This window comes from Odocoileus virginianus, chromosome 22 (genome assembly GCF_023699985.2).
Source record: "Odocoileus virginianus isolate 20LAN1187 ecotype Illinois chromosome 22, Ovbor_1.2, whole genome shotgun sequence".
Lineage (NCBI taxonomy): Eukaryota > Metazoa > Chordata > Mammalia > Artiodactyla > Cervidae > Odocoileus > Odocoileus virginianus.
The window spans coordinates 46,415,366-46,559,544 of record NC_069695.1 but is presented as its reverse complement, the minus strand read 5'-3'; the positions used below and the strand labels follow the sequence as shown (position 1 = coordinate 46,559,544).

At 35.6% G+C, this 144,179-nt stretch overlaps 1 protein-coding gene across 2 annotated transcripts; it reads left to right on the top strand.

Moving 5' to 3' along the window:
- Positions 1-30,625: 30,625 nt before the first annotated feature.
- On the top strand, positions 30,626-105,364 carry CDH19 (cadherin 19). Of its 2 annotated transcripts, none has more exons than XM_020915395.2 (12): positions 30,626-30,890; positions 53,748-54,048; positions 57,328-57,622; positions 63,737-63,856; positions 66,620-66,784; positions 69,125-69,306; positions 70,068-70,321; positions 75,602-75,723; positions 90,528-90,649; positions 95,928-96,042; positions 98,250-98,501; positions 101,601-105,364. In XM_020915395.2, exons 2-12 carry the CDS (start codon positions 53,854-53,856, stop codon positions 102,089-102,091), a joined length of 2,313 nt encoding a protein of 770 aa, XP_020771054.2. In that variant the 5' UTR covers positions 30,626-30,890; positions 53,748-53,853; the 3' UTR covers positions 102,092-105,364. The 2 variants fall into 2 exon arrangements, with proteins under 2 accessions (XP_020771054.2, XP_070309032.1); XM_070452931.1 differs by lacking the exon at positions 30,626-30,890 and adding an exon at positions 34,091-34,119.
- The last annotated feature ends 38,815 nt before the right edge of the window (positions 105,365-144,179 follow it).

Below are 144,179 nucleotides of genomic sequence, written 5' to 3'. Positions count from 1 at the left end.
TGCACAGAACATATACATTTAAATTTTCAATATAAATGATTCATGCATGTTAATTAAACTGGTAAATAACGCAACAAGAGATAGTCCAGAACTATACATTTATAAACCTTTTAACTCTTCATAACATGAAATATCAATAAACAGTGTCCACTATTTTATATTATATGTTGTTTATGTGAATCTTTAATTCCATATTCACATTCATATGTCTGTATCAATTTGCATAGGCATAAATTCACTTGGGAAACTCACATCTTTGTTTTAGTTTCATAAATTTAGAGTTAGCTTTCCTATATTATTCTTAGTATCCTGTATTTTATTTCCTAATCTTACACCTCAATTATTTATCTTACAAGAAACAGTCCATCTTATACTTGAAAATAATACTAAATATTGTACAGGCATGTATGTTTAAAGTTCAACCTAAGGACAAAGAGAATAGTGCTAATTCTTCCATATTTAACTCCGAATTTTATCCCTGAATTTATCCCTCCCATTTTATCCCTAGCATGATGAAAGTGAAAGTATTAGTTGCCCAGTCGTGTCTGCCTCTTTGGGACCCCATGGACTGTAGGCCTCCAGGCTCCTCTGTCCATGGAATTTCCCAGGCAAGAGGAGCAGAGTGGGTTGCTATTCTTTTTCCTAGGGGAAGGGGATCTTCCTAGCCCAGGGATTGAACCTGGGTCTCCGCATTGCAGGCAGCTTCTTTACCATCTGAGTCACCAGAAAGAATGATACATGAATGTACTTCCTTTGATAAAATCTGTATGTTCAAAGTCACTTAAATTTACAATATAAATCACTTCATAAACAGAGTACTTGAAAGATAAATTAACCTTTATATTAAACTTTTTTGTTTATTTAAGAAGTTGGATCCAATGGAATAATGATACAATTTCTTTTCTAATTAAGAAATAATGCATAGACTATGTCATGCTGGAGCTATTACATCTCATCAGCCTGGAGCAGTGGCTCTTAATCAGGAAAGATTTTTGTAAAAGAAGCTGCCAGAATGTGATGTCAACATTCACAGAGAAAAATTGGCTGTTGCTTCCTAGGGCGCGGAATGAAGATCTAAGCCTGGAGCATTTCCCACGCTAGGTAAGGGCTCCTGCTCTGCTTTCGTGGGAGAGTTCAGAACTGCCACGCATCAGTCACTGCTCTGGGTGCTCAGAATTCTTCCAACTCCAAAGTGTCAACTTAAAAAAAAACACAATGTGAGAGTTGCAAGTTAAGTTTTATTTGAGGAAAAATGAAGACTGCGGCCTGGGAGACTGCACCTCAGACAGCTCCGAGAAACTTCTTCAAAGAGGCAGGGAGGAAAGTTCAGCACACATGTGATTTTGGTGAAGGGGGGATATGTGCAATCAAGCACATATTTTTTCCAAAAGGTGCCTCCTAGTCTCGTGAAGCTTTTGCTAATCAAGAGGAACAGCCATCACCATGAAGGATTTTAGTGCTTTTCCACCTACGAGGAGTTAGTTATAAGAACTGGGCTCATAAAATCAGCTCCTGAAAATATCTGAACTATCTGAAGCCCTGTCCTGTCAGATTCTTTTCAGAGCAGAGTGCCTCATTTCTGGTCTCCACCCTCCACTGTTTTCAAGGGTAGTTGAAGGTCAGCAGCTGCAGCAGCGCATGATTTAATCCTTGTAGAGGTCGATGGGAAATGCCCATGGCAGGTGCCAATTTGTAGTTGACACCTATGCTATCAATTGTACATTATCTGAGTTTTGAGAAAGCTTGTCTTTCTAACACGTACATCTCTAGACCAAGAAGAATCATATTTGAACATGATGAAAATTCAAATATCAGTCAGAATTTTTGGAAATTGGGTTGGAACATAGTAACTGGATGGAACTTTTGCATGGTTCCCTAGAGGACTGAGTGAGTGTGTCTGCATGTGGCAAGGAGAGGAACCCAATATTTGGAAAGGTAGTGGCCCTGCAGTGGTCATTAGTGCTGTCTGTCTAATATTGCTGTCTCTCCTTCTGTTACGATTTCACTGCTCTGCTCCATTGAAGGCCCATAGAACATGAGCAGAAGTGACATTTGTCATGTCCAGGTGGAAATTGAAAGAACCAATGGACAACCCATCACTCTTCTGTTACCAGATCCTGACAGCAGGTACCAATTCAATGTGGTGTCTGCCCCAATAACTTGAGTTCTGGAGCAAACATACACAAAGCAGCATCCTGACTATCTCCTATAAAATGTAGTTTTCAGAGAAAGAATCATTTAATTTTAAACCACTAAGATTTTATGATTGTTTTAAAACACAGCCTGAGTTAGCCTATCCTGATAGATACAACCATTTGCTGAAAAGTATTCACTTAACACAGGAAAAGAGTGCATATTTTTATCCAACATGATTTCCATGTTAATTTATTTAGGCATTATTATTGTTTAGCCGCTCAGTCATGTCCGACTCTTTTGCAACCCACAGACTATAGCCCGCCAGGCTCCTTTGTCCATGGGATTATCCAGGCAAGAATACCGGAGTGGGTTGCCATTTTCTTCTCCAGGGGAATCTTCCTGACCCACAGATAGAACCTGTTTCTCTTAAGTCATCTGCGTTGGCAGGCCAATTCTTTACCACTGATCCACCTGGGAGTTAGGCTTTAGTCATAATTTAATAATGATTTTTTTTTTAACCCAGAATATACTTCTTTAATGATCACTACCTGTAACTGTTAACATAGGACCCATAATTTTTGTAGTTCATGTTAAGGAAAATACAGTTGTTGTTGTTACTGTTGTTCAGGTTCAAAGTCATGTCTAACTCTTTGCAGCCCCAGGACTGCAGCACACCAGGTTTCTCTGTCCTTCACTATCTCCTGGAGTTTGCTCAGATCATGTCCACTGAATCGTGATTCTGGCTAACCATCTCATCACATAGTCATCGTGAGGGAAAATTTTTGTTATGTAAAGCGGCAAAGTAGTACACTGTGGACCAGAGAACAAGCAGGCATCCCTGATCCTCTGCATGCGACTACAACTTCGAAAAACATGTTGAAGTAATCCATCTTGCACACTTCTTTCCTCCAGTGGCAATGTTGCTTTTACTCACAGAAACTACCTAGATCGTGCATTTCCCATTTAAGTGTGCTTCCCAGTGAGAAGCAATCAGTGAAGCAATTGCTATCTTGTTGCAAAAATACCTACCAAGAGAGTACAGAAGAGAAAACATAGCTTGCACCATAGCCATCAATTTTGTTGGTGAAGAAAACAACCACTCTTCATTGGCTTAGGTTAGAAATACTTCTGTTACAGATTTCCTTAACGTGAAAATGCTCTCCTTCGGATTTTTCTAGAAAAAAAATGTGTTGAAATGGAAAAAAGTCAGTGTTTGGACATAAATCAATCTCTACAAACAAGTTGCTTCTCAGGAATTGAATTTATTATTTATGATGTATAGTGAAAGTAAAAATTTACTAAGACAGATTAAAATTGTTTGAGCAGTGAAGCTTAGTTTATCAAGTGACTGCCAGTTTTTTAATTAAAATGATTTTATATGTTTCTCCAATAAGATCATATGCCAAAGGATGTTTGAACTGACCAGATATTTAACATTAAAAGCTCTTCAGATACCCTTTGATTTAGTGTATTTAAAAAAAAACAGTTACATGTTAATGAGGTTGAGATCAAGTAACATGGCATAAATTCATCATATATATATAATTATATCTCAAATTTCAATGTTTATATAAATTAACCATCAGTTTTATTCAAACATGAATGAAAAAAATGTGCCACAGTATTTATTTCCTTCTCCACACCCTTAAATTAATTTTTTGTGTTGTTGTATACTCACTAAGTTGTGTCCAAGTCTTTGTGACCCCATGGACTGTAGCCACCAGGCTCCTTCTACCCATGGATTTCTCAGGCAAAAATGCTGAAATGGGTTGCGATTTCTTTCTCCAGGGGATCTTCCTGACCCAGAGATCAAACCCATGTCTCTTGTGTCTTCTGCTTGGCAGGTGAATTCTTTACCACTGAGCTACCTGGGAAGCTCAAGAATACTGGAGTGGGTTGCCAGTCCCTTCTCCAGAGAATCTTCCAGATCCAGGGATCAAACCCAGGTCTCCTGCATTGCACGCAGATTCTTTACTGTCTGAGCTGCCGGCGTAGCCCATACATTTTTAGAGAGTGATTTTATATTTGATTTTGAATATTCACATTCCCTTTAATGTTAATATGAAAATGTAGGAATATCAACCCCAAATGTTAGAGAGCTTGAGAGTACATTATGTTGGATTACCCTGTAATATTTCCCTGTGAAAATATGCAGTGTCCTATGCCAGCCTTATAAAGAGATGTGTCATAACTTGTTACACAGAGCTGCCTTTATCATGTCTCATCAGCTTTCATACTTTTTATTTGCTATTGAATATCCTAAATGCCAGGAGAGCAATTTCATTTCAACTAATTCAAGTGCTTCTTATTTACTTGTATAGTTCAGGTACAAACATCTAAACTAATGATTTAAGACACTTATTTTTATAGGTGGAAACTTTGGTGTGTACATGTTTCTGAAATGCACTGTAATGATTTTAATATGAAGTGCAAGTTAGGTTGATAAAAAGTACCATTGACTGTAGAGAGATGCTTTTGACAATTTCCCAAACAAAATAGCAATAAATGAATCACAGCACAGGCAAAATCTTGAAAAGATTGGAGCTGGATCAGAAATAAAAAAGAATAAGATGCCTTATTTAGGAAGGACTTCATCTTTCAAGGAAAATTCCAAGATTTTTAGATTCTTTATCATTTAAAATTTTAATTCTTTAGTAAAATTTTCCTTTAAGATATGCTTGTAGTTTATGTATCTTTTATCTTAGTGTTAAAGCAGGCTTATAAGGAAATGGCTTTTCCCACCTGTTTCTCTCATATTTCAGCAGAAAAAGAGTGTCAACCCAGTTGACACAATAGAGTTTTGGATGGAAAGTGATGAGTTAAGACAAGAATGGTGGGGAGTTCACTCTCCTGGAGGAGCTTTCAGATTAAGATACATATAAAATAGACAATGCTGAGAATGCACTCTGATTACCCTATTTTAGTCCATACTGCCATTATATAAATGGTGATGAAGTGAATGATTTGATTTGATAAATATCTACCAAAAATAATATTTGATATTTTAAATGTATTCTTTGTACATTTTTACTAGGGATAAAAAGGTCTCTCTGCAAAGCATTTTAGTATAGAAGTTGCAATAGCCCTGGGTATCGCACATATGGTCTGCTATGGGGAACATTGTTGAATGACAACCCCCACTAATACCCCACTGGCCTCCGGATCCACCACCGAGCTGGTGTCAAGTGGTCATAAACAGGTTGAGTAGCAATCAGGCTTAGACCTGATGCCCCCCAGGCAGATAGTGGTGCTGAGGCTGTCAGCAAGGTGGGAGGGAAACAGAGGGGTAGAGGTCCTTCCAGGCCATGCAAAAGTGGGCTATCCTCTTCTCCCCTGCCAGAGCCGTGGTGGAGGATGAAGGGAGGCACCTTCACGCAGAGCATGATGGGCTTTTCTTCAGTCCTGTGATTGGAGGCAGAGTCTAAGGTGGGAGTGGTCTTATCCACAGAGCCCGCCTCACCACTTTTCCCCTCAGTGATGGATATTTATAAATAATAACCTCTCAGTGTTTTAAAGCAAATTGGTTTGAATCAATTTGCAGCACATCCAATCTTTCATAGTATTGGCAGGCAAAATATTTGCTTTTAGTAAAGGAAAAAGTGACAGTTTGCAAACACGAACAATGTACCTATAAAAACTTTATTTATGTTACATAGTTGAATATTTGTGGCAACCATGTCTGTTTTGTAGATAACAAAGGCAATGAGTTGTTCTTAAATACACTTGTTCAGTGTGGAAGAGACACAGTTGAAATCTACTTGTAGCTCACTTCAGTGCTTTTCCACTCTCTCACATTGCATTTCAGAGACTGATTATCCTTAGTGTTCAGTTGCTCAGTTGCGTCTGGCCCTTCACCATCTCCTGGAGCTTGCTCAAACTCATTTCCATTGAGTCACTGATGACATCAAAATACCTCATCCTCTTTGGTCCCATTCTCCTCCTGCCTTCAATCTTTCCCAGCATCAGGGTCTTTTCCAATGAGATGGTTCTTCGCATCAGGTGACCAGAGTATTGGAGCTTCAGTTTCAGCATCAGTCATTCCAATGAGTATTAAGGACTGATCTCCTTTAGGATGGACTGGTTGAATCTCCTTACAGTCCAACGGATGCTTAAGAGTCTTCTCCAACACCACAGTTCAAAGGCATCGATTCTTCAGCACTCATCCTTCTTTATGGTCCAACTCTCGAACTCTCACATCCATACATGACTACTGGGAAAACCACAGCTTTGACTATACAGACCTTTGTTGGCATAATAATGTCTCTGCTTTTTAACACACTGGCTAAGTTTGTCATAGCTTTTCTTCCAAGAAGCAAGTAGTCACTTCTTCAGCTGTGGTTCTACATATTGTTTTAGTCTTTAAATAGAAAGTTGGTTTCATGATATCAGTCATAAAAAAATGCATGAAAAATGAAAATATTCTGGAGGTCTTTTAACTATTTGATTGGCAATAGGCTATATGTGAAAACTATTTACTGACCCTCTTTCTTCATAAATATGGCAGTGATAAATGCTTCCTTTTTTCAATTTGGAATACTTATTGTACTTCTTAAAGCATTTCTTAATATCTATGGTACCCTTTAATCAAGAATATAAAGTCATCTTTTTTTTTAAAGAAGATAATCCTAGAGAGAACTATTAAAAGGAGAAAACTGTAAGAGGTCATAATGAGATTCCTTGTAATATTTTAATATGTTACCAAGTTTCACAGAACTGCCAAAAATGATTTCCATGAAATATTTGTTGCAGAAGCCACTGCTCTGTCATCTACTAATCAGTGTCCAGAGGAAAGAAATGTTCTTCATTAGGTTACCTTAGGTGGATCCCTTTGACGATTTACACTACACATTATCATGTAAAAGTTCTGAATTTTAACTTTTAAAACTAAACTTAAATATGTAAATTAAAGTTACCTTTGTTGCCCTCAGCAACATTTTCCTCTTGAACCTATAGCCTATTTCACACCAAATGATTTTTTTTCCTTAACATTATTTTAGAAGCACAGAGAGATTTTCAAATTAAGAACTACTTTTAAAGCATAATCTTGCCTCAAAAACCCGCTTTGCTACTGGCTAGCTTCTCACCACCTCCATTAACCATGGTACTACAACTTGGCCATAAGAGAAGACTCCAAAAGACAAATTGCCATCTGGAGGGGAAATAATTTACATTAAAAATATAAATATTTAGAATAAAATTAATATATAGGAAATCAATGGCATTTGTTAGGTGAACACTAGGTCTGAATAATATTGGAATTTGGGTACATTTAAAGTGAACTAAGAAACGTGTTTTTTCACAGGTCTATCCTATATGATTTAGTAGCTGTGTGACCATAATACATCTATAAGTGGCATAAATGCAGCTGATGCCATATACTAAACTTAATGTTTTAAGTCATTTTACTTTGGTGACACAGGGGTGGTTCTCGCTCTGGTGAATACATGTTTTTCTCTATTGCTGATTTAATGTTGGCATTATTTTGGGTACTGAGTCTGAGGAGGCCTGTCAAATAGTTGAGAAAAAAAGGAGAAGTAAAATGCAAAGGAGAAAAGGAAAGATATGTCCATCTGAATGCAAATATCCAAAGAATATGAAGTTGAGATAAGAAAGCCTTCCTAAGTGATCAATGCAAAGAAACAAAGGAAAACAACAGAATGGGAAAGATTAGAGATCTCTTCAAGAAAACTAGAGATACCAAGGGAACATTTCATGCAAAAATGGGCTCCATAAAGGACAGAAACAGTATGAACTTAACAGAAGCAGAAGATATTCAGAAGAGGTGGCAAGAATGCACAGAAGAATTATACAGAAAAGATTTTCACAACCAGATAATCATGATGGTGTGATCACTCACCTAGAGCCAGATATCCTGAAATGCCAAGTCAAGTGGGTCCAGAAGCATCACTACAAACATAGCTAGTGGACATGATATAATTCCAATTGAGCTATTTCAAATCCTAAAAGATGATGTTGTTAAAGTGCTGGACTCAATATGCCAGCAAATTTGGAAAACTTAGCAGTGGTCACAGGACTGGAAAAGGTCAGTTTTCATTCCAATCCCACAGAAAAGCAATGCCAAAGATTTACCCTCATCTCACACACTAGCAAGGTAATGCTCAAAATTCTCCAAGCCAGGATTCAACAGTACATGAACCATGAACTTCCAGATGTTCAAGCTGGATTTAGAAAAGGCAGAGGAACCAGAGATCAGATTGCCAACATCCATTGGATCATAGAAAAAGCAAGAGAATTCCAGAAAAGCATCTACTTCTGCTTTATTGACTATGCCAGAGCCTTTGACTGTGTGGATCACAACAAACTGTGGGAAATTCTTAAAGAGATGGGAATACCAAGACCACCTGACCTGCCTCCTAGAAATCTGTATGCAGGTCAAGAAGCAAGAGTTAGAACCAGACATGGATCAACTGACTGGTTCCAGATTGGGAAAGGAGCATGTCAAGGCTGTATATTGTCACCCTGCCTATTTAACTTATATGCAGAGTACATCATGCAAAATGCCAGACTGGATGAAACACAAGGTGGAACCAAGGTTGCCAGGAGAAATATCAATAACCTCAGATATGCATATGATACCACCCTTATGGCAGAAAGCAAAGAGGAACTGAAGAATCTCTTGATGAAAGTGAAAGAGGAGAGTGAAAAAGCTGGCTTAAAACTAAACTTTCAAAAAACTAAGATCATGGCATCTGGTCCAATCACTTCATGGCAAATAGATGAGGAAACAATGGAAACAGTGACAGACTTTATTTTGACGGACTCCAAAATCACTGCAGATGGTGACTGCAGCTATGAAATTAAAAGACACTTGCTCCTGGGAAGAAAAGCTATGACCAATCTAGATAGTATAGTCAAAAGCAGAGACATTACTTTGCCAACAAAAGTCCATCTAGTCAAAGCTGTGGTTTTTCTAGTAGTCATGTGCAGTGTGAGAGTTGGATCATAAAGACAACTGAGCACTGAAGAACTGATGCTTCTGAACTGTGGTGTTGGAGAAGAGTCTTGAGAATCCCATGGACAGCAAGGCGATCAAATCAGTCATCCTAAAGGAAATCAGTCCTGAATATTCATTGGAAGGACTGATGGTAAAACTGAAGATCCTGTACTTTTTCCACCTCATGTGATGAACTGACTCATTGGAAAATACCGTGATTCTGGGAAAGACTGAAGGCAGGAGGAGAAGGGGATGACAGAGGATTAGATGGTTGGATGGCATCACTGACTCAGTGGACATTAAGTTTGAGCAAGCTCCTGGAGTTGATGATGGACAGGGAAGACGGGCGTGCTTCGGTCCACGGGGTCACAAAGAGTCAGACATGACTGAGGACTGAACTGCTTGAGTGACAAGGCAGGAAACACAGTGAGATATGAGAACACGTATCTTGACTGATTTCATGTGAAGTTTGAAATGTGGGCCCAGCACTCAAACTGGTCTGTAGAAGGCTGTCAAATATCAGAGGCAACCACAAGGATGAGCAATTTTTGCTCAAGAACACATTATCTCTCAGAGTTGAGAGCATTAAAGGTGTGTAAAGTAATTTTTGGATGGTTTCTCACACATAGTGACATTTTGAAATTATAAGAACAGAAGACCAGAAAGTAGGCTTATGCTGGACACAGCTCTACTGAATCCACCATGACCATCACTTGAGTGGGGAGAGATCTCACCCTCTAATGCACTATGTATCATTAAGCAAATTCCTTGTGACTGCACTGTAAGTGAAGTTCATGATTGAAGCTGTGATCTTGTTAGAAAAGAAAGTTCTAAGGGTCTGGAATCTGCCTCTGCTGTAGCTGATAAAACTCGGACCTGCTATCAGGACTACATTAAGTGACAGTTATGGGGAAAAAAATGAGCCTCAGTGGATATTTCTCTTTAGCTCAGAAACCAGAATCCAAGATACAGAGTAGCTTTCTAAAAGAAGGCCCTCAATATAGCAGATGTCCTTCTTAATCTCTCAGTAAGTGGCAGGCAGTAATTTACATATAGCAGTTGATCTCAAACATTTCCATTTTAAGTATTTTACTGATGTAAAAATTATGAGGAGCCCTCATCCTTAGTCCAGTCTATTCTATTATTTTACTAAATCAGTTGATGACCACCTTCCTTTTGCTCCCTCTTCCCTTCAAGCTACCACCCAATTCCTCCACTCTATAAGCAAAATTCCTCAAAAGACATATTTATATTTACTCTCTCTGCTCACTTCAATCAGGTTGTTAGCATCACCATTCCATGGAAATATCTGTTGACATCTTCAGAAATGCTTTTGACCTATGCAGTCTATTAACAGCATTTGATATATTGTTTTGTTTTTCATTTCACACTCAAGACCCCACTATTTATTAATTTCTTAAAACTCACTGGGCACTTTTTCTCAATATTTTGCTAGTGCTCATAGTATTTCTAAATGGTATTGTTGGAGAGTCCCAAATTCCCCGGGTCTCTTTTCTTCTTTAACGTAAGAAAATACATCCAAAAACTAAAGAAATGGGTATGGTTATCATAGCTTGAAAATAAATGGGTATGGTGATGATAGCTTGAAAATAGAGTGAAGGACCACACTAGATGAATCATGTTTTACACAGTATCCATAGGTCATCTTCTTTTTCTCTCCTTCTGTTTCATATGCCAGCTTTCCTCCTGGCAATGTGGTGATAAGGGTTGAATTTGAGCACCAAGTAAGGAGGCTCAAATGATGGAAGGTACCTGGGACTAACACATACACTGCATTTATCAGAGAGAGGCAGGGAAACACACACATGCATTTAATGTAATGGGCCAATTAGCTTGCATTTTGTTTGTGTATCTTGAATAAAAGACACTTCAGGCAAAAATAGATGCCACTAGGGGGATGATTTAAAACATCAAGTATTAGGAATATCTCATGTTCCTCATATGTAGTGAGTCCATGATGAATACTGAGGCTGTGGTGTTTCAGGTACACTTAGTGTATAATCAATACAATGTACTTTATTAATCTTTTCTTCTCACTATATCTATGCTCAGCACAAATTCATGTTTAACTTACTTCATCTAGTGGACCAGGTCTCAATAGTTACTACTTTATCTTATCTTACATCCTGTATAAATTATTCCAGTAACTCATAAGCTACTTGCTTGATATAGCTAGATCCATATACCCTTTTTACAAATTTTATTCTCCTCTAAAGAAATTAATATCCCACATAAAACAGTAAGTGAATTTTAAATCCAAATTGCATAATTTCTCAGATACAAGCAAAATATAATTCCAAGGATGAGGCTTCCTTTTTTCTTTCAACTCTTTTTCTATTTTTCTTCTATTGAGCGTTTTAAATTTAGGAGCAATAGAAATGATTGTTTTGAAGTGCTGTTAATATATTTCAGGAAGTGAGTTTGGCAAAGTAAACACAAATAATGAACATTTCAGGACCCTTCACACTGTTTTTGCTTTGACTCCTTTTCTTCATTCTTTCTGGAGGTATTTCTCCACTGATCTCCAGTAGCATATTGGGCACCTATCAATGTGGGGAGTTCATCTTGCAGTGTCCTATCTTTTGCCTTTCATATTCTTCATGAGGTTCTCAAGGCAAGAATACTGAAGTGGTTTGCCATTCTCTTAACAGTGGACCGTGTTTTGTCAGGACTAAGTGGTCAACAGGAGATGACAAGAGTAAGCACTGACATTTTAGGAATCAGTGAGCTAAAAAGGACTGGAATGGGTGATTGAGCTCAGATGACCCTTATATCTCCTATTGTGGGCAAGAATCCCTTAGAAGAAATGGAGTAGCCATCATAGTCCACAAAAGAGTCCAAAATGCAGTACTTGGATGCAATCTCAGAAATGACAGAATGATCTCTGTTTTTTTCCAAGGCAAATCATTCCATATCACAGTAATCCAAGTCTATGTCCTGACCAGTAATGAAGAAGCTGAAGTTGAATGGTTCTCTGAAGACCTTCAAGACCTTCTAGAACAAATATCCAGAAAACCTGTCCTTTTCATTACAGGGGACTGGAATGCAAAAGTAGGAAGTCAAGAGCTACCTGGATTAACAGGAAAATTTGGCCTTGGAGTACAAAATGAAGCAGGGAAAAGGCTAACAGAGTTTTACCAAGAGAATGCACTGGTCATAGCAAACACCCTCTTCCAACAACTTAAGAGAATACTCTACAAATGGGCATCACCAGATGGTCAACACTGAAATCAGATTGATTATATTCTTCATGGCCAAAGATGGAGAAGCTCTATACAGTCAAAAAACAAGACTGGGAGCTGACTATGGATCAGAACATGAACTCCTTATTACCAAATTCAGACTTAAATTGAAGAAAGTGGGGAAAACCACTCGACCATTCAGGTATGACCTAAATCAAATCCCTTACGATTATACAGTAGAAGTGAGAAATAGATTCAAGGTATTAGATCCAATAGAGAGTGCCTGAAGAACTATGGACAGAGATTCCTGACCTCATGCAGGAGACAGGGATCAAGACCATCCCCAAGAAAAGGAAATGCAAAAGGCAAAATGGTTGTCTGAGGAGGCCTTACAAATAGCTGAGAAAAGAAAAGACATGAAAGGCAAAGGAGAAAAGGAAAAATACACCCATTTGAATGCAGAGTTCCAAAGAACAGCAGAGAGAGATAAGAAAGCGTTCCTCAGTAATCATTGCAAAGAAATAGAGGAAAACAATAGAGTGGGAAAGACTAGAGATCTCCTCAAGAAAATTACAGATATTAAGGGAACATTTCACATAAAGATGGGCACAATAAAGGGCAGAAATGGTATGAACTTAACAGAAGCAGAAGATATTAACAAGAGGTGGCAAGAATACACAGAGGAACTATACAAAAAAGATCTTCATGACCCAGATAACCATGATGGTGTGATCACTCACCTAGAGCAGACATCCTGGAATGCAAAGTAAAGTGGGCCTTAGAAAGCATCACTACAAACAAAGCTAGTAGAGGTGATGGCATTCCAGTTGAGCTATTTCAAATTCTAAAAGAGGTGATGCTGTGAAAGTCTGCACTCAATATGCCAGCAAATTTGGAAAACTCAGCAGTGGTCACAGGACTGGAAAAGGTCAATTTTCATTCCAATCCCAAAGAAAGGCAATGCCAAAGAATGCTCAAACTACTGCACAATTGCACTCATCTCACACACTAGCAAAGTAATGCTGAAAATTCTCTAAGCCAGAATTCAACAGTACGTGAACCATGAAAAGCTAGATTTAGAAAAGGCAGAGGAACCAGAGATCAAATTGCCAACATCCGTTGAATCATAGACAAAGCAAAAGAATTCCAGAAAAACTTTACTTCTGCTTTACTGACTATGCCAAAGTCTCTGACTGTGTGGATCACAGTAAACTGTGGAAAATTCTTCAAGAGTTGGGAATACCCGATTGCCTTACCTGCCTCCTGAGAAATCTGTATACAGGTCAAGAAGCAACATTTAGAACTGGACATGGAAAACAGACTGGTTCCAGATTGAGAAAGGAGTATGTCAAGGCTATACATTGTCACCCTGCTTATTTAACTTATATGAAGATTACATCATGCAAAATACTGGGCTGGATGAAGAACAAGCTGGAATCAAGATTGCCAGGAGAAATATCAATAACCTCAGATATGGAGTTGACACCACCCTTATGGCAGAAAGTGAAGAAGAACTAAAGAGTATCTTGATGAAAGTGAAAAAGGAGAGTGAAATAGTTGTCTTAAATCTCAACCTTCAGAAAACTAAGATCATGGCATCTGGTCCCATAACTTCATGGCAAATAGATGGGGAAACAATGGAAACAGTGATAGACTTTATTTATTTATTTATTTTTGGCTTCAAAATCATTGTAGATGGTCACCATCTACATGAAATTAAAAAAAGACGCTTGCTCCTTGGAAGAAAAGCTATGGCCAACCTAGACACCATATTAAAAAGCAGAAGCATTACTTTGCCAACAAATGTCCATCTAGTCAAAGCTATGGTTTTCTAGCAGTCATGTATGGATGTGAGGGTTGGATCATAAAGACAGCTGAGTGCTGAAGAATTGATGCTTTTGAACTGTGGCAATGGTGAAGACTTTTGAGAGTCCCTTGGACAGGAAGTGGATCCAACCAGTCCATCCTAAAAGAAATCAGTCCTGAATATTCACTGGAAGGACTGATGCTGAAGCCAAAATTCCAATACTTTGGCCACCTGATGTGAAGAACTGACTCATTTGAAAAGATCCTGATGCTGGGAATGATTGAAGGTGGGAGGAGAAGGGGACAGCAGAGATGAGATGGTTGCATTACATCACTGACTCAATGGACATGAGTTTGATTAAGCTCTGGGAGCTTGTGATGGACAGGGAAGCCTGGCATACTGCAGTCCATGGGATCACAAAAAGTCTGATATGACTGGAGCTACTGAACTGAACTGAACTGAGCATTGTAGATACACTGAATCATCCAGTCAACAAATATTAAGTCCTACGATCCTAAGATTTGGCTCAGGTACTACAGATGAATGAACAGTGAATTATATATATTCTCCCTCTTCAAGTTTGGGAGAGGTGAATGTGGCATGAATTAACCACATCATGTCCTCTTCCTAGGAACATAAGAAGTCTTCTTCTTCAGTTATACTGAGGACCAAATGACCCAACACTGACCAGTAAGTTTTGAGTGAAAGCGATATAAACCACTTCCAAGCTTTGACTTAAAAAATATTCTGCAAAGCCATTCATTTTCTTTCTCTTCAGCCACAAACTTAAGTCACTGGTTTTCCAGAAAGCAGAGATGCAAGACAGAAGCAACCTGAATTCTTAATCCATGCTTGGAGGTGAGCTAAGCTGTTTAAAAGCAAGAAATAAGGCCTCCCATATTTAGAAGAACCTAGCATAAAATGCATTCACTAATAGATATTCTAATGCAATGATAAAACTGATATGCAATGATTCCTGTTGCTGGAAACTAGGGATCAAGGAGACGGACCTTTAGCATGGAAATCAGATAAAGATACATTAAGAAGGTGTCATTTAGGATTGTATTTTGACAGACTTGGACACAGAAATAGGATAAGAAGCACTGCAGACTGATAACAGTGTGAATAAAAACAGTATGTTGAAATACATGAGGCCATGTATTGAATTTCTAGGAGCCCAATTAGGATATTGCAAGGAGATACACATAGAAGTTGAAAAAGTATTATAGAATTCTGGAGAGTATTTTTGTTTTACATTTTCTAAACATGAATTGTGGCACGGAGAAATTTTGAGGAAAATAGTGAGGATAGAATTTTCGTTAGTCAAAATAGTCTAATACCCTCAGAATGATTTTTGTATTTTGTGAGACCTAGTAAAAATGAAAATATTGGGCCTTTTGTTCAAACACTGTTAAGAGTTTAAAGTTGGCTATAGCAGAGTATTGCATCAAAGTGTGCATGTTTACTTACTCAGTTATGTCCACTCTGTGACCCCATGAACTGTAGCCCCCTAGTCTTCTCTGTTCATGGGATTTTCCAGGCAAGAATACAGAGAGAGTACAGTATTTCCAGTAAGAAGTATTTTTAGTCACTGAGAATGGAAGATACGACCATCAGTATAAAGTACAATGTCTAAACATGAAAACTGCTGATGCCAAAAAAAAATTCTGATCCGTGTACATATAATATCTGTACAGTGGGAATAAAAACTGTGGCTTTAGTATGAAGGAAAAAAGAAGAAAAAAATATTCTGCAGGTATAAAATAGAACCTGCAGCTTCAATATATTTGGGTTTCACATTGAATTACTTAGTTGATTGGCTACTGAAACCCATTTCACTACTGTTTCCCATGAGTGTCTCAACTGTGTTCTAGTAAATGGAAATTCTATAACATTTACATGCATTCTACAACATTACAAAGTCCTAAAGATAACCCTCTTGGATTTTGGATAAAAGCTTCCATTATTATCCCAATAAAGATGAATCTGTGGGGCTTGTCATCCTAACAGACAAAATCCACCATCACTAAGAAAATAAAGTATTAAGAGGTTAACACTCATATCTTTAAGAGTTTCTTTTGGGCTTTATAAGAAAACATTTAATTCGTTATTTTCTGTATTAGTCTTGCCAATTGTAGTAAGTATTAATAATATAATAACTTTAAAAATATTGCTTGAGGTAAAATAAACATATAGCTCTTCCATAGGTCCTCATAAAAACAAATATAAGATTGATCACACAAAATTTTAAATGAACAAAATCAGCTTAAGGGAAGCATGCTTTGGGCAGACAAAAACATTATAAATATTAATATTTGCTATAGCCATATTGAAAAGTCTTACATTAGTATATGGTCCCTTCTTTTTACATTTTAATTCAAAATATACTTATAATACTTTTTGGTTTCTCATCATGACATCTTTCATTCTGTCTCAATCACTAATACACTCTCATTCTTTGATAGTATCATGGGAGAATTCAGAGGAAAAAAATATAGAAAATGAAGGACAGAATAATTCTCATGTTTTTTTCCCTCAGCACAAAACTTTGTGACATGTAAAAGTAAACATCCAATAAAATGTAAAAGTAAGCTTTGCATTTTATTAGAATTGGATCCGAGGAACAGTAACTGACATGATTTCCCAGCATCTTGCAAAGTTTCTAGATATGACTTGATAAATTTTCCATAATAGATAACACAGTAGCCATTTTACTGTTTTAGTTTCAAACATGACAAGTCTGCTTACATACAGAAGAGATTCTACTCATGCAGGTGGGTGAATTCTCCAACAGCCTCTGAGGTAGCATCTTTATTTCACCAAGTGAGCAGTGTAGTATATAGCTTCTGTCACTGATATTGAGTCTTTTGTTACTTTGTTTTATTCTTTCAGACTCTTTTTAGGTACACTCAAATTTGGGAGAAAGGTACAGAGGTTTGCCACATACCCGGTGCTCCCCTGGATATGCAACCTTCTCCATTATCAGCATCCCCAGAGGGGCACATGCATCACAATCAATGAACCAACACCGACACAGCATTATCACCCAAAGCCCATGGCTTACAGGAGCACTCACCCTCAGTGTTGCACATTCTGTTTGGACAAATGTATGATGAATGACATATGGCTCTCATTATGCAATAGTGTCATAGGGACTATTTTCTAAAACTTTGTTTGCCTTCTTAGGGTGAATTAGAAGAAATTCTGAAACACAGGACTATTTCTTTCTTACTTAAAATTTTTAGTCCTTTTATATTTATAAAGTTAATTAAGGAAAAAAAAACACATTGCTTTAGGTATCTCCTCCACTATCTTATTTTTTCAAACTTTTAGGACGCCGTTCGTTCACTGTTTTTACCAATATTTGCAATTAATTATAGCAGCATGTTACCTTTTGCCATATTTGGAAGAAGTGAGGACACATTATTAACTTAATGTTTCCTTTCCATTTATAGTGTTTTATTACAGTCTATTGTAAAAACACAAATGTTCCAGAGAGGATTAACAAGAGCAAAATAAAAGTGAATGAGTTTCTCCTTTAAGGAAAGAGTCTTTTGTTCTCTTTGAGGAAAAATATACTATACAAAAAAAACATTGACGAGCTGGATGAGAGAGAGAGATTAAAATCCAAGAAATGCTCAGAAAGGAAGTTAGAAAGCAAACCAGTGGCATCTGCTAATAAGACAAGGCTTGGGGCAGACAGTTCAGACAGTCTTGGGGCAGACAGGAAGCTTGTATTCTTATGCCGGATAGGATAGAATTTGGATTTAGATTGTCCAGTTAAAAACAAGTCCAGACTTAGATTAGGGGAGACTGCATCCAGAAGTATGACTTTTTTCTTAAGGTTGGTTGGTTGGTTTAGTCACTCAATCGGGTCCAACTCTTGAGACCCCATGAACTGTATCCCACCAGCCTCTGCTGTCCTTGGGATTCCCCAGGCAAGAACACTGGAGTGGGTTGCCATTTCCTTCTCCAGGGGATCTTCCTCTCCTAGTGATTTCCTGCAGTGCAGGTGGTCTATTGTAAGGAGCATGCTCCAACTTCAGAAATATGCCCTTGTCTCAAAATCAAACAGAAAAAGGCTTTTAAAAGAAAAAGTTGAACAAAAAGGGATAAGCAAAAACTGACAGATATTTTTCAGGAAAAGTTGGACAGCCACATGGTAACGACCTGGGGATTCTGACGGGAAACGCATCTTCCTGTGGTCAGTTGATCTTTAGGAAAAGCTGGAAAGGGGGAGTGCTCCAGAGCCAGGGACCTGTAGGTAGCAGAGTAGTCCGACTGAAGTTTGGTTGAGAGGGAGTAGATGGCAATAAATGGACAATTGCGAACACTGACCACTGCTATTTCATTATTTTAACAAAATCACTTTTTTAAGAAAGAAAATGAGAATTCTTGGAGTTGAAGAGCTATCACTGCTGTGACCCTCTCCCATAGTACCCCTCTCAGCCACCTGTCCAGACCTTTTAATCTCTAGGCCTAAAAAAGAGGACTGTCGTTTTCAGTGTCTTTCGAAATATTTTATCTGCCAAAGTTGTATTATTTTCAATTATTTTTATTTCTTTTCTGATATTGATCGGGTACATAATATAGTCTTTCAAAATAATCATGAATGATGTGTTTTTTAGAGGAAAGTGCTTAAAAATATAATTCCAGTCATGCTTTGATATTTATGATAAGGGCTAGCATTGGAATTTGATGGCACAGTTCCATACAAAGCCGATGGGGTCTATTCACAGAATATTAATATAAAAGTGCCCCCAAAGTATTTATTACACAATGTAAGAAACTGTATGTGGTAGCTTAGCATTAACCATAGACATGATAGTGGGAAACTGTGTGTAAAATAATAAGACTAGTTTCAGATCTAAGTACATAATTATGCCTATTTATTATCATTATTATGTTATTTCTTATCATCCTGTTAATTATTATTTATTATCCTTCTGTTATTATTGCACAATATATTATTCACATATATTATTAATATCTGCATACAGATTTATTGTCTATCTCATAATTTAGTAAAGAGAAACCTTTCAAAAACAAATCACTTGTGTCTGCCACTCACTCTTGCCAACTCAAGCTCATTTCACACTCTTTAATCACCCTCTCCACAGTCCCCGAAAGTAATAGTGAAGATTACAGGCACTGGTATTGTACTTTATAAGCTTGAATTCTAATTCTATCATTTACTCTGTGTATAATTTTCAGGAAGTTACTTGAGCTCTCTAACCTATAGTCTACTCAATCCTAACATGGGGAAACTGTCTACATACTGGGGTTGTTATGAGGATTAATTACAATAATTGTATGTGAGGAAAATAGCCTCCCATTAATACCTCATTGAGGTATTAATGAATAAATGTATCTTCCTTATCTGTAGGCTTATATATTATAGTATATAAATATAGGGAAATTTAAACTGTTAGGCTTCCAGTAATTTAATCCAGAAATTCAGTCAGTTCAGTTGCTCAGTCATGTCCAACTCTTTGAAATCCCATGGACTCCAGCATGCCAGGCTTCCCCATCCATCATCAACTTCTGGAGCCTGCTCAAACTCATGTCCATCGAGTCAGTGATGCCATCATCAGGGAATGAGTTGGTTCTTTGCCACAGGTGGCCAAAGTATTGGGGTTTCAGCTTCATCGTCCGTCCTTCCAATGAATATTCAGGACTGATCTCCTTTAGGATGGACTGGTTTGATCTCCTTGCTGTCCCAAGGACTCTAAAGAGTCTTCCCCAACACCACAGTTCAAAAACACCAATTCTTTGGCACTCAACTTTCTTTATAGTCCAATTCTCACATCTATACATGACTGCTGGAGAAACCATAGCTTTGGCCTTTGTTGGCAAAGTAATGTGGTTGGACAGAATCTCTTGCAAATAGTAATTATAAATTCTAAAATTAGAATATAAAACTATAAGTGTGTGTCCAATTTTTTTATTGCTTGTACATAAGATATTTAAATCATGCAAGTGTGTATGTGTGTTTATATGCTTTAAATGTTCACATTGAAAAAGGTTGAAGGTCTAAAATTAATAATATAAGTAGGTTACTTTAGAAGGCCACCTTCCTAAAAATGGCAAACCAAATAAATGTAAGCAAAGAATAGTAAAAAAGAAAGATGAAAAACCCTAGAAATAGTAAATAAATAGAAACGAAGCTACTTTTAAGTAGTAAAATTGATAAACCTCTATTTATAACAACAGAAAGAGGGATCTAGTCAAATTATCATTTCCTCAGTGACTTTAATGCATTCGGAACTAAATCAAATGCCTCCATATTCTTGTTCTGCCTATATTTTCATGCCTAACTCTTAACGCTTCTCAAAATCCACCTTAAGATCCAAGTATGCCAATTTCCTCTGCATTCTGTTAAGATGACATTCTTTCTCCTGCTGTTGCACATACGGATACCATCCTTGATGTAAGTAGACCTAATTTTTCATCGAGCTCAACATTAGCACCATGACTTTTGGAAAAGTTTTCCCAACTGCCTCCACACTTTCATCTGTAAAATGTCAGTGGAGTAAGCCACATCTTCCTGTGGTCTTGTAGTACCCTGTCATAAAAATATCACAGCATTTATTAAAGTATAAAAAAATGCAAAGTTCTTTAATAGATGCCATGATTCTTGCAGGGAAAGGCAGTAGGGTTTTTGTTTTTGTTTTTGTTGTTTTCATCTATTTCTAGCCTAGTGCATCACACATAGTAATACTCAATAAATTCTTTGAATGAAAGCTGTGTATCCACTTGCATTCCTAAATATAGGGCAATATGACTGAGTGGAAGAATCTGTGTCATTTTTGGCATCAGATAGAAACTTGAAATGTGGCTGCAAAATGTTCTAACTGCATGACATTCTCAGAGCTTTAGTTTCCCCATGCCTTCTATGAGGGTGAAGATGATACCAACCAGCACATATCACGATGCCTGACAATTGCGCATCACCTAAGAGTCACAGCATCCCTCACCTCACTGCTGCTGGAAGACCTGCCCTGGGAAATTACCATTTGTTGCACACAACACCATCTACGCCCTTTGCCAGAGAAATTAGGCAAGAGATGTGAATCCAAAAGATAACAGACTATGGGATCATTGCTGATGTTCATAGAATATTTTGACCCCTTAGAAGTTTTAACGGGAAAGTAAGAATAGGACTTTACTCAGCGGAAGTTGAAAATCTGTCACTAAGAGTTTATAGGTGTTAACAATCAGCCATAAACAAGATAAATCATAAATAAGCAGAAATTCTGAGTGAAATAAACCAATACCTAGAGACAGGAGGTTAATGACATAATCTAATATTAATTGGAAAAGGTACAAAGAAAAAGGAACGTAGCCAGGTCATTTCTGGAGACCTATGAACTCCCATCACTGCCATCACCAGATCTATTATAACCCTGCCATGGCTCTTCTTCCTTTATTTCCATGAAAGTCCATTTAACAAAGCTACAATGTCTTTTCCTTACAGCCCAAATTGCCTGACCAATCACTACATGCCTTGTAAACTTGGTATAATCCAGAGGACACTGAATTTTACAATAGTTCTTAATATGTCTCCCTTTTTCCCATCATCACTCCGGCATTCTAATCTCAACACACAAAGTAGATTAAGTCTTTAAAATGTAAGTAAAGTCACAATGTTTCTCATTAAATCTGTCCAATACTTCCCATTTCAGACCTTGTAAAAGCCAAATAACCTGAAATTGCCAGCAAGATCTTTTACACTCTGCCCCCATGTGCATAAGTAGACACACAGGCACACTCACGATCATTGCCATCATAATCACCACATCTTTCTCTTCCTTTCCTCCCCTTCCCCTCCTCTGCTTTCCCACCTCCCCCTTCCCCTCCTTCTCCTGCTTTCCACCTCTGCACTGCAGCTCTGAAGGAGGCCTTGTTGTCCCTTGAGCATTTCCGGCTAACAGATTTGTTTGACCTAAGCTTTTCTTCGGTTTGATAACTTCAGGGCTCACTCCTCATCTTAGTGATTTATTTACCCACTATCTCCTCAGTTGGACTTTTCTGAACATTCTGTATAAAACTCTGTGCTTCCTGCTCCATGAGAATACTAACTACCCTCCTTATCTGCTTTCATTTCTACTTAGCCCTTTTGTTTATCTAGTATACTATATATTCTCCTAATTTACCTTGTTGGTTCACTATGCCCCTTCCCTAGAACATGAACTTCATCCGGATAGAAGTTTCTTTTCCTGGATCATTCCTAACTGTACCTCCAACACTAAGACAGGAGCCTAAGAAATAGATACTCAGAGATTGCAAGGACAAAAAAAGGAATCAATAAAGGAGGAAAGAACCTTAGTTTAAGTCCTTATATGGTTAGTTTTATTGCTTTACAAGTGATGCTTACTATAACACTACTAAATTAAATTGCTGATCATATTTTTTAAATGTTTTTTTTTTAAATTGTAAGTTTTTTTCAGTAAAAAGGGAGTGTGTTGTAGTGAGTACAATATAGACTCTGGCATAAGCAAATCCTCTGACTATTCAAGACCTTGCTTTGTTATTTGTCTCATGTTTACTCAAATATAAAGGGAGCTGATAACCCCCTAGCAGAAGTGAGGTAGGTATTAAATAGTTTCTATCATAGCACAGCCATGCTGGATGTGTTGTAAAATGAAACAACTGCAGCTTTCCATTTCTTCTGCAAAACAGAGCACTCTGAACCTGCCATAATACTCTCTAATATATGAGCACATGTTCCTCTCAACTGTGCAAATATATTTTTACAAAAAGCCAGCTTTGTTTGTTTGCAAAACTATTTATGCCAGGTTTTCTAATTATTAAAAACATGGATTTACAGAATATAACAAATGAAATATGTCTAAAAAATAAAAAACATTATTTTTCTATTAAATCAAAGCTACATATTCCAGAAATGATCATCTGTTAAAAAAGATGTTGAAGGGTATGAATGAAAGCATTTTTAAAATTAGATATGAAAAAATTATTGAAAGCAAATTAGGAAAATTTCTGTCTACATAAAAACCTGTACACAGATATTTATGGCACTTTATTCACATTTGCTAAAACTTGGAATCAACCAAGATGTCTTTCAGTAGGTGAAAGGATAAAGTGTGGAATACTACTCAGCAATTAAACAAGTAAGCTATCAAGTCATTTAAAAAAAAAGAGTGGAATCTTAAATCCATATTGTAAGGAAAACAAACCAATGTGAAAAGGTTACCAACTCTATGCCATTTTCAAGATCTGTATGTAAAACTAGAGAGAGAATAAAAAGATCAGTAGTTGCCAGGAATTAAGGGGAAGGGTGGGATGAATAGGTGGAGCACAGAGGATTTTTAGGGCATGAAACAACTCTACATGATACTCTGATGGTGGATACACGTCCAAACATTTGTCAAAGTCAACAGAATGTAAAGCACCCAAGGGTAAATCCTAATGTAAACTATGAACTTTGGGTGATAATTACATATCCCTGTAGGCTCATCAATTATAACAAATGTTCTACTCTGATGGGAGATGTTGACAGCAGAAGAGGCTCTGCATGTGTGGGGGTGAGGGGAATGTGGGACCTATGTACGTTTTCTATTCAACTTCACAGTAAACCTAAAACATCTCCTGAATATTACAGTATGTGTTTATTACACAATACACTATATGCCAGACACTACATGTCTATTATACTATATGTCTTCACAGTTTGTTTAAATTCCTTCTTTATTCTTCAGAAGCAAACTAGGAAACATAGCTACATGATGAGCATGTTTTATAAAAAGAGATGCAGAGACCCATTCTGAGGATAATACTGTGAAGAAAATCCTTAATACGCTAGGGGAAAATATATGTATAAAATTAACATGAATGTATTTGGAGTTGGTCAAAACATTCCTTCAGATTTTCCATAAGACATTAGAATTAGCTATAAGTTCTTTCGTATGTTTTCATAACATATTAGGAGAAAACCCAAATGAACTTTTTTGGCCAACCTAACATATATTTTATGCAAATATATAAAATTAAATTGTCCTGGGACTTCCTTGTTGTCCAGTGGTTAAGACTCTGTGCTCCTAAAGAAGGGGGTTCAAATTCAGCTACTGGTCAGGGAACTAGATCTTACCTACCACAACTAAGAATTCACACACTGCTACAAAGAATCAGTGTAGCCAAATAAATAAGTAATTTTAAAAAAAGTTTAAGCTGTCTTTTAATAAAAAAGCTAACATTTTAGTCAGCCATAGCAATTTATTGACCCACAGATGAGCAAGATAATGTAGTGCAAGAAGACTGCTGCTGTGTCGATTTTTGTATATTTGTGCGTGTGTTTATTCATCTATTGATCAAATACGTGTAATTTAATTTTTAAGTAAAATTTCCTATACATATTAATTAAAAACACTACACCACATGAATATAAATCAGATAATGGTAAACTTTTCCTGTAAATGACTAGGTAGGAAATAGTTTTGATTTTGCAGGTCGAGTCTCTTGCAATTACTCAGTCTGCCTTAAGAATTTGAAAACATCCATAATTTGGACAATATGTAAACAAGTTAGTATGGTTGTGTTCTAATGAAACTGATTAAAAAAAAAAAAACCAGAAAGCTGGATTATTTGACATGTTAAGTGTCTTATTTTGCATATGTGGATAAAATATCATTGAATTAATATTTAAGCACTGCTAATTTCCAAGGACTAGTTTTTATTAATTTAAATGAATAACATTTAAGCAGAGTTTTTCTTTATATGCTCTGCGCTGGGTCACTCCCTCAGTCACTCACATTTGTTCGACTCTTTGCGAGCCCATGGACTGTAGCCCAGCAGGCTCTTCTGTTCGTGAGCTTTTCCAGGCAAGAATACTGGAGTAGGTTGCCAATTCCTTCCTCAGGGGATCTTTCTGACCTAGGGATTGAACCCACATCCTCTGCTTTGGTAGGCAGAATTTTTTCCCACTGAGCTACCTGGGAAGTCCGTTTCTTTATAAAAATATATGAAAAATCTTTCATAAAATGTCCCTCAAATTAGGGACCTTGAAGGAAATGGCAACTCACTCCAGTATTCTTGTCTGGAAAATCCTATGGACAGAGGAGCCTGGTGGGCTACAGTCCATGGGGTCACAAAGAGTCGGCCAGGACTAAGCGACTGAGCACAAAGAATAGGCCGTCTCCTACAGCATGGCTCATTCTGCAAAGAAAGTGTTTTGTTCTAAAATTCTCTCCTGATCAGCTCTTGATTAAATACATATATCTCACATGTCATCACATAGTCTGGAGTTTATCATTTCTCTTTTTCAAAGTTATTTTATTGGACTTTCATTTTGTTTCGTTTCATTTGGTTAAGCATCTTGTTTGATGCTTAAAATGATGTGTGCTTTTTATTTTCAAGAGATGGTTGGTCAGAGTCATATTTGTCTTTGTATAACTATAACCTCTAACAAGATGTCTTGCAAAAGGAAAGATTATGGATGACTGATAGGTAGATAGATAGGTAAATAGATAGTTCAAGAGCCAGGGTTCAAGGGTGCTAATGCTACATTTTGGGACTTGTACTTTTGAATTCTATTATTTTGAATTGTTTATGTATTACCAATTACTAAAATATATATATTTATGGAATAGAACTTTTGTTATTTATGTATTATTCAATCAATTTTCTCTGTCCTGGGGTTTATGTTGTAATTTAACCAGAGAGAATTATTCCTTAGATACAAAGCTCCAAAACAAGGTCTTCCCACAAAAAAGAAAAAAAGCAACAAAACAGAAAATAAAATAATAAATTGTGGGTATATATGAACAGATACATTTTATTTATTTGTTGGTTTGCTTTTTTATTTAATTGATTTTTATTGGAGTATAGTCACTTTACAATGAACACATTTTAATTGCACCAAACCGATGGCTACTGCAACTAGAATTTAAAACATAAATCTAGTTCAGTTCAGTCGCTCAGTTGTGTCCGACTCTTCATGACCCCATGAACTGCAGCACGCCAGGCCTCCCTGTCTATCACCAACTCCCAGAGTTCACGCAAACCCATGTCCATTGAGTCGATGATGTCATCCAGCCATCTCATCCTCTGTTGTTCCCTTCTCCTCCTGCCGTCAATCTTTCCCAGCATCAGGGTCTTTTCAAATGTGTCAGCTCTTCGTATCAGGTGGCCAAAGTATTGGAGCTTCAGCTTCAACATCAGTCCTTCCAGTGAACACCCAGGACTGACCTCCTTTAGGATGGACTGGTTGGATCTCCTTGCAGTCCAAGGGACTCTCAAGAATCTTCTCCAACACCACAGTTCAAAAGCACCAATTCTTTGGTGCTCAGCCTTCTTTATAGTCCAACTCTCACATTCATACATGACCACTGGAAAAACCATAGCCTTGACCAGATGGACCTTTGTTGGCAAAGTAATGCCTCTGCTTTTTAATACGCTGTCTAGGTTGGTCATAACTTTCCTTCCAAGGAGTAAGCGTCTTTTAATTTCATGGCTGCAATCACCATCTGCAGTGATTTTGGAGCCCAGAAAAATAAAATCAGCCACTGTTTCCCCATCTATCTGCCATGAAGTGATGGGACCAGATGCCATGATCTTAGTTTTCTGAATGTTGAGCTTTAAGCCAACTTTTTCACTCTCCTCTTTCACTTTCATCAAGAGGCTTTTTAATTCTTCTTCACTTTCTGCCATAAGGGTGGTGTCATCTGCATATGTGAGGTTATTGATATTTCTCCTGGCAACCTCGATCCCAGCTTGTGCTTCCTCCAGCCCAGTGTTTCTCATGATGTACTCTGCATATAAGTTAAATAAGCAGGATGACAATATACAGCCTTAACGTACTCCACTTCCTATTTGGAACCAGTCTGTTGTTCCATGTCCAGTTCTAACTGTTCTTTCCTGACCTACATACAGGTTTCTCAAGAGGCAGGTCAGATCTCCTGGTATGCCCATCTCTTTCAGCATTTTCCATGGTTTATTGTGATCCACACAGTCAAAGGCTTTGGCATAGTCAATAAAGTAGAAATAGATGTTTTTCTGGAGCTCTCTTGCTTTTTCAATGATCCACTGAATGTTGGCAATTTGATTTCTGGTTCCTCTGCCTTTTCTAAAGCCAGCTTGAACTGGTTTTAAGTCTTCTAAGACTATGCAAAATGTTGCCGTATTCAATAGAATGTTTCTTTATTAGCAGCCAAGTTTTCTGAGTTTAACACAAAAGGATTGACGTTATTTGAAATATATGGATTAACTAGTGATTTAGTGTATATTTAAACTTCTCTTATTTATCATTTTGATATATGATCGTGATTTAAAAAAAAAGAGAAAATACATCAAACTGGACTATTAGAAAAGAATAACATCTAAAAGTCATTCTAGGAAAGAAATTACTTTTATTTTCAGCTTTTTGAAAGGCTATTTTACATATTTGTCTATAGTAAACACTGTTGATTATCAAACCAGATTCAACAATCTAAATTTTACTTGTTCACAAATACATTTATTGACAGATTTATTTGTTAATCCTTTCTCTGCCAAGTAGTTCTTCCTTTCATGTGCAGGAATGGCTTAGTGGTTCTAGTCTTTTCTCTTTGGTGTATCTTTTTCAAATATGGACAAATGATTATATTAGTCAATAAGACAAAAATGAAGTTTTTGGGACTTGGGGGGATAAATTATTCTTAAGTGCAAGATAAGAGCAAATAATCTTGAATAACTGATTGCAGGGTGAAACCACTGGCTCCAACTAACCCTAAGCCAATGTCATCTTTTCATGTATGTTCCACATTTCTCCAAGGTTTATTCCATTCGTTTAACTTTATTTTGTATTGTTGTCTCTATGGCAGCCAAAAAGAATCTTAGTTGACAAAATGATTTACAGTTAATATATTTTAAATTATTTCTATTAATATATATGAGTTTTTCTAAAACCATTCATGAATATTATTTTATTATATTATAATAACAATATGCTATTATAATATATAATACATAATAGTGTGCTCCATGACTGTGGTGATCAGGAAGGAGGTAGACCTTTAATTCTGTCAACCAGACCATAGCAGATTGGAGCCTTAATATCTTATTAAAGTCATCTGGATCATCTATGCTGGAGGGAGACCTTTAATTCTGTCAACCAGACCACAGCAGACTGGAGCCTTAATATCTTATTAAAGTCATCTGGATCATCTATGCTGGAATATATGTACAGCTAAACTTCCTGATTGAAGTTTTATCTGCAGGAATTGAGCCTGAATAACATTTGACTTTTGTCCTCTGCCTGCTGTTAGGTCTGAACTTCATTAGTTGCTCCATTCTGCAGCTAGTCATTAGATTTACATTTCTTAATTATATTTTTTAAAAAGAAATTGGTAGCGCTTTAGAGCATTGATGAATTGTAATATTTTAATTTAAATCTTAGATTAACTCAATTCAATCCTAGTTTGAATTCTTCTGAAACTACACACTCTTTTCAACAGCCTGCTGTCAGATGACATTTGGAGAATTCTCCCGGACTGCATGTGAAAGCTGATGATTGTTTGCTAGAATATTTCTGGGTAGTTATGAAACAGTATCTGTGTCTCAGGAATGGTCCACCCTCCCTGCGTTTGTTCTGTGGTGTGGAGACCTCCAGTAACCCTTAGGGTACCAGTGGCTCTGTCTCTCCTATGGATGGTGTATTCTGAATTCTGAGCTCTCCCTTCTTATACAGTCATGTTCCATGCCCTGTTTATTTACTCTCTTAGAAACAACTTTTCTCCTGATGTGAGGAAAACGTGGTAGAAGTAATCCCAAAGCTTATTTGATGGCCAGTCCCATCAATCCAGTCAAGTCTACGTTCTTGGTTTTGATATACAGACTTGCTGGATTCCCCAATGTGGTATTAAGAAACTTTCTTCTCCCAGGGACTATAAACTCTTAGGCATTTACAGCACTTTTTGCCTAGATTAAAAACAAATCTAGTTGGTCACTTTATATAGGTGTTTTATAACAGATCTTTAGTTAACGAAAAAAAAAATTGCCATCAATGGTATTTGACATAAAACATATAGTTTCAAACTGTACACTATTTAGAAAGTTTATTCCTGTCTCTGTAGATTTTCTACAGTCCCAGTTGCCCCTTTAGTGGTTTTATAACAATCAGTGTATAAAATGCTGACCCACACTTGCTCTCTTTTGCCTGGAGATAAGCCCTCGGGACATCTTGTTGAACAGGGCTATTGGTTGCAAAAGTATAATTGCAGTTCAGAGTGGAGCTGGAGACTGTACCAATGCAGGAAACTATAACCCATAAAATATTAGATTCGTACTCCAAAACTGGAATATGGATGAATTGGGAGTTCATTATGCAAGTGAAAGGCATTCACAGAAGGATGTGCTGCCTGAGTCCACATACGGGAGGTGTCTAAAGTCATCAAACTCAGAGGCAGGGGGTAGAATGTCAGTTGACAGGGCCTGGGGACAGGCGGAAATGGGGAGCTATTGTTCAATGGGTGTAACATTTCAGTTACACAAGAGGAGCGATTTCTAGAGGTCTGCTGTAAACATCATGCCACTAGTTTACAGTCTTGTAATATGCACTTTAAAGAAGTTGTCAAGAGGGTAGCTCCCATGTTAAGTGTTCTTACCACAATTTAAAAAAAAAAAACCTAACAGGGAAAAATACTGTTTGGTTTTCCTGCATGTTACAGAGGTCTTTAACATTCATTTAGCAAATGGTGACCAATAGAATTGTTTTATATGAACTCAAAAACTAAGTAAGCATGAATCAGATAATCTGTATCACATAATCTATATTCTTCTCATTAGCATTGGTTGTAATCCCTTTCCCCCTATCCTTCCATTGTTATGGTAAAAAGAATGAACATGTGTATCCTCCAGATAGTGTAGGGTTTAAGTCTATTTCTGAAATTTGAGGCTGTTTCCTGCAATACTTGCATATGTAAACCATAAAAGTATTAAAATTTATAGACATCGATCATGGTGTTAGACACTGCTTGTATTCTTTAAGCTTTCTCTGATTTGGTTCAAAAATGATTTTTAATTAACAACAACTTGAGTAAACAGTATAGAGTGTAATATTATGTAGTTCACTATAAACAATAATAACTATTTATAAAAAAATCTAACTATAAATTTAATAAAATAAATAGATTTATGTAGTTCATAAACCAAGGGAAACAAGAGGATCATAATTTAGACATCGCCTTCTCTTTCTGTATTTTACTTTATTCGTGAGTAGAAAGACTGAATTTAGGAGCAGCCAGAAGTCATAGAGACAGAGTTTAAAAGCTCTTCTCTTTTTAGCAACTTTTGTGCCTGCTTTAAATTGATCATTTGTTTCATCAGCTAATCTTCAAGTAGAGGGCATGTCCTTTCCACTTGCAAAATTCTCTTACATAAGTTGAATTCCCTCCTTATCACCTCCAGCCAATAAGCACTTTATTTTCTTTTTTGTTTCTTGTTAGGAAAAAGAGGGGGAAAAAAATCAGCTCATAACTATTTGCTGGAGCTGTCTGCATTTTAACCCCAGACTATGAACGGCCATCAGAGTGCCCTTATGATATTCTGCACAAAGGCTCAGTGTTCGTGGCTCTACTCAGAGAACCCAAAATAGCATTCAGTAAGCAGTGACATATTGAGGGTCTTGGTACTACATGCACAAGTGTCTGTAACTCAGAGCAATGTGGCTCATGTAAGGGTTGATGAGAAACCTGTGAAGCAAAATCAGGGCCAACTCTCCTACTATTCTTCATGTGTTTCACGTGAAGTTTGAATTTCAGTCTCTTCAGACCTGATTGAACTTGAAGATATACAGGTAAGAATGCGATCATCAGGCAAGTATTGATTATATAAGCTAACTCAATGAAAATAGAGTGAAAAAGTACTTGAAAAACCCTCTAATTTTCCCTTCAAAAGGAAAAATTTCTAAAAATCTCTAAACTTGATGTGTACATTGAACATTCTCTAAAACAAAGATCAATTTAGCATCTCTGCAATTCAGATTCGGGAAAATAAAAGTTCTTTATATCTAGAAGATTTAAAACAAGTTTCTTGGGAGGAATGTAGCATCTTTCTCCAGAATTTTGTTTCTTAATTTTTAAAAAAATATTTACCACTCTACTATCAGATGCCATGCCAAGGTTTAAAGTTATAAACCTTATAGATATGTGGAAATATTTATTTATAGAATAAATATTTTTTAAATAATAAATTACTTATTTCTTAGTAAATGACATTTAGTGTGGAGATTTCCACATATCTGAATAAAACTATAAGTTTCTTTGAAGGATAATTTCTTATTAAAGTTGATATATACTGATTTTATTTTCTTTCTTTTTGTCAGGTTTTTTGGTTATCAAATTCTTCATTGACTTTCAAAAATCCTTAAAGTTAAAAAGCTTAAGTAATTAAGAATGTTACAAAAATAATAATAATAAAAGCAAACTATTGAGCACATTATGAGTACAAATATATACATATTCAAACATGTACACATATTAGCTTTCAATCTATTATATCCATTACATGAAGGTTAATTCATCAAATATGAAATACACAAAACTAAAAATTAAGAAAATGCAAATTGTGAAAGGGATTTGTTACTGTCTCAATTCTGATTTGTTGCAAGCAATTTTAATTGGGTTACTAATTTTAATAAAATATTTCAATGTAAATTTTCCAAAGCATTTAGTAAATCTATAACTAGCATATGAAATAACAGAGGAAGAAGTTAACAAACTGTATAAGTAGAATATCAACTGTTTTCTCAGATTATGTAAATTTATAGTTCAGTTCTATCAGTTTATTTTTTTAATTACTGTATCTGGAGAGAAGACTATTTATTTTCATAAAATATTTGCTAATTTATAATTATAATTGAGACATATCTATATATTAGATGTATTTGCAATATCAAATGAAGTAATAAAATAGTATACTTTCATATAATATTATTTATCTCAAATTCAAAGTACTTTAAATGTCTAAATATTGCTAATATGCAAATATATATTTATAACTATAAATTTGAAAATATTTAGATTTCAATATAATCTGAATATTTCTGTTTACCAAGTATTTACAAATATTTAACAAAATATTTAAAAAATATTTCCAATAAGAATAAACATACAAATTTATAGGTCTAGAATTTCTTAAATTTTTAAATAATGAGTTTATGAAATTTAGAAATCAATTGCTCTGTTTTTCTTTATATCTGTTTTCTTTACCAACACTTTTTACCAATGATTAAAACTAATCAGATCATTAGGTAAATTATATATAATTTTTAGTTTCAATTTTAGCATGTTTTTTATTTGTTTCCTTTTATAATTAAAAACACACACACTTTCACACAATTTGTAGAAATCTTAATGCATAGATTATCTACTTATGCATTTTGTTTTATTTTGTTTTCTCCTATGAAATATTTCTAAGGTACTTATCTCCAGAAAATTTTAAAAAATTATTTAATTAAATTACCATAAATTGAAGTTGCTTTAAACTGATGTGCACAAATTCCCATGCATTCATAGGAAACCTATTGTTTAGAAATTTATTATAATATACTACATGTCATCTGATAAATAATATCAATAACTAATTATGAATTGATAGTGAACTTTTTGCCAGTCATGCTCTTAACATTATTTTATATGTAAAGTGTTATAGTATAGTATTTGACATGTTATTGAGTAGCAATGCAATAGGAAAAAATGCATTACAAAGTTTGAAAGAGCATACTGATTTTTCATATCCCTTTCATTAGATTAGGATTAATGATACTGACCCTAATATTTGAGTACTATGCTGATGAACATGAGAAATTGGAACTTTTATATTTTGTTGTCATGATGACTTTCCTTAATAACGATGATCATCTAATACCTGTATCTTTGCTTTGGTGTAACAGATTAAGGAAAAACACAAATAGAGAACTTCATAACCCATAAGAATCCTTTCTCTCTCACAGTGCTGGTAACAACTCATAATCTGAGAAATGAATGAGTTCCTTTTGCCATGGTGACCGGGAAGATGTTTGACCTTTCTTTTAAAGACTCGCAGTGTGAGAGTTTTCTTGCCACCACTCACTTGAGAGAATTCAGCTCAAATGCTCTAAAAATCTACCATTTCACAACTTCTAGAAAATCAGTTTCTTTTTGAGACAATGCATGCCCTTTTGAAATAATGCATGAATATTCAGAAGTGATCAAGTCAGACAATTCTTGTTTACATAAAAAAAAAAGAAAAAAATGGCTCTAGAATTAGTAAAGTAGAAATATTTTTGACAGAAGTTTATCTCGTTAATTAGTACTCCGTAAAAAACATCCAGGATCATCAAAAATGTCTTAAAGTTAAAGGAAAACATGTAATTTTTCAGAGACTCTGCTTTGGCATATTAAATCAAGTTTGAAATGCTATCACAGAACAGTGACTTATCAACACACAAGATCAGTACATTTACATTTTATCTGCTCCTTCCTTCTAAGAACTTACATGATAAATGAATTTCGTAAATTAACAGGATAGTATATTAAAGTGGGAGTACTTTTGGCACATCAGTTGTGGCTAAAAATAACCTAGGTAATTTTCTCTAAGTGCAAAATTTAGAAATGTCATTCCTGTAGAAATGAGGAAATTGTACATAAATCATGGGAAAGGAAAATGCCACCGTTTTTCTGCCTTTAAGTTGAATTATAGCTGAATTGTTTTCAAGAGTTTGCCATCTATTTTATTCTTAAAAATCTCTAGTGGAGCATCAGTGACCTCCTTTTTTAAGAGGTTTGGATTTTTTGTTTCATTTTGGCTTTGGCCACAAGGCTCGTGGAATGTTAAGTTTGCTGAACCCAGGCTCTCAGCAGTGAAAGCGCAGAGTCCTAACCGCTGGACCCCTAGAGAATCCTCATTACCTCTTTTTTTTGTTTGTTTGTTTGTTTAAAGTATTTTATTGAAGTTAGTTGATTTACAATTGTACAAAAAGTGATTCACATCCATTCCCTTCTCTGTTCCCTTCTCCAGGAAATCTTCCTGACCCATTCTGTACTGTAAGTGAATTCTTTCCTGTCTGACACACTGGGGAAGCCCTCTTTTTCATATTATTTCCCTTTATGGTTTATCACAGGATATTGGATACAGTTTCCTGTGCTATACCACAGAACTTTGTTGTTCATGCCTTCTCTACATGATAGTTCGCATCTGCTAATCCCACACCCCCAGTCCATCCTTCCCTCACCATCCTCCCTGGCAGGTTCCCTCTCTCGTATCTCTGAGTCTGTTTCTGTTTCATAGATAAGTTCATTTGCGTTATGTTTTATTTTTTATATTGTTTATTTTTTTCTTTGCAACATCTTTACTTATCACTCATTTAATTGCCCTACAAATGAGCTCTCAAGCACTGTAATTTTTATGTTAAAATTGTTTATTAATTCCAAATGGGCAGAGACATGTATCTGCTTTCTTGTCATTTGCAACTACTTCGAGAGACACATCTACCACTGTAGATGTGTCTAGTCACTCTTCGATTCACTCTTTTCTAATTCTTGAGAAACACTTATAAAATTCTTGAGCTATTCATCACGATGCATCAGCCTTTGGTTTTTGTTTTTAATTAATGAAAAGAAGCCAAATCTGGACACTTCAGGTACACATTGGAACTTGTTATGGACTCTTCTGGTGATAAGTTAAAGAAGATATCTATTTTTCATGTTCATTTGTAATACTGGTTTTCTTATTAAATATAACTCACTATCAAACTCTACTTTCTGGATAGCATATAGTTTCTCTGCCAAGAAACTGTTAACTATCATTGTCATAATTCTGTCCAAAACCTCTTTAAACACTGACTGGTTGTATATATCAAAAATTGCTCAACTAGCTTCAACAATTAGATTTCTACATTTTTTACACAATAAACAATGCACTGCAATAATGCATTGCATTTCTAAATGTCAGTTTATTTCTGTAGGACAGAGTTTTGGACCTGAGTTTAGATTAAACAGTCTGAAATTCTTAACATTCCTGAAAGATATTTTCTAATTTCAAAATATCATTCCAAGTTATTTTGCTGGTATGAGAAACAAGTAATAACAAGAAGCTATGGATTAGGAATTTAGAGGTCATAGGAGATTAGTGCATATCTTTGAAAGATTTATGGGGTAGAATTGACCATAGATGAAGCTTGAATATGAATGAGAGGTAAAGGAGGAAAACATTAAACAGGGAATTTTTATTCAACTGAGAATTTCTGAGTGGAGGCTGGTTTTATTTGGTGAAAGAAACAACATAATCATGACGTGGAGGGCCCATTCCAGTATTCTTGCCAGAAAAATCTCATGGGCAGAGGAGCCTGGTGCTGTCCAGAAGGTCAAAAGGGTCAGACACATCTGAAGTGACTGAGTACCCATGCATGCAGTGATATAGAATGAAGAATGAAAGATGATCATTGAGATGCCTCTTGGAAAATAGGTTTGTAGATCAGGAAATAGATATGTATAGACTATTCAGGAGATTGCTTTATGATGCTTCAGTATATAAATATTAATTGAAGCTGTAAAACCAAGAGATAAACATGTACTGAATGGGCAAAAACTTTTTTAAGAACGGAACTTCAGAATTTAGGGCAAGAAAATGAAATGGAGATTCTACAGGCAAAAGAGAAACACAAATGTGTATGGAGATTTGCAAACTGAGAAAGGGAGCATTTTTAAAAAGAGTGTGGTTATTGTGAAGGCAACAATATGTTTTACCACTGTGAAGTTAATTTTACAGTAATAAATAAATGTATTTTTTAGATTTTGTTAAAATATAATGGAAAATTCCTTTTGATCTTGATAGGTTGGTTGCATTACAGTATTAGGGTGGGGAAAACCTAAATTGCATTTTTCTGTAGACTGCATGAGAGAACTTGAAGGCAGTGAATGGACATTTATTCTGCAATGTTTCCTCTCCACTTGCTCTGATACTTACTTTTGGATGTTGTGCCTTTTGAATTAGTGTTCTAATTTCCTGATCTTTTGCATCCAATTTTCTATATCTATGCATCATTATTCTAGTACCTAAGAGATTTTCTCATATTTATCATTTAACCACCCCTCACCCCACCTTTTAAAAACTAGTCATTAGATTGGACTTCACTAGATGTTTTTTCCTGGCAGTGACTAAGGTGATTGATTTAAACATCCCCAAATATCATTATGGGCTTTCCTGGTGGCTTGGTGGTAAAAAAAATCCTCTACCAGTGTAAGAAATGTAGGTTCGATCTCTGGGTCGGGAAAATCCCCTAGAGAAAGACTTGACAACTCACTCCAGTATTTTTGCCTGGAAAATCCTATGGACAGTAAGTTTGTACTCCAAAACCTGACTTTTCACATAATAGAAACTGCATACATTAGCCTTGGGTGTATAAACCTGATATGTGTGCTTAGTCCCTCAGTTGCTTCTGACTCTTTGTGACCATTTGGACTGTAGCCCACCAAACTCCTCTGCCGTTTGTATGCAGTCTGCAGCAAGTATTTCCTATTATTCTGGCCCTGCCTTGGAAGGAGCTCTTTCCTCCACCGTTTAAGCAGTATTCACATTGACAGCTAACTCCTTTGATCTTTTATTTCCGTGGTAATGGGGACTCCTACACAGTCTAAGGATGGATTAATTCCAGGGTTCTGAAGAAATCTGGGATTATAAATGTTTAAATTAGTGGCTTGTTTTATGGCTTAATACTAACTACCTTTGTTGTGCATTTGGCATGTTCCAGGGCAGTCCCAATTCTTTTTACCTGACTTATCACAACATACCCAGAAGTCGGGTGTGTTATCTCATTTTGCAGTTGGAGAAACTCAATCTGAGAGTGTTTAAGTACGTTAGTTAGTGCATGCAGGCTAACTATTTGCAACCTCAGGAACTGCAGCCCACCAGGCTCCTCTGTCCATGGGATTCTCTAGGTTAGAATACTGGAGCGGGTTGCCATTTCCTTCTCCAGGGGATCCTCCCGACCCAGAGATCTAACCAGTGTCTCTTACATCTCCTGCATTGGCAGGCAGGTTCTTTACCGCTAGAGACAGTTGGGAAGCCATACCTCAGTTGGTACCATGCAGCTATTATCTATAGATGTACAAGTCTCTACATTTTATTCAGATTCTTCTTGATAGCATTAATTTAATGTTACTAAATGAGAATTTAAATAAGTAATATAATTAAGAAAAAGAACTGGTTGAAAATTCCACAATTCATTTGATTTAATTCTTTACTTCATGTCCTACCTTTGTCTACTATCACACATTCTCAATCATTATTATCCTTAATAGCCATCCATTCTAGATACAATTTGGCAACCAGAAAGTTACCGCTACATGATCAGAGCCACACAGTAAAAGTCAGGCTGAGAACTAGAGCAAATTGTTCTCTTGAAGAGAGAGGAAGCAGGATAAGGTGGGAAATGTCTGCTTGGAACATCCACCTGACCACGAAGTGCAGCTCTATCCTAAGAACAGCCTCCAGACAGGTGCTTAGATAACACAGGGCATACACAAGACCATCAACCAAGCTGAGGGAAAATATAAGAATTTCTATTTTTGTTGTTTTATCTCGTTCTTTTGCATTTCATTTTTCGGTTTGTTTTGTGAAATATCTGCAGGGTCACAAAAGTTGTAGAAGTAAATGATTAGTATACACAAACACAGCAAATGTTGGAGGTCACCTGAAGCTTTTTTTTTTTTTCTGATTAGAGTATATAAAACATGAAAGTTGGGAAACCACTGCTCTAAAAATAAACCCTGGCCTATATCCACACACATATTTGTTCCAGACTGTCATCCATATTCCAAAATCCTTCAAGCACATTGATTAAAGGTACCCACCCAGAAGGAAGCAAGCTCCCTGAGTTTAACTCCAGCCCCACCGAGTATTACACGGCTAAGCAAAGCTAGTTAACCTACATGTGCAGATTTTCTGCATTCATAAAATAGCAACATAGATAGAACACATACCATAGAAATGTAAGACAAATCATTTAAAAATGGCATACTGTTTGTATAGTTATAATCATGGCATAAGCATTCAATATTAGTGAGATAAGATGATGATGATAATGATGAAGGTGGTGATGGTGCTGGGAGTGTCCTCAGTCTATTTGCCTTAGAATCAGCTTTAGAGACTTAAAAATACCTCACTGAGTCAGAAACTGTGGAGTGGAAAAGCCACATTTTATCCCAATTTTAATTTCAAACTAATGTAGAATAAGTGTGTAAATCATTTCCCACAGCTAGAGGGAGCAGACCAACCAAGTTACTGTTCACTTTACACATGAAAAGATTAAGGCATTCTCTTCCTGCATAGTAAAAAATTTTAAACTAAAGAAAATGTAATCAGGTCCAACATAAAATAATAATAGAATTGTCACATATGTTCACAGTTTAGTATAAAAATCTTTACTACCATTGTCAAAAAAGTATTTTTGCTTAAATGCTTTTAATATTTCACCCAGTTCATCTGAATCCAATACTATATGGTTCTGTGATACTATTTTATGAATTTTAAGACTGTGCTTTGATCCTACACAAACAGATACACATGTACACATAACACAAGCAAAATAGCAGAGTGTATGACTTTAAACTTTCTTTTCATTCACTAAGATTTGGGCCTTTAAAAAATCTATGTTTATATTATGCCTTTTTCAATAACAAAATCATATTTTCCACACCATTTGGCAGTGGTGCTTACTAAGTATTGCTTTTGATGGTAGACTAAATTTATAGATATTATAGTTATAAAGAAGCTGTACTGAAAAAATTGATAATTGAAGAAAGGAGCATTTGGTTGATATATTTGACTAGGCTTTATGAAGCTACTAATACAACATCAGCAAAAATAGTCAGAGTACAACTGTGTTTTTATTTACTATAGTAAGAAGTGGCTAAAAAGATTTCCAATAAGTGAAGAACAAAATAATATATTTACAATGGAAATTGAGGATTAAATGATAAATGTTGAAATACATTCTTAAGAGACTAGAATATATTGTTGGTAAAAAAAAAATATTTTTTACTTTATCTTGTCTTTGTAGAGATAAATAAGTTCAAATCGACAGGTAGTAGTTATGTAATGAAAATAATTAACCAATAATGTGTATCATCATGCAAAACAATGTTTTAGGTGAAAAAGTGCCTCACTTTGCATGATTCTATGATTGTGGAATTCTCAACTCTTTAATTTATAGGTACAAAGCTTTTCATTAAATGTTGATGGTAAATAAATAAAGAGAAAACAACTCATATATACACATATCATTACAGACAAGTCTAACTCATTGATTAAATATTCAATTTGAGAAGGCTTTCCATGATATCTCATTCAAGCAGATTTTTAAATGCTGAATATATATATGTTCTACACATCTATAGATTAGGTAGTTTTTTATCTATAGAAATAAATATCTTTATCTGTAAATCTCTTTACATTCAAGATAATAGTTATCTTTTTGGTGGGAAGGGAGGAAGATATTTGCATTTTGAAGATTCATAATATTTCACTATGTAAATATTAACATTAAAATATAAAAAGCTAATACTTGAAAAGTTTTATAACACTTATTTTGCTCAAGTAAAAAATACTTGTCAAAGTAGACTAATAAGTAATTGCTGAATTCTGGATGGATTTCCAATTGTTTTTAATATGTTTATATGTGTGTATGTATAGATATGTAGTATAACTACATTTACACATTTTAATTACATAGGAATATAATATGTATTACAAACAATATATTATATACATATTGCTTTAATGTGTGTGAGTGTGTATGTTTTGTGTGTGTGTAACAAATCATTCATATTGCCTATTTGAGTCTTGGGATTTGATGTACAATGCATAATTGAGAATAGTTCATGTATATTTGCACTTTCTTTTTGAAAATTTTAGACCTGCCACTATTTTCTTAATGTATGAATGTAGATTTATCTTTAGTTATATATTTCTTTTTGTATATGCTGCTCTCAAATTCTTTTCTTCTTTATAATCATACATAAAGTGGATAGTAAAATATTTAATTATTTACAGTAACATTTTATGTCTACTTTTCTTGTTTCCAACTATTAAATGCCATTGTTTTAAATTATAATTAATATCATTGACTATAAACAGCTAATAAAGAGATATTTTCTGCTTGCCACCTCAAATCATAGGAATGGTACCAGAGGGAACATCAGTCTATATATTTATCTATATTCAAATATAGCTCTAAACCAAAAAAAAAAAATACCTTAATTAAATTATCTCAGAAAGTAAAGATATACATTATACACCCCGGGGCAGGGGTGGGGGGAATCTAAAATCTATTATTTTACAGAAAGTTCATTATCCTAGCTAACCTTAATTTTAAAAGTCATTCATTATAACTTTGATGAAATGAAGTTTCCTTTCAAGTTTTATTTTTAATGGAATACCTGAAGCTGATTTTAGTATTTCATAGATTGCAGCCATGCATGTAAAATATCCTGGTATTTAATGCTTGAGAAATGTACCCAAATCAGAATACACCAGATAGATGAGGGAATCCCAAAGAAAAATATACTCAGTATAAAATATTTTAAGCATATGCTTTAAAAATACTGAAGAAATGGCAGAGGAATTAATTCAGGACTTAATATTGTGGAGAAAATATTCCAGAAAAATGAGGACTGAACTGAACTAGAGAAACGAAGATTTGATATAATGCACAAGAAGTGAACTGAATTATACAGGCTACGGAGATTTGTGGCCCATTTGACTATGCTTAATATCTTAACTTGGAAATTACTTAACTTGGGCAGCTATTTGAAATAATGTTTTTGAAATTACTATGCAAATACACTTGTCCCTGGGCACATCATATTTCTCCCCATCTCTGACCCTATTCAACTTCTTGTATCCTTTCAGGTTAGGCGTTTTTATCTCTTCTGTTACTCTGACAAGTCTTTATTCCAGCTATTATCTATAGCTGGCCTCTGTGACCTGCTTTCCCTCATTAGTTTCTATAAGCTCACTTTCATCTTTCTTCTTTTTTAAAGTGGGAGTTAATAATTAGTATCTCATTGAATTAAAGGAATATTAACTGGAAAATACAGGGAGTACCTCCTATGGTGTTAAGAATCTAGTTGGTGATTTTACTGGCGTGCTAAGCTATGTAACCAAGTTCTCAGCAATCTTGTACCACAAATGCTTGAGTCAGTGGGGGGTGCAGTCACTCATTGTCTCAAGCTTGATTGAAACTCCATCATCATAACTACAGCATCTGGTTGCCTAAGAAAGGAAAGATAAACACAAAAGAACTATTCCAAAGTCTTATATTTCTTCTGTTCTGAAATAATAGATGTATGGTTTTTATTTCTATTAACAAAATAAAATGCATAACCCTCCCCAATTGTGGTAGGGTTATTGGTTAGCCATGATAATGTCTACCACAGAAATCAAAAGATTTTAGTTCCTTTTTTACTCTCTTATTTCACATGCCAGTCACAGCCTTTTCTGCTCACTAATTGTTTAGATGTTAGAGATGGTTAAGGAAATCCTCCAGAACTAAAGTTAGGCTTTTCTTAGAAATAAGGTGAAAGGGAAGATATCTTGTTAACAGTTACAATGGTCTCTGAGACTGGAATCACCTAGTGTCACTTGGAAGCTTTGCCTATAATTTTTGCAAATATCTCAACCTCAGCATTTCCAAACCTACTTAATCTCTTTTGAATTCCAGTTAGCCATCAAATTTTGTTAATCCTGTTTCCATATTATTCATCGTAGTACTCATTCATATTATCTGTTTCTGTGAACTGTGCTTGACTTGAATATTGGAATGCTCTGGGAGCCTTCAACTGGGCAAAAAACTGTCATGGTGGTTGGGAGAAACAGAACAACCATTTCAAAGTCCTGGAATTGCAGATGCCTTTCAGCACTCCTAGAAAATTAAAATTATTTCTTGAAAACTGACCTCATATTAACTAATTGTTAAAATAAACAAATATAAATGAAATATGAAGGAAGACATTGAGCTGGGACATGGTACAGTAGGTAATAATAGTCCCCAAGATATTTCAACTGGAATAGTACAAGAACTTAACACTTTTGTATTATTAATATCCTTGCTTCTGCATTTAAGTGAGTAGTAGCTGTGGTTTAGTTGCTCTGTCATATCTGACTCTTGAGACCCCACGGACTGAAACCCTCCAGAGGCCTCTGTCCATGGGACTTCCCTGGCAAGAATACTGGAATGGGTTGTCATTTCCTTCTCCAGGGGACCTTTCTCCTGCATTGCAGGCAGATTCTTTACTGACTGAGCCACCAGCGAAGCCCATTTAAGTAAGTAGAAAGTGAAAGTGAAGTCGCTCAGTCTTGTCCGACTCTTTGTGACCACATGGACTGTAGCCCACCAAGCTCCTCTGGCCGTGGGATTTTCCAGACAACAGTACTGGAGTGGGTTGCCATTTCCTTCTCCAGGAGATCTTCCCGACCCAGGGATCGAACTTGGGTCTCCCACATTGCAAGCAGACACTTTACCATCTGAGCCACCAGGAATCTATCTTTTAAATAAATTCACACAAATACAAAGTATCTTTTGAAATGTATGTTGAGGCAGTTCCACAGTCTTGGAAAAAATAAACTTCATGGCACAGTCTGTAACCTTCCCCCAACTATCCTATAAGGAATGATAAAGGTGCTTATGGAATAAGTGGGGTTGTTAAGAGGCATTCCTTGTTTTCCTTTTATTAAAAAAATCTGTCAAATTGAAAGAGAAAAAGGAAAGGAATCTCAAACTACTTCCCTTGTGGTAATAATACCACTCACAGACCCCAGAGCCTCATTTTTCAACCCTAAGGTTTTATAGAATTTACTTGCTTCACACATTTAGATCCTAATATGAAACATTAGACATGCTTCTGTAAATTAATAAAGAGAAATATGTTATCTTATTTTTAAGTAGCATTTTAGAAACTAGGACTTTAAGAGTTTATTTTTTTAAGCTTTGAAACTTCCTGACCATTGCAAAGTGTGTCTTTTGATATATTATTTTGGCCAAGCCTACCCAACTATTTTCTGAAGACAGAGACATTGTATTAATTGCCATCTGCTTGTCTCTGTGAGGAGCTGGCTAAGTTGAGCTTAGTTTCAGCTTTACACAAGCCTTTCAGAATACATTATATTTTATAAGTTTTCACAGATGGAATAATTATCTTTATATAACCAGGAAGAGGTCATAGAAAAGACAATTTCTAATTAGATTCAGTAACAAACTGTATAAGTGCATAGATTATAATATTTTTCATCCCTTAAGTCATAATTAGTCTTCTTTGAAATGTAATTGTTCTGAGTCACAGTGGGATCATTTTCAGCCCATATATGCCCATCCAATATCACACATTGCTTCAAGCATGACAATGTTTATCTGTCATAGTCACTTAGCATACTTGGAAAAAAAATAATGACATTCAAATCCTTTGAAAATACTTGTAGAACACATACATTAGGGACAATGTATCCTACACCACGTTTGCAATAGTCATTTATAAAGTTTTTATATGTGCAAGAAGTTTGCAAGAATAATAGTAGTTGACTACTTTACTTCAAGGTTTAAAAATCAAGAAATCACTAGGTATTTACTACTCAGGCATAGGTTGCTATTCTTATAGAATTAATTTAAAATACTCACACAACACATAGTATGCATCAGACAGTATTCTGTGTACACTGAATCATTTAATCAAGATAACAACCCAGTGATATGCCTTATTTTCATTGTCATTTTTCATATGACAAAACTGAGACAAGTGGGTAGTCGCTGAGTCGTGTGCGACTCTTTGTGATCCCACGGGCTGTAGGTCTCCAGGTTCCGCTGCTCATGGGATTCCCAGGCAAGAATGGCGGAGCAGGTATTGCCCACAGCAGTGTGGTGGGGCTGGTCTTGTCATAGCCATGCTTGCTATGGTGGCGCCCTTAACCCCATCAAGCGGACTTAGAACATTGCATTTCAACATATTTGGGAGAATCACCTCACTCTGGAAATAGTCAAATCTTGATCTTCATTATGGTGCTACATAACCTTACTTTATCTAAAATAGCTTCATAATTCATTATAAAACTATGCATATATCTTTATTAGCTAAATAAATATTAATACTAAAAAATAGAAACACATATTCTTTTACTCCATTTATAATTCCTCAATTCAGAGATGATTTCTATTTGCATTTGAGGGTGTAGTCTTCCAGGCTTTCTTCTCTGAATTTGTCTACACTTATGGTCAAATTAATGGAATCCTTTTCTACGTAATTTCTTTTTTCACTTAGCAAAGTGTAGCAGCATATTTCCATTTCATCAAGTGCCTTTACAGCATAACATTTACTGGCTGAATAACATGAATGATGTTGACATGAATTTTGGGCTTCCCTGGTAGCTCAGTTGGTAAAGAATCTGCCTGCCATGCAGGAGACCCAGTTTCAATTCCTGGGTTGGGAAGATCCCCTGGAGAAGGGAATGGCAACCCACTGCAGTATTCTTACCTGGAGAATCCCATGGACAGAGGAGTCTGGCGGGCTACTGTCCATGGGGTCACAAGAGTCAGACACCACTTAGAGACTAAACAAACCACCACCAGCATGAATTTTGAAACTTGTTTTCTATTCACTTGTTTGTCATCTGTGAGAGCAATTTTTTAAATCTTCTCCAAATGATTAGATACAAGGTATTCAGGGATTTTTCCAGTGTTTCCAGTGTTTTAAAATTATACAAGGAGTTGGGAGGGGGGATCAGGATGGGGAATACATGTAAATCCATGGCTGATTCATGTCAATGTATGACAAAAACCACTACAATATTGTAAAGTAATTAGCCTCCAACTAATAAAAATAAATGAAAAAAAATATACAAGGAGAGAAAAATATGGAGAAATATATATGAGTTTATCTCCTAAAATACTGTTTTAGAATATTTTTTTAGATATTAGAAATACAACACTGTTTTATTCATCCATATTACATGTTTTCACGAGAATGTTATATGAAAAAAAGATTTCAAAAAATAAAGTTTTTTGACAGCAGTCACACAGGAAAGTACATATGAGAAATAGCCTGTGGATCTGCAATGGCTAAATTAAAATTAGATTATAAAACTGGTAAAGACATAATTAAGTTTTGTACATATTGATTGCATTGGCAACATGTAGTGAGGAATATAGTCCAAAAGGTGTTCAGGCAAACCTTCAGTAGAGAGTTATATAAAGATTTAGCCTTGCAGTTGTAAGAATGAATCCCATTTTGGTAGCTTGTGGAAGGGAAATAAAAGGTGGGATACCAGATTTTTTTTTAATGAGATTTTGCCAGTGTGCATTTCATCAGCTGAAATCTGGATCTTCCCACTGTGGAATATTTTGCAAGGGCATTTTCAGTCTTATCAATGCACAGCCTTCCAAAATGGGGCTCATTAATCCACAGCCCTCCCTAAAAGTGAGTGAAAGTCACTCGGTAGTGTCTCTTTGTGACCCCATGGACTGCCCTCTCTGCTGCTCCAAAACAGAGTTCACAACAGCCAGCCCAGGAATGGATTGACTCCACATTTTAGGACACCGCACAAGTAGTGTTGGAGAAGGCTGTAATGTCAAAGAGGGCTTAGGCGATTTCAGCCACTACACTGCTTCATCTGTAGCATACGCTGTCAATCCACAGTAAATAAGTAAAATCTTAAGTCTAATGAGAATTCATAAACAGAACAAAGAAAAAGGTCTTTTACAGTCTAAATCTCTGAAGAAAGAATTAACACATGGTTAATTATAATTTTTGGTTCAAAAATTGTCTTCCTTCTCACTGATATCTGCAAGCTATATCCACTCATTTCTTATTATATTCCTATTAGCAGTTCTGAGAAAGCCATTTAAAAGCCTTTATTTATAATGTCACTCCAAGAGACTGCCAAGTTTCCCTTGATTTTTAAGAGATCACAAATAGGATTAAGTTTCTATATTTATCTGATCCACACTTCCCCAGCTCCAACTTTTATCTTCCCCCACACAGCCACCAAATCCATCATTCTGACTTATTCTTTCCTTTTCTTTGTGACCTCAAGAATCTTTAGAGTAAGAGGGAAAACGATGGTCTAAAAGGAGATAATAGAAAACATTTTATTATGTCTAGTTTCAAGACTGTGCAAATGTTAAAATGCAATTTAAAGATCTTTATTCAACTTTAATACATGAACTACCCATGACAGATGTCATACACAATGTTAGATATCTATGCATTTCCTTTCTTCTATTCAGTAAAACACAAAGTATATTGTACCCTCTATGTCCTTAAAATTATAATTCCAATCCTACCTGTATTTGGTATTATGTGGATCACGTAAAATTTCTCAATAGACATCTCTACATATGTGAGTATAAATATTATATGAAATATAATTTCTGTATTAAAATCGTGTGATTCTACTTGGATACATTGATGCTTATAATAATAATGTTATTCAAATATTAATAACTTTATTATGTAATATTGTGTTAATATCAATGCAACCTTATTTTTATATATTATGTATTTTGAAAAATAGTATACCATACACCAGGGGGCTTCCCTGGTGGCTCAGAGGTTAAAGCGTCGGCCTGCAGTTCGGGAGACCCGGGTGCGATGCCAGAGTCAGGAAGATCCCCTGAAGAAGGAAATGGCAACCCACTCCAGTATTCTTGCCTGGAGAATCCCATGGATGGAGGAGCCTGGTAGGCTACAGTCCACGGGATCGCAAAGAGTCGGACACGACTGAGCAACTTCACTTCATTTCACATACCATACTCTACATTTTATTTAATATTTACACATATGTCCAGATACTGGCACTGATATTAAATCCAAGCAAGCTAACATGATTCAGAGTAATAGCATGCTTTTTTCTATATTGACCTGTTATGCATGGGGAGATAGGAGGGAGACTCCAGTTGGGGATTTTATGAGGATACATTTTGCTGTACAGAAGAAACCAACATGGCATGTAAAGCAGTTATCCCCCAATTAAAAACAAAAATTTAAAAAATAAAGAAATACAGATTCATATCCCTGTATTCACCTGATTGGAAAATAAAACCAGGAGTGCTGACGCAGGTCAGAAATGTCACTGGCTATCTCTCTAGGGCCCATTTCAGACATATTAATTGATAGCAGTTTTCCTTGTTAGCCTGAACTCAGCCCTGGGTATCTCTCAGTCTGACACTGCTGACAGCTGCCAACACTCTTCAATCAAAAGTGGACCATTATTTGCAACAATTTTTCCCTTCCCCTGAAACGTATGACCACTATAGGAAATTTAGAATATGGGAGATCACAAACAAAGCCACAATAGTTCATCATTCAGATATGCTTACTGCCACCATTCCAATTCTTCCATTTTTACACTGAGTTTCAAATGACAGAGTATTATATTCCGGTTTTGTTATGATACAGATGTATGAAATAGTGATAACTTAACTTTTAAATATTTCAATCATGTACTTAACCTGAAATAAATAACATAAGTTATAACAATCATTCAAGTTTAATGGATATTATGTTTTGATATCTTTAGGTTGTATCAGAGGAGAAAAATGTCACAGATATTTCTAAAGTTCAAATGTTAAACCAGTTTTTCTTTCTCTTAACTATCATAATAAATTTTTTGTGTTATTTTTCTTTTCCTAGACTTATTTTAGAAAATCAATTTATGAGGATAATTTATAATGTATCATCTTATAATTTTGAAACATTTGGTATTATATGGTGCCTTAATTCGAACTTTGATTTTTAATACATTTTTCTACATAATTCAGTTTATATTTGCCTCTAAGTGGACAAATTTAAAAATTTTTTCAAGGTATAAAGTGGTAAAAAAATAGCTGTTAGTTTATAGATTGAACTAGCTTTCAAATATATACTAAATTTGGACAAATTATCTCCACTGTGTCCATGTATGTGCTCAGTAGTGTCTAACTCTTTGTGACCCCGTGGACTGTAGTCTGCCAGGGTTCTCTGTCCATGGAATATTCCAGGCAAGAATATTGGAGAGGGTTGTCATTTCCCTCTCCAGGAAATCTTCCTGATGAAGAGAGCAAACCCGTCTTTTGTGTCTCCTGCACTGCAGGTGAATTCTTTACCCTTGAGCCACCTGAGCCCATTCAATGGTTGCCCAAATTTTTAATTTCATTAACTTATTATGGGAGTTCTGTTTTCTGTATATTTTCATCAACTGCTGGTACTAAAATTTTTAATACTTTCTGTGCACCATATTGATTTTACAAATTTTTACAAATTTCAAGAATATTAATTGTCAGGAGGACCAAAATTTATCAGTTGTTGACCAGAACAACAATGACTAGCAAAATTAGCCATATTTTTATTTATCACCTAATAACCAATTCATATTAAATATTACAGATTCATAAAGATGTAAGGATAAGAATGTGTTTATACAAATCAAGATCTAGACAGTGTCCTCACTTTACACTTGCTTTTGTATCTTAAACATCTTTTAATTGAGCCCAATATCTTCTTTAAAACCCCACACCTTTTTTGTCAAACTACTAACATGCTGAAGGCTCCCCAACCCCATCCCTCTAGGTTGTCACAGACCACACAGGAAATTCCCACTGGCACTTTACATGTGCTAATGCAAATATTTCAATGCAAAAGGACAGACTTTTGGACTCAGTAGCAGAAGGGGAGAGTGGGGGTCTTCCTGACCCAGGAATTGAACCTGGGTCTCCTGCATTGCTCCTTTATTCTTTACTGTCTGAGCCAGCAGGGAAGCCCTAATGCATATGTTTCAGTGCAAAAGAACAGACTTTTGGATGCAATGGTGGCGAGGAGAGTGTAGGAAGATTTGAGAGAGTAGCATTGAAATAAATCAGATTTTTTTAGCAGCAGTAGTGAGGCATAACTGACAGAACAAACCACACATATTCAAATTGATTTGGGTTTCTTTGATATATTTATACTCCTGTGAGACCATTATCACAATCAAGATAATGAACAAAGCCATCACCTCTTGATTTTCTCTTAAGACCCTCTGTATTCCCTCTTTCTTCTTCTTCTCCAGCTCCATGCTCTCTCAAGAACTTACCTGTTTTCTGTCATTGTAATAGGTTTGAATTTTCTAGAATTATATACAGATGGAAGCATGCAATCTGAATTATCTTTTGTCAAGCTTCTTTCAATTCAGCATAACTATTGGCGATGTTACTTTGTGCATCAATAGTTCATTTGTTTTTACTACTAAGCACTATTACACCCCATGGATAGACCACACTTAATACATTGAATTGTTGATAGGCATTTGATTTGCAGTCAGTTGGGCTATATTAAATAAAGCTGCTTTAAACATTCTGGTAAATATCTTTGCATGGATGTGTAATTTTATTCATCTGGGGCAAATATCTAAGGGTAGAATGGCTGGGTCACATGGTTGGTACATGTTTAAGTTTTTAACTTAAAAACCTGTTTTACTACACTGGTTGTGCCAGCTTCCATTCCCACCAGCAGTGCATGAAAACTATATCCCATTTGGTGCTACGGTCTATAGTTTTAATTATTTTATGTTGATTGATTGTGCTTAAAATTTTTTTTTTTATATTCTCAGGGATTTTTATTGTTCAATTGGCATTTCAATAGAGGAGGCCAGTATTAGCTGCTCCACAATTATAATATTTACTTCTCCTGAGTTCTATTGATATTTGCTTCATGTATTCTAAAGATCTGATATGAAGTTCAGTTATGTTTAGGAATGTTAGGCCTATTTGATAAATTTCCTTTTATAATCTTTATAAGTGCTCTTGTTATGTCAGATGATATACCTCTTATCTTGAGGTCTTGTTTCTGAGATACTGATACAGCATTTCAGTTAATTTATGATTATTATTTTATGGTATATTTTTCTCCTTGTCCTTACCAGCTATCCATGTATTTGTAATTACATGATTTGTTTAGTATGTTGTTGGGTTAGGTTTTTAAATCCCAAACTAACAAACACTACATGTTACTTATAGTGTTTTATTCATCTCTTTTTACTGCAGTGATTCATTTCGTTGAATTTGCTATACAATCTTCAGTTTGCTTCTTCCCTTGCATTCTCCTCTTTATTATTGCACTAATAAAAAATTTCTAGAATCTTAGTTTCCCTTTCTTGGTCACATGATATGGCATTTTGTTTATTTTTAGTGATTGCTCTGGTGAATTTGGTGTGCACCCATCATTTTTCACAGCAGCCTACTTGAGCAATTGCTATATCACTTTATCTATAATGTAAGAAGTTGAATAACAGATAGTGTAATTTCCCACATCCCTTTATTTTCACCATGATCATCATTGATTTTATTCTACATGTTATATATCTGGTAATATTGTTATTGATTTATAAATAGTAGATATTTTTAAAGTATTAATAAAAATGCAAAATAGCTTTTTATAATTCTCTATACATATTTACTATTTCCTTCTAATTCATTACTAGATATTGGTCCAAGTGTCCTTCATTCTGAAGAGTCTCTAGTTAATAGTTCTATAGTGCAGTGGTGCTGTTGATTACTTTCCCTAACTTGCTGTATATCATCCTTATTTTACATATAATTATAGGTTTGCAAGTTTTTCTCTCAGAACTTTTTGTCTGTCATTCTCTTTCCATCAGTTATTTCTGATGAGCACTTAATGGACATTTTCATTGTTTCCCTTTTTATCTTTACATTTTTAGTGATTTTACAATAACATAATTTTGTTTGGTTTTTTTCCTTACTTGTTTGTTGAGTGTCTTTTTAAGTGTGATATTGCTCTGCACATTTGAAAAACCATTGGTTATTATTATTTTCTCTCCTTTCTCTTTTGGAATCCAATTATATAGGTGTTATACTATTTGAAATTGTTCCATAGCTATTGAAATTCTCCTTATTTTTAAAAAAAATTTTTTTCTGCTGCTGCAATTATCGCTCTACTTTAATTCAAATAATTAAAAAAAATCTTTAAAGTCAATGGTATTTTCTTCTATAATGTTTGATCTTTTGATATAACCATTTTGATTTTAGATATTATATCATTCAGTTGTAGGAGTTTCATTTTTTTGTTTGTTTGATTTCTTTCTTTGTTATGTTTCATTATGTGGTCACTAAAATATTTGATTTAGACAGTTATCATCAATAACTGGCAAAACTTTAAATGAAAGAGTGATGAGGAAATTCATAATAAATGATTCAAGTGCCAGGACATGAAGCTAGTAATGAGACTTAGAAGCAAGAACAACATCAAGACTGGATATAAAATGTGACAAAACTAAGAAATTTTTACCTTCCCATATCAAGCAATATGAAATGTGGAGTATCAGTTATGAGTATTATTGACAAACATGTAAAATAGCATCTAATCAAGATTCTACTAACTTAAAGTAAATAAAGAAATATATTAAACCACACTGTGGGGATGCAGTCAGAAAAATCCATAATGTGGGAAAATCTATAGGATCAATTACTTTTCTCAACACATTAATGGAAAGAAAAGTTAAATTTAGAGTGATGAGACTTGTGAATTAACTGACATTTAACAAATGTCTCAACAAACTACATGGTGTAGAAATAGCTGCATCTTGACTCAAAGATGTTTAAATAATTTTAATTTAAGTATTGTTTGAATATTTAATTGTATTGAAGACATTCTTAATTTTTAGTAGTCAATTTTGATTTTTAAAAGGTACTCACACACACATATATAGCATGTGTGCCCGTTTGCTTGTGTGTATAATGAATATTTAAAATGACAGGACATTTTGAATTGTTTTTAATATCAGGAAATAGCCATGTATACAGATTAAGCAAGACTGATCATGTCTTGATAATTTTGAACCTAAATGATGGCTATTCATTATACTATTCTATGCTTAGATGTATGAAGATATCATAATATAAACTTAACTTTATAAAGTTTACCTGACATTTTAAGTGTAATACATATCACTGTTAGTGATAGTTTTCCAAATTTATGCAAAGTATCTTTTCATAAAGAAAACTGTTCTTGTTACAAATGTTTTCATTGTTCATTGCTATCAGAAATATGTGTTTTATCAATTTCTAAGCAACAGACATAATTAAAATTTCAAATATTGAACATAAGGGTAAAATTAATCTCAGTTTTTACCTCAGGTGAATTTTTTCTTGATTTTCATTAAGTAAACTTATATCTGCTTGAAGGAATTAGAGAAGGACCATGGAATTCCCATTAACAACAGTATGTTCTTTGTTAATTAGCCTTTTTTAACAATTCTTACTAACAAGAGCCAAAGACCTAAGAAATCTGTCAGGGACAATCAAAGACATGTGGAGAAAATTCAAGCAAGGTCGTATGAAAAACTCCTAACTGAGAAAGATTTGATGACTTTTATGTTGATTAGGGCATTGTTAGATCTGACAAAACTATTTTTCTTCCTTAATCCCAAACAAATCCAATTTGTTTATATGAAGACTATGTAAATATGAGAAATGCAAAGTTATTCTGTTTCATTTAAAGGTGAGAATTACCAATCATTTCATGGAGAGTTGGTATGATTAGCATCAGGTAAATGGAAAGTTCTAAATTGAAAAGTCCCTAGCTTGTTTTTTTTTTTGTCTTAATATTTAAATACTGAAAGATACCTTTCATCTCCATTTTACTTATTATGAACATTCAGCCATGTTACCCAAGCACTGTAATTTTTATTTTATTTTCTATAAATGGCTTTGTTTCTTAGTTAAGATAAAAAAACATTTCTTTGGTATATATTTGCAATATAAAAATATCTTAGAGTTTCTATTCACAAAGTGTTTCATAACATCAGTATTATGAATTAGTATAAAATTTTAAGTCCCTCAGATCTTAAGTTGAATTTTCTTTTTTTTAAATATTTAATTAGCTATGTAAAGTAACATAATTTGAGAAACTGAATGAGAACATATTTCTATTGAAAAGGAGAAGAAATGTCACATTATCGCCTGGTTTGATAGTTGATTTAATGGAATAGCTTGAGTTTTACTGAAATAGAAGTAAGCAGGTTTAACTTTTAAAAACATATCAGTGGCAGTTATCAGTCAAGGAGATTTTTAGGGCAAATTTCCACCTTCAGGCAGATTTATGACAATAACTAAGCAGAAATTTGTAATTGTTCTGTTCAAATTATTGCTACAAAATATGATTAACTAGCTTACCTGGAAAATAAATGCATATTTTTTCCCATTTTTACAGATGCAAAAGTTGTATCATGCCTTCAATAATTCTGTGAGAAAGTGTGTGTGTGTGTGTGTGTGTGTGTGTGTGTGTGTGTGTGTGTGTTTTAGGCGATTCAGAAGAATTTATTTATTTATTTATTTATTTTAATTGGAAGCTAATTACTTTGCAATATTGTAGTGGTTTTTGCCATACATTGACATGAATCAGCCATGGGTGTAAACGTATTCCCCATCCCAGTCCCTCCTCCCGCCTCCCTCCCCATCCGATCCCTCTGGGTCTTCCCAGTGCACCAGCCCCGAGCACTTGTCTCATGCATCGAACCTGGACTGGCGATCTGTTTCACATATGATAATATACATGTTTCAATGCTATCCTCTTGGATCATCCCACCCTCGCCTTCTCCCACAAAGTCAAAGTGTTATTTTTTAAATGTCAAAATATTGTTTTATTCTGTTCTCTAGGAATATGAAAGATACGTAAGAGTTGAAAATATTACAAGGGAGCTTATGAGTTTTGTTTGCAGCACACTGTTTCCTCTGAAGAGTACCAGTTGAAATCCAGAGAAAAATGAATTGTTGGTTATTGCTGCCTTTTATGTTGGGAATTCCTCTCCTATGGCCTTGCATTATAGCAGCAGAAAACTCTAAAACAGAGGAAGTGAGGCACCCAGCGGGATCTCATTTGAGAATCAGGCGTGGCTGGATGTGGAACCAGTTTTTTGTACCAGAGGAAATGAATAAGACCAGACATCACATTGGCCAGGTACTGATTTTCTGAAAGTGCTACTGGAAATAACCTTGTAAATCTAATCGAATGAGTTGAGGAAGCTTCCGTATTTGATGAATTTTTCATCTTCTCAGTGGAACTATTAGAAGGGCTCAAACAACAGCATACTGATTTTTTCATATTTGCAAACACCTGAAATATTCACAGAACTTGAAGAAGAGGGAAAGCTCTGCTTTTCAAATTCCACTTTAGTCTCTCATGTGAAAATGCAGCATTTATCAACATCTGGAAATCTGATGGTGTTATTTTTGGTAATGGATCAAAGCAACAGTAATATTTACCGACAGTATTTAGCAGAATTTTCCATTATGCTAAGTGGGTGTTGATTTACCCCTCATTAAATTTTAATGAAATAGATTAATACCAAATCCTTTTACAGTCAGGTAGCTTCAAGAACCTACACATTCATTTGATTAGTGAAGTTGAAGTAAAACCAATAATTATTTCACTTCTCTCTATAAAAACATTTTAAGAAAATGTCATTAATGACACAAAACATTTCCTACTTATGTTTTCAGTTTTTATTCTTATTTAATTTTCTTTAAACAGAGGTAATTATAATATCATGTCCTTCTTCTCTGTAAGGCTCTTTCTCTGGATGAATGAACTGAAATAAGTTTAACCGCTAATTAACTAGCACTAAAATTTAATTGGGCCCAAAGGGTGAAGCACTCAAAATTCATTAACTCCCTCCTTCTCACCCTTTCAAGAGAGCTTCTGTGTTAGTGTGTTCTCTGGATTCCGCACGAGTTCATCTAGCCTTCAGCCAAATATATGAGTACATTCAACCAATGACCTCGGCTAGGATTTTAGGCTGATTTCAGTCATTGCTGTGTGTGTGTGTACCTGCTATAAGTAATATTTCTCATGCCTTTTTTGACTTTTAGTGGTAAGGCTCTAAGGGAAGTGCATCAATGCAATCAGAATGAGGACTAGTGATGTGATTAATTCACATTTTCTTGTTTCTTTTTTTTTTTTTTGCTCACTACAGATAACTTCCATTTCCTCCTTTCATATAGCATTTAGCTTTGTTTTTCATTCTGTAAAAATATTTATGAAAATATTCTAACAGATATCTTTCCTCTAAACAACCTCATTAGGCTTAAACAACATACAGGCAACTGTTTAAAAGAAAGTAATAGTGAATATTTACATGTTTGTAGTGACAGAGCTGGTAAAAAGACAATGTAGCTGACATGTCCAAAATCACTTTCTTTTTGATCAATTTTTTAAAAGGGGTTAAAATTTGGAAGCACAATTAAGGAAAGATTCAGTCATATTGATTTGCCAAATTGATAGTAAATACATAATTGAAAAAAATGATTTTGAATGGAAATATAGAAAATGCATAACCATGAAATTGAAATGTTTAACTTAAGCATTTTGTGACATAAATAGAAAGATGTTGAAATTATTGTTTTTATTTTAATTAAATCTGAATCCTAAAAAGATCAAGCTCACTGATCTATGGCAATTAAACTGAATATACTTGAAATGCATTTATTCATGACTAAATCTGACTTTCCTTCATCCTGGTATTCGAACTACATTGAAATGATATTGGAAACCAGGGGCTGTAATTCTTCTCATTTCTAATACTTATTTTAGAAAATACATTTGTTTTCCTTAATTTCTTATCATTAGGGCATGTGGACTTCACTTTTATGAATAATTAAGGACTTTCAAAATTTAAGAGCTGTAATTCTTTTTTCATTATTTCCAATTTGTTCCTTTTATTGTAAAACAGTGATTCAAGACAACACTATAATTATTAAATTATTCATTTTGATATCTTGAGTTATTCTCCTCACATAGAAAAATGTATTAATTAGTCCAGAATAATGATACATTGTACCTTGAGCTGTCAGAAAAATTATGAAATTAAACTTGTGTCTATTGGTTAAATGTGTAAATTTTCAGAGAAGCTCTTACTTTGAAGAAGGGCATATTCATAAATAGTGTTCCCCAGTTGGCACAGTGGTAAAGAATCCACCTGCCAATACAGTAGATATGAGTTCGATCCCTGGGTCAGGAAGATCCCTTGGAGGAGGAAATAGCAAACCACACCAGTATTCTTGCCTGGAAAACTCCATGTACAGAGGAGAACATGCACACATCTGTATTCTTGCCTGGAATAACATGGACAGAGGAACCTGGTGGGCTATATTCCATGAGATCACAAGGAGTTATACATGACTGAGCACACACACACATTCATAAATTGGAATATGAATAAGGAATCAAGAAAACCATGGATTCACGATAATTAGGAGGTTACTCTCTAATGCTTCTTTTCTTTATGTAAAATAAGTTAGATATGAAAAATCATGTAGTATTATCTATATCATAACCCTTTTTAATGTATAAAATTCAAAATTCCATTAGCACTATGATGAATAAGCTATTTAGTGAGAGCCAAAGAATAGGTATATTTGAGAATTAAGTGGACTATATTGGAAAGAAAGAATTAGATCTAATTTGGCTAAAATTTGAGGACTAAAAGACCATGTAACATAGTGGTTTCTAAGAGGGGAGGAGCTATGTAGGCAAGGGTCTGGGGTCAAACAGGGCTTTGGTCCAAATCATAATTCAACCCCCAAACCATACAGCTCTGTGAAAGTTTTTACATTTTTAAATCTCACTTCTCTTCTCTATTCAAAGAATTTATTAAGTCAACAATATGTATTACACAATATTAGTATGAGGATTAATTGAAAAAACTAATATAAAGTAATTTTCAGATTTTATGGATGACTGAGATTATTATCATAGTCTCAACATGCTCCCTAATTTTCTTACTAATATTTCCATGTCTTCTATGTGTTTTTAGCCTAGAGATAGAACATCACTATTTAAATTTATGTAAGTCATTATCTCTTTAACTGTCTCTAGATCCGGATCTAATATAAATATTTGAGAGCATGATTTTAATGACTAAAAATGTAATCATCTGAGTAAACATGAACCAACTGTGTTGTGCATAATGTGTAAAAGAGACTTTGTTTTTCAATCTTTATCATTTCTAATTGGAATCATCTATTTAGAGTAATAAAATTTGTATAGTGATTTACAGTGAAAATTCAGAGTCATCTGCCTGGTAATAGGTTTTAATCTTAAACTTAACATTTCACCTCATTTAATAGAATATGGGAATTATATGAAATTATTAGTTTGGAGAATAATTAGCAAACATGAAAATGAAAAAAAATATTTTAACATATCTGGACAATAAACCATCTCTCTTTGCACTTGCAGCTAAGATCTGATTTAGACAATGGAAACAACTCTTTCCAGTACAAGCTTTTGGGAGTTGGAGCTGGAAGTATTTTTGTCATTGATGAAAGAACAGGTGACATATATGCTGAACAGAAGCTTGATAGGGAGGAACGGTCCCTCTACACTCTCAGAGCCCAGGTAATCGACACCAATACTGGAAGGGCTGTGGAACCTGAGTCTGAGTTTGTCATCAGAGTGTCGGATATCAATGACAATGAACCAAAATTCCTAGATGAACCTTATGAGGCCATTGTACCAGAGATGTCTCCAGAAGGTATTGCATATTAATTTACATCAAAGATGTACCTGTTAACAATGAAAACAGATTTAAAATTTCAAGCATATGTTTTGAACATGAATTATTTAAAGTTCTACCTGGGTACTTCCTTCTGCAAATCTGTTAAGTAAAATATTTGAAAATTTTGACTATACACTAAAATTTTATAAACAATGATGCTATTTATTAATAGGTAATTTGTCTTGTTAAAATATAATTTCAGTCTTCAATAAAAAAAGGTTAAACATGTTTGAGTGATACATGAAATTATTTAACTTGTTCACTTATTAGTTTCTTCCATATAAGAATTTACTTTCCAAAATAAACTATACTTTTGCATCTCAAAAAAACATATAAGATCATCTCCATTTAAAAATAAGAGAAACAATTTTATAAGGCAAAAAAACCCTATATTTATCCAAACAATTGATCATGAAAACTAAAAGCAAAACATTTGAAGATCTCTGTGTAGCCACATCCATTTTTAATTTCTTTTTCAAACCCAATATCACTTTAATAAATACTTTAAGTATAAATACTTGTAAAGGAGAATGCTTTCCATAAGATATAATAATTGACTGCCTTGGAAATCAGAATTGTTTCCAATAGGGGGAAAATTATCGTACAATCATACAAAGCTATCTGCTCTTCCTTTGCTAGAAAATTGTAATAAAACAACAAATAGTATATAAATTTTAATTCATAAAATGTATTTAATTGTGATAAACTTGAATTTATTTAAGTGTGATTTATTAATGATGATTTTTAAATTATGTTATGGTGCTTTAAAACTGCCTTATCTGAACATTTGATTCATTATCCAGCATGTCTAAAAATGTAGATTCCGTAATATACTGTCTTGATTCTTCACCTTTTAACAACTAGTGATTTAAAGACCTATTTCTACATGTATTCAGAACATAGATTTTTTAACAACAGCATAAACAAATTTAGCTGTGTAATATACATCAAGGCCAATTATCCTTAGATACAAATGATGAATTAATATTGTCCTGTCTGATCACTAGGCAGTGATATATTTCTTTTTCTCCTTCCATCCTTATCCTCCTCCTCCTCCTTTTCCTCCTAGCTCTTTTCTTTTCCTTCTTCAACAAACATATATTATAGATCTAACATGTTCTAGGAATTTTTTGTGAGACTGGGGATTCGGTTGTAAAGGAAATATATGAAGTAATTGCTAGTTAAAAGAGCTTATATTTTAGTTATAGTGCACAAACTGTAAGCAACTATTTTAAAGAAGCCAGGTAATATTCGACCTTATATGTTATTAAACTGTTAAGTATGAGAAAATATGATGATGGCTAATTGACTGGACAAAGTGGAGTCATTTACGAGGTAATATTTAAAGAAAATGATCCAAAGAGGCCAGCCATGCCATGTTCTGGGAAAAAAATTCCCATGGCACAGTGAGGAGAACTGCAGAGGGCATGGCAATGGATGAGATCTCCTTGTTGAAGAATGTAGGTAGGGAAAAGGAAAACATCGGGGTGACAGAACTGCTAGATAGAAAGGAGTTGACTGGTGAAGATGAATCAGTGGAATTGGACAGTCCTCTAAGAAAAGAAGGACATGAGAAGCGATGTTGCAAAAGAAGAGATCCTCCAACTGCATGGAAGCTGCTGTGAGGTTGCATAAAACCAGAGAGAAGAGTGATTTTTTTCCAAGCATTTGTACAAGTTTACATGTAAATTTACATACATAAACTAAGTTTTTGTAAGACGATATGTCTGATAAAGCGGGCAAAGTCAAATATCATCTTAAATTTATTTCCGTAAAGTCCTTTGTAAAAACTATCTTTAAGATTAAGAGGCTATTCAGAACAACAAAGTTGATTTAAATTTTACATATTTGAGAAAATATCTCAAGGATAATATAGGAAAACAACATCAACTGTCAATGTAATGGATAGAATGCAGACATTCTATATTATATATTTTGTTGTTATAAACTGTGCTTCCCAGGGGGCGCTAGTGGAAAAGGAGCTTCCTGCCAATGCTGGAGACATAAGAGACATAGGTTATTATATTACATGCTATGCTGTAAGTTTATTAAAGGAAGAAGTAAACTGAAAATTGCTCTTAATAAAATCTCAGAAAATGATTTTTTATAATTATACTTTCTTCGTTTAACAAGATCGATAAAAATTGATTTAAGAGATCTTTAGACTTCAAGAGTCCAATCATTGGCTCTTTGCATTTACAAATAGTTTGGTCATCTGTGACCAAGCTATGGTGACAACTCAAAAATTCAGTGACCTTTGGCTCTTTCAGTCACCAAGCGAAGGTTGTCCGTCTCTCTGTTATACTTTCCTTGCTAATTGAACTTCAAGAATCAATTTAAGTTTTCAAGTGTTGCCATAAATTTCCCAATTCTAATTATAGGATGGTGTCATAAGATAGAATAATAGGAGTTAAGGGTGAGAAAATTCAGTGTACACATATACAGGTTTTGGGTTATTGCTCCTTCCCTTAGCATAAAATTTTCATGATCATTCTGCATTGTCACAGTGATTCTAAGCAGGTGATCAGCTATCCAGTTCTACCAAGGACCACCTTAGTCAAACATATATATATATATATATATATATATATATATATATATATATATATGCAACTTGTACTGGAAGCATTTGTCCCTGATTTTTAATTTAAAAAAATATTAATTCTTGCATTACAATAAACCAGAGTGAATTTTGTAGACATCTACCGTTTTACTTCCAGTTTCTTTCATGATGTCTGAGACATACAGGCAGTGAATGCAGTTCTTTTTAAGACATGATTAAATTGAATGGGGGCTATGTGATAAAACACCATTAATCTAAGAAACTGATCAAATTATGCAAATGTGGATGAAGGATATCCTGATGATATACTTCAGGTTAAAATAGCCTGTATAAGATAACTTTCATTAATGTACATATAGGTCATTTATCCTTTTGAAATATATTTATTTCTAATATAATTTAGAGAGAATTTAATTTTTCACCTATTAATGTTGTCGAGTCAACATTATCAGTTTTAGTGACAGTACATTAAAATGTTGATAAAATGAATAAATTGAGGCTAAAAAGGTTAGATTATATATATGACATATACTATGCTTCATACACTGATAGAGTGAGTAATACACATTAAAGATGATACTCAACCACCAAGTGTCTGTTATCTATCTTTACTGGTAATACAAGGAAATGGGCACTTTAAACAATCATTGATTATTTCCATGAAAGACACATCATTGGCTTCATGGTGATTTTGTCAACTTTCTGTGTACTGCATAACATTGCTGACTGTGAGATCTTCATGACCCAGATAACCATGATCGTGTGATCACTCAACTAGAGCCAGACATCCTGGAATGCAAAGTCAGTTGGCCTTAGGAAGCATCACTATGAACACAGCTAGTAGAGGGATGGAATTCCAGTAGATCTATTTCAAATCCTAAAAGATGATTCTGTGAAAGTGCTGCACTGAATAGGCCAGCAAATCTGGAAAATGTACCAGTGGCCACAGAACTGGAAAAGGTCAGTTTTCACTCCAATCCCAAAGAAAGGCAATGCTAAAGAATGTTCAAACCACTACACAATTGCACTCATCTCACTCACTAGCAAAGTAATGCTCAAAATTCTCCAAGCCAGGATACAACAGAATGTGAGCCATCAGCTTCCAGATGTTCAAGCTGGATTTAGAAAAGGCAGAGGAACCAGAGATAAAATTGCCAACATCCATTGGTCATCGCAAGGGCAAGAGAGTTCCAGAAAAACATCTACTTTTGCTTTATTGATTACACCAAAACCTTATACTGTGTGGATCACAACAAACTGTGGAAAATTCTACAAGAGATGGGAATACCAGACCACCTTACCTGCCTCTTGAGAAATCTGTATGCAGGTCAAGAAGCAACAGTTAGAATAGGACATGGAACAACAGACTGGTTCCAAATAGGGAAAGGAGTATGTCAAGGCTGTATATTGTCACCCTTATTTAACTTACTGCAGAGTACATCATGCAAAATGCTGGGCTGGATGAAGCACAAGCTGGAGTCAAGATTGCCGGGAGAAATATCAATAACCTCAGATATGCAGATGACGCCACCCTATGGCAGAAAGTGAAGAGGAACTAAAAAGCCTCTTAATGACAGTGAAAGAGGAGAGTGAAAAAATTGGCTTAAAGCTCAACATTCAGCAAACTAAGATCATGGCATCTGGTCCCATCACCTCATGGAAAATAGATGGGGAGACAGTGGAAACAGTGTCAGACTTTATTTTTGGGGGCTCCAAAATCACTGCAGATGGTGACTACAGCCATGAAATTAAAAGACGCTTGCTCTTTGGAAGAAAAGTTATGACCAACCTAGAAAGCATGTTAAAAAGCAGAGACATCACTTTGCCAGCAAAGGTCTGGCTAGTTAAAGCTATAGTTTTTCCAGTAGTCATGTATGGATGTGCGAGTTGAACTATAAAGAAAGCTGAGTGCCGAAGAATTGATGCTTTTGAACTGTGATGTTGGAGAAGACTCTTGAGAGTCCCTTGGACAGCAAGGAGATTCAACCAGCCAATTCTAAAGGAGATCAGTCCTGAATATTCATTGAAGGACTGATGCTGAAGCTGAAGCTGCAATACTTTGGCCACCTGATGTGAAGAACTGACTCATTGAAGAGACTCTGATGCTGGGGAAGATTGAAGGCAGGAGGAGAAGGGGACGACAGAGGATAAGACGGTTGGATGGCATCATCGACATGATGGACATAAGTTTGAGTAAGCTCTGGGAGTTGGTGATGGACAGGAAAGTCTGGCGAGGGGTAGTCCATGGGTCTCAAGCAGTTGGACATGACTGAACGACTGAACTGAACTGAGAGTCAATGTACAGTTTCTCTTATACATGACAAGTCCTCACAAATAATATAAATATACAAAATATTATCAAATAATTTGTATTTCTTAATTGCTTTGATGCTTATTTATTATTACTGCTATGTTACTTTACTATTTTTGAAGATTTCTACAATTTTTAAATTACTGATTAAGAATGTATACAGGCTTACTTCTCTCTACTGACTTTTTTTAGAAAACACATTTATAAAGTATTTAGAGGTTTTAAAGTTGATTAATCTGTATTTAATGAAATGTTATGCCAATAAAACTGAAACAGGAGAAAAGAAAGACAGAAACTGAAGAAAATAAAATTAGATAATTAGAGCGATGTTAGAATTGACCATTCCTAAATTCCTTCTAAGTTTTATAGCTATTTACAAATTATGAGTAAGGATAAAGCAAGACTTTATGGAATTAATTTTAAAAGTTCTGCCTCAAATTTGTGTCATTAATTTATTTTAAATTTATTGTTTTCATGGTAAAAACACAGAACATAGTGCTTCAAAAATGTGTGTTTCCAACAAGACTCATAATGCTAGATTCCATATTTACAAAAAATCATTAGAAAGCACAATTAAATAAATATATTTAAATTAACCATTGATTTTAAACATACAAATATTTATTTCCCATGATTTTATTGATTGTTACTAAATTGGATTAAGAATGCTTACCTTATCAAGCTGGTAGATTTTTACATTGCACTATAAAAAAAATTCATTAAAGTAGGCATTTTGTTGAAGGGAATATTAGCCAAATAATTTTGCTTATTTTCAGCTTGACACTGTCAAGATCATTTTAATAATCTTTATTAATATATTTATTAAATTCTATAATTTTTTGCAGAACTGGTTACAATATGGTTTTTGAAAAAAAACTGCTTTTAAATTTCCCTTTGATTACTCCACTAATAAAACATCTTTGAATAATCCTCAATTATATATTTTAGTGGGCTACTTAATATTTAGGTTGCATTAGATCATGGATCTACACATTTAAAATTCTATATTGTATTTGGGAATAAGGGCTATTTTTTATAGTTATATTTTCTTGTCTAAACAAAAATATATTTGTTTCATAATCCAGAAAAAGGAGGGCTAGTCTTTTGTTGCATATCATCATCTTGCTTGCTAAAGAAAGAATATCTTAGAGAACTAGGATCCATTTTCAAAAAGACCAGAGGCTTAATTTCTTATAACTATTCATGTTCTCTTCAGGAACATTAGTCATCCAGGTGACGGCAAGTGACGCTGATGATCCTTCAAGTGGAAATAACGCTCGTCTCGTGTACAGCTTACTACAAGGTCAACCATATTTCTCCATTGAACCAACAACAGGTATTCCTGAATGAAATAACATGCAATTCAACACGATTCTAAGTTGGCAAACATCAGAGCAAAAATTCCCTGCATACAAATGTGTTGTAAAGTGGACCAAATGTTTCCATAAACAAGGAGGTTGTAATGTAATCGTAAGCATTTAATTATTTTTAATTTTTAGCTGATTTTTCTAAGGTTGGGAGATTAGGTTTTTCACATCCATACCACAAATTATTTGTGTATGGGTTATAAAGCATATCTAAGGTTTATTACAATTTAAAAATATGGGGAAAAGACATTTACAAACAATTGACAAAAAGTTGATACACAGAAAGCCTGCAAGCATATTAAAATTGTGCAACCTTATTAGTCATCATGGAAATGCAAATTAAAATCACAGAGTACCACCTGTACACCCAGCCAGAGTGAGGTTAATCCTGACTTTATGGCTGGGTGTGGGAACTTAAAATTAATAGCTCTGTGTTTTATGTACTTCTGATTTACATGAATATAGCATTTGGTTTTCCTATCCTTGCTTTTTCAATTTCTGTTAATCAATTGAATACTTTACAAAATAAATAAAGCAAAAATCTCTCTCTTTATATCTATTAAACACATAAGAATTATATAACATTGGTTCATTCAACAAATATGACTTCTTAGGTCACTTCAAAGATTAGGTCCACATAAATATACTTATGGTATCTAAAGATGAAAAAAAGAAGTACCTAACTAACCACCCATAAATGTGGCAAGTGCCAAAAGCAGTAAAATTCTATGGTTGTTAATGAGACAATTATTATATCCATATTGATGACAAGAAAAGCTTTAAGCAATTAAAGTATGTGTTGGGTCTTTAAGCATTCTTTATTGATTCATTCATTTAGCAAATATTAAATGTCTTAGCCTTTATCAATCAGGTGTCTTGTGAGAATCAGAGTCTGAAAAATATGATTTGAGTGACTATATTCTTAATTCTCCCAGAATAATACCTAGTTTCTATTATCCTGAATGTATAAGTTAAAGTTATTTTAATACATGCAGTGAATGGATGCCTTAAGACATTAGGTTTTCATTCTCTTACACGATCTTGGTTGAGAAGGGCCAAATATGCAACAGGTGTTGTGTTTACAACATACTACATTTACAGCCGTACAACACTGCAATATTAAAAAAAAGAATAAAGGAAACAACAGGAATTCTTTTTTTCTTGGAACTTAAATATAAATATTAAGCATTTGCATATTGATAAATACATGCATACAGTTTGTGTATATCATGAAGTAAAATAAACAAGGTTCAATAGAAGAAAGTGAGCACTATTTCATTTTGTCTGGCAAGGCAGAATACACTGAAAACAGGATGCTGAGCTGAGGGAGGAGTGGAAGGCATTCCAGGTTGTGGGAAATCCCTGAGAAGGGGAACTGTTGAAGCTCTCAGACTACCCAGGCCCCAGGGTGAGGAAATACAAGGGCAGGAAGACAGAAAGTGGGTTGTCTGTGACGTAGGCATGTGCTGGGGGGCACTCGACCTTCTCAGCCATTTCTAGCGTTGTCTTTCCCCCCTAGTCCTCACTGGCTTCTGAAATATTATATATTGAGAAAATTTGCTAAAGCAATTTATTTCATTAGCAGAGGAGCCGTAGAGTGAGCAGCAAGGCAGTTGAAAGCCAAAACACAGGAGAGTTAAATTTTGGAGTGTGTAAGAGGATCTAGGAATATATTTAAATTTGTTCATTCTAAAGATGAGAAGAAAAGAAAATGAAGTAGGCAATGTTAGCTGAAGCCTCTACACATGGGAAGTGAAGGCCTTTGTGTTTCTCTCAGTCTCCACACCTTTGAATATATAATTCAAAAACTCTAATACTATTCACCTTTGCTAACATCAAATACAATTCTCCGTTGAGTCACACCTAGGGAAGACAGTAGCAGCACCTGTTTCATAATATTCTATGGTTTCCATATTGATTACACATACTAGAATACAATTGTGAAACACCAGTCCACAGTTAAAATATCATCGTAGTGAAGTCCAATTTATCCTTCTTTTATTTTTGTTCAGGTATCACAGTTTTTAATCAATGCCCAGACATTGTTGAAGATTAGCCATTCTCTTTCTTATATTTGTATTATGTGTTCCCCAAATCTTTATGATTGCATTTCGCCCACTTATTCACCACCTTAAGTTTCTCCTAGGTTTTTTTAACGATGATTAACTTTTTAATAAATAATTTTATAGAAAATGCACACTTAATACAACAATTTCATGGTCCAGTGTGGGTTTGAATATCTCTGTTGGTAGATTATGAGTAACTGTGAATTGAAGATCAGCCCTTCTTCATAAGTTATGACTCAAAATAAATTTTAAATTACAGGTGTACAGTATTTTTGCATAAATTTAGAATTTTAATTTACACACATATCCATAATAAACCAACTTCTTCCAAGCTTAGGGGAACAGTTAATTGTAGCACCCTAGTTTTAGGTCAGAGAAGCAAAGCAGAAAAATAAGACTTTCTTCTTCTCTCCCTGTGGTTTATGTTAACATAGTATTTTACTAAGGATTTACTACTATTAATATTGTGATGACTACTCTAAACTCTAGGCAGAGTTGGTGATTAGTTTATTGTCATATTTTTATCTCCAGGGCAGCATCTGGCACATTGTAATGATTCAAAATGTGTCAAACAAGTGATCTTATGTTTAAATTCTTAAGAAATTAACTAGGAAGATGTCATGGTTAATCATGAAATAGTAATTGTAGTTTGTTACATTTTTAAAGGAAAAATAAGAATATCTTCTAAAATGGATAGAGAACTGCAAGATGAGTATTGGGTGATTATTCAAGCCAAAGACATGATTGGTCTGCCTGGAGCACTGTCTGGAACAGCAAGTGTATTAGTCAAACTTTCTGATGTCAATGACAATAAACCCATATTTAAAGACAGTAAGTAAGAAGTACCCTAACAAATGATTTTTGAAAGTATGGGAAACAGCATAGACTAAGTCTTGATTTGGCAATGTGTTAAAGCATCTGCTTTCAGATTTAGATAGTGTCACTCTCTTCTTAAGAGTAATGTGTTGGCAATTTTTAATTTGTGCAATCAAGTAAATGATTCTTTTAACTTCCTCACAATGATAGATACACAGTAGCACACTTAAACTCTTACTTCCTGAAAACAGCAAAATATTATTAACTTTAAAGTAACATTTCTCCCACTTAAAAAAAGAGAAAGATCTCACAAGGCAGTCTGTGTAGTGACTCGCAATGTGCTTGCTTCTAAGGAAATCAAGAATCCCTTTAAAGGAAAATTGTATTGAATGTACTCCTTTTTTTAATTCTAAGATTTATTCTTTAGGATATTACCATTCCTGATGATTTTTTACATTTCAGCATGTTACAAATGATATACGAGTGACTAATTTTTAATAAGTTTTATGCAAGTTATTTCTGAAAAGTAAAGAAAGGAAGCTTATTTGGTTTTATTTGTGTCAATATATCTCAAATATAACTGCCATTATTTTTTTTCAATGAAAATAATAGAGTCATCTGACATCAGCATGGTTTTTCACAACCAACTATTGTGGCTCCATCATTTTTTTCTTTATAAAATTATTTTATTGATGTATATTTTGGGCTTCCCTGGTGGCTCAGAAAGTAAAGAATCCACTTGCAATGCAGGAGACCTGAGTTCAATCCCTGAGTTAAGGAAATCCCCTGGAGAAGGGAATGGCTACCCACTCTAGTATTCTGGCCTGGAGAATTCCATGGACAGACAAGCCTGGTGGGTTACAGTCCATGGGGTCACAAAGAGCTGGACATGACTTAGTGACTTTCACTTTCATAATTGATTCACAATGTTGTGTTAATATCTACTATACAGCAGAGTGATTCAGTTATACACATATATACATTCTTTTTCATATTATTTTCCTTTATTATTTATCACAGGGTATTGGATACAGTTCCCTGTGTTCTACAGGAGGACTTGTTTCACCAATCTCTGTATAATAGTTCTCACCTGTTAGTTCTAAACTTCTAATCCGTCCTTTCCCTGACTCCCCATCTCACTTGGCAACCACAATTCTGTTCTCTGTATCAGTAAGTCTGTTTTTGTTTTGTTCAGTTCAATTCAGTTCATTCGCTCAGTCGTGTCCAGATCTTTGCGACCCCATGAATCGCAGCACACCAAGCCTCCCTGTCCATCACCAACTCCTTGAGTTTACCCAAACCCATGCCCATCGAGTTGGTGATGCCATCCAGCCATCTCATCCTCTGTCTTCCCCCTCTCCTCCTGCCCCCAATCCCTCCCAGCATCAGGGTCTTTTCCAATGAGTCAACTCTTTGCATGAGGTGGCCAAAGTATTGGAGTTTCAGCTTCAGCATCAGTCATAAGTTCATTTGTGTCATTTTTTAGATTCCACATATAAGTTATAGCATATGGCATTTGTCTTTCTCTTCCCAACATACTTCACTTAGTATAATAATCTGTAGGTCCATACATGTTGCTGCAGATGTTCTTATTTCATTCTATTTTATGGCTGCATACTTCCGCATCTTTCTATTTCAACTGTGATTAATACAATCCAAGTTCATATTCTCAAAAATCAAACTGCTACACTTAGAACTCAACTATTTGCTTTTAGACTCTACTTTCTTCAATTTGTATTTATATTTATTGGTAATTTTAGGTTTCAGAGAATGCCTGAGTAAAAATGAAAAACTTTTTATCAAATATAATTTGGCATTGTTGAAGGACACAATAGAAAATAAATCCACGAATATTGAGAAGGTATGAGTATGAATGGGCTTCCTTGGTGGCTTAGACAGTAAAGAAGCTGCTTGCAATGCAAGAAACCTGGGTTTCATCCTTGGGTCAGGAAGATCCCCTGGATAAGGGAATGTATACCCATTCTCCCTGGAGAATCCCAAGGACAGAGGAACTTGGCAGGCTATAGCCCATGGGGTCACAAAGAGTTGGACATGATTGACTGACTCACATATACAACACACGAATATGTATAGAAATTTGGAAATTATGTGTAGTGGTGAAAGAACTTTCTAAGATATATTTAAAGAGAAAATAATAAATACTCAAAAAGATATGAGGGAAATGTTTAGACTGCAAAATATAAAGGGAGAGAGAGGTGTATTTAGAATAAGCAATTAGTGAAAAGAGTGGGTATGTTTTTTTCTGACAGTGTGTTAAATAAAGGCAGGGCGCTATATTTGGAAGTTCTTTATGTTAATTATCTGTGCAAAATATCCTGAATTTTGTTTTTGAAGGTTTATATCGCTTGACTGTCTCTGAATCTGCACCTGTTGGGACATCTATAGGAAAAATCATGGCATATGATAGTGACATAGGAGAGAATGCAGAAATGGACTACAGCATCGAAGACGATTCAAGAACATTTGACGTCATTACCAATAACGAAACCCAAGAAGGAATAATTATACTAAAAAAGGTAGGTGCATTAAAGTTGTTTCTTTTGCATAATAATGCAAAATCAAATCAGAAATACATATAATTATTTTGTGTAACCAGTTAGTGTTTGTTTCAATTAAGCAATTAAATTAAGACTCAGTGATTTACAGTTTACAGAACAAAGGAAAGATTTGTGTGCTTTTAAAAAAATTCTAAGATGTTTCATTTTTTAGAATATTAACATATATGATTATTGTCTACATTTTAGCATAAATTACAAATCATACTTTTAAAATAGCTAATTATCAGTTTTGTGCAAGATACTTCTGAATAAATTAAGAAAAAGTTCAGTTATTTATATTTCTAATGATATATTTCAGATATAACTGAGGGTAGAGTTATTACAGAGCTCCTTGAATTACACTGTAGGAGAGGTTTTGAAAAAGATTTTAAAGAGGACAAATTTAAAGATTTTAAGAGGACAAACTTTTCAAAAATATCTTAAATAACAGGAAATTAATTCTCAACTCCCTATTTGTACTCAGAAATGTAGTTTTAAGCCTAAAAGAAACCTGATTATTAACCAAATACATTTTGTAATAGATGTAAATATCAAAATACACATAACATAGGGATTTTCTCCACACCTACTAAGTATTTAATGACAATCTCATAGGGATCCAAGAACATAAGTAGTAAAAACCTAACTGGAAAGCACCTGAAACTTAATTTACCAACAAAACCTTTCTTTTCCCCTAAGTAATTCCTTGGGTTTTCTGTGTATACTGTATTACTTTGCAGAAAGTGAACTTTGAGGACCAGAACCACTATCGTATTAGAGCAAAAGTTAAAAATCCCCAAGTTGATGAGCAACTCAGGGAATACCACACTGAAGCTTCTACCACTGTCATCAAGATCCAGGTGGAAGATGTTGATGAGCCTCCTGTTTTCCTCCTCCAATATTACATCTTTGAAATCTTTGAAGAATGCCCTCACGGATCCTCTGTAGGCACGGTCTCTGCCACTGATCCTGATCAGAGGAAATCTCCTATTGGGTATGTCTGGAAGCCCAGCTTTGCATTGATAAATGAGGGAACACAGATTAGCTTGAAAATAAAATTTTTTATAAGTGGAACAAGGATATATCTAGACCTATATTTCTCTCTATGGTCACATAAAATTTGCAACAGTTTAAAGAAGTCAAACAGGAAACCTCACTATTGGTTAAGATGCAAATTAATAAGCACTTGCAAATATGGACAAGAGAGAGGCAGTGCACTGAAATTCAGTACATTCAACTCTATTAATTGGGATAGAGATGTGAGGGAAAAGAAACCCTTGATTATGCCAAGTGAGAGCAGAAACAAAGTTGATGACAATGTGGTTCATACAAATAGTATTTGATTAAGTTAAAGTAAAAGTCGCTCAGTCATGTCTGACACTTTGCAACCCCATGGACTTTTATACAGTCCATGGAATTCTCCAGGCCAGAATACTGGAGTGGGTAGCTGTTCCCTTCTCCACTGGATCTTCCCAGCCTAGGGGTTGAACCCATGTCTCCTGCATTGTGAGCTGTTCTTTACCAGTTGAGCTACCAGGGAATGATATTCAAAAGTTAACCAAGCTTTTACAAGGTAACTTTAAAGGCATACAAATGAGTCCAATTAGTTAGAAATAAGTTTTTGTGTTGCAGTTAAACTATATTTACCATCCATTAAATTAGTCTGTTACATTCATGCGATACATTTTCTGCCTTTAAAAAAAATTTATTCTCCTTGTAGTTCTCATTAAAGATAAAAGCAAAAGCTGTTATTACATTTGGCTGTTGTCACATTTTTCTTATATATGTTGCATAATATTTCACACATAATCATCTAACTTTAATGCTTGTGTATTATTTTTTTTTAATGCCTCATTTTCAGCTATGTTTTTACTCATCATTATCTCTGATAGCTCAGTTGGTAAAGAATCTGTCTGCAATGAAGGAGACCCTGGTTCGATTCCTAAGTCAAGAAGATCTGCTGGAGGAGGGATAGGCTACCCACTCCAGTATTCTTGAGCTTCCCTGGTGTTTCAGACAGTGAAGAATCCTCCCTCAATGTGGGAGACCTGGGTTTGATCCCTGGGTTAGGAAGATCCCCTGGAGAAGGAAGAAGCTGCCCACTCCAGTATTCTGGCCTGGAGAATCCCATGGACAGAAGAGCCTGGCAGGCTACAGTCCATGGAGTTGCAAAGAGTTTGACATGGACTGAGCAACTTACACTTTCATAAAGCATTCATCATTCATTGCCTTATTTATACAACTGAGATTCAATATTTAAATTGTTTCTACAATATGTAATTATAAATGATGACATAATGAAAACTTTAGTCATGAAAACATTTGTTAAGTTATGTGTTCTTTAGTATTGTCAGAAAAACAAGCAGGTTAACAGACATGCTATTTAAAATTTAAACAGCATACTGTGCTTTGATTATACACACACACACATATATTGGAAGTCTTCCTTGGTGGCTCAGACAATAAAGAATTTGCCTGCAATGCAGGAGACCCAGGTTGGATCCCTGGGTTGGGAAGATCCCCTGGAGAAGGAAATGGCAGCCCACTCCAGTATTCTTGCCTGGAGAATCCCATGGACAGAGGAGTCCGGCAGGCTACAGTCCATGGAGTCACAAAGAGTCCAACACGACTGAACAACTCACACCCACACACATATACTACATATATACTTATATTCATTACTGAATTTACTGCTAATAAATAGGAAATATATCTACATGTTAGAAGGCAGCATTTTGTGATTAGGAGTTACAGTGGTAAACTGGAGCATCGTCTGTCTTAAAAATGTAAAAAACCTTCTTCTTTGTATCAGTTGCCCTTCCAAAGAGCAAAGCAATACGCAGCATCTTAATATATGGAAACCTGTGTAATTCTCTGGACTATAAATATGGAAAATAGATGAACAAGGGAAGGCGGTGGAGGAAAACATGTATTAATAGTTGTTTTAAGGAGTTTAGTGTGTTGGGAGTTAGGGCATCGAAATGATCTGTAATAAAAACTCCATCATAAAGTTATAAGAAACTGCACAAGAAATCTTCCCAAAGTTTTTCATCTTATCCCCATTCTCTATATTACTGCATTGTTTAGATGACAGATAGAAGGAATGAATACTTTTGCCACTACTGTGGATGATTCATTTCTTGGACATTGTTAAAATTTCCTTTCTAACTAAACCTAGAGTCAAATCTTGTAATTTATATATATATATGGGAATGGCAGCAAAATCTTTTCTGTCCTAAAAAGAAGAGCAAGTTAAATTTAAGCAAAAAAAGAAAAAAGAAAGAAAATTAAAAACTTTAGAGCAGAAACAGTGAAATTGAAAATAGAGATATACAATGGAATGATAGCTGGTTCTTCCAAAACACCAGTAGAAATTATCCTTCTAAACAAACTCCCAGGGGGAAAAAGAGAAGAGACAGAAGTTACCATTATCAGAAATGAAGGAGGGAATGCAGTTATTGAACCTGTAGACATTAAACAGTATTATAAGGAGATACTGAGAACAACTCTGTGTCTATGAATTCAGACCAATTCCTTGAAAGAGAAAAACTGCCTGCATTCACAGCAAAAGATAATTAATCTGAGTAGTCAGGCTTGTGGGAAACAGTCTAGCTCACAAGCTGGAAGCAGGTTTGTGTTTCGTTCAAGAATGACAAGGATTTCTTCCATCAGCGGAAGAAGCTGCCTTTAAACATCTTTCACCTGAATCACAGACTTAGAGAACGGACTTGTAGTTGCCAGGGGGAAATCTGGAGGAAAGGGATAGTTAGGGAGTCTGGGATGCACATGTCCACACTGCTATATTTAAAGTGGATAAGCAACAAGGAGCTGCTGTATAGCACCACTGTCCGTGGGGTTCTCCAGGCAAGAATACTGGAGCAGGTTGCCATTTCCGTCCCCAGGGAATCTTCCCAACCCCGGGATTGAACCCAGGTCTCCTGCACTGGAGGCAGATTCTTTACTGCCAGAGCCAGCAGGGAAGCCCCTTAGCACAGGGAACCCTGCTCGATGTTATGTGACAGCCTGTATGGGAGTGGGGTTTGGGGGAGCCAGAGCACATGCATATATATGCCGAGTCGTTTCCCTCTTCACCTGAAATTATCACAACATTCTTTGTTAACTGGCTATACCCCAATACAAAGTTAAAAGTTTAAAAAAAAAAAACACAAATCCTCTATTGTTTGTGTATAAAAGCATACTTAAAAGCATCCTTGAAAGATCTGGTGGAGTTGCACCTACTCGGGAAGATTTAGCCTTTTTATAGGCTTGGCTTTTGTGTGTCTGTTCTTCTTCTGGGAGATGGGAATAGTACTTTTGTAGAGGTCTATGAAGATTAAGAACAGACTATAAAGGCATCCTTATATGCATGGAGAAATCATTTGTTTATATCTTTCTGTCAGGAGCCCTTAGCAGTGAGAAAACACTTAATAACCACATTCTATTCACTCAGCACTTTTAGTGGAATGAAGAGTCTTTAAAAAGGAACTGCAAAGCAAACCAAAGATTAATCTGAACATCTAGACTTTACATTTTAGGCTCTTTAGTCCATGCTCTTTCTAATATATATTACACACTTATTTCTTAAATGGTGAAGTGAAGTGAAAGTTGCTCAGTCATGTCAGACTGTGGTGTTGGAGAAGACTGTTGAGAGCCCCTTGGACTGTAAGGGGATCAAACCAGTCAATCCTAAAGGAAATCAATCCTGAATATTCATTGGAAGGACTGATGCTGAAACTGAAGCACCAATATGTTGGCCACCCGAAACAAAGAGCTGACTCATTAGAAATGACTCTGAAGCTGGGAAAGATTGAAGTCAGGAGAAGGGGACGACAGAGGATAAGATGGTTGGATAGCATCACCGAATTAGTGGACATGAGTTTGAGCAAGCTCTGGGAAATGGTGAAGGACAGGGAAGCCTGGCATGCTGCAGTCCATGGGGTCACAAAGAGTCAGACACAACTGAGCAACTGAACAACAACTGTTTCATTTTGCCAGAAAATCCAAGTAGGAAATGTGACCACTTGTGGATATGTAAGCAAATTGCTTACAAAGATTTAACAATGAGCAGAGTTAAAACTGAATTTCCTTAAAGCTTAATTCTCTGTAGTTTCTATTTTAATTTCCCCCTGAACACCAACCTACAAATTAGTGTGATATTTTTAGGGACCTGTCAATTCAAGATTAAAATATTCTCATCTACTGCCATAGAACATGGAAAACCTCACTGATGTCTCATCAAAGTCTTCAGCAATATATATGCAGTTAGAAGCCATCGTTGAACTCTAGTTATTACTCTTCTTTAATTTTTATTATTAATCATTTGCAAGCAGATAAGACATGCTGAGTATTTCAAAGACTTCTTTCATTGTGGAATTTGAGATAATTTCCCAGGCTTTTGCATGAGAGAATTTTATTATCTGACTTCTTTCCAATAATGACCTAATATGCCTACTATCTTTACTTCCTCTCTTTTAAGATATGTATACACATATAACATATACTTTATTTTTATTAGGGCTTCCCTGGTGGCTCACTTGGTAAAGAATCTGCCTGCAATGCAGGAGACCACCTTCCTGAAGGAGACCAGGATTCAATTCCTGGGTTGGGAAGATCCCCTGGAGAAGGGAGTGGCAACCCACTTCAGTATTCTTACCTGGAAAATCCCATGGACAGAGGAGCCTAGTGGGCTACAGTCCATGGGAGTCACAAGAATCGTACATGACCTAGCAAAAACACTATCAAGTTATTCCCTTTAAACAGAAAAAAAAAAAGAACATTTCTCATATGTCAAAAATCAAGTAATTGTGATGCACAGATTTAGAAAGCAACTATGTGGTACAAGAAGGAGACTCAGCAGCCTACAGTGAGGATTTGTGTTACATTGTCTCAAAGAGGGGAAAAATGTATTACAAGCTTTAATCTTTACCTGCATTTATTTGTACTTCTCTTCATTTTGCAAAAGACATTTTGCCATTTCTTTTTAACCAAGTCATTTACTTGTTAAAATTCTCTCTTGGGAATGAGAGTGAGTGGTGTGTCCAGATTTGGCATGCATCATTTTAAAATTAGACTTTTTCAGATTTTTCTCCTCTGTCTCCATTGAGTTGAATATAAATGTAGAAATTACTTTTTTGAAAATTTTCAGCATTATACTAGCTCTCTAGAATGTAGATTTGATATCCTTTTGCTTAAAAAGGGTGATGTGTAGTCTTTAAAGTATGTTGTACAGAGAAAAATAATACTTTTAAGAAATAATTTGTGTCTGTGTGTGCAGATATTCTATTGCCAGAAGTGAGGTGTTCAGTGTTGATGACAATGGCACAATCTTTACAACTAACCGACTTGATCGAGAGACTAGTGCTTGGTACAACCTAAGTGTTACAGCCACGGAAAAATGTAAGTATTCATTTGAGAACCATATATTGGTTCACTGTATTTTTTTAACACAGTTAACAACCTCTAAACATAGGGACAAAAGGTAGGTTAAAGTGTTGCTGAAATTAGAATTAAATGTTATTTTATATATCAATTCATGCAAGTGTATATAATTTATTATTTAAAAGTTAACAGCTTGTTCATTCTTACCACAGCTTATTTATATACTTACCACAAAATATCTCTATTTTATTATGGCAATACATAATGTTTAATACAAGAAATGAATCATAGGAAATTCAGAAAAACACAAGAAATAAACCCAAGTCACTTGAAATTCTAAAACCTTTAATTAATTACAGGCTCTTACAATACATTTTAAATCAATTTTTTTAAACATTGAATATAAATTTTGCAAGTTATTTTTCAAATTGGACATGTAAAATATTGCCCAGCGAAATATGTTCAAATAAAATTCATGATGTCAGCTGTGCTAATGGTCACGTCTTCAATAATCAGTAGTGACCAGGTATTTTTCCATTTTCAGGTTTCAAAATGTAGATAAAATTATCCAGTTTACCAGTTAATGTCTTCAAAATTTTAATTAATCAGTTATTAAATTAATCAAGCTCAAAAGAATAGAGAGAACACAATGGAAAAGACTATCAAAATCATCACTATTGTAGTCATTGGATTTTGTAAAATACAGTAAAGGATTCAGTTTGTGAATTTGAAATGTATCGGAATTCATCCTTTCCAAACTGATTTTATATAGAATTTTAATAATCATGTTTATCTTCTTGGCTTCCTCTTTTAAAGTCTTTAAACACATATCTTACTCCTTACTTTATTGAGAAGTTTGCTGTTGAGATGCTGGAATGGAAAGCGTCTCTTGTGTATTTTGTTATACACTGAGTGGCTCTTTGGCACCCAGGAAGATTGGGTCTGAGTCTTGAATTTTCTGTTTAACTAAACACTAAATGGATGGGAGCATGTGTTGCAAGGGAATAAATGTCTGCTGCACAGAAGAAATGCTAAAGCTTTTGGTGTCAGAAATCACAAGAATGTTTAGCCTAAAAGCAAGAAGCTTTTATTCACTGGATATTTTGGAGAAAAAAATATATCACTGTTTACAAAACTATTAAAAAAAAGAATTCAAATCAATTCAAAGGATGAGTGAGCATCTTTGAAAAATGTGTTTCTCAATGAAATAGTTTTCAACTGTTAATGTTTTAATGAAATTTATGTAAATAATTTATGTAACTTTATGTAAAAAATTTAAAACATGTTTTAATGAAATTTATGTAAATAATTATCCACTGTAATCTTATTTTATATATAAGGAGAACTTAAGTAAGAATATTTCATTAACTTCTATTAAATTAGAAGTACCATAATTTATGTTATTAAAAAGCAGTGTCTTTAAAATTGATTATGTGTATTCTAAGACACAAATATTGTAAAAAAAATTATAAAACAAAATTTATAAATAAAAGGAGACTAAAAATATGGTTAAGGAAAAAATTCCCAAGAAAACAAACTGAAAATAAACAATATATTTATATTACATGAAATTTATTACTGAGAAGTTAATCACTGTTCCAGAAATAAGTGATTAGAAATGTTATCAAGTTTAGAAATTACATAGTTATTGCTGATCTGTTTCTTGTGCTATAAAATTCATTTTCTTAGAGTAAAAAAAATTATTTTAAACTCATCTTTGAACATATATTTTGTAAAATGTCTGTTTCATTTTAAGGGAACTTGCTTAGCAAGAACTTATGTAACACCAAGCATCCAATTTTCATGTATTTTCCCTCTATCTCTTGATTAATTTTTAATCCACATTATTAAACTCACTTTAGAACAATTTTGGAGAAAATAATTGTAAGTGCCAATTTTTTATGGTAATATTGACATCAAAAATAATTTTTGACCCATTTAAGTCACTTAGGACATATTAATATAAACAAAACACTCAAATAGTGGAAAACAGAGCTTCATATAAAATTGTTACATAAAGCACTTGTTGCATGCATTAACTATCTGGAAGGTTGTGACCTATCAGTTGTGCTGATTATAGGAAAGACATGTTTCAAGTTAACATGTGTTTTCCTGGCAAATGAAGTTCACTGTGTGCTTAGTCTTTTTCCTGGAAAGTTTCCCAAATTAAGCACCAAGCTATTCATCAACATGCCAGCTAAGTGCACTGTCGGGGGAGCTTGTGATTTCCTCAGCTGTGTCTCACCAACAGCAGACATCTAAAGCAATGGACAGACCATTGTTACAGCTCAGTATATTTCGGCAAGCAAAGGAAAATACATCCTCGAGCGAGGAATGAGGGTGGGTCAATCCAAAAGACGCAAAGAGAAGAGAAGCCCCCGGCTCAATTTTGGCTCCTCTTTTTTTAATGCGTTAGCCAGGAGGGCTGTTTGTTTTACCTGGGGTTCTCACTCCAGTCCTGGGACCTTCCTTTGTTCTATTTTCATAGGCTTTTCCCCTTTTTTGTCTTTTAGCCACTGCCATTTTGGACTCATTTTCCCTATTCTAACTACTTAACAGAATAAAACAACTAACTACTTTATTTTTTTTTTCATTTATTTTTTATTAGTTGGAGGCTAATTACTTCACAACATTTCAGTGGGTTTTGTCATACATTGACATGAATCAGCCATGGAGTTACATGTATTCCCCATCCCGATCCCCCCTCCCACCTCCCTCTCCACCCGATCCCTCTGGGTCTTCTCAGTGCACCAGGCCCGAGCACTTGTCTCATGCATCCCACCTGGGCTGGTGATCTGTTTCACCATAGATAATATACATGTTTCAATGCTGTTCTTTCGAAACATCCCACCCTCACCTTCTCCCACAGAGTCCAAAAGTCTGCTCTGTACATCTGTGTCTCTTTTTCTGTTTTGCATATAGGGTTATCATTACCATCTTTCTAAATTCCATATATATATGGAATTTATATATATATATTCCATATATATATGTGTTAGTATGCTGTAATGTTCTTTATCTTTCTGGCTTACTTCACTCTGTATAATGGGCTCCAGTTTCATCCATCTCATTAGAACTGATTCAAATGAATTCTTTTTAATGGCTGAGTGATATTCCATGGTGTATATGTACCACAGCTTCCTCATCCATTCGTCTGCTGATGGGCATCGAGGTTGCTTCCATGTCCTGGCTATTATAAACAGTGCTGCGATGAACATTGGGGTGCACGTGTCTCTTTCAGATCTGGTTTCCTCGGTGTGTATGCCCAGAAGTGGGATTGCTGGGTCATATGGCAGTTCTATTTCCAGTTTTTTAAGAAATCTCTACAATGTTCTCCATAGTGGCTGTACTAGTTTGCATTCCCACCAACAGTGTAAGAGGGTTCCCTTTTCTCCACACCCTCTCCAGCATTTATTGCTTGTAGACTTTTGGATAGCAGCCATCCTGACTGGCGTATAATGGTACCTCATTGTGGTTTTGATTTGCATTTCTCTGATAATGAGTGATGTTGAGCATCTTTTCATGTGTTTGTTAGCCATCTGTATGTCTTCTTTGTAGAAATGTCTGTTTAGTTCTTTGGCCCATTTTTTGATTGGGTCATTTATTTTTCTGGAGTTGAGCTGGAGGAGTTGCTTGTATATTTTTGAGATTAATCAAAACTCCTAGAGGAGAACATAGGCAAAACACTCTCCGAACATGAATCACAGCAGGATCCTCTATGACCCACCTCCCAGAATATTGGAAATAAAAGCAAAAATAAACAAATGGGACCTAATCAAACTTAAAACCTTTTGCACAACAAAGGAAACTATAAGTAAAGTGAAAAGACAGCCCTCAGATTGGGAGAAAATAATAGCAAATGAAACAACAAACAACTAACTGCTTTAAAATGAAGCTGCAAAGACATGTGTATGGTTTGTATAGTCATGTCAAAGGTTTAATTTGAACTTAATTTATTTTTACTTTTAAATTTTTTAAATTTTAAATTGAAGCATATTTGCTTTACAGAATTTTGTGGTTTCTGTCATACACCAACAAGAATCAGCCATAGGTATACCCATGTCCCCTCCCTCCCAAACCTCCCTCCCATCTCCCTTCCCAATCCACCCTTCAGCCTGACGCAGAGCCCCTGTTTGAGTTCCCTGAGTCTTATAGCAAATGGCTATCTGTTTTACACATGGTATTGTAAATTTCTGTGCTACACTCTCCATATATCCCCCCTTCTCCCTCCTCTCCTCCCACCTTGTCCATAGGTCTGTTCTCTATGCCACCCTGAAAATAAATTCATCAATGCCATCTCTTCAGATTCCATATATATGTGTCGGTATGATGTTTATATTTCTCTTTCTGACTTACTTCACTCTGTATAATAGGCTCTAGTTTCATCCACCTCATTAAAACAGATTCAAATGTGTTCCTTTTTAAGGTCGAGTAGCATTCAATCGTATATATGTACCACACCTTCTTTATCCATTCATCTGTTGATGGACATCTAGGTTGCTTCCATGTGCTGCTAGGTGTTGTAAATAGAGCTGCAGTAACATTGGGGTACATGTGTCTTTTTCAGTTTTGGTTTCCTCAGGGTATATGTCTAGGAGTGGGATTGCCAGGTCATATGGTGGTTTTATTCCTAGCTTTTAAGGAGTCTCCATATCGTCTTCCATAGTGACTGTATCAGTTTACATTCCCACCAGCAATGCAAGATTGTTCCCTTTTCTCTACACCCTCTCCAGCATTTATTCTTTGTAGACTTTTTGATGATAGCCATTCTGACTGGTGTGAGGTGGTATCTCATTGCAGTTTTGATTGCTTTTCTCTGATAATGAATGATGTTGATCATCTTTTCATGTGCTTGTTAGCCATCTGTATGTATTCTTTTGATAAATGTCTCTTCAGATCCCTTTCCCACTTTTTGATTGGGTTGTTTGCTTTTTGGTATTGAGTTGTATAAGCTTCTTATATATTTTGGAAATTAGTTCTTTATTGGTTGTTTCTTTTGCTATTATTTTTTCCCCATTCTGTGGGTTTTCTTTTTACCTTGTTTGTAGTTTCCTTTGTAGTTTCCTTTGTTGTGCAAAAGCTTTTAAATTTAATTAGGTCCTACTTGTTCATTTTTGTTTTTTTTACATTACTCTAGGAGGTGGATCATAGAAGATCTTACTTTGATTTATGTCATTGAGTGTTCTGCTTATGTTCTCCTCTAAGAGTTTCACATTTTCTGGTCTTACATTTAGATCTTTAATTCATTTTTGGGTTTATATTTGTGTATGGCATTAGGTATTGATATAATTTCATTCTTTTGTCACATAGCTGTCCAGTTTTCTCAGCACCACTTATTGAAGAGGCCGTCTTTGACCCATTGTATATTCTTGCCTCCTTTGTCAAAAATAAGGTACCTATAGATGTGTGGGTTTATCTCTGGGTTCTCTATCTTGTTTATTGGTCTATATTTCTGTGTCTGTGCCAGTTCCACATGGTCTTGATGACTGCACCTTTGCAGTATAGTCTGAAGTCAGGAAGGTTGATTCCTCCAGCTCCATTCTTCTTTCTTAAGGCTGCTTTGGCTATTTGGAGTCTTTTGTGTTTCCATATGAATTGTGAAATATTTTGTTCTAGTTCTGTAATAAAAGCCATTGGTAATTTGATAGGGATTGCACTGAATCTGAGGATTGCATTTGATAGTATAGTCATTTTCACAATATTGATTCTTCCCACCCAGGAACAAGGAATATCTCTCTATCTGTTTATTTCCTTCACCAGTGTCTTAGAGTTTTCCATATACAGGTCTTTTGTTTCCTTAGATAGATTTATTCCTAGATATCTTATTCCTTTTGTTGCAATGGTGAATAGTATTGATTCCTTAATTGCTGTTTATGATTTTTCATTGTTAGTATATAGGAGTGCAAGTGATTTCTGTGTATTGACCTTGTATCCCACGACTTTGCTGAATTCACTGATTAGCTCTAGTAATTTTCTGATACTTTCTTTTGGGCTTTCTATGTTTAGTATCTTGTCATCTGCAAACAGTGAGAGTTTTACTTCTTCTTTTCCAATCTGGATTCCTTTTATTTCTTTTTCTTCTCTAACTGCTGTAGCTAGGATTCCAAAACTATGTTGAATAATAGTGGTGAGAGTGGACACCCTTGTCTTATTCCTGATCTTAGAGGGAAAGTTTTTAGTTTTCACCATTGAGAATAATGTTTGCTGTGGGCTTTTCATACATGGCCTTTACTATGTTGAGGGAGGTTCCTTCTATGCCTATTTTTTGAAGTGTTTTTACCATAAATTGATGCTGGATTTTGTCAAAGGATTTTTCTGGATCTATTGAGATGATCATATGGTTTTTATCTTTCAATTTGTTGTTATGGTGTATCATGTTGATTGATTTGCATATATTGAAGAATCCTTGCATCCCTGGAATAAGCCCAACTTGAAAATGGTGCATGAGCTTTTTAATGTGTTGTTGGATTCTGTTTGCTAGAATTTTGTTGAGGATTTTTGCATCTATATTCATCAGTGATATTGGCCTATAGTTTTTTTTTTTTTTTATATTGTCTTTTCCTGGTTTTGATATCAGGGTGATTGTGGCCTCATAGAATAAGTTTGGAAGTGTTCCTTCCTCTGCAATTTTGAAAGAGTTTCAGAAAAATAGGCAGTAGTTTTTCTCTGAATGTTTGATAGATTTTCCCTGTGAAGTGATCTGGCCCTGGGCTTTTGTTTTAGGAGAGATTTTTGATCATTGTTTCAAGTTCACTGTTTATAATTGGCTTGCTCATAATTTCTATTTCCTCCTGGTTCAATCTTGGGAGGCTCATTTTTTCTAAGTATCTGTCCATTTCCTCTAGGTTGTCCATTTTGTTACTATATAGTTTCTCATAATATTCTCTTATAATCCTTTATATTTGTGTGTTGCCTGTTGTAATCTCTCCTTTTTCATTTCTAATTTTATTGATTTGATTTTTCTCCCTTTTCTGTCTTGATGAGTCTGGATAGTGTTTTGTCAATTTTATTAATCTTCTCAAAGAACCAGCTTTTAGTTTTATTAATCTTTAATATTGTTTCCTTCATTTCTTTTTCATTTGTTTCTGCTCTGATTTTTATGCTTTACTTCCCTCTGCTGACTTTGGGGGTTCTCTGTTCTTCTTTTTCCAGCTGTTTTAGATGTAGAATTAGGCTGTCTATTCAATGTTTTTCTTGCTTCTTGAGGTATGATTGTACCACTATAAACCTCCCTCTTAGAATGGCTTTGCTGAGTCCCATAGGTTTTGGGTCATCATAATTTCATTGTCATTTGTTTCTAGGAATCCTTTGATTTCTTTTTTTATTTCTTCAGTAACTTCTTTGCTATTTAGTAATGTATTTTTTAATCTCCACGAGTTTGTGTTTTTTGCTGTTTTTTTTTTTTTTTCCTGTAGTTGATATCTAATCTCATAGTGTTGTGGTCAGAGAATATACCTGATACAATTTCAATTTTCTTAAACTTACTGAGGCTTGATTTGTGGCCCAAGATGTGGTCTATGCTGGAGAATGTTCCATGTGCACTTGAGAAGAAGTGTATTCTTCTGCATTTGGGTGGAAAGTCCTGAAGTTATCATTTAGGTCCATTTTGTCTAATGTTTCATTTAAGGTTTGTGTTTCCTTATTGATTCTCTGTTTTGATGATCTATCCATTGATGAAATTGGGGTATTAAAGTCCCCCACTATTATTGTGTTGCTGTTGATTTCTCTTCTTATGTCTGTTAGTGTTTGCCTTATGTATTGGGGTGCTCTTATGTTTCGTGCATGGACATTTACATTTGTTATGTCTTCTTGGATTGATTCCTTGATCATTATGTAGTGTCCTTCTTTGTCTCTCACAATATTCTTTATTTTAAAGTCTATTTTGTCTGAAATAAGGATTGCCACTCCAGCTTTCTTTTGGTTTCCATTCACATGGAATATCTTTATTCATCCTTTCATCCTTTTACCTTGTTTATTTGTCTGTATGTGTCTCTAGGTCTGAAGTGGGTCTCCTGTAGGCAGCATATATATGGGTCTTGGTTTGTACCCATTCAGTCAGTCTCTATCTTTTGGTTGGTGCATTTCATCCATTTACATTTAATGTAATTATTGATACATATGTTCCTATTGGCATTTTCTTGATTGTTTGGGGTTTGTTTTTGTAGGTCTTTCCTTTCTCTTGTCTTTACTGGCTATGTAAGTCCCTTTAGTGTTTGTTGCAAAGCTGGTTTGGTGGTGCTGAATTCTCTTAACTTCTGCTTGTCTGTAAAGCTTTTGATTTCTGGGCCAATTTTGAATGAGATCTTTGCTGGGTATAGTAATCGTGGTTGTAGGTTTTTCTCTTTCAGTGCTGTAAGTATATCCTGCCATTCCCTTCTGGCCTATAGAGTTTCTGCAGAAAGATCCACAGTTAATTTTATAGGTTTTCCCTTGTATGTTACTTGTTGCTTTTCCCTTGCTACTTTTAATATTCTTTGTGCATAATCTCTGCTAGCTTGATTAAAATGTGTCTCAATGAGTTTCTCCTTGGGTTTAAACTGTAGGGGACTCTCTGTGCTTCTTGGACTTGATTGACTATTTCCTTTCTTCTTGGACTTGATTGACTATTTCCTTTCCCATGTTGGGGAAGTTTTCAACTATAAATTCTTCATAAATTTTCTCAGTACCTCTTTTTTTCTTGTTCCTCTGGGACTCCTATAACTCGAACATTGGTGCATTTAATATTGTCCCAAAGGTTTCTGAGGCTTTTCTCAATTTTTTCTTTATTCCTTTCCCTTTATTCTGTTCTTAAGCAGTTATTTCCACCATTCTATCTTCCAGCTCACATCTCTATTCCTCTAAGTTATTCTGCTATTGGTTCCTTCTAGAGTATTTTTAATTTTAGTAATTGTGTTATTCATCTCTGTTTGCTTATTCTTTAATTCTTCTATGTTCTTGGTGATTGTATTAACTGTGCTAAGTGCTTCTTGCATTTTCTCCACTCTATTTTCAAGTTTTAGGAGCATCTTTAACTATCATTATTCTGAATTCCCTTTCAGGGAGATTACATTGTTTATTTGGTTTTGTGAGTTTCTACCTTTCTCTTTCATTTGTGTTGTATTTCTCTCTATTTTCATCATTTTTTTTTTCTAACTTGCTCCTCTTGAGGTCTCCTTTTCCCAGGCTTTTGGGTTATATTACTTCAAGCTGGTTTTAGAAAAGGCAGAGGAACCAGAGATCAAATTGCCAACATCTGACGGATCATCGAAAAAGCAAGAGAGCTCCAGAAAAACATCTATTTCTGCTTTATTGACTATGCCAAAGCCTTTGACTGTATGGATCACAATAAACTGTGGAAAATTCTGAAAGAGATGGGCATACCAGACCACCTGACCTGCCTCTTGAGAAACCTGTATGTAGGTCAGGAAGCAACAGTTAGACCTGGACATGGAACAACACACTGGTTCCAAATCAGGAAAGCAGTATGTCAAAGCTGTACATTGCTACCCTGCTTATTTAATTTATATGCAGAATAAATCATGAGAAATGCTGGGCTGGAGGAATCAGAAGCTGGAATCAAGATTGCCGGGAGAAATACCAAAAACCTCAGATATGCAGATGACACCACCCTTATGGCAGAAAGTGAAGAAGAACTAAAGAGCCTCTTGATGAAAGTGAAAGAGGAGAGTGAAAAAATTGGCTTAAAGCTCATCCTTAGAAAACTAAGATCATGGCATCTGTTCCCATCACTTCATGGGAAATAGATGGGGAAACAGTGGTAACAGTATCGGGCTTTATTTTGGGGAGCTCCAAAATCACTGCAGATGGTGATTGCAGCCATGAAATTAAAAGACACTTACTCTTTGGAAGGAAAGTTATGACCAACCTAGATAGCATATTAAAAAGCAGAGACATTACTTTGCCAACAAAGGTCTGTCTGGTCAAGGCTATGGTTTTTCCAGTGGTCATGCATGGATGTGAGAGTTGGACTATAAAGAAAGCTGAGTGCTGAAGAATTGATGCTTTTGAACTGTGGTGTTGGAGAAGACTCTTGAGAGTCCCTTGTACTGCAAGGAGATCCAACTAGTCCATCCTAAATGAGATCAGTCCTGGGTATTCATTGGAAGGACTGATGTTGAAGATGCAACTCCACTGCTTTGGCCACCTGATGTGAAGAGCTGACTCATTGGAAAAGACCCTGATGCTGGGAAAGATTGAGGGCAGGCGGAGAAGGGGACAGCAGAGGATGAGATGGTTGGATGGCATCACCAACTCGATGGGCATGGGTTTGGGTGGACTCTGGGAGTTGGTGATGGGCAGGGAGGCCTGGTGTGCTGCAGTTCATGGGGTCACAAAGAGTCAGACATGACTGAACTGAACTGAACTTCTTCCTTTTGATTTTTGCCCTTGGAGGGAAATGTTGGTTGAGTGGTTTGTGTTTATATCTTATTGGAGGTGACTTGTGCCTGTGTTCTAGTGGGAGAAGGTCACGTATGTAATTACAGAAATACTGGGACATAAAGACACACATTTCTACACATACAGTTATAACCAAAGCATTCTAAAGAAAAGAATGCAGGAGATTGACTTGGTGAGCAAGAGAAACCACAGGTGATATCAACCAATTGAAAGAAGAGCTAATTAAAGCTCAATCTGGAAATCGGAGCATGAGTAGAGGGCCAACTGGGAAACATAGCATAGAGAGCTCATCAGTTTAACCTACTTGGTGAAAGAAGAAAGAGTGAAGGGAAAAATGGAGAATAAAAAAAGAGAGAGAAAAAAGAAAGAGAAGGGAGGGAAAAGAAAAGGAAGGGGTGGAGAAGAGGATTTAAAAAATTAAAAAAGAAAAGAAAAATAGAGCAAATATTAAAACGTGTGGAAAAGCTTTATATAGATTCAGAAATAGCTACAGCCAGTAAAGAACAGTAGGAAAAGCATTGAATATATCCAAAACAAAATAAAAAAAAAAAACCCACAACAAAAAACAAACCAAAAAAAAAAAAAAAAAAACACAACTCATCAAGAAAGGAAAAAAAGTGAGGAGAAAAAAGAAAAAAAAGAAAACCCCTAAAATTAATGTTTTTCTTGCCTTTTTTTTTTTTTGACAAGAAACAGAAAGAAAATTCCACGGCACCGCAAAAGGCTATAAACCATGTGATTTACTAAAAAAAAAAAGAGAGAAAAAAAATCTTAAAAAAAATTTTTTTTTTTAAACAAGGAAAACTGCAACACAAAACGCTAACGTGATGGTGGAAACATGTTGGGGAATAAGCAGTGTGATTTATAAAAAGAAAGAATCTTAAAATGATTTTTTTTTTTTTAAGAAGAAAATCAAAGAGGAAAACTTCACAGCGCCAGTAAATGCTAGTGTGAAGGTGGAGATATGTTGGGGGAATAAACAGTGTGATTAGTAAGAGGAAAAGAAAGTAAGAAAGAAAACGAAAAAAAATGAAACAGGAAAAAAAATGAATAAATAAAGGTTTTCAAGGTCGTCGCTCTTGGTTGTGGAGTTTGCCTTTGTGGATGGTGTTGGGTTAGCTCCTGTGATGTTTTCCTGGTTGGCGGAGCTTGTACCTGTGTTCTGGTTGATGGGGCTGGATCTGGTCTCTCTGAAGGCCAGTAGTAGGTTTTGGAGCGTCTATGGGTGCAGTATGCCTCTGGGCAGCTGTTGTAGCTTTCAAAGTGTTAGGCGCGTCTATTTCCGCAGCTGCCTCAAAGTGGCCCTCTCAGCATAACTGCAGTGCCGCCAGCCTCCTACTTGCCCCTTGGATCCTTGCCGGTGCTTCTGTTCCCGTTTCCTGCCCTGTGCTGCTGGCCCAAGCTTGCTAGGCAGGTGCTTGCATGGGTCCTTTTCGCGTCGCGGCGACTCGTGTGGGCTTCGCTCACCCTCTGCATCGTGGGGCTAGTGCGGACTTCTTTCGACTCCCCGTGCCCCTTCTCTGCATGGCGGGGTTTATGTGCACTTCTTTCTTCTCACTGCCTACACTCTTTGTCGCGGGGCCGGGGCGGGGCGGGGGGGGGGGGGGCGGTATTTGTTCTTCTTTCTGCTCTGCGAAGGGTTGTGCGTGCTGCCGAAGTTGGCAAGCCTCCCCTCTGTCGGCACCCCAGTCCTGCCCTTTGCCCCGGCTGTGTTTGTCCGCCGGCTACTTGGGCCCGCCCTCTCTGCTGCAAAGGTTGTGTGCGCGCGTTGGGTTTGTCTGCAGCACCACTCTCGGTTCCCCGAGCCTGTTTGGGGTCACAGTCCGAGAGCTGTTAATGGGCTGAGAAGTACAGCTTTCTCTGTTTACTGCCCTCCAAGTCCCTGTTTTGCCTGATTTTCCTAGACTTGGCAGCGCCCCTTTGGGCCCGCCTGTGAGGGAGATTCCCAGTGCACGGGAACTCCTGTTTCAGGGCTCCCTCCCTCCCTTGGGGCACAAGCTCCTGCCCAGAAATTCTCCATCTTTTCTCTTTTTTATGTTTCCCTTCTCTCTCCTACTTCATTGGAGGCCTGGGGTCTTCTGCAGCCTAGAGGTTGCTTTGTAGAAGTTGTTCCATATCTTGAGTTTTTTATGTATTTGCGGGAAGGCTAGCAATCTCCCCGTCTTACTCCTCCACTATCTTTGATTCCTGAACTTAATTTTAAGCAGCTTTTTCAGGAAAAAAAAAAAAAAAGGTAAAATATTTTAAATGAATTTTTTTTTTTTACTAATTTTCTTAAATTTATTTATAACTGATGTACTTTTTCCCATTTCATTTAGGCAGAAATTTGTTCTACAGTGATGTATAGTTAAATCGTAAGATATGAACCTTAAGTTTTAAATAATTTCTTCTTGAAATTTCCAGAAATATCTTTTCATATTTTAATGTTTTTAATCTATTTGATCCTGAACAGAATACAATAGAGATGAGTCACCAAATAATAATTCTTAGTGGTTTATGTATTTCCTAAAGCCCATGAGTTTCTTTTATATGTAATAGAAACTGCAAGTTTTAATTTTAACTGGTTGGTTATGTATTGGTTAAAATAATTACATAAAAAATCTCATCCCAACCTGGAAAATCTCTTCACAAGGTGAAACAGATATAAACAGTTTTATAATTAAAAAGCATCCAGCCAGAATTTGAAATGTATCATCAGTTCAATTCAGTCGCTCAGTCGTATCTGACTCTTTGTGACCCCATGAATTGCACGCAGCAGGCCAGTTCTCCCTGTCCATCACCAACTCCCAGAGTTTACTCAAACTCATGTCTATCCAGTCGGTGATGCCATCTAGCCATCTCATCCTCTATCATCCCCTTCTCCTCCTGCCCCCATCCCTCCCAGCATCAGGGTCCTTTCCAATGAATCAACTCTTCGCATGAGGTGGAAATGTATCATAGTTGGAAAGAAATTGCAAAGTCAGAAAGAAACCTCAGCCTTTTACATAGCCAACCAAATAGGATCCACTGCAGGCATGTCTCAAAATAGTGGAGTGGGTAGCCATTCCCTTCTCCAGGTGATCTTCCAGACCCAGGGCAGATTCTTCACCATTGAGCCACCAGGAAGCCCAGATAAACAATTAAGGTGTTAAAGTAGGAGCACTTAACACCACCATGTGTCACGCAGTTTATCCTAAGTCCACTAAGTAGTTGATTTTTGTTTGCTAACTGGCTTTATCCATATGGAAACTAAACATTTTATACATTTGTGACAAGAAATAGTTTTGTATCTTGGTCAAGGTCTTTGCTGAAGCTAGGTGCTTACCCTCCCACAGAAAATGGGAGAAAATATGCTATTAATATCTTCCTTGATGATTAATCACTTTCCAAAGAATTGGCTCCCAGCCCTAAAAAAAGACAAGTTTGGGTTGTAAAGTTGGCAAGAGATTTATCTCAGTTTTAAAAAGTTAACATACATATCAAAGAGACAGAAAAATAATTTACAAGCTTTTCTAAAGTAAATACTCTAAGAAGGGGAAGGAAGGAAAGACTTTTCCGTAATCTTCAGCAGAACTAATTCTATTTTTTTAATTGTTCTTTGCCTTTACACATTACAATTGCAAATATAATGTTTTTTGATTAAAAAAAAAAAGAGCATGCAAGATTATAAAGACACTGAGACAAACTAAGGAAACTCCTTCTCCCCACTCTTCAATGTATGTATCTTCAAGTGGCTTTTTAAATGAAGAAAAAAAGATTTAAAATTATAATATGCAATACCATTCCCTAATGGCTCAGTTGGTAAAAAATCTGCCTGCAATGCAGGAGACCCGCATTCCATCCCTAGGTCAGGAAGATCCCCTGGAGAAGGGAATGGCAAACCCACTTCTCTTGCCTGGAGAATCCCATGGACAGAGGACCCTGGCAGGCTACAGTCCACGGTGTCACAAAAAGTCAGACACGACTGAGTGACTAGCACTTTCTTTCAACAGGTCACGGCTGTGACCTCCTAGTTTTGCCTCCTAGTACCCTCAGACCATGTCTGAAGACAGTTTAGATCATCACAACTACTGTGGACAATGCTACTGGTAATTAATTAGTAGAGGCCAGGGAGAATACAAATATGTTTGACTGTTCCTGGATTAAAAAAAAAAAAAAAAGTTCATACACCTGACTATCTTCTTTACTTTACTGCTTTTCCTCATCAGCTTCCTGAAGTCCATGGCAGGTACAAGGCACTCGATAAACACTGATTGAGCTGAATGTTCTGAGAACATTTTTTGTAGGCCATAGTGTTGTATATGAAATATATAATGATCCTGTCCTCAGCTTTTATTCATGTGAAATAAAAATATACCACATAGCCTCTAATGCAATTTTCATGACCATGTTACCCCTAACAATGGCATTATTCTTTATTTTCATTCTGTTTACTCAATTTGCAGACAATATAACACAGATTTCTTCAGTCCCTGTCTATGTACAAGTTCTCAATATCAATGATCATGCTCCTGAGTTTTCTGAATACTATGAGACTTACGTTTGTGAAAATGCAGTCTCTGGTCAGGTAAGAATCCGTCATAAATTGCCTATATCTAAACAGTACTTTGTGTTATAGAGAATAGCATTTTCTATGTATTCCTCCATCTTTGAAATTATATTAATAAAAATAACCTTTAGCTATATTAATTATAGGCTTCAATGTTGTAAGTTACATATAATTTAAATTTCTTTCTTTCAAAAAATATGTAAACTTCAAATTTTCTACTAACAGATTCCTCACATTTGAAAAATCTGCTAACCCTTAGAATTTAATAGTAAATCATTTGTACTTTGTCAATATAGAAATTATTTTTTGTGATTCTGTAAATTATATAATTTTAATTAATTTTTATTATTTCATCCATCATGCAGATAAAGACAAAATGATATATAAAATACATCAGACATCAATAGATGAAATTCAATTTGAAGTGAATTATTAAATATATAAAGACTTAGGAAAGCATACTCATTTTGAAATACATTATCATTACTTCACAATTTTTTCACACATTTTCTCATATGGGGCTTACTTTAATTATATTTGTAAAATGTAGAGTTTAAGTTAAATTCTCCTTTGAGTATATCAGTTCCAATACACAATAACTTTACATTTTTTTAGGTATCCTATTAAATGTCATAAAACATTAAAAAACAGACAAACTACTTTTTAAAATACTGAATAAATATTGCTGTTGTTTAGTCTTTAAGTCATGTCAGACTCTCCGCAACTCCATGAACTGCAGCACGCCAGGCTTCCCTGCCCTTCACTATCTCCCTGAATTTGCTCAAACTCATGTCCACTGAGTCAGTGATGCCATGCAACCATTTCATTCTATTTCCCCCTTCTCCTCTTGCCCTCAATCTTTCCTAGCCTTAGGTTCTTTTCCAATGAACCAGTTCTTCACATTAGGTGGCCAAAATATTGGAGACTCAGTTTCAGCATCAGTTCTTCCAATGAAAATTCAGGGTTGATTTCCTTTAGGATTGACTAGTTTGATCTCCTGACTGTCCAAAGAACTCTCAAGAGTCTTCTCTAACACCACAATTTGAAAGCATCAAAGGAAAAAAAAAAAAAGAATCAAGTACTTACAAAACTATAAAACAAAAATTGAAAGTTACAAAAACCAATATAAATGTATTACTGGTATTGGTTTTATTTTTATTGGAGGTTTTTTTATGTACATTCTTGATTTATTCTGGTTAGTTTGAAATTTGTTGTTTTTATAAAATATCTCAGAAGCAATAATTCAATAAATTTCATTTTTCTTTCTTAAAGTAAGTTAATACATTTTAAATTATCAGATTATTTTATTTCAAAATTATTTTTTGAAAGACAATGAAATGATACCTTTGAGTATGCATGCCAAGAAAAAGAAAAATTAGGTAAATTGTAAAATTAAATCCCTATTTTGTAATATGATATTTGTGTGTTCTAATAATTTGAAAATCTGAATGATGTAAACAGTGTTGGGAAGATGATACATAAATATATTAAAATTCTCCAGTCTTTTCAACAAATTTTGCTGAAACAAATGAATAGGAAAGAAACAGGGAGGAAATGGAAAATTCCATCTAAGCCTCATACTTTATACAAAGATTATTTTATAATGTATCATAGATTTAAATATAAACCTAAAACTAGAGACAAGCAGAAGAGAAAGAATTATCTTATGGCTAGACAAAGAGTTCTTAAATATAGCACCAAAATACCAATCCATAAGAGAAAACATGTATTAATTTGATGTAATCAAAATTAAGCCTGTGAAAATCTCTGTTAAAAGAATAAAAAAGACAATCTACAGAGTGGCAGAAAATATTTGAAAGTAAGAATGAAATAACTGGTACTCAGTCTAATAGTCAAAATCTCCCTTAATACTGAAACACATTTGGTAGTATATTTTATTTATTTATTTATTTATTTTGGTAGTATATTTTAAAATAATAATTAGAATAAAATCTTTTCTTTCTGTACTGTCAATTCATAGTGTTCCAAAGCCTAGGTCCATACAATAATACATATAATTCATACAAAGCAGACTTCCAAAAAGAAGAAAATATATTTGAGAACGTAAGATTATCTAGTAAAGTGAGTAAAGTGCTGACAAATAAATATGATAGAATTTTAATTTTTCTTAAAGCATTAAAAAAAAAAAAGAAGAGGAGGTTGCTCTTCAACAGGCATAATGTTTCCATTTAGCTGGGTGAATAAGCCTGTGACATTGTCCCTATGGTTAAAAATGTGTTTAAGAGGGTGGCTCTCATGTTAAGTGCTTTTGCCCCAAAGTTTTTAAAATGTAGAAGAGAAAGGTAAAATTAATTTTAATGTTTGTTTGACAGAATATGATGATTTTCACATGTAATAAAAATATAAGGAAATATTTTATGTTTTTTCTCATACTATGAAAATCACTCTTGTCTCATTTCCCACAGGCTCAGACAGCTGCACAAAATGGTGTGTTAAAAGGTCTCCTGTATCTATCTGCTTTGGGTAGATAATACAATCACTATAGGAAACCAAAAAGCCAGAACAGTGCATTCTATTCTGAAGGAAATCAGATATTCCCCTAATGACCTATGTGGCTAAGCAGAAGTTTTATTTCTGTTTCTTATGTGCAAATGGCCAGGATGGGGAGGAGAGGAAGAGTAAAACTTTTCAGAGGTTTGCAAAGTATGGATATAATAAATGAGCTGACATTGGGGCAATTTGCCTTTTCTGTTTGGTGTAAATAGTTATCATTTTTCAAATTAATGATTCCCATTATCTTGACTGATACCAAATATCTTTTCCAGAAGTAAAGTAGAATAGCAGTAATTTTTAGACTCCTTCATACCAGTACACTGTCTAAAGTAAAGACATTTACATTCTCTCCATGTAAAAATTTTGTCCTGCCTAAATTTCTATGATCCCACAGTGCAATCCCAGTTTTCTCTTCATCTTCCTTTCTCTCTCCTGTCCCATACTTTTTGTTTTTTTCACTCTTTCTGTTATACACAAAATGTCTCAATTACCGTCCATATGCAAATGACTTCTGGATCTTTATGCCAGTTCTTTCTCTTATATTTAAAGCTGTAAGTCCAAATAATTAGAGAAAATTGCTACCTCTGTTCTGCTGGAACGTAAACAGTGGTGACGGAGACACTCTTGGCCCCAGCCACCATGGGACACCCAGACTTGAAATGACTTGGCATGTTCCAAATGCCGGTGAAACGTGTGTTAAATGGATCCATTTGGGATATTCGTTACATACTTTCATAATTTTAAATTTGTATGTGATGATTTTATATGAACTTTTATAAAGAATGTTTACGAAAGTAATTTATCAAAGGAAAATGAGAAAATATATATAGATAAAATCTAAGAATATATCATTTTTAAGAGAATAAATGTATATTTGTACAAGTTACATTACATTTACAAAACATTACATTTAATGTGATTTAAATACATCTAATAAAATTTTGTGAAAAGTTTTTTTTTGAAACTAGTTCTGCCTCTGTCTACTATCAAAATGTTAGGATACCATGAGCTTCTCAATATTTTTTTCCTAAAAACATTCTAAACTAAGAAAACAGACTACAGATTCAATTTTCTTATAGCTCTATTATTTTATTAGCACTTTGACCTTTAGAACAGATGTTCAGTCACCTTTTTGAGTGCTAAATGTGTATCTATCCTAAAAATAGATAAAAATCCTAAAAATGAATCCTAAAAATTGGTATCTCCATATTTAAAAAATATGTATTGGAATATAGTTGATTTACAGTGTTGTGTTAGTTTCAAATACACAGCAAAGTGAACCAGTTGGTGCTCCAGTGGTTAAGAATTTGGGCTTCCATTGCAGAGGGCATAGATTTGATTCATGGTTTGCATGCATGTTAAGTTGCTTCAGTCATGTCCAACTCTTTTCAATCCTATGGTCTATAGCTTGCCAGGCTCCTCTGTCCGTGGGATTCTCCAGGAAAGAATACTGGAGTAGGTTGCCATGCCCTCCTCCAGGGGATCTTCCCAACTCAGGGATCAAACCCGTATTTCTTACATCTTCTGCAGTGGCAAGTGGATTCTTTACTGTTAGTGCCACCATCCTGGGAGCCAAGATCCCACTTGCCATGCATTGTGGCCAATAAATAAATAAGTGTTTCTCCAATTTTTAAACTTTGAACATTAAGTGGAAAAGACAGAATTAGAATATTAGACTTCCAGACCCATATCCTTCATCCTGGCTATACAAAATCTTGTAATGACTCAAAGTAAAAGCATTATTCTGATACAATGCACATTTATTATTGTTGTCATGGATTGAATGTTTTCTTTTATTAGATTATTTCATTAACACTCCATGATTGTGATTTAATTAGAAATGTGTTGTAAGGGAAAAAATAAATCAATGTAGAGAAATAATGTACAAACTGCATTAGTTTCACATGATTCTTCATGCATGTGGAGAGATATCCTTTGAAATATAAGATTATAAATCATATCTGTCATCTTGCAACTAAGGATATTTTTGTTTGACACATTGTTAAAAGCAATTTAATTCTAGAAAATTCAAAACAATAACTTCTATAGTCAATTTACTTTAATTTCCAGAATTAATCACAGTCTCACTATTTGATCTTGACAGCACATCTCTTTTTTGACAATAATTAACTACTTGACTGACACTTTCATGTCTTGAAGGCAAAGGACTAATTGTGAGCTGATTTGTTCAGAGTTGCATTATCTCACTTTTTTATGATCTGAGATAGAAAGAGGAATTTACTTGACATGGAACGCTTTTGCTATAGTCTTGTGGGTGAAAGGAAATCATGTACATCACCCTTACGCTTTAAATACACTATTCCTAAAATCAACTTATAAACTCACTACTTTAACAAATACTCAAGTAAGACAATAAAGTTTCTTACAGTTATATCTCCAATCTATGCAGGAAGTATTTAACTTCAGCAAATTGTAATGGTTAGTATTCAGGTAAAAAAGAAGGAGAAAAGGACAAAAAGGAGAAATCCAGGCAGGAAGGATCAGAGGATGTTTTCTGACAAACTTAGCTTATGGAAATCATCTCATCCATTAACAAGAATTTACTTTCTATGTAATATCAAGACATTCTTTTGAAAGGAGCAAGTAAACATGTTTTTAACCTCAGAAAATATTTTCATATTTTCCACCAATTTTGATATCCTTTGGAATATCCATAAACATTTTGGTAAAACAATTTTAATAAAAGCTAATAATAATTTTAAATAAAATCAGAATATTATAAAGAGAATGATCAAAAATTATCCCCATTTTTTTTCCCTAGGTGATTCAGACCATCAGTGCAGTGGATAGAGACGAATCCATAGAACATCACCATTTTTATTTCAATCTGTCTGTGGAAGAAAATAACTCGAGTTTTACAATCTTAGATAACCAAGGTAATGCCATTCACTTATAATAGCTTTCTATTCATTCTTCAGGATCTTATTTAAATTTAAGAAAATTCATAGCATTACTTTTTATACTGTTCCTGCAATATGATAGTGTTGAGAAATTATTCAAGGACTGGAAATGGAAATGGGAAACAAAACCCAAAGTAATGTGGGAATACTAACCTCATTTCCCACTGGATTTCTTTAAACTGGAAGCACTTTTTCAAGTAATTATTGGTTATAAGCCCTTGTAAAGTCTGAATGACCTTGAAAATCTAATTGCAGTTCCTCTCATGTCTTCATATCTGGAGAAGAAAATGATATATACTTCACTGGTGGCTAAGACAGTAAAGAATCTGTCTGCAGTGAGGGTGACTGGAGTTCAATCCTGGGTTGGGAAGATCCCCTGAAAAAGGGAATGCAACTCACTCTAATATTCTTGTCTGGAGAATTCCATGGACAGAGGAGCCTGGAGGACTTCAGTCCTTGGGGTCCCAAAGAATCAGGCACAACTGAGCAACCAACACTTTCACTTTTCATAGTCACTTGATTGATTCAAAGATATTTGGAATCATTAATTAAAAGTTATAAATATATGAAAAGGATGTTCTTTTCCCTTCAAAACAAAATGGTTGTATCAGCCTAAGAGCAAAATGTTCTAAAGGATTTTGTATGGAGAGACGGAGTTCCTTTTCCTTCCATATAGAAGTAGATTAACTTTGTAAAAAGCTGCATTGTTCTTTTTTGCTTCAATAAAATATTTTTTGTCTTCATATACATTTCTATTCTAGTTTTGCTTCATATCACGAAGATATGCAGCACTGTAGGATTCATTATTCAGGCATCTATAACCAAACATGTGCAGCTGTTCTGCCTTATATCTGAGTTTAAGCTCCCATCAAGGGGAGATCTTTTATGGAAGGATAAATGCAGACACATTCTTTCCCCTTTGCCTTTATCAAATTCCCCAGCGAAAAAAAATGCAACAGCAAAATAAGAATTTGTTTATATTTGTTTATGTTTGCTTAGATTTGTTTATATTAATATAAAATAAATTAGTGGGACAAAATAAATATATTGACACATAAAGAGAGAAATTTAATATTGGTTTAGTATTTGTGGTTATAAGTAATTTAAGAAAATACATACCAAAAAGTATAAACTTTCTCACCTGTTTGATATGTCTGCTGAATAAAATCACAGATGGTTTGTAGACTTCAAGAGCATGATGGAGAATTTGTTTTTAAAAGGAGATTTGGGAAAAGTGATAAGTAGGCATACATTTCAAAAGACTTCCATTTATTTTCATTTATCTATTTCAAAGACTTCCATTTATCTATCTCCTCTTATTTGTTTGTATATTCTAGAATTTGTTTGATTGCTACAGAATATCTTTCAGGGAATGCCAATACAGAAAAAACAAAGTGTCTGGGGGGAAACATATTGTGTATCATAAACTGATACACAATAAACTGCTTTGGAGAAGACCATTTAGCATATTTGGGGATTCAAGGAAAAAAATTAAATATTAATTAAATTTTGTATATATAATTTATTTTTGTTAACTATTTGAGTGTTCTAGCCAGGTGAATTAATCAGTACTATTAAGGTTTAACGATTCTCTGAAATATAAGTAGAAAATAGGTTAATAATGTCAAGGTGAAATGAAATGTTCTAAAAGGAACTTTAACTCCAAGTAAAATTAATTCTTTTGTCTTATTAATAAATATATTATTTGAGATCACTTACTGTGACACAGAGATGACTTTGAAAATCTCATGTATTTATATTATTTGTGAAAGTAATGAGTTTCTGTTAGAAAAATGAGCCATGAGTATTTAATTCAAATGAAACTGATGAGTCTTTATACATTTAATGCTAGCACCCCAGTATACTATCAATGGCTAATTAAAAAGTTATTTCTTTTCTGTGTTCCATATGTATGTTTCCTATCTTTACAAAAAAAACTGAAAAAAACAAAACATTTTAGAACTGATTCATATAATTCATCTAATTTTGTAACTGGGATTTAGGTAATGTCCAAATCAGAAATGACTTTTTTAATTGATCTTTTAATTTTCTTTTTCATCAGAAATGTACTCTTTCTTATTTGAGCTTATTTAATCTCTACATTTCTGCCTCTTCTACACTTAGTGGCTATGAATTTCTTTTGCATCATTGAAAAAAATTATGCCCATGGATTTTTGTTTTAGATAACACAGCGGTAATTTTGACCAATAGAACTGGCTTTAGCCTTCAAGAAGAGCCTATTTTCTACGTATCCATCCTAATTGCGGACAATGGAATTCCATCACTTACAAGTACAAACACTCTTACCATACACGTGTGTGACTGTGGTGATGCTGACAGCCCACAGACCTGCAGTCATAAGGATTTTATGCTTTCCATGGCATTCAGGGCAGAAGTCATAACTGCCATTCTGATATGCATTATGATAATATTTGGTAAGTCATGTGAACTGAGCATATATTCATTTATTGACAGCATGATACATATAGAAAAGAGTGAATTCCATTATAATGATATAATGTCGACTTGTGTGTGTGTGTGCCTGTTTGTGTATGTGTTTAATTGCCCTTCTGAATTGATCTTTTATTGATCAATTGATCTGAATTGACCTTCTGAATGTGTTACAATTCTTAAATCAAGTGGAGTAAATGAAAAATAGAGTGAATATGCACTTCAAGTTCAAAATCAGTGATCCTTGAATTTGATGAGTATGTGAGTACACAGGTGCACATCCTTTTAGGAGTGGTTTTGACACACACACTGCAACATGTAGTAATGTAAAAATCAGTAATAATAAAGGCAAACTTCTGTTGAGCGCTTATTATACTCCAGGAGACTGTCTTAAGTGATTTGCAGAAATTGTGCAGTGTACTCCTCAGGATAACCTCAAGATGTAGCAGCTGTTATTGCCTGTATTGGACACATGAAGAAAGTGAAAGTCAAAGAGTGACCTGATTTACAAAGGGTCAGGTAGCTAGTAAATGAAGTGCTGAGATTCCATGACCATAACACACCTCCATCCAACCCTTTAGGGCAGCACACTAAAGCCTAGGAGCATTGGGGGAGTAAATGTTAGGATAAAAAAATGTAAATGAGAAGTAACAAGGATCTCTGTAGAGCCCAGGGCACCCGTCAATACCCTGCACTGGCCTATATGGGAAAAAGTCTAAAAAAGAGTAAATATGTGTACACGCATAACTGATTTGCTTTGCTGTACGCTGAAAACTAACACAATATTGTAAATCAACTCTACTCAAAAAAAAACAAAAACAAAAGGAATCCCAACTGATCAGGACATACATAATTCTGTCAGTCACATCTCTCCCAGGGTTTCCAGCTTTCCAGCATATATCACAAGGAACTAACAGAAAGTTTTCTGCTTTAAAAAAAAAAAAAAATCACTTGTTTGTGATGGGTAATTATGTTTAAGCTAGCTTTGTAGTTAAAAATAAACATAGCTTTCATTCTAAAAATGTAAAATAGTCTTACTTAAGGTGTTAAACACAAAAGAAATCTTAGTAAAATAGCTCCATTTGTTTTCATCTGTTTGTTATTGTTGTTGCTGCTGTTTTCACAAGGAAATAAGTTATGCTCATTTTACAGATGAGGCAAATGAGGTTCCAAATGTTTTAGCTAGGCTTTCAAAACTACACAGTATACATCAAGCATAACTTTTACCTTTTCTTAACATACCAGTCTATGTAGTCTAAACCCTTCTGTCACTTCCCTCATAACTTCATATCAAAGCCAAGACAACTGTATTGAATGTTGACAGCAACCACATGAGCCATGGGTTATGAAATCCCAAACTCACTACTCAAACTGACATACAAAATGTTTCAGGATTAGCTTTACCTTCACTCTTCTCATCTTTCTCAAAGCTTTAAAAACCATGCATTCCTCTTTTAACAAAGTTACCCTTCTTTTCTACCTAGCTTCAGTTTTTCAAATTATTTTTGATGATCTTTTATCATAAAACTGAATTTACAGCTGTATAACTAGATAGCAGAAGCGAGAAGCAGTAGAAACAGTATAATGTTTGCAGGTTGCGAGTACAAAATTGCTCACTGGTACAGACCTAAACCTAGTCCCAAGACCCTGCAAGTGAACCAAGGGCAACCTCACAGTCAAGGGCATGAGTCATATTGAAAAGGTGGAATGTCGGATTCAACAATAGTCAGCAGTTTCCTGTGAAAGTTTCATGAATATGCTCTTCAATTCATAGATTGAAAAATTATTTATTAGATCCCTTTCTATTTCAACCATATATCTCAGCTGTATTGAATTACTGTACCTGGATTCAGGCACAGTGAACTTATTTCAGGGACACTATTTCAATTTATTTAAATGTGAGATTTACCTAAAATATTGCCTAATGTATTTATCTTTTGATAATATTAGAAGCATCACTTCCTGTTTGTTTCAGTTCCTGCAGATGAAATTCTGAACAGATACATAAGATCTGAGATTGTGAAAGGGTTGACTACGCATGAAACACACATACACACACTTGTCTCCAGAAATTTTTTTAAAAAGCATTCTGAAATTGTGCTATTTCTACACAATGTAAACTATTTCATATTGATACAATTTGATGTGAACATACCAGTGTTATGACTCAAAAACATGATAAGTTTGGAATTTCTGAAATTAATATGGTATAGCAAAGCACAGATTGTGAACCAGCTTTCTGGTTTTGAATACCAGCTTTTTGTTTCCTGGGCATGTGATTTAATCTCTCTGCACTTTGTTTTCACCATCTTTACTAGAGCACTATAATAAAATATGGGTATCACAGCAAATCAATGAATATATGTAGAGCTTTTAGAAAAATGACTGGTACAGACTTTGTAGTCAATAAATACTAACTTAGGAAGAAATTATGCCACAGAATGTGTCTCAGTGGTAAAAATCAAACCGGCTCAGGGTGCTTCACTTCCTCTAGCACGGATCACTGGTTCCTGAGATTGACAGAGGCACGTAGATTGGAAAATCTTATTTCTCATCTTTGTTCTATTTTCAGTAAAGAAAAAAAGTAAACTGTTGTCATAAATTGATCATCATATAAAGTTCACTATATTTTTCTGATGTTTTTCCACTCTAAATCATCAGCCAGTTAAGTCTGCTCTACTTCCTTATCTTTCTGCAAGTTCCTTTGATAAATTTACAACGACAAATATATCTTTGCTTTATAATCAGAAACCTGAAGCTTATGTCTTGAGCTTGTAACAAAAGCAAGAATTTATAGCTTATTATAAATAACATACTATTTAACAATATTTTATAAATAGATAACATTATATATTTAATTATAGTATGCATTATTATAAATGTAACAATATTTGATAATGTGTTTCAGTATAAATAGAATGAATATATAGTATAACATTTTTAGGCATTATATGTTTATTTATAATATAGTAATACAAATGTAAACATGCATTATATTTATAATAGGTGTAATAGAAAGCCTAAACATTTATAATATATAATATTGTATTTGCGTTAATGTTCTGATACGCTTTGTTTGACAGGGTTTGTTTTTCTGAACCTCGGTCTGAAACAACGGAGGAAACAGACTCTGTTTCCTGAGAAAAGTGAAGACTTCAGAGAGAATATATTCAGATACGATGATGAAGGTGGCGGAGAGGCGGACACGGAGGCCTTCGACATCGTGCAGCTGCGGGGCAGCGCGCTGATGCGGGGCCGCAAGCCCCGCAGAGCCGCCAGGGCGGAGATGCGCAGCCTGTACCGGCAGTCTCTGCAGGGCGGCCCGGACAGCTCGGTGTTCAGGAAGTTCATTCTAGAAAAGCTGGAAGAGGCTGACACTGACCCCTGTGCCCCGCCTTTCGACTCCCTCCAAACCTACGCTTTTGAGGGAACAGGGTCCTTAGCTGGATCCCTGAGCTCCCTAGACTCCGCAGTCTCTGATCACGATGAAAATTATGATTATCTTAACCAACTGGGACCTCGCTTTAAAAGATTAGCGTGCATGTTTGGTTCCGCTGTGCAGTCAAAGAATTAGGGGTTTTTTCATTAAGACTTTTTTTTTTTGTAATGCTAATGCATGTTTGGGCAAACTGGTAGTCGCTTGGTGAAAAGTTGTTTACTTCAGTTCCCTGGGAAAAGAAAGAGACACAATTTATACTATTCTCTGATTTTCTTGGAGTAAATACCCCATATAGTCCCTGACTGCAGATAAGGGAAGTGAAGCTAACATTGCAGATTCCCGCTAGCAGGCCCTTGAAATACTCTTTCGGATTTTTTTTTTTAATGCCGAATACAAATTCTCAAAATTTTTGACTGTTTAATATGAAAAGGACAATGAACTAGATTGTCTTAATTTTATTTCCTTTATTCACTTTGTAAATCTTGCAAAGTAACAGTAAAGTGTTTCTGTGTGTTAACTTCCTGATACTCTACAGAGAAAAACATTCTGGGTGGTTATATACAACTTTCAAAAACTCTTTTCTATGAATATGCAAGCTTATGACTGAAAGTCTATGATTCATTTCAGTTTGATATTTTAAAATTGTCTTCAACACATTTTAAAACTGATTTCAAATTTAGACTGGTGCTTGGTATCTGTTTATGAGTCAAAGATATAGTGTAAATTTATATTCTCTTTGACATTACAGCTTTATAGAAAAAAGGGCATACATAGACTATGTTTAGGAGATTTTCATATGTTTTCAAAGTACTTCTTTATCATATCACAATGCAATCACAAAGTACATATCAATATTTCCTCAAGATTAAATTGAAATTTTTAAAAAATAGTTGAAAGTGTGAAATTTTTTAATTTTATTGCTACCAAAATGATAGAAGTAAGTGAAAGGAGTACTGGGTTCAAGCTGGAATTAGTATTCCTCCTAAATATTATGATCAACTGCACTGCTCTTACTGTGCATAAAATAAAACATGATAAAATTCTCAGCATTTCATTTTTTATTGATGCTTAGACTGTAACTGATTCTTCCATGTCATTTTTTTATTACGCAGTATAAAATTAGGTGCAATAGTTACTTTTATTGTAATGTTATGAAGGAAATATGCTAAGCTGCTGGACATAAAGCTTGAAGGTAACATTAGATAGTCAGATAATAAAACACTTTGATTTTAATCAGCCTTGTAAGAATGATTCTTATTATTCTATCCAAATCAAAGTGAAATTCGAAATTCATAGCTTGAACAGAAAGTAGTGAATACTGTGTCCTCAAAATTGCTTTATGTGTTCATTTTTTATTAATAAGGTGTGAAACTGAACTGAACCAAATTGATCATAAATGTTCAAATCAAATATTTCAAATAATTTTGAACTTAAGTTGGAACAGTTGAATACCTACAATATCTCTGTCTGTATTTTGAGACATAAACATCCATACCATGTAATAGAAGATAATTTTTTCATCAATATCAATCAGGTATCATTGATATCATTTTGTGTTAGCAACACAGATATAATTTTACAAAAGCCTAAGAAAAACAGACTTGAAGTACAACAATTTTGGAAGCTATTAAAAGTAGTTGGAAAGGACATAAACTGTAGTAAATCCTTGTACATGCATATCATTATTTACTTAGGGAAAAGTAAGAACAGTAAACAAAAGAAGCTTCTAAAAGAGCAAAAACTTGCAAGTAAAAAATAAATGTATGGGTTGAGAGAACATTTATATTCCTATCATATTGACATAAAAATTGAAAAAGTATAGTTAGGGAAATTTTCATGAATCATTCCATGAATGGCAGCTCCCTGTATTTAGAAAATAGTGTATATAATCTTGGTTAAAGAAATTGAAAGTATGATAAATAGCAGGTGAAGCAATCCATGGAAAATAGATTAGGAAAGAAAAAAGAAACTTCGGGGCTCACAGTCAGTTCTGTCATGGATGGAAGCTTTATAAACAGCTTATCAGCTTGGATGAACACCTTATAAAAATGCACATTGATGCAATATCTGCATCAATAAGGTTTAATGTTTGAGTCCAGTGGCATTAAGCAGATGTGTTAACATAAATTCTGGTTTAATTAATGATAGGATTGTCAATCATAGCACACATAGGAAAAGAGATTCAGAGATGGATACCTATGTGTTAGTCTAAAAAGCATTCTTTCATAATTATATATAAATACTATCAGATTCTAGTAGAGAAACTGCAATTTTCTAGATATTATACTTGGTAATATATCAAGAACTATTTTAAGTTTTTTTCTAGTCACACAGGTGTTGCAAGAATATAGCTGTATCCTAAGTGAAAGATATGGCTTTAAGATCTCATTTTTGTAAATTTGAATAAAGGTAAATCAGTGTGGATACTTAATGAAATAGCACAGCTTCACATTATTACCTGCATTACAGTGTTCTTGCCTGGAGAATCCCATGGATGGAGGGGCCTTTGGGCTACAGTCTATGGGGTTACAAAGAGTCAGACATGACTAAGCAACTAAGACACACTCACTTAAATGTCACTCTTCATTAACTTACAGGTTGATGCCTAAGTCTTAAATTTCTAGTGGTTGATACAGGAAGATGTTAAAAGCCTTTATAGGGATCAGAAAATATTAGCCATATTTGTTCATTAAGGCCATGGCTTGAGCCTGTCAGTTCTGAGTTTGCATTATTTCACTTTTATTTAGGTAACTGTGTGAACGTTGTTGAGCTGAATAATCTTTCCACATCTGAGGCTGTGATCGCTAAGATGAGGTCCAATCTACCTTTTTCACACAATTGTTGTGAAGAATAAATAAAACAGAAAGAGTGTGCAGTACCAGACAAAACGCAAGAGCTCAGTGAACGACAGCCCATCATCACAAAAGCCCCCACGGCTCTGCTGAAGCGCACAGATCCCTTTCTTTTCAAACTCTGAGCGATCCCAGGGGCTTCACAGCACATTTGAAACTAAGCCAACTTTCTGACCTGACACCTGAGGTTCTGTATCATCTGTGCCCTGCTTATTTCTGTGTGCGCTCCACTCTTCCAATGTCATGCTCAAGGCCTGAAACAACCTTTCTCCAAACGTTTCTATTTTTCATTCCCTCACTTCATTCAAGTCCATGATCAATTCTGACTTCCTCAGAAAGACCTACTGGGCCACTCTCCCCCAAATGTGGGTCCCCAGCTTTGCTTTCTTTCCATCAGATCGCTCAGTTACCTGGTATTTCTTTGTATATATGGTACTTGCTATTGTCTTTATCCTTTTGTTACAGTGTAAACCCTAACTGGGCAAGGAATTGTCTGACTTTTTCACTTGTTCTTGTCTGAAATAGCTTCTGGCACACAGTATGTGACCAATAAATATTTCTTGAATGAATGCAGTAATGAATTCCAATCTATTTTTCTTGGTCAAGTAATATAGAAGCAACATTAACTTTGTGGAGTATTAATATGGAATTAAGGTATTTGTCAAATGAGGTTGGCACTGGGTAGTTCTGGGATACAATAATATTTTTCAAAATCTTTCTGTAAATTATAAGAGCTTGATGTTTTACCTTTTTTGTACTTAATTATATCACTTCCTGCTGTGGGGAGGGGTAATGGTGTTACTCTGCTTGGTCAAAACACATCCTTTGATGATTGTTGTAGAAATCCTCATATGAATAAGTTCCCATGAAATGTGATGTGCAGGAAAACATTTGTGGTGCATGGGAATTCTGCTTCACATGTTAGAAAACAATCTGGGAACAAATGCATTGTTAAGTTCGCAGGGCTACACAAAACCTTTAAGGTAGCTTCGTGTTCTTTTTTATGATTTAAATAGGCATTAGATAGCAAAGACATTAAAAGGTGGGAGGCACACTAGTGAGAGAAATGTAGGAAAGGATTATGCTGCTTTTTCCCCTTTTTTTTTTGGCCACACTGAGCAGCCCGTGGGCTCTGAGCAACCTGACCAGCATTGAACCCACGCCCCTTGCAGTGGACGCCCAGAGTCCTAACCATTGGACCGCCAGGCCAGTCCCATGTGTGGCTTTTTATTTTTTTTTTAGATATAGACATATCTCATTATGTCTATCTTCTTTATCTGTGTACCCATCCAACCATCCTTCCATCCACATATCTATCTATCCATCTATCTCCTGACTATTGTCTATCTCCTCCTTCAGGAAATTGTAATTTCACAATTACACTGGAGATCAGCGCCCCAATCACAGGTTAGATCCTTGGGACATGTTGGGACTTGTTTGTCTTCTCTTCCTAGAGAGCTCTGAGGATGGGAAGCTGCCTGGTGTGAAAGGGCAGGGAAAGAGAGAGGGCGAGAACTGGGCAAAATGCGGTTCCTACCCTTTGACAAGGCAAAACTGCGTTATTTCCCAGAGGTTAAGTCACTGCCTGTAGATATTTTGCACAGAAGGGAGAAGCTTCAGGAGCTGAAATCAGTCATTCAAAGACTGTGTGACACGGACTAAGGAAACGCAGGGACCTCTGGTCCTTAAGACATCTCCGAATCCCCCCGCATGAAATCCAGAACGGAGGGACAGCCGTCAGACGCCTGTCATCACTCCGGACTCCGGCTGTGACATTATGATAGTTTCAGTATCTCTCACCTTTCCATCCCCATCCAGAAACCAGAGGTCCTGACACAGAGTAAGTGGAAGAGGGAGAGAGACAGAGGCGCCCTGGCCAAGGTGGGCATAACAAAGATCAATAGAAATGTCTCTTAAAAACTGAATAAAATAAAGCATTTTCATGATGTTTCTTTCACGTTGCAAACTAATCGATAAAGTGGATACATTAAAGTATCAAATCCATTTGGCATTTCATGTAGTTTGAATAATTTGAAATTCACCTTGCTAGTTTAAAGCATTAGGAGAATACAAAAAAGTAAATATGATTTATAGTTTTCTTAGGCCACTTGAAAGCATATTAAGATAGTTTGCACAACTTTATTTTATGCTATTTCTTTGTGCTTATTCATTTTAATATTTAAATTGTGATCTGTTCTTTGGGTTTTGCAGTGCTAAGTGGTTTATCTCAGCCAGACATAAGACTGGACATGGAAATGACCATATATATTCACGATGACACAGAGGTACAAATCTTTAGAATGTTTTGCCCTAAAAAAAGGGAGTAGAGATAGTATATGGAAATCTCATGTTTCTGTAATATTGTTTCATTTACATGCTAAAGAGAGTGAGTGGTGTATGAAGTACATTTCACATTGTTTTCCAGTTGCTAAATATTTCTTCCTTATGTAAACTCTGGCAAGTTACTTAAAATATTGTCTTTTGGTAGCTCCATCTGTACAATGGTAACATTAAGGATATATACTTCATCACACTATTGGAGGAAGTAACCGAAATAATACATATAAAGAATTAACTGAGCTTAATGTATAGGAAACATGACGTTTTAACTTGTGTGATTGTTAAAAATAATAATTATTATAATTATATGATGTTAATCTTTAGGAATGCTCATAGATTCATCTTACTCTATAAATATTATGGGCAAAAGAAAATGAAGTGGAAATGGGTGAAGATGGCTGCAAGCTACAAACTTCTGTTTATAAAATAAGTCCTGAGAATGTAATGCACAGTATGTTGACTATAGTTAATAATACAAAACAAAGGTGAGAAGAATATGAATTAATTTAGGACAATAATTAGCTTGCTGTTACCTCCTGCAGCTGCCCACTTTGACCCTTCCATGGTAATGCGCTGTTCCTACCAAAGGAAAAATTAATTGCTCTAGTTATACATTATGTATGAGATGTTCTGATTGAACATCCCTCCTCTGTGACATTTACTTGGAAAAAGATCTGCCAAATTAAGTAGTAACCGCACTTGGTGGTGACTTTTTCTAGGTTTATATGTTTTAGGGAAAAAAAAAAAAAAAACGATGAAAGAAGAAAGGGTTGATTTTGCTCACTTTTGTAACTGATGGAGAAATGAAATTATTTCTATGTTATGTTAATATTGAAACTACATGGAAAACAGAGTGAATGGGCTAAGGGCTCCAAGAGAAAGCTTTCATACCTTTTGTAGCATCTAAGGTCTGATACCCAGAGTTCTAATTTTATACTAAGAATTTAAAGTACAAAGCAGACTGTTCTCATCACCTCTGAAGATACAAAATGAAAAGCTGCAGCTTGACTTCTCTCTATATTCCCCTGTCCTTTCTCATTAAAAAAATAATAATAAAATAAAATGATGACATGTTGCCATATGTTCTCTGATGAGAACATTTTTATCATCTTTTTCTCTTCTATCTACTCTTAGGGCTCAGGCAAGTTCTAGGCAATTATCCAGCTCATACTGACACCTCAGTTTTCAGAAACTTCTTTCTCATCCCAGAAGATCTCTGCATTATTCTGGAAGCTTCCTTTGCAGAGCTAATTATCTAAGTTTAACTCTCTTTAAAACTTAACACATACCTGCACTTGACAAATTCAATTTACATAGAATTTCATCTGATCACTCGAAAATGTCGTTTCATTGACTATTTAAATAAAATTAGAAGTTCCTGAATCTTATATTTATTTATACTCACCCATCACCATATATTGTTAAAACGATTTGTCCAAATAGCACAGTGTTTAAGAACAAACATTTCTCCCACTTTAAAGTATTCTACAGTCATGTTACTTTATCTTTTTAAGTAAATACTTGAAATTTGTCCTGAAGAACATGCTGGGAAAATGTGTTAACTGTGCAAATTCTATGTCTTTCTCACACTTGTGTTCACTCATCCTCTGTAAATAAATAAGAAACATCAAAGATTTTACCCACTAGTATCATCTACTGAACAACTCCACGTTGAGTGCTGTGCAATGAAGCCTGATTGGCATCCTAACAAACGCTATATGTGTATGCTCGCCTGAAAAATAATGCTGAGCAACACATGGAGGCTGGGTAACAGAATGTGACCTGGTGTCAGGCCAGCAAGGAGGTGAGACAAGGTGCTGAGTTCACTTCCCTCTGTGCTGGGAAAAGGAGCCACTGCCTCGCACTGGTCTTCAGTTATGCTACTGGTCAAAACCAAGAAAGTATTCGTGATGAGACTTATATTTCAAATGTTTCTGGATATGCAAACAAAGTTCTTTCAACCTCACTCACTCTTTTTTTGTTTGCTTAATTGCAGTTGCATTTCCAGGTGTTATTCTAAGTGCTGCTTTAAGTGTTATCTCATTTAAATCTCTATCAGCAAAGAAAGGTACTGATATTATTCCTAGCATACTAAGAAGGAAACTGGGACAAAGAAAAACTGATTTGCCTAAAGTCATACACAAGATCAAGTTAGTTCTGGATTCCAAGGTTTAATCCATCATACCATATTAGCTCCTTTATCTGCGTCACCTCCTTAGGCTATTTACCTGGGGCTTTTTCATTTAGTTACGATGATTTGTTACTTTAGATGATATGGTAATATTTATAAGTACACATGGATAGAATAAAGAGCTGATTAGTATTCTTTTTTCAAAACATCCTTAGCCATTTTAATGTTATTATTACTGAAACTGAATTTCTATCAAAATTAAATGGCAAACACTCTTCTTTTCCTATTATTATATATCATTCCTTATTGCTACTAATCAACCATAGAAATGACACATTCAAAACATATGTGGGAACAGAAAGAACCTTGATTATTTAACGATATGCATTCTTAAATTATTGTTATATTAGACTGGCATAAAAATGCAGTATGTTAATTTACTTAATATGATGTATTTTTCCCACTGCATATTAATGACCATCCACAAAGGGCATACAAATAAATAATTGTGTATATGTTGTCATGAGTAGCAAGTATGTAATGAGCAAAAGAAAGAAGGAAAATTAGGCAAGAATATGAAAAAGCACTAAATTCATATTGGGGAATTCAGAGAAACTACTCTTCATTTGCATTGCTTTTTGTCACATCCCCCTGCTCCTTTCTTTGCTATTTTTTTTTTCCTATGTGAGCATTTTCTGTATCTTTTAAAACTTAGAATGTGTTTGATTTTTTTCATAATTTAATCCTCAACCAGAGAGAGGGATTAGCTGTTTTTAGGCAATGACTTTTGAGATTCACAGAGACAGAGAACTGAACCCAAGCCTCACAGGATTGTTGAATTATTCTGATGTGTTTGGGTAGCACAAAGAAAGCTTTCATAAATAAACACATATGGTCCCCTGATGCATTTTTCAGCAAAATGATCTCTGCCCTACAAACAAAAGAAAGATAATAAGCTTGACATGTTCTTTTAATTCTCCTCTTCTGATATCAGAGTTCATGGTCTGTATTATATCAAAGAATGTAGCTCTCCTTGATTAAAGGAGACAGCAACTGACCAAAGGATGACCTGAAATGCCGAGATAATAGCCACCATCACTACTGAGCAAGTCATCTACTGATTTCTCTAACACACACCCACTTCACTCAGGATGAAAACAAAATAGAAGTTTCCATTTTATCTACAGTGACTATTCTCCATGTTCTCTTTCTACTCTCCTTATGGAAAGAAAGTAACCTAAGATCCTTCTTCTTAATATTTTTAGAGTAAATATTAAAGCATGGTGGGCAGTTATTAACATTGAATCATTACTGAATCATTGCCAAGCATTAAAATGCCTGTTTCTATTGATGAAATAAACCTAGACTGATCTGGTAAAGGCAAAGTAGATATGACATCCATAGAATTTGTCTGGGGAGGGGGTGCATTCTACCCAGTTTTGGGGTTGGATGGGTAGAATTAAATAGAAGACTATGGTCCCTTCTGTATTTTTGTGCCAAAGCAAAGATGATCATCATTGGCTCAGAGAAAGAGGATATAATTGAATATGTATGAGGAAGTAGCACCAACCCACACAGAATTTTATATTACCTTAAAATCCTAAGTTTTTCTTGTGATTTTTCAGCTTTTTAAAATGTTTGGTTTGCAACATTAATAAAAAAAACTACCAGAGCTATTAAAATGAAGAGACAACTAGAACTAGAAGTCATTTCTTAGGCTTCTATGAGTGAGCCAACTTAGTGTATTTAACATTCAGGTGGCAGAAGGGTTTCTGCCCTTGTAAATCATTTGCTGCCTTATAATGTATTCTTTTTTCTAATTAAATTGATTGCACAAAGCTTGTGGAACCTTGGGATTTGAACTCAAAAAGCCTTGCAGGGGCAGAGCAATTCATTTCCATGCTGAGTCTTCTTTTGCCACATGCTTTACACTTTTAGTAGCCAAATGTTACTTTTTTGTGGCATGTATGCTAATCTCTGAGGCAGGTTGCAGCTCATAGTTTCCCTTCCCTAATCACTTCCATTGACTTTCATACTGTTTGTAACATTAAATTAATCAGAGTATTCCATCATGACCTCTAATTGCTTTTCTGAAAGGTAGGATACTTAAATGTATCAAATATGTTAAACATGGCATCAGTCCCACTGAAACACTGGGAATCTCAGCAACATCAAACCTTTATAAAGCAACCCAAGGAACCTCTCTTCTTCTAGACAGTCCCTTTATTCAAGCAGAAATGATCTGAGATGTGGCTTTTACAATTAACTTTTGACTTAAGACATTGCCCCAGGTGAGAGAGGATCAGAACAAGTGAGAGAGGATCAGAATAACAATGAATTTTAAAATAACATACCTGTACTGCTTTGCATTAGTAATAATAGAGTCAAGCAATACTGGTTTGGAATACGCAAGTATTTAGTAGGTATTCTTTGGGGAAAGGTACTATGTAGTTAACATTGTTAATCTTTTCAAAAGTTAAATTCCATACAGTTAAACCACTATTAAACCACTTGTAAGACACAATGACACTTAAGTCCCCAAAGTGTCATTCACTACTAAAAGTAGGAGGAAAATGTGAAAATGCATACTTTAAAAGATTTTGCTACTTAGTAATTATTTTCTTCAAAAGATCCATTTGAATAATACTATTAAAATGTGATAGCTACATGATCCCTATATTGTTACTTTTTTTAGGATGCTTTGGTTCTAGTTTACTTGGGGTCATGCGGTGAAAAATTGTTGTTGTTTAGTCGCTAACTCATGTCCAACTCTTTTGCGACCCCTCTGTAGCCCACCAGGCTCCTCTGTCCGTGGGATTTCCAAGGCAAGAATACTGGAGTAGGTTGCCGTTTCCTTCTCTAGGGGATCTTCCCAACCTAAGGATCAAACCTGCGTCTCCTACATTGACAGGTGAATTCCCTACCACTGAGCCACCAGGGAAGCCCAGCAATGAAAAATACCATTATATACAGACATATATACATATATACACATATACATACTATAGCAACTCATAGTAACATACATCGTGAGGGGCAGAAGCCACACCATAAGACAGTGAGAATCCATTCTGCTGTTCTCATCCTTGGTTCTTTCTAATGACATATAGACAGCATATTTATTCAATTTTTCCTTTTACATCCCAATCAGCAAGTATTTATTGACTACATGCCAAAGTGCTTTAAAATCATAGAGAATGGCACAAGGTCTCTTAAGAACCCAAATATACTCTAAACAAGAGAGGGCCATGCAACTCCAGTTCTCATCATCTCAAAGCAGTACCCAGGAGGGGATAGGGCAGGGAGATGTGGCAAGACAACTTTCTCTAAGCAGGTGACATTTGAACTGGGTTTGAAAAAGATTGATAAGGAGGTGGTTGTTCATATATGATTTTTGTGGATCATGTGAACACATGTCCCTACAACACAGTGGGATTTTTTCAGATGTTAGAAACTTCTGGTGACACCCTCTAGCTTGCAGGTACCTAAGAACTGCCTCAAAGCTAGTACATCAGTAGTGAATGTGTAGTGCAAATGCAAATACTAGGTAGAGAGCCTAACTGTGCAGCAAAGGAACATGGTTGCATAGCCCTGCAGGTGCTATTTATTCACGATCAATGTTGGAACAGAATTTGACTCATGTGGCAACTCTGGCCGCAAATGTCTCTCTCCCAAGAACACTGTGAATATACTCTATTTTTTAAACAATTTTAGATTTATGTTTGTTATATTGCTTTTAGATTTGCATTTTTTTTTTTGAGTATTAATTACCTATGTTTTAGGACTTTCCTGGTGGCTCAGACGGTAAAGCATCTGCCTACAATGAGGGAGACCTGGGTTCGATCCCTGGGTTGGGAAGATCCTCTGGAGAAGGAAATGGTAACCCTCTCCAGTACTCTTGCCTGGAGAATCCATGGACGGAGGAGCCTGGTGGGCTATAGTCCATGGTGTCGCAAAGAGTCGGACACGACTGAGCAACTTCACTTTCACTTTCCCTTTACCTATGTTTTTAACACAAATTATTTCTTTGTAAGTAGTAAACTATAATAAACATTGTGTAAGTTTAGGTTTTTAAAACTTTTATTGGAATATAGTTGCTTTACAAGGCTATGTTAATTTCTACCATACAGCAAAGTGAATCGGCCACACATGCTACATGTTAGATTTACATTTGTGTTGATAGTACAGACTTCCTATGTACCACATACGCATTTCTCCCCAGTATTAACATTTTACATTAGTTCAGCACACTTATTACAGTTAATCAACAAAAAAATGACATATGATTATTAAAGTAAACAAATGAGTCAAATTTCCTTAGATATTATCTAATGTCTCCTTTGTTCTAGGGTCCTATACCGCATACAACACACTATGTTTTCACCACTCCTGAGACTCCTCTTGGCTGTGATAGTCTCCTAGGCTTTCATTGCTTTTCATGATCTTGACTGTTCTGAGTATCTTTGGTCAAGTACCTTGCAGAACCTCACTCTAATTTGACTAGTGTTTTCCTGCATTAGACTGGGGTTGTGGATTTTGGGGGGAAGATCACAGAGGCGCTATTTTCATGGTATCAAATCAAGGGTACATACTGTCAACATTTTTTTGTGCTACTAATGTTGACCTTGATTGCCTTGATTGGTTAAGGTAGTGTCTGTCAGTTTTCTCCATTTTCATAATATACTTTTAGGAAGGAAGACCCTATATGTAGCCCACATTTAGGACATGGGGAATTACGCTTTCTGACATTGAGGGCAGAAGAAGTGCAGATTTCTAGGGATTGTTTTGCAGGAGAGATAGGTGTGTTCTCCTGACATTTATCTATCTACTCAGTTATTTATATCAGTACATACTCATGAGCATTTACTTTATATTTTGGGTTATAATCTAATGTTACTTTATTTTGTCACTCACAGTGTTCCAGCGTTGGCCATTTGGAGTTCTGGCATTTGGCTTTGGCGTCCTTATGACGCTCCTGCCCCCTTCTCTGAGTGTGTGTCTGTTTGTAGCACGTCTCCTACTTTCTGGCCCAATATGGTGCTCTAGGTTTCCATTGTACATTTCCTGCTTTACTCTCAGAAGCAATCATTTCTCCAAAGTCTTCTGGTGATCGATACTAGAAACCAAGATTTGGAGAATAAGAGTATTTATTGTTACTGAGATAATGGTTTTTCTTTTCTTTTTTCTTTTTTTCCTTTTAGGCTCTTATCTGTAAGAGCAGGGAAATATACACGTGTTTATGGCCATGTGTGGATTCATGTATCTTACTCATACCACAACAATTTCCACATGCAACCATCTGTATTAAGCAAAGTTGTTCAGTCACTCAGTTGTGTCTTACTCTTTGCAACGTCATGGATTGCAGCACGTCAGGCTTCCCTGTCCACCACCACCTCCTGGAGCCTGCTAAAACTCACATATTAAGCAAAATGTGAGCTCATATCTTTGTTTCCAATATTAATCCATTAGCTAGTGGGTCATTGTAGCCTTCTACACTTGCTTATATCTAAACTGTGCTCTGACATTGAGAAACCTGGTTTCTAGTAACTGCCATTCATTTACTTAATTATTCAGTTCTAACAAAGATCTACGGCAGTAGCAGAATTGTTAACAAGTACCCCTGTGGGACGAAACTTTGTATGCATGTGTTCTGCTGTGGTTAAACAGAGTATTCTATGAATGCCAATTTGATTGCATGACATTGATGGTCAGGTGCTTATATCATTACAAATCTTCTGCCTGCTTGAACTGTCAGTTACTGAAAGAGGGTGTTGAAGTCTCAAACTAAAGAATGGATTTGTTTATGCTTTAAGTTCTTTAAGTTTTTGCCTCATGCGTTGTTGCTCTTTTGTTAGATATACACAATGAGGACTGTTAAATTGACTCTCTCCACTGCAATCTACTGGGGCTTCCCTGGTAGCTCACTTGATAAAGAATCTGCCTGCAGTGCAGGAGACCCGGGTTCCATTCCTGGGTTGGGAAGATACCCTGGAGACAGAAATGGCAACCCACTCCAGTATTCTTGCCTGGAGAATTCCATGGACAGAGGAGCCTGGAAGGCTACAGTCCATGGGATCGCAAAGAGTCAGACACGACTTAGCAACTAAACCACCACCACCACATCACTATCTATGTCTGTCTATAATCTACATAATATTCTTCATTATAAATGATAATTTTCTCTTTCCTAAAGACCACTATTTGTGAAATTTATATACTTACTCAAGTTTTTTTTTTAATATTAACATAGTACATTTTCCCCATCCCTTTACTTTTAACTTATTTGAATCTTTACATTAAAAGTGGATTCCATATATCCAACACATAGTGAGTTATTTTTATATCCAGTCTTACAATCTTTTTTTTTTTTAATGATTATACCATTCATATTTAAAGTGATATTATATATAGATGGGATTCTGAGGCCTGGTGACTCAGTTGGTAAAGAATCTGCCTACAATGCAGGAGATCTGAGTTCGATCCCTGTGTGGGGAAGATGCCCTGGAGCAGGGAATGGCAACCCATTCTAGTGTTCTTGCCTGGAGAATTCCAGGGACAGAGGAGCCTGGAGGGCTACAGTTCATGGGGTTGCAAAGGTTCAGACACAACGGAACCCATCTAGTATTAATACTTTCTTACTGTATATATAAATATATATAGCTTCAAATTGCCCTAGTGTCCTTCTCTTTGTCTCCTTACATGAAGTCCCTGCCTTGTGATTATTTCATTAATGCTTAAGTTCTCGTTCACTAAATTGTATTTGACTCTTTGTGTCCCATAGGCTGTAGCCTGCCAGGCTCCTCTGTTCATGGGATTTCCAAGGCAAGAATACTGGACTGAGTTGCCATTTTCTTCTCCAATTTCATTTATAATCCACTCTTGTTTACTGGAGCTCTGATGATATGGCAGTAATGTGGGGGGAGGGGAAGCATTCTATACCATTATGGTTAAATCTCAGTTTATGGTTAATTTCGTTTATTGACCCTCTTGTCCCTTCACAAGTATTTCTTAGCTCCCCCCAGCCCTAAAGTGAGGCAGGGAGGAGTGGGAGCTGGATCAGATAAATGCCCTGTCTCTAGGCAGCTGTGTCTCTGCTGAGGTCTTTTTCCTTGGAGGTAGGCCACAGCGATATCATTCCATAGGCCCACCAAGAATATCCTGGACATATTTTCACAATAGTTATTTTTGTTTTCCTACTGCTATAAATATAAGGAATCTTCTCTATGGCCTTCTCTTTCCTTTCTTCTTTATCATCTTCCCTCCTTTCTCTCTTCTCTATTTTCTTTCCTTTTGTGGGGGGAGGCAGAGGCTCTTTTTCTTAAAAGCTGCTGGAATTCCGGGGGCGGGGGGGCGTCCACCAAACACCGAAGCTTTTAGGAGTTTCTTGCTCTCGTGCCAGTCCACACTCCATCTCCAGCAACTGGTTCAAATTACCAATTAACAACTCCAGGAGCTGAGACCGACTGGATTCACCTGTCTCCAAAGTTGAGTGTGGCAGTTTTGCCCTGCAATAGTGAACTGCCCTATCGATTCTCTGGAAGGTTTAAGAAGTCAGTTTCAGTTTGAATTTCACAGCACAAACTGGGGGTGACATCTTCCAAGCTCTTTACCCACTGTTGCACTCCCCCAGATTTGCAAGGCAGAGGGAAAGTATGAAGATAAGCCCACGAGCTGGACAAGGCAGAAAGGAGTACAAAGGTGGCACTGTCTGGAGACAAGAAGAAAAATAAAAGACACAAGACAGTGTCTCTCCATGGGGTTTATCCCAGTGACCTCTGACCCCCAGAGCAGTGCCTTAAGCTTAACAACATGACTTCCTTCATATCAAGTGTGGGTGCTTTTCACAGAGCTGCTTCTGTGCTGGGCCCCAGGGTGAGGTTTTTTCTTTGGCTGTGCTGGCTCTTCATTGCTGCATTGACTTTCTCTCATTGCTGAGAGTGGGGGTGACTGTTCAGTTGCAGTACACGGCTTCTCATAGCTTCCCTTGTCCTGGAGCACGGGCTCTGGGGTACACCGGCTTCAGGAGGTGTGACATACCAGCTCAATTGCTGCGTGGCATGTGGGATCCACCCAGACCAGGGACCAAACCCCTGGCCCCTGCATTGGGAAGTGGATTCTTTACCACTGGATCACCAGGCAGGTCCAAGGACAAGCCTTTTAAGAGCAGTTTCTCAATTCGCTCTTGGGTATGGCCATTGTGAGTCCCTAGCTGTGCTGGTTTTTCAAGTTGGGTGTTTTGGGTGCTCATGTCTCAGGTGTCACAATGGGTGCCCAACCAACTGAGTAAGTTGGGTGCTCCCTTGGGGGGTTAGAGCCATTTGCTTCTCTGGGAGAAGCTGCAGTTTTGAGTTTCCTCCTGACTGTGGGTTGCCTTCTCCCTACAGTTGCGTTGTAATTCGAAATTGTCTGTGGCCCTTCTGAATTCCAGAAAGTGGGCAGCAAATCTTTCTTAAAGGCTCAGAGGGTAAATATTTTAGGCTTGCTCTGCATATAGTGTTTATTGTAACTTCTCAATGTTTGCTTTTATAGAGTAAAACACTCACAGATGATACATAAATTAGTGGCACGACTATGTTCCCATAAAAATATTATTTGTAAAATCAGGCAGCAAGCCCACAGGCCCCAGTTTTCTAACCCTTGTTTTAAGATATTCTTTGCAAATCCAATCCAATTACAGCTCTATGTTAGTACTTTAGTGCTCTAAGTAATGATTTTTTTTCCCCAGTGTTCTATGAATTAAGCAATCTGGTGTGGAATTTGCCTGGATTATGCATGAAGAAAAGCTTTTATATAGATTCTACCATATATTGGCAAGTAATTATAGTTTCCTACTTCAGTTTATTCATGTGAAAAAAATCAAATATAGCAATGTGTCTATGACAAAGGAAGACAGAGTTGAGGAAACAAATGAAATTGTCATACCTTCCCTATGCCTATTTTAGTACTTTGGAGGAGTTCATTAAATATGCCTGCTTTATACACTTGGTCAAGTTTTGAAGATCAAATTGGAAAATGTATCTGAAAATATATAGTACATGATGTGATACTTGACATTTAAGGGTTATTATAAACACAAATAATAAACATATTTTGTTCTTTATAGCCAGGTAAATGTTTTCTAGGGCTTCCCTGGTGGCTCACTGGTAAAGCATCCTCCTCCCGATGCAGGACAAGCGGGTTCCAACCCTGGTTTGGGGAGATTCCCTGGAGAGGGAAATGGCGGCCTGCTCCAGCATTCTTGCCTGGAGAAGCCCATGCACATAGCAGTCTGAAGCGCTACAGAGCACGGAGTCGCAAAGAGTCAGACATGAACTAGTAACTGAGCAAAATATTATCTAAGTTTCTAACTGGACATATTCCTGTGGATTGACACACTATCTGATCAATTAAGCAATTGATCAGTGATTACTTTTTTATCCCCTGTCCTCTCCTGTTAAAGGAGGCACTTTAGCTTAGGTTAAAGGAGATGCTTATAGCATACTTTTTGTTATTCAGCTCTGTTTCAACCTGCATGCTTCAGAGAAGATTGTATGACTTTGAAATAACCTAGATTTTCAGCATTTAACTCTACAATTCATCCATAATTTCTCCCAATGCAGCCATTCCTTTGAATGGACACTTTTCCTAAAGTGATTATCATATACAGTACTTCTCATAAGATACAGATCTTGTTTAAGTAGTGGCCATCCCTGTCATTTCTTTAAAACAGAAGCCTGTAGATCATTTCTTCTTATATAATTTAACAGTGAAGTGGGTTTAATGCTTTGCTTAAGAATTATGGAAAATTCTTTAAAACACGAATTTGTCAGGGTGGAACTATAATATCTTCATGGGCAATATTATTTTGAAACATAGTCCAGTGTGGATCAGCCTTCTTGATTTCAAAATTAATACCAGCAGACTATATTCTGAAATAGTTTTAAAGCACTAGCCTCTCCATCCACAGTCACTTTTTGAGAAACTTGTAAGTGCAGAGAGAAGCACGTTTAGAAAACGAACTAAATGCAAGTCACTTCATTTGTAAAGTCCCATAGTGACACTTTACAGAACATAGGAAGATGGAGTGGTCACTTATCTTTTTATCTCTAGTTAGCTTAGATTTTAAAATTCTTATCTGTTACTCCTCTCTGAATTGATCCTAATTTATCATACCAGAAAGTTATCTCTTTAATAATCACAGAGCATAGTACAGAGTTGCCTGCTTAATAGGTCATCAATGAAATCATAAATTAGACTCTTAAGATAGGTATAAATTATCTTTACAAAATTTACTTATCCAAAAAAAGAAATAGTTAGAGTTGGGCTGAGAGAAATGATTGCTCTTTTGGGGTCATAACAGCTTCCTATTTCAAGTTAATAAGAATTAAATGAACTGCTGCAGCCTGCATGCTACCATATATTTATATTGCATGACTTTGCATAAATGTTATTTTTATATGGTCTCATGTCAAACATGGGAACAAACGCCAAGCAGGTGAAAGAGCTCCTGTGACTTCTTATAAGTTAAAGATTTGAATTTGACAAATGTCAAAATACACTTAAGCAGAAAACTGACTAAAATCACAAGCCAAAGAGAATTTTCAACAGTATACAATTTATTCTTTGAATCTGATAAAATGATACAATGTCTTCTGTTTTTTAATTGAAGGCTCGAACCAATGTTTTGAGAGCTTACATTTCACTGTTAACCTACAAAAGATTATTAGTATTGTACCTTAAGGTATCAATTCTGGTGAGATACCCTCACTAACATATATATATATATCTTCTGAAAAGAACTATCACAAAAATTTGCTTCATTCAGAAGTATCAGTAAAATACCATAAGACAGAATTTCAAGTTTGTTGTTAAGATCCAGATGCATTTTTTTTTCTTGAATTTATGTCCTAACCTTGCACTTGCAAAGTATCATTTATAGGTCTGAGCATGTGCCTAATGAAGTTTGATTTTTATCACTCTACGTAAGTCAAAAGGTTTAAAGTAATTGAAGGAATTAAGTATAAAAGGATTATTGGAAGATTTGATTTACAATAGTCTAGTAGAACATTTTCTAGGAGAGGTTTCAGGAAATGAAAAGAGTCATCAAACTAGCAGGAAAATGCCCATGATCATAGATGCCTATAGCAGAGGACAGGAAATTTGCAGGAAAAAATTATTAAAGCCTGAAGTGTTGACAGTATATTACTTCCTCAGAAACCTGTGGGTCCTGCCCACCCTGGATGGAATAATTGCCTTTATTTTTCTCTTTCATTTTCCAGGTCTCACACAACTACTCCTTATCAGTAGATTTAAACCTGAAATAATGCAGACTCAGGGGAGGTTCACCACATTTCTCACATCAGACACAGTTTGGCCAGAATCAGACAGAAAAATAGAAACCTGCCTTTTCTACAGGTAGGTGTTTCATACAAGAAATGATAACCTTAAAATTCTGTTAGAGTGCTGGAGGAGTCAAGGCCTGGAAAATTATTACTAACTCTCAATTTCATTCTTAGATTTTAGAAAGTCAGTTTTGCAGAAATACAAGAAAACTTCAGACAATAAAAGGAACTGCCTGTAACAGCAGACAAGGAAATATTCAGGGAAACACCAGGAGAGTTACATCACTTCAGATCTTCCAAAGCCCAAGCTAACACCTGAAAACTCTGCAGGAGACACAAATGGTTTCTGCTTCTGTTCTGCCTTCCAAACTGGCTTTGCTTTTCTCCTTTTCAAAGTTTCGAGTTGATGAAACCTCAACCAGAAATTTGCTCTCAGTGTTTCCTGTCCATAATTCAGCAAGGGTCGGAAGATGATGGTGATGATTGGTAGTTGAAATAGGGTAGTTTTCCCCAGTTCTTACTCACTCATATCCAAACTCTCATCAGGTTCTGTGGATTCTACTCGTTATACAGATCTCAAATGGATTTACTTATCTCCGCCTTTGTCCTTATCCTTCTGTTGTGTGTGTGTGTGTGTGTGTGTGTGTGTGTGTGTGTGTGTGTATGAGTGTGTGAGAGTGTGTGTGCTCACTCAGTTGTGTCTGATACTTTATGACCCTATGGACTGTGTAGGATGCCAGCATCTCTTTCCATGGGATTTCTTAGACAAGAATACTGGAGTGGGTTGCCAATTCCTCCTCCAGTGAAGCTTCCTAACCTAGGAACAAAATGCATGTCTCTTGTGTTTCCTACAATAGCAGGCAGATTTTTTTTATTACTACTGAGCCACCTTGGAAGTCCCTATCTTCCTGTTACATGCCATCACTCTTTCTCACCTGGACTATCACAATGATAATTAACTGGTCTCTTCAGTTCAGTTGCTAAGTGGTGTCTGACTCTTTGTGACCTCAGGGAATGCAGCCCGCCAGGCATCCCTGTCCATCACCAACTCCTGGAGTTTACTCAAATCCATCTCCATTGAGTCGGGGATGCCATCCAACCATCTCATCCTCTGTCATCCCCTTCTTCTCCTGCCTTCAGACTTTACCAGCATCAGGGTCTTTTCCAGTGAGTCAGTTCTTCGCATCATGTGGCCAAAGTATTGGAGTTTCAGCTTCAGCATCAGTCCTTCCAATGAGTATTCAGGACTGATTTCCTTTAGGATGGACTGGTTCAATCTCCTTGCAGTCTAAGGGACTCTCAAGAGTCTTCTCCAACACCACAGTTCAGAAGCATCAATTCTTCAGCGCTCAGCTTTCTTTATAATCCAAGTCTCACATCCATACACGACTATTGGAAAAACCATAGCTTTGACTAGACGGAAATTTGTTGGTAAAGTAATGCTTCTGGTTTTTAATATGCTGTCTAGGTTGGTCATAACTTTTCTTCCAAAGAGCAAGTGTCTTTTAATTTCATGGCTGTGGTCACCATCTGCAGTGATTTTGGAGCCCCCTCCAAAAAGAAAACAATAATAAAGTCTGTCACTGTTTCCATTGTTCCCCCATCCATTTGCCATGAAGTGACGGGGCTGGCTGCCATGAACTTCATTTTCTGAATGTTGAGTTTTAAGCCAACTTTTCATTCTCTTCTTTCACTTTCATCAAGAGGCTCTTTAGTTCTTCTTCGCTTTCTGCCAAAAGGGTGGTGTCAACTGCATATCTGAGGTTATTGATATTTCTCCCAGCAATCTTGTTTCCAGGTTGTGTTTCATCCAGCCTGGCATTTTGCATGATGTACTCTGCATATAAGTTAAATAAGCAGAGGACAATATACAGATGACCTACTCCTTTCTTGATCTGCAAGCAGTCTGTTGTTCCATGTCCAGTTCTAACTGTTACTTTTTGACCTGCATACAGATTTCTCAGGAGGCAGGTCAGGGGGGGTCTGCTATTCCCATCTCTTTAAAAATTTTCCACAGTTTGTTGTGATCCACACAGTCAAAAGCTTTGATGTAGTCAATAAAGCAGAAGTACTTGTTTTTTTCTGGAGTTCTTGCTTTTTTGATGATCCAGCAAATATTGGCTTGCTGGCATATTGAGTGCACCACTTTCACAGCATCATCTTTTAGGATTTGAAATAGCTCAACTGGAATTCCATCACCTCCACTAACTTTGTTCCTAGTGATTCTTCCTAAGGCCCACTTGACTTGGCATTCCAAGATGTCTGGCTCTAGGTGAGTGATCACACCATCGTGGTTATCTGGGTCATGAAGATCTTTTTTGCATACTTTTGTGTATTCTTGATAAGTCTTCTTAATATCTTCTGCTTCTGTTGGGTCCATACCATTTCTGTCCTTTATTGAGCCCATCTTTGCATGAAATATTCCCTTCATATCTCTAATTCTCTTGAAGAGATCTCTAGTCTTTCCCATTCTGTTGTTTTCCTCTATTTCTTTGCATGGATCTCTGAGGAAAGCTTTCTTATCTCTCCTTGCTATTCTTTGTAACTCTGCATTCAAATGGGTATATCTTTCCTTTTCTCCTTTGCCTATAGCTTCTCTTCTTTTCTCAGCTCTTTGTAAGGCCTCATCAGACAAACATTTTGCTTTTTTGTATTTCATTTTCTTGGGGATGGTCTTGATCACTGCCTCCTGTGCAAAGTCAGGAACTTCCATCCATAGTTCTTCAGACACTCTGTCAGATCTAATCCCTTGAATCTATTAGTCACTTCCACTGTATAATCATAAGGGCTTTGATTTAGGTCATACCTGAATGGTCTAGTGGCTTTCCCTACTTTCTTCAATTTAAGTCTGAATTTGGCAATAAGGAGTTCATGATCTGAGCCACAGTCAGCTCTCAGTCTTATTTTTGCTGACTGTATAGAGCTTGTGCATCTTTGACTGCAAAGAATATAATCAATCTGATTTTAGTATTGACCATCTAGTGATGTCCATGTTTAGAGTCCTCACTTGTGTTGCTGGAAGTGGATGTTTGCTATGATCAGTGCATTCTCTTAGCAAAACTCTTTTAGTCTTTGCCCTGCTTCATTCTGTACTCCAAGGCCAAATTTGCCTGTTACTCCAGGTAGATCTTGACTTCCTACTTTTGCATTCCAGTCCCCTATAATGAAGAGGACATCTTTTTTTGGGTGTTAGTTCTAGAAAGTTTTGTAGGTCTTCATAGAACTGTTCAACTTCAGCTTCTTCAGCATTATTGGTCCACAACCTCATCTAATCTGTGACTGAAGATTCTGTGTACAGACTCAAAAACTACCTTTTCTTTTAATTTTTCTGTAGAATGTTGTTCATATCTTTTTACATCAAAGGTTAACTATTTATTACCAGTCAAGTGAAGTCTCATTGTCAGAAATAATGTGATGTCAAGGTGTATCACTATTACATTTATTCCATGTCAATAAGGAAGATACACACAAGTTCAAATGGATAACCAAAGAGTAACATGACTGATTTACCATATTTTGACAATATTTATTTCAACATAAAAGTATGTAACTCAAAATATTCTTGAAGTCATTCCTTAACTCAGTGTATATTTTAATTACTATTTGTTGTTGTTCAGTCATTCAGTTGTGTCCGACTCTGTGACTCCATGGACTGCAGAATACCAGGTTTCCCTGTCCCCCAACATCTCTGGAGCTTGCTGAAACTCATGCCCATTGAGTCTGTGATGCCACCTCTGTCATCTGCTTCTCTTCCTGCCTTCAATCTTTCCCAGTATCAGGGTCCTTTCTAATGAGTCTGCCCTTTGCATCAGGTGGCCAAAGTATTGGAGCTTCAGCTTCAGCATCAGTCCTTCTAATGAATATTCAGGACTCATTTCCTTTAGGATTGCCTGGTTTGATTTCTTTGCAGTCCAAGGGACTCTCAAGGGTCTTCTCCAGCACCACAGCTCAAAAGCATCAATTCTTTGGTGCTCAGCTTTCTTTATAGTCCAACTCTCACATCTGTACATGACTACTGGAAAAACCAATTCTTTGACTAGATGGACCTTTGTTGGAAAAGTAATGTCTCTGGTTTTTAATATTGTCTAGTTTTGTCATAGCTTTTCTTCCAAGTGGCAAGCGGCTTTTAATTTCACGGCGGCAGTCATCATCAGAAGTGACTTTGGAGCCCAAGAACATAAAGTTTCTCACTGTTTTCATTGTTTCCCCATTTATTTGCCATGAAGTGCTGGCTTTTAAATTAAACTTTTAAATTCCTACCTTTCTTTATCTTGGTAATTGTTAGATAGCTTTTAAAATAAAGTTTTAAAATAAAAGTGTATTTACTCATTGGCACTAGAAACATTTCCAGGGCTTTATGTGAAAGATGTAAATGTACTGTATGAAATGATATGAATGTGTATAAAAGGTATATGCTCATATTTATTTACAGATTTTATGCATTGCTATATTATTAATTCTATCTATATGGTATGACACCATACCTCTGAGTAACTTGTCAGTATTCTTTCCACTACTCATATTCAGTATAATACTCATAGTCAATACAAACTTATTAAAGTGTGCACATTATGTAAGTGTAATTTATTATTCAACTACACATCTTATTTCTTTGCTTTTTCCTTTCTGTCTCTGATGATTAATTTTGTGTATCACCTTGAGGAAACTATGTTATTCAATTTTGTATCAGAGATGAGAGTAAGTTGTTGCCAGGAAGATATTTTTCAGATGTGATTAACATTTACATCAGTACACTCTACATAAAGCAGATTTTTAAGTCACTTCAGTTGTGTCTGACTCTGCAACCCCATGGACAATAGCCCATGAGACTCCTCTGTCCATGGGATTTCCCCAGGCAAGAATACTGGAGTGGGTTACCTTTTCCTACTCCATGGAATCTTCCTGACCCAGTCTCTTATGTCTCCTGCATTGGTAGGTGGTTTTTCTTTTTTTTTTTTTTTACCACTAATCCAATTTAATCGAATCAGTTGAAGGTCTTAAGGACAAAGACTGAGCTTACCCAAAGAAGGGATTTGGATTCAAGATTGAGACATCAACTGTGACCTGAATGCTAGCCTACCAGATCTGTCCTACAGATTTTGAACTTGTCAAAGCCCAAGTTCCTTAAAACAAATCTATTTGTCTATCTACCTATTATCTCATATTGAGTCCATTTCTCTGGAGTACTTAACTAAGACAATGTTCTTTATGATTTCAAATGTACTTCTTAGTGGGAGCATGATGAAAAATTCAAGAATAAAAGCAGAGCTAGTTCATGAAGGATACATGTTATATTGAAAAATTTTGAGGAGTTTCTCTAGAGCTGCCCTAAGTTACAATGAGATAATTTTGATAACTGTATTTAGCTTTTAGAACTATTGTTTCAACTGTACTCTACAAAATGTGCTGCATTTTTAAAGGTAGATATCTGGAAGGTGAATTAGGTCGAGAATCTCTTAGAAAAGAGTTGATGGTGTTTATCACAGGAAAGTTATACAGTGGTTTCAGAAAATGGGATGTCTAAATTTCCTTTTTATTTAGGAAACAATTATTTAAGTTTACAGGATTCAAGGTATGATCCTGAGAGTGAGTGGGTAAAGAAGAGAGGATGAATCATCCACATCAAGATTGTAGATATTTATACTGAAGGTAAGATTTGGATAGAGAGAAAGATGTGATGATAAATGGGGGGAAATGACCAGAGAGGTGGTAGACAGCAGTGATAGGAAGGGTGAGAGTTTCTGGTATCAAGCAGCGTTACAGGGAATAAGCGGCGTATGTTATAGGAGACACACACCTCAGGGACAAGGCAGGGAGCAGGAAGCATTTCTGAACCGTTTGATAATTTAGTTGCTTTTTCTATGAAACAGAGATTAAAAGGAGACTCTGGACTCTACTGATAATTTAAATATTCCACATCTTGGGTCATCATTATTGATAACAGGAGTATGAGTTTCAGAATTAAAAGTGTTAGTCACTCAGTCATGTCCAACTCTTTGTGACTCCATGGACTGTAGCCTGCCAGGCTCCTCCATCCATGGGATTCTCCAGGTGAGAATACTGGAGTGGGTTGCCATTTCCTTCTCCAGGGGATCTTCCTGACTCAGGGATCGAACCTGGATCTCCCACATTGATGACAAATAAATGTTGGGTAAATGAATAAATCAATGAACTTACTGCCACAAGTTTATCTTTTTTAATCCAATAATTTAGGTTTATTCCTTTTGAGCTAACATTGCATATAGTGACCTCACTGATGCTTGAAAAATTCTTCTAAATGGCATTAAGAATTATTATTGTACACATAACTGAAAGCACTTGGAGGCAATCTGACTTTGGAAACCCTCTAAAAGTGGTTCAGTTCAGCCACTCAGTTGTGTCCGACTCTTTGCCACCCCATGGACCGCAGCACGCCAGGCTTCCCTGTCCATCACCAACTCCAGGAGCTTGCTCAAACTCATGTCTATTGAATCAGTGATGCCATCCAACCATCTCATCCTCTGTCATCCCCTTCTCCTCCCGCCTTCAATCTTTCCCAGCACTAAAAGTGGTACCTAGTCTGTATAGTAACAATATTGGCTATTCATATTTAAGTTGGGATTTCAATTTGAAGTTTGAATTTAATCACAAGTATGAAAGGAAGATTAATGATAATTTCTTGAATTATTTATCAGAGTTAAGGGATTCCTCATACCTTGATATAGTATGGATACTCAAGCAATTTACAGGAGTGAACAGCTGTTCATGTTTGCAGTGAAATAGAAAAAATGCCTCAGTTAAAACATGGAGTTGATCATTATATAAAATTCTCCAGTAGACAAATGGATAAGAAAGCTGTGGTACATATACACAATGGAATATTACTCAGCCATTAAAAAGAATACATTTGAATCAGTTCTAACAAGGTGGATGAAACTTGAGCCTACTATACAGAGTGAAGTAAGCCAGAAAGAAAAACACCAACACAGTATACTAATGTATACATATGGAATTTAGAAAGATGGTAACAAAAACCCTGTATGCAAGACAGCAAGAGACAGAGATGTATAGAACAGTCTTTTGGACTCTGTGGGAGAGGGCGAGGGTGGAATGATATGGGAGAATGGCATTGAAACATGTAAATTATCACATGTGAAATGAATGACCAGTCCAGGTTTGATGCATGAGACAGGCTGCTCTGGGCTGGTGCACTGGGATGACCCTGAGGGGTGGGATGGGGAGGGAGGGGGGAGGGAAGTTCAGGATGGGGAACATATGTACACCTGTGGCAGATTCATGTCAATGTATGGCAAAACCAATACAATATTGTAAAGTAAAATAATAAATAAATAAAACTGAAAAAAAATGTAAAAAACAAAATTCTCACATTCAAATCTTTTATGATGAGAATTTCAATTTTAATTACATAAAATGAATTCCATAAAATACAAAGTGAACAAACACATTTTTAACTTCAATAAGAAGCATTATAACATGATGGGGATTGAAATTACTTTCTAGGGAAAACTATCACCTCATAGACTGAGTATGAAACCAGCCAAGGTATATCCAGCTTGAACAAGTTTCTCTATGCCTTGTTTTCTCATAGGTAGGATATAACTAATAATAAAGCTACAAACATTTAGTAACTTAAAGTATGTTAAGCAATTCAAATGTTTCCTGAGAAAAATAGTTTTATGAGCATTAGTTGTTTGATGGAGTCTTGAAAATGAATTATGTTTAAATTCACCTAAATTATTGCTTTATATATGTTATTTGATTGTTGTGTGTAAGGGACTATTGACCCCAAATTTAGTCAATCATGGTGTTTATTTCATAAACCTAATCAGATTAATTTAATCTAAATATAAATGAAGAGTAAGAACTTGAAAGAACACTCAATTTCCCCCCTTTTTTATTTTCAGTTCAGTTCAGTCGCTCAGTCATGTCCGACTCTTTGCGACCCCATGAACCACAGCACGCCAGCCCTCCCTGACCTTCACCAACTCCCAGAGGTTACCCAAACTCATGTCCATTGAATCGGTGATGCCATCCAACCATCTCATCCTCTGTCGTCCCCTTCTCCTCCTGCCTTCAGTCCTTCCCAACATCAGGGGCTTTCCAAATGAGTCAGCTCTTCGCATCAGGTGGCCAAAATATTGGAGTTTCAGCTTCAACATCAGTCCTTCCAATGAATATTCCGGACTGATTTCCTTTAGGATGGACTGATTTGATCTCCTTGCAGTCCAAGGGACTCTCAAGAGTCTTCTCCAACACCACAGTTCAAAAGCATCAATTCTTCTGCGCTCAGCTTTCTTTTATTTTAAAAATTTGCTGTTTGAAGTATATTTGATTTACTATTAGTAGATTAGTTTCAGTTGTACAGCATACTGATTCAGTATTTTTATAATTATATTCCATTCAGTTATTACAAGATGTGTGTGTGTTAGTCGCTCAGTCGTGTCTGACTCTTTGCAACCCCGTGGACTTTAGCCCACCAGGCTGCTCTGTCCATGGGATTCTCCAGGCAAGAACACTGGAGTGGGTTGCCATTTCCTCCTCCATATTACAAGATAGTACCTGTAATTGTCTGTGGTATATGACATATCCTTGTTGCTTATGTATTTCATGCATAGTAGTATGTATCTCTTATCCTCATACCCCTAACTTGCCCCTTCCTGCTTCCCTCTCCCCCCGATAACCATTAGTTTGTCTTATCTTGCTGTGAGCGTGTTTCCATTTTGCCATATACATTTGCTTATTTTTTGGATTCCATGTATTAGTGATGTCATACAGTGTTTTGTTTTGTTTTTTTCCTCTGTTTGAGTTATTTGACTAAGCACAGCATTGCCTCGGTCCATCCACATTGCTACAAATGGCAATATTTCATTGAAAGATAGCTCAGCTTTAACCATCTGTAATACTTAAAGAGAGAAAAATGTAAACCTCCCTTAAAACTAACACTTCACTTTTCTGGTGAAAATAAAGTTATTTCTTTCAGTTATATAGAATATTTAATGTAAAACTTTAAGAACTTGGGTTTGTGGAAAAATCATCAAATAAAGAGAACAAAGAATAACTTTAAAAAAGTGTATTTACTATTTTATATAAAAATTTAATTGTGTTCTGCTGTGAAAATAATGTCTAGATAAGCACAAATCCCATTCCTCTGAATGTGATAAATTTTAGTAGTGTTATTCAAGCATTTCTAATAAAAACTGGTAAATAATTCATGGTACAAACACTGCCAACTTGCAATAATTTTTCTTTATCTCAAATTTATTTACCAAGAAGCTGAAAAGTTTTAACTTGCCAAAAATAAATTAGAGAAATAACAATATTAATGATCCTTTTTCTTCTAATAGTGAAAAGTAGAGCCAAAACATTGTCACCAGGACCAGTGTGTGAAGTATGAATTTAGGATTTTTCAGTAGTGGGTTAGTAAGGGGCCAGATACCATCATATTCAAACTCTGAAGGCAAGTGAATTAATAAAGCCCATTCCCCCATGATTTGCTGAAAGGCACACAAAGCCAAGTAGATGAGATGGGGGTACAATTTTTCCATGTTTAGGCCCTTCAGATATCAGGAGCCATTATCAGCTGTTACATGAAAGTATTCTTCTGTGCTCTCATTTTTTGTTGCAAGTTTTCTCTCATGAAGCATAATTCTTGTCTATACTTTCATCACCATATTGGATTTGCTTCCAGGTGATAGTACCATGAATTTAAACCAGAAAAATCTCTCATCCTAAATTAATCTTCTTTGAAATAAATTGATAACTTGGATGTTGGTTCAATAAGTCTATTCCTTCCTTGGTTTCCTTAACACCATCTAACTTGGTAAAATAGAATAAATGAAACTGCATTCATGTGAATCACACTTAATCTGGGCTTGCCCCAGTAAGTGTATTTCCAATTTTTGACATCTGCATAAGGACTACGTTTTTCTCCACATTTTGATTTACCTTTAGTTCCACTAATATGCAGTGTACACTGAGGAAGTTTGAGAATTTTCCTTTTCTCTCTCTGTTTTATATTTCTTCATTCTTCATATTCCTGACTTGTTATTTAAGCTTTTAATCTTTTTCAGAATTAAACTCATTCTGTGTGTGTGTGTGAGAGAGAGAGAGAGAGATAATCTGTAATCTATATAAGCAGAAGCATTCATGAAGTTTTACTTTTCTTCTCAAGCAGGGTGATTGCATTCCAACAGCATAAACAAAATCTGTCTGTCTTTGGTAGTGACAAAATGGCTTCCCAATTGCTTCAGGTCATGAAACAAACATTTAAATATTTCAGCTCATGGTGTAAAAAGGTGAAAGAGCAGTGTTTTGTGTACACTTGGTTGATTTCTTTCACCAAAAATTCTAATACCAACTTCCCTGATTATTAGTTCAATATTTATATGTCTGTTTTTTCTCATATTATCTTCCTTCCTCCAAATTAACAACAAAAAAAATCTTTGGCTGAGAGAAAATTACCAGGCAATTACTAACTAATTACTAACTAGTTCCTCAATATACCTACTTGATTGCAACCTGCACAGTAAACTAATGGAAAGTTGAAGAAATGTTTATACATTAGTAAAACATCATATAATTTTTAATCACAGAGTTTATTATTGAGAAGGAAAAGTTTAACATTATTCATCAGGATAAATACTGCAAATGATCAAATTACATTGACCTACACATCTTTACATTCCCTCAAATTATAATATTAATTGAAGCAACAGTGTATCTCGCTTGTTGAAGATTCAGCTTTTGCGCCTCTTCCCATAAAGCGACTGGGAAAAAAAAATGTTGTCTTAAGACAATGCAAGTCATTTTCAATGTACTTTATACCTTCCAGGAATTAAATTAGGTATATTTAGTTAGTGTATGTCCAGACCAGCTGTACCAGTGTTTCTTTGAACAGTCCACATATGGTGAAGAGAAAATTGACAGTATTGGGAGTAGCAGGTGATTAATGTGGCATAAATATTTTGGGCTTTTTTTATTCTGCTATTTTTTTGCTTTTATCATGTGTTTGGATTGAATTTAACATTATCATATTTGTATATGTGATTAATAGAATATGACTGGAGAAACAAACTGTTTTTGAAAGAAACCACTCTTCAGGCAGGTAATGTCATGCAGATTGCAGATGAAATATCATCCCATCCATTTGAGCAGTTTTCTGCCCTTCTATCCACATTCATGATTTCCCTATTAAGTTTTTCTCTTTTAGTGCTTAACACCTCAAGGATATGGGCAAAAAATAGATAATACTATAAACATGTTCTTTTTAAAACTCTATGATCAATTCATGTAGAATCATTGAAATGACTATATGAATTACCTCCCTTGCCATAAAAATACCCCTAAAATGACAATACTAGGATTTGTAAGAGATGATTCCAAAAAAAAAAGAGAATGTGAATGAAGAAAACAATAGCAAAATACCAAAGTTAGAGGACTTGCGAAGGTGATAAGTGACTTAGCAGCCACAAGAAAGAAGAATCGTAAACTGGTAGCAGAGAAAGTCAAGATGCTCCCTGATTTTCTTGAGAAAACTTGCAAAATGCTTAGGAATTAGTAGGCTTCAGATTTCCCTAAAAGTGAGGCATAACTCAGGGATAAGATCAATATCTCCAAGATATTCTGTACCATGAAGTCATTTCTCTGGACACTGTCTGAAGTCTCATTGTTGTTTAGTTGCTAAGACCTGTCAAACTCCTTGTGACCCCCTTGGCTGGAGGCCACCAGCCTCCTCTGTCCATGGGATTCTCTGGGCAAGAATACTGCAGTAGGTTGCCATTTCTTTCTCCAGGGGATCTTCCCAACCCGGGATCAAACCCACATCTCCTGCACTGGCAGGCGGATTCTTTACCACTGGTTCACCTGAGAAGCCTAACAAGGTTCCTGAAGACTGCTGCTGCTGCTGCCAAGTCACTTCAGTCGTGTCCGACTCTGTGTGACCCCGTCCCTGGGATTCTCCAAGCAAGAACACTGGGATGGGTTGCCATTTCCCTCTCCAATGCATAAAAGTGAAAAGTGAAAGTGAAGTCGCTCAGTCATGTCCGAAGACTAGCAGGGTTCTTTTTTTGTAGAAAGTAAAGGTGTCTTTGGATTGGAGCCTCCCAGGACTGAATGAGGGCAATGTTATCACACTGCAAGGAAGGCAGCAAGGAGTTTTCTGTCAGGACAGAGCTACCTGTGTGCAGTCTGTATACCCTGCAGAAGAGAAAAAGAATGGCTAAAATCATGGAATTTGCTATGGTCTGAATGTTTGTGTCCTCCCAAAAGTAAGCCTGAGGTGACAATATTTGAAGATGGGGCTTTGTGGAGATGATTAGGTCATGGGGGTGGTGTCCTCGTGGATGGGATTAGTGTCCTTCATTAAAAACACCAAAGAGCTTGTTGGCCATTCCAGCATATGGCACAGTCTATGAACCAAGAAACAGTCCTCACCAGAAACCACACTGAATCTGCCAGTGTTGTGATCTTGAACTTCCCTATCTCTAGAGCTATAAGAAACAAACATTGTGTATAAGCCACCTTGCTTGTTATAGTTTTTATAGCAACTCAAGCAGACTAAGATGCCATAGTCTATTCCTTCACCCAAAGATCTATGTCTGCACAGACATGGTATCCTATGTCTAATTCATATAATATTCAGTATAAGGTTGTTATATTACTGAAAACTATACAGTAAACATCTACATCTTATATTCTCATTCCCCACATTCCCTCCAAAACAAATGCACAGACTTAACTTTGTAAATCCAGGAAGAAGAGTGAAAGGATTTTCTCAAGGCACACTTTTTTATTAAAAATTTTTAAAAGAACAACCAAACAAAACACATTGTTTCCTTGAAAACATACACACTTATCATCTCGGTAAAAATAAGACGTCAGTAATCAACAATTGTTTAAACACAGTCTTGCAGCATTAAAACTGTTCATGCTTGAACTATACATGGACCCAAATTAATGAAGGAACACAGCCTTTAGTTTATTAATGGCTCCAGTTTCATCCTTTGGATTTTGTAGAATTTTCCTGCTCTCGCAGCAGTTATTTGTACATGGTATCCTGGAGAGTAGCAACAAAAAAGTCGGATGGAAATCAGAGGTGTAGTATTAATAATTTTTATTATATTGCTGCCTTTTCTCATTTGAGCTGCTGTAGCAAAATGCCACAGGCCAAGTAGCTTGTGAGAAACAGAAAGTTATTTCTTACTGTTCTGGAGGCTGAAAGTCCCAGATCAGGATGCTAGCATTGATTGGGTGAGGGTCCACTGCCAGGTGGAGCTTCTCATTGTGTCCTCACATGTTAGAAGGGGCTCCAGAGCTACATGGGATCGCTGTCTCACTCTTTTAGTAATTTTATTTCTATTTATATACAACTTTCCAGGTTTATTGAACTGTAATTGACATATAACTTGTGTAAGCTTAATGAGTACAATGGGTTGATTTGATACGCTTAATATAGTGCAATGTGATTACTTAACATCACCATCATGTCACATACTGCCATTTATTTTCTGTGGTGAGAACCTTTGAGAATATACAACTGTACGGTTGACTGTATCCACAATGCTGTGAATCCAATCCTCAGAACTTTATCGTCTTATAGTTGGAAGTTGGTACCCAGTGACAAATAAGATTCTGACTTGTGAGTTTATAATATTAAGAGGCCACGACCATATGTCACATTATTTTTATTACTTTTTGCAATTAATAGAATTTTAATTTTTTTAAACACTTCTGGGCTTGTTTCCATTTTCGCTAAACAGGAAGAATTATATTACCTGTCTTATGAGACTGTGGTGAAGACTAAGCAGGATGATGGAAATAAGACTTGTAGAACAGTACCTGGCACAGAGCAACTCTCCAGCATGTAAATGAAAGCCTTGTCCATTGGTGAGAACTGGGTTACAGTGACATTTAGAATCAGGAAGGTATGTGCTTGTTTCAGCAACAGAGAAACTAAAACTGAAACAGTTCAGAAAGTCAGGAAGCTGTGGCAAAGAATCTGCCTGCCGATGTAGGAGACTCAGTAGATGCGAGTTCTATCCCTGGGTTGGGAAGATCCCCTGGAGTAGGAAATGGCAACCCATTCCAATAGTCTTGCCTGGGAAAGTCCAGGTGCAGAGGAACCTGATGGGTTCATGGCATTGCAAAGAGTCCGACACAGCTGAACACTACCCAAACATGCAGAGAATCAGGAAGGTGAGGACTGGAATCCCACATCCCCCACTTGCTAGCTGTGTGATCTCTGAAAAAATCCTTTAAGCCATCTTAACCTCAATTTTTTCATGTGTAAAACGGACATCACAGGTACTTGTTGAAGAAGTTCAATTTTTAAAAATATAGTTTATACAGCAAAGAATATATTACTTCCAAGTATTAGAAATAGATGTATTATATTAAATATTTTCTTGATCTATATAGTCATTGAATTTTAAAAATGTAATTAGTCTTAAGGGGTTATCTTTAGTTTTCTGTGGGATTGCTTGATAATAATTTTCATTGATATTCTTAAGTGATATTGGCCTAATGCATTGCTTTATCATTTACATTAATTACACTTCAGTATAACTCCATACAAATTGAAAAAATATCTTTTATTTTCTCTGAAACAGTTTACATGTGAATTTGCTCTCTCTGATCTTTAAAAATTGGGTAAAATTGCCCTCAGAAAAAATTACAAGTCTAGGGTATTTTACTGGGAAATTCTTTTAAATTGTTTATACTCCTTGTATCTTCTGGCTGCAGTTTTTGTGTGCTATATTTTCTCCAAAGTATACATTTCATTTGAATATCCAAATTTTTAGGAGAGATATATTTTAAGTTGTTCCTCTTTTTTAAAAATGTCTTTGCTCTGTGAGTTTCACTTGCCTTTTCTTAGTTTTATATTTGTATGCTTTTAAACCCTTGTTGAGTATTCAATTAGCTAGAGTGTGTCTAGTTTGTCTGTCTTTATTTTAATTTTCAAAATAATTATTTTCAAAGTAAGTGTAATTATTCCATATTGTAATTCTTGTTTCATTTTTCCAAATTATTTCATTCACCTTTTATGGTACTTTATAGTTTTGTGAATAAATAGCATATGTAAATATTTTATATTTTAAAATTTCTAGATACTAATCCTTAAGATTTCTCAACTTTTCCAATTCAAAAAATTCAGAGATTATAAAAATTGACTGTCCTAGATAAATTATGGATAATTTAATATATTTCTAAGCAATTTTTAATTCTATGAAAACAGTGATAAAATATGTAATTTTGTTAATATGCATAAGTCAAAGAACATATTTGTTATGAAATTTGTGATCTCTCATTTGTTCATATCTTCAGCCATTCAAAAATCTTTACTGAGGACTTATCCATTACCTTATATTGTTATATGGTTTTTAAAAGCCTGGCAAAATAACAATATTCATTAAAAAGTCAGTCTTACAGCACTCTCTGAGCCATCACTCAGTATGCAGCCAACTCATCTTCTCCAATATGCAATTAGCTTTTTTATACAAAAATTGATTTATGGTTAGATTTTCCATTATCTGGAATGTGTCCTTTTGAAGCAAATTTTCCTAAGCACAAAAAATTCTGAGACCTGGACTTCAGATTGCTTTGAAAAAATATTCACTCTCTTATCCTTGTATTAAAAAATCAAAAAAAGAAGTATTGCATTATCATAGGAATGTTGTTTGACTTTTTATAAAGTATTTCTTTGAAACAAACTCAATGTGTCTCCACAGTTGCTAATTATTTTCTTGAGAATGAACATTTCTTCTTTTCCTTTCTTATTTACATCAATGAGTTAGAAACAAATAAGAAAATGACAGACTTAATCTGTTCATATTGTGGAACTCATTATACAGTAAATAGAGTGCAACCGTGCAAATGCAATTCACTGGTCCACCTGACTTGATAGAGGGACAGGGAGGCCTTCTGAAGACTCTCAGTGTCAGCTAAGTAATAATACAAGTGGGACCAGGGACATGTTCAAAATTCTGTATATACCTTCAATCAGTGTTCAAAAATGTTGCTGCTTTTCCCATATCCAGGATTATACATTCAGGAATCAAGAGTGGACATGGGAGTAGCTGACTCATCCTGATCCCTACAGACCTACAAGTGAATCATTTGCTTCCTATACCTGTGAACTTAGGCTCTCCTAGCTTCAGTTCAGTTCAGTTCAGTTGCTGAGTCTGACTGTTTTTGACCCCATGTTTCTCTGTCCTTCACCATCTCTCAGAACTTGCTCAAACTCATGCCCACTGAGTTGGTGATGCTATCCAAGCCTCTTGTCCTCTATAGTTTCCTTCTCCTCCTGCTTTCAATCTTTCCCTGCATCAGGGTCTTTTCCAGTGAGTCAGTTCTATGCATCAGGTGGCCAAAGTATTGGAGCTTCAGCTTCAACATCAGTCCTTCCAATGACTATTCAGGACTGATTTCCTTTAGGAATGACTGGTTGGATATCCTTGCAGTCCAAAGGATTCTCAAGAGTCTTCTCCAGCACCAGATTTCAAAAGCATCAATTCTTCAGTGCTCAGCTTTCTTTATGGTTCAACTCTCACATCCATACATGCCTGCTGGAAAAAACCATAGCTTTGACTAGACAGATTTTGTCAGCAAAGTAATGTCTCTGCTTTTTTTTTGCTTTAAAGTCTTTAATACATTCATCCTTAGCATTCTGCTTCACTTATGTCATGAGATTTCATATTGACAGATTTTATAGAACCATTCCATTTTATGGAACCATTTGATGGATTTTACAACAAATAAGTACCAGCAGGGTGTACAAGCCTCTATCATTCGTGACAAATGATTAAAGGACAAGAGATCATCTTTTAGAACAGTGGCTCCCAATCGCTTCTCAGTCTTTTGGCTAAGATCAAGTGCAGAACAGTGGCTCCCAAATATAGCCAATCATAGGACACCCTGGAAAATATAGTTTCCCAAGCCACCCTGACAAAGTCTGATTCACTGGCTATGGGGTAATCCCAGGATTATGTCTTTTAAAAACCCAAGCAATTCCAATAATCAGTCAAACCAGGAGCACATGCTTTTAGGGGTGAGAGAGGATGAGGATTGAAAATGGAGCTACTACTGGCTCTAATTTGTTGTTTAGCAAGGCCCGAATGACGGGCAATATAATTTCTCTCCATAAACCCTCACTACAGTCACCACAGCAGAGGGTGACAACTCAGGCAGAATGTCTCTGCTTTTTAATATGTTGTCTAGGTTGGTGATAGCTTTTCTTCCAAGGAGCAAGAGTCTTAATTTCATGGCTGCAGTCATCATCTGTAGTGATTTGGAGCACCTCCCCCCACCAAAAAAATAAAATCTATCACTGTTTCCATTGTTTCCCCATCTATTTGCCATGAAGAGATGGGACCAGATGCCATGATCTTTCTTTTTTGAAAGTTGAGTTTTAGGCCGGCTTTTTCACTCTCCTCTTTCACTTTCACCAAGAGGCTCCTCAATTCCTCTTCACTTTCTGCCATAAGGGTGGTGTCATCTGCATATCTGAGGTTATTGATATTTCTCCCGGCAACCTTGATTCCAGCTTGTGCTTCCTCCAGCCCGGCATTTCTCATGATGTACTCTGCTAATTTAGAGACTTCCAAAGGAAGGAATGGGGCTTGCCAGGGGTATAGTGGTGAAAGAATCTTGTCTTCCAAAGCAGATGCAAGAGACATGGGTTTGATCCTGGGTTGGGAGTAGGAAATGGCAACCCATCCCAGTATTCTTGCTTGGAAAATTCCATGGACGGAGGAGCCAGGCAGGCTACAGTCCATGAGGTCGCAAAGAGTTGGACATGACTGAGCCTGCACCCTGGCAAAGGAATGAGTGCTTCCTTCAAGGAGACAAAATGTCTCCACTAGTGAGAGGTTACTACTGTCTCTGTCCATTTTTACCTCCTCATGGCTCTGATTTAGGCAAAGAAGGGAATTAATTTACTGGGTGGTAAACTGAACCTGATTATTGAGGGGAAATTGAGCTGCCTATAAAACTTTATTCACTATTATACCCGGCAAAACCAAGTTTCACAAAAACAAAACAAAATGAATAATGCTGGTTTAGTTTAAGTTGTATTAACATTGACTAATAACAGTAGAAAAGTAAGCTTGTAATAAATAAAAGGTAAAATGAAATATCATAACCATGACTTTCAGTAGTACTGTGTGAGAAAACACTGTAACATTTCATACATAATTTTATAAATGAATCCTTACCTCTAGGCTGTTTTGAATTTGTCAGTAATCATTTATTTTTTTCCCAATGAAAGTGTTATATGTATTATGGTACAAAGTTTTATAATAAACAAATGCATGTTATGCATATTAATGTATATTAATACTCATATTATGTATATTAATTCTGCTACTGGATATTCCATTAAATATAATCATGAATTAATTATAACTTATCGTGGGGCTAGGATCTCATAATCAAAATTAATTGCCTAGCATATTGTCCTGAGGTGCATAAATTCATTCAACATACTGGGCAAATGCACATCCTACTCTGCTTAAAATACCCACAGAGGTAAGAATAAGCCCATTCTAGAGAAATTTTAGTCCATTTTCTTCCTTAGTTGTTTAAAGAATATTGTCAGCTTGATACAGAATCTTCCTCACCATAGTTTCTATCCATTACTTTTATTATACTTCTCTCATCTGGGATTTTATTCTATACATCTAATTCCTCTTATGAGGGTGTCCTTTTAATAATTTAAAGAAAATATTCATGTCCCCTTCCCTAATTTTTTCCTTCCAAGGGCATATTTCATTTCACATACATAAACTTTTCTTTTCCTCAAAATCCTGTTCATCCTCTTTGGGGCTCATTCTATGTTAGATTGTCACTTATTTCAAGTCTAACACTCAGATTGCATCCGAGAATTTCAGCAATGAGTTAATGCTTATCTCTTTCGTATATTATATATATATTTATATTTTGCATGTATATATATGTATTACATGCATATTTTGAGGAGGTCCCTATCATGGTCAAAATTCACATGCCTGCTAAGAGATAGAACTGGAGGACTCAGGGAGAATTGTGGGTTGACATATCACAGTATCTATCCGGCTCAGTGGTGAAGAATCCCCCTGCTAAAATGCAGGAGAATCCCGCTGACAGAGGAACATGGTGGGCTACAGTCCACAGGGCTGCAAAGAGTTGGAGATGACTGAGTGACTGGACATTACAGTATTGATTCCTATCCAGATTTTCCTCACTGGCCATATCACTTCTACCCTAAAATTACGAGACAGATGAATTGAAAGATGGTACTTATCTCTCTCCCCTAAGTCCAGTCATGAGGTCCAATTTCTGCTTGACTGAGAAAGCTGTGTGCAAAATAGAAGATGTCAAATTGTATTGCTTAAACTTTAGAGGCCAGGTGAATTTAATTACTGTTAACATGGAATAGTAAGCAGAAGTTAATAAATTTGGTATTCTAAGGGGTAAAATAGATGAAAATGGTTTAAGGAATTAAAGAGTTTGTGTGTGTGTGTGTGTGTGTGTGTGTGTGTGTGAGAACCACAACATAAGTATTTTCTTGCTTGAAAACCTTATATCTGTTTTGATTGCCTACTGCAGTATAACAGAGTTACTGCCAGGCCAATATTAAAATTAAATCTACAATGAAGACCGAAGAGCAAATCTGATAGAGAAAATAAACATATCTGATGGAATTTCTCAGTATTATTAAAACAGTGTAGATCACTACTTGCAGAGATAAGATGTGAATAGTATTATAAAGTTTGTGAAAAATTGACTGAAGGAATTTAGTGATGAATGCATGGGATATGTAGACATAACTGCTGAGAAAATATGTATCAGACAGATGAAGAAAATAAAACCTACAGATGAAGAACTGCATCAACATAACACCAGAATGAAAGGGCAATTCATAAAATGGGAGAAAATATCTGCAAAATAATTAATATCAGAAACACATAAAGACTTCCTACATCTTGATAATACACATACAAGAACAAAATCAATTTAAAAAAAAAGAGAGAAATGACTTGAATGGACATTTCCCCAAAGAAAAAATATATATGGCTAATAAACACATGAAAAGATGCCCAATGTCACTAATAATTAGGGAAATGCAAATAAAAATGACAATGAGATACCACTTCACACTCAAAAGTATGGCTATTCTCAAAATATAGGAAATAAGAAGGATGTAGAGAAATGGGAAATTTTATACACTGTTGATGAGAATGTAAATGGTACGGCTGCTATGGAAAACAGTATGGCAGTTCCTCAAAAAATTAAGTATAGCATAACCACACGATACAGCAGTTTCACTTCTGGGTGTATATCCAAAAGAATCTGAAACATCTTAAAGAGAAATTTGGTACTCCCATGTTATTGCAGCATTATTTGCATTAGCCAAAAGGTGGAAGTAACTCAAGCATCTATTGATGGGTGAATGGAATAACAAAATGTGCAATATGCATACAATTGAATACTATTCAACCTTAAAAAGAGAGTAAATTCTGACATGTGTTACAGCATGATTAACCCTAAGGACATTATGCTAAGTGAAATATGCCAATCACAGAAGAACAAGTACTGTAGGATTCCATTTATACAAGGTACCTACAGTAAACAAATTCATAGAGATGGAAAATAGAATAATGGTTGGTAGGAACTGGGAGTAGGTGGAAGTACTTCACTTTAGGTATAGAATTTCAGTTTTGCAAGGTAACAAGGCTTCTATGGATGGATGATGGTGATAGGAGCACAGCAATGTGGATGTACTTAATGTTATTTATATGTACTTAAAAATGTTTAACTTAAAAATGGTAGGAATTTCGCTGGTGGTCTAGTGGTTAAGACTCTACACTTCCGCTGCAGGGGATGTGAGTCTGATCCCTGGTTGGGGAACTAAGATGGTGCGTGGCAGAGACAAAAAAGGAAAAGCTTAATGGTAATTTTTATGCTGTATTATTTTGCTATAGTTTTTAAATTTTCCAGTTACTTGAAAATCAAAGATGCCAATCATTGCTGCATAAATGCAGAGAAGTAGTAGCAAGGGAAGTGTGGTGATGCATGCATTATGGGTTATGAAGTAAATTCAAGACAGATATTGATGATACATGATGGATACAGGCTCATAGATTTCTATTCTATTAATCAACACAAAATGCAAACTAAAATATTTTGCATCAGGTAAATGATTATGAAAATATTTTAAGTATGTTTATGTTTGTTGTGTTTCCAACATTTTGCAGATACCAAATGAACTGCATTTATTTCCACAAAAAATTAGAATAGATACTCTCTGTAGCTGAGCCAAGGCCAATTTATTGAAAATCAAAGAGAAATGCCTTTTATAGTTGCTCCCATATGCTTACATATTTTATACTTTTCTTTGCATTTTATTTATTTATTTATTTATTTATTTTTGTTAACAGATGCTTGTCTTCAAGTGTAAAGATTGTTTGATACACTTGAAAAGGGCATTATTCCCCCAATGATTTGGAGAATAGAATCCCTTGCAATGATGAATGTGATGCAGCTTTACTCATTTGGCTTTATTAATACTGTCTCTAGTTATAATTCAGTTAAAACTCAAGGCAAGGGTAAATAAAAGAAAAATAGTCTGTCAATTTTATGATATTAAATTTAATGATGGCAATTTAATATAAATTTAATATTTGGCAATATGATTTTGCTTATTTATTTGAATGACTTTACTTTCTCATTCAGCAAACCAAAAGTTGTTCATCAGAGAAAAAACCTTGAATTCACAGGTTTATTGAAATATACTATAATATAATTTTGTTTAAATAATATTCCATAGTATGTGCATACCACACTGTCTTTATGCATTTATCCATCAGTGGACACTTAGGTAGTTTGCATATCTTGGCTACTGTGAATAATGCTGCAATAAATATGAGAATGCCAATATGTCTTAAAGATAATGATTTCATTTTCTTTGGATACATACCCAGAAGAGGAATTGATAGACCATATGTTATTTATATTTTTAATTTCTTGAGGAAATTCTGTACTGTTTTCCATAGTGGTTGTTTCAATTTACATTCCTACAAATAAGGCAAAAGAGTCCCCTTTTTTTACAGGTCCTAATCAGCATTTGTTATCTCTTGACCTTCTGATAATAGCTATTCTAAGTAGTGTGAGGTGATATCTCATTGTGGTTTCCGTTTGCAGTTCCCTGATTCAATTCAGTTCAGTTCAGTCGCTCAGTCATGTCCAACTCTTTGCGACCCCATGAATCGCAGCACGCTAGGCCTCCCTGTCCATCACCAGCTCCCGGAGTTTACTCAAACTCATGCCCATCGGGTTGGTGATACCATCCAGCCATCTCTCATTCTCTATCGTCCCCTTCTCCTCCTGCCACCAATCCCTACCAGCATCAGGGTCTTTTCCAATGAGTCAGCTCTTCCCATGAGGTGGCCAAAGTACTGGAGTTTCAGCTTCAGGATCAGTCCTTCCAATAAACACCCAGGACTGATCTCCTTCAGGATGGACTGGTTGGATCTCCTTGCAGTCCAAGGGACTCTCAAGAGTCTTCTCCAACATCACAGTTCAAAAGCATCAATTTTTCGGTATTCAGCTTTTTTCACAGTCCAACTCTCACATCCATACATGACCACTGGAAAAACCATAGTCTCGACTAGATGGACCTTTGTTGGCAAAGTAATGTCTCTGCTTTTTTAATATGCTATCTAGGTTGGTCATAACTTTCCTTCCAAGGAGTAAGCGTCTTTTAATTTCATGGCTGCAGTCACTATCTGCAGTGATTTTGGAGCCCCCCAAAATTAAGTCTGACACTGTTTCCACTGTCTCCCCATCTATTTCCCATGAGGTGATGGGACCAGATGCCATGATCTTAGTTTTCTGAATGTTAAGCTTTAAGCCAACTTTTTCAGTCTCCTCTTTCACTTTCATCAAGAGACTTTTTAGTTCCTCTTCACTTTCTGCCATAAGGGTGGTGTCATCTGCATATCTGAGGTTATTGATATTTCTCCCGGCAATCTTGATTCCAGTTTGTGCTTCTTCCAGCCCAGTGTTTCTCATGATGTACTCTGCATATAAGTTAAATAAGCAGGGTGACAATATACAGCTTTGATGTACTCCTTTTCCTATTTGGAACCAGTCTGCTGTTCCATGCCCAGTACTAACTGTTGCTTCCTGACCTGCATACAGGTTTCTCAATGGACAGGTCAGGTGGTGTGGTATTCCCATCTCTTCCAGAATTTTCCACAGTTTATTGTGATCCACACAATCAAAGGCTTTGGCATAGTCAATAAAGCAGAAATAGATTGAACTAGGTGTTTTGGAAGCCAGACCCTGCAGTGGGAGTCTTAAAAGTTGAGGTCTAGATGTGGAGTCCAAACCCTTTCCCCTCAAGGAGAAGCTAGGAGTTGAGGGTCCCTCCTAGTCATATGAGGGCTTCCCTGGTGGCTCAGATGGTGAAGAATCTGCCTGCAATGGAGGACACACAGGTTTGATACCTGGCTTGGGAAGATCTCCTGGAGAAGGGGATGGCAACCCACTCCTGTATTCTTGCCTGGAGAATCCCATGAACATAGGAGGACTACAGTGCATGG

Excerpts from the sequence above, each read along its gene's own strand:
- CDH19 (XM_020915395.2), top strand. The coding sequence starts at position 53,854 with ATGAATTGTTGGTTATTGCTGCCTTTTATGTTGGGAATTCCTCTCCTA. Across the intron at positions 57,623-63,736 it reads ACCAGAGATGTCTCCAGAAG|GAACATTAGTCATCCAGGTG; the intron begins GTATTGCATATT and ends TGTTCTCTTCAG. Across the intron at positions 69,307-70,067 it reads GAATAATTATACTAAAAAAG|AAAGTGAACTTTGAGGACCA; the intron begins GTAGGTGCATTA and ends ATTACTTTGCAG.